We start from the raw sequence: 139949 nt of genomic DNA, 5'->3' as shown, positions 1-139949 counted from the left end.
GGAGGCATGAAGGCCAGTTCATATTTTTCCAGGTTGGTATAAAATTACCTAACGTTATGCAAGTTAATCTTAAAGACTGATATTTTAAGTTTTATTCAGCAAATTTTTTCTTCCAACAAATAGGGGTTATTGAATATGGCAAGGTCAAATGACTGTAAGGAGAACAATTTTCACAAGGTCCTAGCAACCTGATCTAACTCTGAAGTTAGTCTTTCCTGAGCAGGAGGTTGAGCTAGAAGGCCCTTCCAGCCTCAGTTAGCCTATGCTACTGTGATTTTACAGCATAGTATATTTTTTATTTAGGCTTCTGTGAAAACCTGTTGATTTTGAAGCATTTTGCCTCAGGTACATAGGAACCAACAAATCCTCAGAAATACCATGTTATGTCCTCTCCTCCATAGCGGCTGTCTATGGAAAATGCCATCTGTGTATTATATGTAACTTATATCTGGAACACAGTGTATGCAAGTGTTTAAATAATGGGCACTATTTCTGGAAGCTGTAGTCCTAGTTTAGTAACATAACCACTTTCCTGCTTTCCAGTCTTTTCTTACGTGCAGGCTAAATAAAATTAATTCTCTGTGGAAGCTAATGGAAATTAATGTTCTGATAAACATGTCTAAACCGTGAGAAGAATGAAAGTGACTGCACTGTAGCCAAACTGCAGAAGACCTCATAGCTTCAGCTGGGGCTCTGTTGTGGGGACCATCTTCTCCAAATAAATGTGGGGCCCTGATTTTATGATTTCAGAGAGTTCCTACCCCATCCCACTTCATCTGGGATATGTTCATTATTTGAGTTCACAGTAACTAAATCCTGTTAAATACAAAGCATTAAATTAGACCATAATGTGTGGGTTTGGCCTGTGCTATAAATTCTGCTCCCTTAAGATTATTAACAAGGTTTCCTCTACCTTTAACACATCATAATTCTTTCTGAAGTCCAAAGGAGCTCATGACCACCCACGCCCAGAAACAAAACTAGAAGCAGAAGCAAGAAGATCAATCCAAAAAGCAAAGACAGCTTTCTCTCCATCTTCTCTAAGATTAAAAAGAATCCAGGAGATTGAGGTAACCCTTGCTATTGGTCAATGAAATTTTGGTCAAACAATATGTGGTTCAAGGCATGGTGGAGGCTATCTGGGCTTTGGGTCTGGATGGGAGCAGGCTTTACATCTCCACATTCTGTATGCTCATGATCAGTACAAGAAGGACCAGGGCTGTCCTGAGCATCCTGCTCTCCTTAGCACTGTCATCCACTGCCAACACCCCCTCTCCAGAGCAAATTTGTGCCTGGTGGCAGCAGGAGATTACATCTACGCTGGTAAACAAAGCAGGGCTGCAGGGCAGGCTAAGTTTCATCACCATGCACGTGGAACTTCCTGTGCATCAGTTTCTGCCCATTGCCTCTTGTTCCTATTTCTTGGCACCACCGAGAAAAACGAAGGCATCCTCCGCCCCTGTTTGTTCCCCTTCAGTTTTGCCACGGTTAAGAAGGGGAAGGTGCATCACCTATACCTGGTTTGCCCTCTTTGCTCCCTGGGTGTCCAGCAGGGCTTTGAAGGCAGAAGAGTGCTCTGAATGACTTTTTGAAGCATTGATGTTAAAACATCCACTCTGATGGGTGTGGAAACACTTGTGAAAGCATCTCCAGAGATCCCTGGGACTGCTGCATGCCTGATGGGGGAAATCAGGCTGAGTGGTGAGGCTGCCTCCAGTGGCCTTACTGGAAAAGGCTGTGTTACACTCAATTGTCATCACCAGTATTCACATGCAGTTTGACTTTTGATATGGTGCATTCCCCCATCCTGGTGTTAGGGACAGTAATCCACACCCCTTCAGCCACAGACAGAAGGGATAATTGGTCTGGGTGGGGACAGATTTCTTAAATGGATGACATGGAGAAGCAAGGGGGTCTGGGAACCCAAAAAATAGATAGAAAGTGCACAGGAAGTTAAAGCCATTTGAATAGAATGTGAATTTAGAAGCTGCAGCTATTTCTACTGGAAATACTCAGGAGGACACTAAAAACCAGAACATCTTGACACAAGTGCGTGGGAATAAAAGCATAAGAAAAAACAGCTGAGCTGTCTAAATGTCTAACAAATATAGCAACAATGTTTTTCCTATAACTCATTTAGTTCTGTCTCCATGAACGCTGAAATAGTTTTCACCTAGGAAATATTACTGAGCCACTGGCTTCTTTGTTTCTTGTATAACTCAGCCTACTGGTCAGCCTGCTTGCTTAGGTCAAGTCCCCTGTAGACATGCCTTCATCTTTCCCTTCCTAAAACATCTTCCTGAGGCTTTCACTTTCAATTGTGTGGGAGTAGAAACAGACTAAAGATGTCACAAATGTCTAATAGCCTGCAATTTGGCTGTTCTGACTCTGTACAGTCAGACCATTTACCCACAGCTGGCTTACCAGTTCATGGCTCTCCAGCAGGTTTTCCTTGGGAATTACACATCATATTTGCGTTTTGCCAAAACTAGCTATGATAGAACTAACTCAGGAGTCTGGTTTGTCACACAGAACCTGTGTCGCTGAATCTGCAAAAATATATTCTGAAAAGATTCAGTTTTAATGTGCTTATAAGAGATGAGGGAGGAGAACTTTAGAAAAAGGTATGAGCCCAAAATAGAGCAAGTGATATATAGGATGTTCTCTCTATAGCATCATCGGGACTGTAGCTGAAGATGGGCTGGGTCCTACACCAGACTGCTGGAATTTTTTCTCATAGTGAGTGGAGAACAGCTGAAAGGAGGTTTGCTGCTCCAGCAGTCTGCAAAATCACTATAATTAAATGGATGAAAACACAGAATTATAAAGAAGAGAGACCTGCAGGTGCTCATCAGAAATGAGTGTTCTGAAAGGAATTCACGTTTCCATAATTATAATCCAATAATTGAGGCAATTAAAGAAGTTGTGAAATATCCAGAACAAAAGACCCAGAAGAATAATTCTTGTGTGCTGATCCCTCTCTGAATGAAATTTCTGTGTCTGGGGTAAAAAAATGTAAAGAAAGGAAAATTTATTAGTTAGAAATAGACTCTAGAAAAGCTGAAGCAGAATATTATTGTGGTGAAAAGATCACTTCAAAACAATCAGTTTAAAAAATCATACTTAGCTTTTCCAAACTCCATAGAAAAAAAATTAATTCTGTGGTGTCTAATGTATTAGCATAATTTCATTTTTAGGTCCTTCTTCAGTATATGCTGGCAGTGGATCCCAAGGGCTGTCAACACAAGGTCTAAACAACTCTTTCAGTGTAAAACAGGCTTTGGGCAAAAACTGGTGAAACAAATGCAGAGCTGTGAGCTGGGAGCCTTGTTTAGTTTGCCCCTACAGCCCATGGGCAGCCCCACTATGGTGGGGGAGGTTCTGCTATGCCATCTGCTTTGTTACCTGTGTTCCTAGAACCACAGAATGGTCAAGGTTGGAAGAGGCGTCTAAGATCATCAAGTCCAACCATCACATTAGTTGAGTGCCTTTGTAAGCATCTCACAGAGAAGAGGTGCTACACCACACCTTGTTTTACTAACCCATGCCTTGCTTTCCCAAGTCTCTGACAGGTGCAGTGCCGACACAGGAAGCTTTGCCTTTGGTTCTTTCCAAGCTGGATGCTCACACATCACCTGCTAATTTCACGGGACATTTAAGCAAAAGCTTCCAGGAGCCAACACTGAGCAGCTGCTCTGGCCATCTGCCATACCCAAGGACAGCCAGGGAGGATGGGGCCTCCAGAGAGGCACCAACCTGGAGCCGAAGCCTGTCCCTCGGGAGGACCCCCAGAGCCGAGAGGCTGTGCAGTGTCCCTGCTGTGCCCTGCACAGCCCCTTCCCCCCAGCAGTGTGCCCACCTCAGCACCCAGCACATCCTGCCCATAACAAAGGGTGGCCACAACCCCTTCAGGTCTAACATGGGCCCTTTAGGAGATGGATCCTGTGGGGAAAAATCCCTGCTGACCTACAGTGGCAGCTGCCTCTCTCTGCCCCCCTACCCCGCGCCTCAGGGCAGCCCCTGCCCCGTGGCGAGCGAGGCCCAACCCCACCGACAGCTCTCGGTGCCTCCAGGGGGAAGCGAAGGAGACAGAGGCGGGGGAGGCCACCAGGTGTGTCTCAACTACTGCAACAACGACATGTTTTTTAACCTGTACCCACTACGGTGACTGGGTTTAAACACCCCTACTGGCCCTTCCTCTGGCAATGGGTCCAATTCTCCATCCCTGTGGCAACAGAGACGTGAATGTTCTACCACAACAGGTCTAGTTTTAGCTCCTCTTGCAGGCCCCAGGAAGGGGGGGCTTGTCTTTGTTCCTTTTTATTTAACAGTCATATTCCCCCCCACTGTTTCATGGAACTAATAAAAGGTATCAGCTCCTCTTGCAGATTGCCTCGCTGCCATTCTGGTTTAGTAGCATTTCAACCCTCCTTGATACACAGCTTGTTCAAGCCTGTGGGACTGTGGAAGGTGTAGATGGATGACCTCAAGGACCACAACTCTCATGCACAACCTTCTGCACTCTTCCAGCTTCTTCAGTCAGTCCCTCTTCAGACCTAAGTCCCTCCACTACACCAGCCTTGCACATGTGTTGTATAGAGCTGGATGCAGCACTTCGCATGGGATCTCATGAGAATGAAGTAGATGGGAAGAATCCTCCTCCTCCACCTGTGGCCACATTTCTTTTGATGCAGCCCAGGATACAGCTGGCCTTCTGAGCTGCATATGCACACTGCCATATTGTGTCCAATACACCAACTGCCTAAGTCCTTGTCTGCAGGGCTGGGCCCAGTTTCATACATGTATATATTCAAGGTGCCTTGCTGCTTTTTCCAGCCGCTTTTCATTTCTTTCATTGCAGACTGTAAACAAAACTTCAGCATCCATTCCACACATCACCCCTTTTGCTGACCACTACCATAAGCTGTATTTCAGCAGAACCCATCAGTTCTCTACATTTGTTTAAAAAACTAGGCTGCCAAATAGGAATTTTCTCGCCTGAACTTAGTGGCTCAGGCACCTTCGGCAAAGACTCCTTTACCTTTTCCCATAACTGAAATCTGCATGACTTTCCTGCATGACTGGCCTCTGCTGCTCTCTGGACTGGGTTTCAGGGGCCACGAACCTCCCCTGCAGAGGCAGACACTGACACATACCCCTGCTGCAGGGAAGAGCTGAGCGATGTCATGTATGGAGCCACATGAAAGGGCTGGTTCCTTTAACCACCAAAGGTAGAGAGCCTCAGCTCCAGCGGCTGCCCAGCTGTAACCATGCCCTGCCTTGCCTGGGGAGCAAGTCATGCCCCAGAGATATGAGGAGAAATAAACCTTTCAGTGGGATGAGTCTGGGAAGACAGCATTATAAAACAAGTGGCAATAAAAACTTCACAGTACCTCAGAATGGGATGTATCTTGTGTTCATCAAATAGGTTCAGTCTTACCGTGCTTTTTTTTTTGGTGCTATTTTTTACCCTTTTAGATTCTCTCTTTTCTTTTTTTAAGATTTTGGAATAGATTAGTTGCTAGGGAAACCACTCTCCTGGTGAAGGGTGTAGTTCAGAGACATTTACAAGACAAGAATGAATTGTATTTATAGAGCGTTTCAAAATGTTTACTGGAATTTGTGAAATGGGGTGCATAATGATTTAAGTGGAAAAAAATCTAAATGTAGATCACAAAATAACAGTGTACTATTGTACATGAAAGTCAACTCTCCAAACTTTTTTTTAGTCAGTGAGTTTCTCCCACACTAATTCCAAGCTCGGCATGCTTTATGATGATTTTTCAGATCATTACCTCAAAGAAGGAAACTTTGATCAACATTTGTAAAAACCTCTACCTCTAAGACAGAAAAAGAGAAATTAATAGGAGCCATGAACACTTGTGCTTCAGGAGGTGATCTGCAGGATTAGGGACAGGCAGGGCCCCCAGGGCTGGTGTCCCATAGCTGGGATTCCTCTGCAACTGCCAAACCGGCCACACCAGTGAGGGACCGAGCAGGGCATGACCCCTGCCACTGCCATCTGGCTCTGTCTCACCTTGTCTCTCCTCTGGATTCCTTGCCTCTCCACTGCAATGCTGCCAGCATCACCTCTCAGCAACTGTGCCATACAGATGGGAAGCTCCTTGGTAATTGTTCCCACACCAAAGTTCTATCAGTTCCCTTTACACTCCCCAACCACTTCCTCTGCTTTTAGAAACTTCCAGCAAAGGGAATTTAATAACTAATCCTGTTCCATGGCTTCTCCGTTCCAATCCCAACTGTTCGCATTTTTTCACTCATCTGATTTTCTTTCCTGCAAATCAATCATTTCTTCAAGTCTTTTAAGATGGGTAGCATCCAGTTACTAAGTTTCACAGGCTTCCTAAAGGACTATTACAACCAAACCTCCCTAAAAGATAATTACTACCAACATTTCTCCCTGCCTGAGAAGGAAGAACCTTTTTGTTGGTTTGCCTTTGAGTCTGAATCAAAAGGTTTACAAAATGAAACCTATTCCTGTGATCTCAGCTCCCCTCAGTAGCTCCCTGACATAGAAGAGCCATAGAGGAGCTGCCTTCTTGCAGCTTCCAGGCTTGTAATCCTGTGCAAGCAGGACTGTGCCACAGTTTGGGGGGAGCCCCAGCCCCTGTTCACGCAGCGTTCATCACACCCAGCACGTTTCTGAGAGAAACACATTCCAGGCTCAAGGAGGGCAGGTTATTCATTTTTAAAAAGGAGGAAATGAAACTTTTATGATTTTTCTAAGGTTAAACACAGAAAGGCTTTCCAGATTTATAACCTGCCAGGGTCATTTTGACCTTTCCAATCTCTTGTAGCAACTTCTGTGCTGGTAGCAACCCCCTCCGCTTTAGGTACACTCAGCATGGTGGGTCAATATAGCACCAAAGTTATCTGTTTGGCTTGAAATACAAAGACACCAATCTCATCTCTGATCTTCAAAAAAATTAATTTTTCAATGTGTTTGGGATACATGAAAAGAAACATATGTATCACTGCTTTAAGCCTCTTTTAACCCAACCGGGCCCCGATAAGAATAGCAGAATCATACATAGAATGGTGTGTGTTGGAAGGGATCTTAAAGACCATTTTGCTCCAAACAGCACTGCTATGGGCTGGGACACCTTCCACTAGAGCAGATTACTTAGAGCCCCATCCAGGCCCCCTCTAGGTACTGGAAGGTGCTCTAAAGTCATCCCAGAGCTTCCTCTCCTCCAGGGTGAGCAGCCCCAACTCTCTCAGCCTATCTTCATAGAAGAGGGGTTCCAGCCCTGTGATCAACTTAGTGGCCTCCTCTGGACTCGTTCCAACAGGTCCATCTTTCTTGTGCTGGGGGCCTGCCATGGTTTGACACTGGCCCAATGCCAGGCACCCACGAAAGCCATTCACTCACCCTCCCCTGCCTCAGCTGAGCAGAGGAGAGGAAGAAAAAATTAACGAAAAAATTAATGAAGGGTTCATGAGTTGAGATAAGGATCGGGAGAAAACACTTCAAGGGCAAAACAGGCTCAACTTAAGTTGCAAAGTGAATTTATTACTAACAGAATCAGAGGAGGATAATGAGAAGTAAAATAAGCCCTTAGAACACCTTTTTCCCCCCACCCCCTCCCTCCTTCCCCCCGACAGCACAGGGAGACAGGGCATGGGGGCTTGGTCAGTCCATCACTGAGATTTCCTTCTGCTGCTCAGGGAGAGGAATGAGGCCGTGGGGTCCCTCCCACAGAAGACAGTTCTCCGTGAACTTCTCCAATGTGGGTCCACTCTCACGAGCAGCAGTCCTGCCAAAACTGCTGCAACGTGAATCCCCCCATGGGCACACAGTCCTCCCAAAACTGCTGCACTGTGGCTCTCTCTTCCATGGGGTGCAGTCCTCCATGGTCAGGCTGCTCCAGACTGGAAGCAGGGCCCTCTCTCTCCAGTAGGTCTCCCACTGGATCACAGCCTCCTCTGGTGGCATCCACCCACTCCAGTGTGAGCACCTCCCCCACGGGCTGTGGGTGGATCTCTGCATCCCCCGTGGATCCCCATGGGCTGCAGGGGCACAGCTGCCTCATCATGGTCTGCACCACAGCCTGCAGAGGAATCTCAGCTCTGGCGCCTGGAGCACCTCCTGCCCCTCCTTCTCCACTGACCTTGGTGTCCCATGTTGTTTCCGTCACTTGTTCTCACCTCCTCCTCCTCTCTGACTAGAATCCAAAACCTTGTGACTTTGTTTCAATTTTCTTCTTAAATCTGTCACCACAGAGGCATTACCAACCTGTCTCATTGGCCCAGTTTTGGCCAGCAGCATGTCCATCTTCAGAGCCATCAGCCATTGGCTCTGCTGGACATGGTGGAAGCTTCCAGCAGCTTCCTCACAGGAGCCATCTCTGTGGCTGCCCCCTGCTACCAAAAACCAGGCCAAGCAAAACCATCACAGGGCCCCAGACTGAGATGTAGCACTCCACTCTAGGTGTAGTCTCACGAGAGCAGAGTAGAGAGGGAGAATCAGAGGTGAAAGAGCACTGAGTGCATTATCCTTTGCATTTTTAAGAAAATACAATGAATGCTCGGGTTATTCAGATTATTTCATGAAGAAACACGAACTGATCTGTGAGGATCCACGCGTAAGTAACCCTGTAACCTTGTTCTCTTCTGCAGAAATGGTTTTCTGCAAGGCACAGCTGCAGCAAAGCATTAGGAAGCCAGCAGAGAGGTGAGGAGGTCAGGATGTGGATGATTACACAGGCAAAATGGTTTGTTCTGGCTTATTGCTGTTACTGATGGCTGTAGCTGCTGCCAAAGCTAACACAAGTGGCATGGATGATCGACACTACATTCCCAAAGTCTTACCTCTGAAAGCACTGGCCTCAGTATTTAAGGGCTAATTCTTTGGGAGTAACCTCTGTGCTTGCTCTGAAGCAAGTACTTTTATATATAAGGGCTCTTTTAAGGCCATCAGAGAACTACAGAAATGTTCCTCAGAATCCTACACTAGCCAGGCTGTATCTTACAGAAACACAGCTTTTATATTTGGGGGGTTTTGACTAATGCAGCATTTAAAGGTGAAATATAGACATATCATGATAAGGAATACATAAATAGTACAAGACAGCAACTGGGCACCTCCATTTATTAGTGTATTTATCCTGAGAATACCAGTTTGAGAAAGGGAAATGGTTTAGTATCGGTCACACCAAAGGGGAAATGAGAAGGCAGAACAGGGATTTGACCCACATCTCTCCAGCCCTGGGAACATACACGGTGTTTATTCGGCCTTCCTCTCCCCAGGGCCTCTGCTTTGCATGTGAAAAGAATTGCAGGTCAGACTGAGCAAAGATAGATATTTTCCTTTTCAACCCCTTATACAAAGCTCCTGTCCCTGAGGAGATCGGTAAGACTATGAACTATTTTCTAAAATATGGTCCTAAATGCATTCTCTGTATTTTTAAATGAAGGAAGGTTGTCAAACTTCTGGTGTTGGAAAGGACTCCAGCTGAGGAAGCTTTAGGGGATACACCTCGATTCACTGTAGAAAGCTTTTCTTTCCTTTTGGTCTTTGGGATATTTAGTAATCTGTGTGTCTGGTACTCCTGGTAATTTTGCTTTGCTTTCTGTCAGGGTAGTAATCTGGGGCTTTTTAATAATTATGGTCAAGCAGTCAGTGTTTTACTTCATTGCAGGCAATATGTAGAAGTGGCTCCTGTGGTGGATGTCATCAGGGATATGGCCAGGAAGAGGCACTGTACTGAATCAGGGTCAGCCAGCAGAGATTGCACGAGTCAGGTTCAACTGCTTCAGGTGTTTAGATGTGAAATTTCAATATGCTATTCATGCTCTGCTTTGATTACTGATTGCATCTATTTTTAGTCTGACACCAGCAGACTTCCTTAATTTTTCTTTTTAAATGAACTGCACCATTTTCCCATTCTCCTCTGCCTCTCCTGGGTCTCCATGCCATGTAAAGCCTCTTCCTCCCTAAGCTGCTGCAGTCCCCAGGCACTAAGGGGTTTTTGTCTTTCACAAGGTGAACTTCCCCAACATTGGTCATTTCCTGAAGCAAGGAGGACTCACTGTCAATGCAGGGAAACAGGTTAGGGAACACTTAAACAAACCCGACATACATAAGCCCATGGGCCCTGCATGCACCCATGAGCACAGAGGAGACTGGCAGGTGTTATTGTGAGGTCACTCTCAATAATCTTTGAAAAGTCATGGTGATTGGGAGAGTCTGAAGACTGGAAAAAAGCAATGTAACTTTTGTCTTCAAGGAGAACAAGAAGGAAGATTTGGGAAACTACACACTGCCCAGCTACACCTTGAAATGTGCAAAGGTAGTGGAAAAAATCCTCTTCATAACACTGCAAACACATGGAAGACTAAAAAGTGATTAAGGCCAGTCAGCATGGATTTATCAAAGGGAAACTGTGCTTAACCAACCTCAGAGCAGTCTACAATGAGAGGACTGGCTTGGTGGATGAGGGGGAAGCAGTGGATATTTTTTATCTTGACATTAGCCTGGTTTTCAACACAGTCTTCTAAAACAGCCTCAGAGACGAGCTGATGAAGTATGGGATTGTTCAGTGGACAGTGAGGTGGACTGAAACCTCTGCTGTTTTGTGATTCTGGTAACACTTAGGATCAGTCATAGCTCTTCTCATACCAGAGAGCTGCTGTCTCCAGATGTTTCTGTTTGGATTAGCCATGTGAAGTGTGGCATATCCGGAAAGCCATCTGAACTCTGGCATATGAGAGACACCCTGGGGCAGCAGGTCACAGCCTTTGTGGCCCTGAAGACAGCAGCATCAGCAGTGTGAATGCCACAAGCATGTTTGCTCTCCTTGTTGAATTATTTGATTTCTGTGAGCAATGTTAGATGATCTCCTGTACAGCAGATAGACAGGGCAAGCCAGGAAGGTCTTTGGCCAGCTTTTCACTCTAAGCCCGTTTCTGCTGTTTCCAGTTAGTAGGTGAGGAAGCAGAACTGTCTTGGAGGGCATGTCTCAGGCAAGTGGTTTTCATTTCTCAAAATCAGTTGTGTCAAGATTTAAACTTCACTTCATTTGGCAATTGTATCATCAGTGATGTGGCTTAAGTATTCCGTTTCCAAGGGTTGCCCAATCTATTTTTTCTTCTGAAGACAGACAGTCATAAATAATACAAACCACAGCACAAGTGTCCTCTTTGCGCAGTGCTTTCTGTCCTTGGTGGAAACTTGTAGGAACCCAGAGTGCCAAGAATATTTCTCTGCCTGTTTTTAAGGGTTTTACCCCCCTGAACAACACTGTTTTAGCCTCAAACCTTGGAAAAAATTACCAACGACCAGACAAGAAATTGAAAATACAATGGTGTGAATTAGGTGATAGACTACTATGTAAGATTGTCACAGGGTAAAAAATTTAGAGGTTTTGGGCTTCTCTTTGTAGTAAATAGATAAAAAATATCAAAATGGAGGATTGTTGTTGTTCTCTAAGCCTTCTTCTCCTTCTACTACTCCATATTCTGCAGTAAAAGTACTTTGGAATGATTGGATAGAGAATTCCGCAGTTCCTAGTCATGTTACTGAATAATTGGTAGGAAAGTGAAAATAATGTACATTTTTAGTAACCATTGGTTAAATTATCTTTAAAAGGCTGTGTAAATCTTGATAGAGGGGCCTCGCTCCTGCTTTCTGTGCTCTATGCTGTACCTGGGTCACACGAATGGCTCTGTTCCTCTGATAAGACTTAATAAACAGCTATCTGGAAGCATTGAAACTCAAGGAAAAGGCTTGGTTTATCTTTGAAACTCCTTGCAAGGACTTTCAGCAAATTCTCTCCCATCCGGAGGGACTTGATTTACGGCACGGTACAGTGACAAACTGTTAAGCAAGGTCAAAGCCACATGGGAACTGGGCATCCAGCTCCTTTTTGCTTCTAGAGGAGAGAGCAATTCAAAGGTGGGGCTTCCTCTGCCGGTGAGTCCGAGCACGGTGTGTGAGGGGCTCTAGGGAGTGCGGCAGCGGGCAGAGAGGAGCATGGCACGGCAGCTCGTGCAGGCAGGGCAAGCAGGCAGAGTTGCAGGTTTTTGGCGAGTAAGGTCGGATTGTTGTCTTTGTTAAAAATGGTTTCCATGAGATCAAAAACTGTGGTTAGTACAAGTGTGTGTAACCAAATCGAGCCTTCCAAAAAGGATGTGTCTGTACAGACCCCTCCCTGTGCAGAGTGTTTGAGCCTATTAGTAGTTCCTGGGGCCGTAAGCAGAAGAAGCTTGCCTGAGATGTGAACAAGTAAATAACCTCCTTTCGCTAGTGGCTGAGCTTAGGGGAGAAGTTGAAAGACTAAGGAGCATTAGGGATAATGAAAGGGAAATACTGGTGGAGCTCCACCCTTACATCCTGGAGGGAGGCCCACCAGGAGTCAGAAGACTCCCATGCCTCCTATTGCCAGGGACAGGGGACAGGGAAGGGACCTGGTTGACAGTGTCCGGGCGGAAAGGGCCCTGGGGGTGCTGGTCGACAGCTGACTGAACATGAGCCAGCAGCGTGCCTTGGTGGCCAAGAAGGCCAGAGGCATCCTGGCCTGCATTAGGAACTGTGTGGCCAGCAGGAACAGGGAGGTCATTCTTCCCCTGTGCTCGGCACTGGTGAGGCCACATCTTGAGTACTGTGTCCAGTTCTGGGCCCCTCAGTTCAGGGAGGACGTTGAGATGCTTGAGTGTGTCCAGAGGAGGGCAACAAGGCTGGTGAGGGGCTTGGAACACAAGCCCTATGAGGAACAATTGAGGGAACTGGGATTGTTTAGCCTGGAGAAAAGGAGACTTAGAGGTGACCTTATCACTCTCTACAGCTTCCTGAAAGGAGGTTGTAGGCAGGCAGGGGTTGGTCTCTTCCACCAGGCAGCAACTGACAGAACGAGAAGACACTGTCTCAAGCTGCATCAAGGAAGGTATAGGTTGGATATTAGGAAAAAGTTTTTCACAGAAAGAATAATAAAGTACTGGAATGGTCTACCCAGGGAGGTGGTAGAGTCACCATCCCTGGGTGGGTTTAAAAAAAGACTAGACATGGCATTTGGTGCCATAGCTAAGTTGAGATGTTAGGACATGGGTTGGACTCGATGATCTTGGAGGTCTCTTCCAACCTCATTATTCTGTGATAATTGCCTGTGGCAGGATCAGGTCCCTCACTCCTTCATCCCCAGCAGAATGTCCCTACCAGGACATAGCATAGACCAGTTCGTGGGGCCTTCTCCTGCCCCAAACACCAGGTGGGGAGTGGAGGCACAAGGACATGCTGCTGACCTTGTGCCTGCAGCCTCTCCCCTGGCACCTGCGGGTGGCAAGGTGAGATGGTGACAGCCTTATACTGGACTCTGGTACCTACAGCAATGTAATGACTGCCACATGAACTGTTGTGACCAACTTAATGTGCTGTCATGAAAAGCTGTTTGCCAAACATCCAAATTTCCTCTGCTCAAGTCACAGCTTGGATGGGAGGTAACAACCATGATCTTCAGTGCAGACAGCAGTGGCTGTGGGCAGAGCAGGATCTCTGGAAGCAGGGTCCTCCAAGCGACAGCAAAAGCAGCAGTACATTTCAGGGCAGAGAAGGGCTAGTTCATGTTCATTGCCTCTTGACTTCCCTGATTCCCCACAGAGACGAGTGGGATTCCCTGTCTGAGAGGCTGGAGATGGTAGGACATGGTGTGACTGGAGACTCACTGACTCCTGCACTCAGAGGAAAGTTCGGGGCAGGAGGTGAGCAGAAGAAAAAAGAATGAATGTCTGGTCTTGGGATGAGTGAATACAGATGAACAAACAGACCTTAGCCAAACTGAGTTAAAATATAAGTAAATAGATGGTGTCTTGCCAGTTTACTCCACTGAAGTCAATGATACATGTTGGTCTCTGTATGCACAGGAGAAAACTTCAGACTGTAATCCTGCCCTGACCTTCTTGCAATTCAATGCACTTAATCACCCCACCAAGAAGGACCAAACTTTCCAGAAGCCCCAATTACCTGCCAAGAGCCACTCCTAGAGAAATGAAAACCAAAAACTGTTCCTCTTTGCACAGATGGATTAGTGCTTGGTGCTCCAAGGCAGTGAGCCAGCAGAAAGCCTCAGGCAGCAGAGCAGGTATGGCAGTTCTCTGCTGATGGGGGATTCATGGCAGGGTGCAAGATTACCTGCACAGAGCACCATCATGCCACCAGCATTATGGAGGGTGAGAGATCAAAGCAGTGAAACACACAAAGCTCACCTGAAGAGCATCACTTAGCAGGTTACTGGGGCTAGTAACCTGCTCTCCTCTCTTCCTCTTGCTCAACACACAACACACCACTGGCAATGGGCAGAGGGCAGGGTTCAAGCAAGATATGTTCTGGGGTTTTATTATTTTATAGCTCAATAGTTAATAATAGTTGTGTAGCTGATTTAACAGGGGTTCTGGTGTTACTTGACTTGCTCTAACTAAACTGAAGCACTTAGACAAGGCACTCACTGAGTACTTCATTGCAATACTACTAAAACTTGTCACGTACCAGCCTCCTCTTGTGAACTTCCTGAAAATGCTCCTTCAAATACACTGAATTATTTACAGCTTAACCCTGCCCCCTCCCAGTGCCTTGTGGAGCCCTTCCTTGGGGACCAGAGGAGTTTGACTCACTTGTTAAATTCACTGTTAACATTCACCATTAACACCTTTATGCATAGCAGTACTGACAAATGTAAGGAAGAAAGGTTCATCTTCAGCCAGCTTAAACTATTCTTCATAACCATGATTTGCACAAGGAGACCACTCACAAACAGGTCTGTGTCCTTCCTGCAGCATGGCAGTGAGTCCCAGCAGCAGGAGCCCTGGCAGCAGGAGAGTGTTGCTGCATGGCATGCAGCAGCCGGGCTGGGGTGACCTCAGCGGCTTGGTGAGGTTGCAGACTCCCCACACAGCAGATCTTGCCTGACCCCATGATAAAGGTCTGATTTGCTCTTTCCTGTAAAATCAATGCTTTCTCAGAAGGGTCTTTCCAGGTGCCCACTAAGGGATTGCTTCAGTATTTTTAAAAAGGATCTCTTGAAAGCCCTATTCCAATAGGAGGAGAAAACCTCATTATTCAGCACGAAGCTTTTAAGTTTTTCTAAGCAGATCCTTTTAAGCTTGTCAGTGGGTTTTACTTGGCCACTCACACCCCCTCAAACAACACATGGCTACTCTTCTCCAAGCCTGATCACTCCTGCATACTGGAAACCTGGTGTCCTGAACTCCAGACAGCCTCCTCCCTCCCTCCCTGTCATTCCTGTCATCCCTCCCTCACTCCTGGCACAGAGTGGATTTATGGTTTTCCACACTTACCCTTGAAGTTTAATTTAATTTTTAAAAGCTCATTCAAAATTTTACCTACTTGATTAAAATCTTGGTCTTACATGGCAGAAATTGTGAAGTTGGGCTTGGCCTCCTCTGCCAAGCTCTCCCTTGTGAGGTCTTTGGGTTCTAATAATGGAACAGTATTAAAGTGCTATAATTTGTGATGATATAAATAAAACCTGAAAATAGATGTTGTATGGCAGGCTTTCTTTCCATGGAGATACTAGAACTGTGTCTCTTTCCCCCCATTGCCTACTTTCATCATCAGAATTTGGTGCAACTGAAGCTTTGGTCCATCTGTCAAATTTATTTTGCAACTGGTCAGCAAGTTCAAAAGCTTTTGGTGGAATCTGTCAGGCTTGACAAGATGACTGCTTAACATTCATTTTGTTAGAGAACTGGATAAAAGACTCTATGGAGGTATCTGGACGGGCTGAATTGATGGACCAAGGCCAGTTGTCTGAGGCTCAACAAGGCCAAGTGCTGGGTCCTGCACTGGGGTCACAATAACCCCATCCAAAGCTAAAAGCTGGGGGCAGAGTGGCTTGTTCTGTTAGGTCTTTTGGAAGACCTTAACCAAGGCTTACTGTAAACCTGGGGTATCCTTTTCTCTGTTCAGGTGCCATGAGTTTAAACTTGGTTTAGGTTACAACTTTTGTATAGCAAACCATCTTCAAGGCCTGGTAAGAAGCTGAACTGCAATTTTAGGACAAGATGACCAGGAGTGCTGCTGTGCTGAAGCTCAGTGATCATCAGTTGATCAACAGTGCACCTCATTGTTATTTTTTAATTCCTGTGAAAATCAGTAATGACATGCTGACAATACACTGTATGACTATGGTCTCATAAAAGACTCAAATTAGAGTCCTTTGAGAAGAAAGAAGAAAAACTTGATTCATTGTGTTCCACACACCCAAATATTTATCTTATCATCAGATTACTTTTCGTGGCAGTTTTTCAGGTTCTACAGACTTTGGTGGATTTTCATGTGAAATTACTAAAAAGGCACACTTTTTTAAGAGGAAGCAGGTTTCAAACAAAATTGCTGGCAACTGTGTTAGCCCCCCCCAGTTTCCCCCCTCTACTACCACTGGGAAATGTGGCTGACTTTAATATCTGTAAGTTTATTTTTCTCAGACTGTACTTGCCAGATCACCATCTGTCTAGACACTGTCAATTACTAATATGTGTACTCAAGGCAAGTGTCAGGGTACTCAGTATTTTCTTTCTCAATATTTTTGTGATTAAATTTACAGGCAGAACAGATCCAGCCCACTATATTCATGTTTGTCATTTAAGGCAGATGTCAAATTATCCAAAACAAATTGAAGACCTTTGCATCAATTCAAAGTACAGAAGTTGTGATAAGTACCCTGAACCTCAAGGATTTTCTTGAAGGTTGTATAACAGGAACAATCTTTTCCTTGGGTATCCCCTCCACCCCACCAAAAAATCGGTAAGGCGTGGGAAGGCCACATCCATTGGGATAAATCAGCTAGTAAGAACCCCCTAAAGCTCCTGATTATATATACTCTTAATGAAAACTGGTTGTAACTGATTATTACTTTCATACCCATTTATCAAATTTCCTTTATATGAAGGGATTTGTGTCTTTTACTCCACACTAAACCACTGAATCCTATTCCCCAACCCTGAGGTGCCTGCTCCTCAAGTTGCCTTGAAAGCAAAAGTCAGCTGTTTGCGTGAACACTGTTTGAGTCAGGAGGGAACGGAAAATGGGTTCAGGGAAAAAGGAGAAAAGGGACCAATATTTTGTAGGGTTTTTTTCCTTGAAATATGCAACTGAGAGCTAATAAAACTTAATGCCCCTATAAAATACCTTAATTGGCTGTCCCAGGTTAATAAACTCTGAAGTGTGAAGTACTAGAACTAAACGAAATTTCTTATCAGCATAGATAGAAAGGAGCTGCCTGAACTCTCCTTGCAATAAGAAACCCCTACAGTATCCTCTTAAAAGTATAAGAAAAGATTGCTCCTTTTTTCTCCCCAAAGACAGCAGGTGATGCAACATCAAACTTTGGTGGAGATACACACCTGCAGCTCATGGGTTCACCTCTCTGCTCTCACTGAGGCACCCCATTCACATCCAAATTAACCAGTTTTACAGGGGTTCGGGGGAGAGATATTTGTTATGCCTTATTAAAGCTGTTCTATAACAAATAGGTTACTTGCACATACTGGGGGGCAGGATGTCCAAAAACCCCAAAAGCATGTCTGCTTGGTACTGGCTGGGGCCACCAACCTCGCCCCAGCAAACAGACTGAACAGAAATGTTCAGAGCAGGGCAGGGACTGCAATGATGACCCCCTGCTTTGGGAACATACACTCTCCAAGTGGCAGTGGTTAAACACACTTCAGTGCATCATCCTTCATCATATAGGGATGTTTTCCCTTTACATACTGGCTGCCTCAGATCCCATTTGGAAGCCATGATTCTGTGATTCAGATAATTAAAATCCCTCCTAAGAACTGGCCTTTCTGTTTATTCCCATTCAGTTGTGTTATTGTGAATGTCCTCCTAGTGCAGAAACCCCAGGAGATGAATGCTTGCTGGGCTAAATGTAATGTGTAACGACTGCTTAGTCCATTTCCTCCATTTTTCCTGGAATATGCTCAAACTTTAAATAAGTTGTAGGGGAAAATAAATATACTTAGTTTATGAAGTACAAAGAAAAGCTTCACAATGTAGCAAGCCACCTCGTGGCACAACAGCAACAGTGTGCACTGCCCCAGAAAACACAGGAAGCTGCATCCCAAAGCTCTTGTTTACTACTGAGCTGCAACAACCTGCAGGGCCCTACCCCAGAAATAAAATAAAACTAAAAATCAATCAGGCAAACTCCTTTTTTAAAGAAAGTTTACAAACTAAACCAGGTAGAACTTTTTTTTAGCAACTTCAGCAATCTCTTACCCTCATGGAAGTAGAATTTACTTCCATACTACTTAGAATTTACACATTTACTTAATGTGTAAATTTAGTATGGAAATGTTGGTCATGATGCTTGTATGTAAGGGGAAATTCGTTCCTTCAGAAATAAAATGTGTGGAAAAAAATGTCTACTCATCTTGGCCTTTCACATTAAAGAATTATTTAATTTGGCAGGGTTTAATAGTCTTAGTTTCCTTACCTCCGCATCATATCCAGCTGTTTCTCATAGAGCATTCTGAGGCTAAATTAATAAACGTCCTACAAGGATCTTCAAAAGATGTCAAAAAACTTGCAGTTGCCAAGGAAGGATGCCAATCCCAAAAGATGCAGCAATGTTGTCTTCAGAAGCAGTCATGCTCCATGATATTTTTCTATTCATACTCTGAACATGTGTTCCATAAAGTCGCCCTATACTGCACAGCTAACACCTGTCTGTTACTGCCTTGAATGACAGGTACACACCAGCATGGTGCACCTTCCAGATGGGCCACCCTACCAGAGCTGAAAGAGTTTTAGCTAAGAGAGAACGCCACTTGTACATATCCTCAGAAGTTCCATTCAATAAAACAATCTTATCTCTCTTCCCAATCCTTTGTTCCAGTCGATATTATATAGGACTTCTGGCTCTAACAGTTATTTTAAGGACTCAGGAACTAGACTCTGGACAGGCCAGAGGCAAGACAAAGCACTAACTGTTCCTTTTAAGCAAACAATTATGCAAGTCATTTTAATAAGCAAGCTGCTAGTCTTAGCATAAAGGACAAAGCTTGAATCCAGACTGAGCAACAATCAAATGGCAACCTTTTGATTTCTCCACAGGTGTTAGTAATACTAAGTAGCATATGTAACAATAATTTCTGAAATCCAAACTTTCACAAATGCATAGAAGCTTTTATGTTTTTCTCATATTGGACCGTAAAAAAATGGTGACGCACCTCAGCAGTTCAGCCATTTTAACGCCAACAAAAGTTTCCAAATACACTGGCACACGTTCCAAGGGAACTCTTTTGAATTAAAAAAACCCCAAACAAAACAGACTCTATTGTTCTCTTTCATTAAATAAAGAAACTCATGTAAACACCACATGTTTTTTAAATCCTGACCAGCTTGGCTTAGGGCTATCAAGCAACTCAGCTGAACTAGCAGCTGGACAATGTCTACCTGCTGGTCCCTTGCTCAGGGTGCTGGATTCCACCTTCTCTTTACACACAAAGGTTTAACTGGTGCTAATCTCCAATCAGACTGAGACAAATCAGCGTAACATCTGATTACCTGAGCGTCTTCTCTACACAAAACTGTGCACTCTGCTGTCTTTAATTCAATGCACAGAAAAGATCCACAGCTCCGAGAATGATGTTTCTGTCACCTTTTGTAGCCCTCCTCCCATTTTTGTAAGTGAATTTGTCTCAACTCCTTCAGTAACTCTTGGGAAAAAAGACTGTATAGGTGTACACCTTATTCTTTTAGTCAAGTTACTAATACAATTAGTAAAGACAATTTTACACCAGTGAACTAGTTATACCAACTAATGTCATTATATGATAATGAAAAGGACAATGAAACTAAATTATAAGAACACAGAGCCTCTAGTAATTAGAGCCTTGGACTACTGAAAACACTACACAGAATGAAGGAAAAGCAACTAGTCACCAATTTTTTACTGAAACAGATGCTATTTTAATAGATGCACATAGTAACAGTGCACATATACAACAGTAATAGTACCTGCTCATTAACCAATTCAAAACACAAAACTAGCTTGACTCTTATATCACTTAATGCAAGCAAATTCATCACAGCTCAGTCTCATATATAGAAGGCTCACATAATTTTCTTGGTGAAGGAGTATTTCATATAATCTCAAAATAATCATTGCTTGAGACTTCTGTTGAATCAACATCTCAATTTGTAACTAGCCAGCTTTTCCTTACGCCCAGACTTACACATGGCCAAAGCAAAGAAAAACAAAATGTCAGAAGAAGCAACTAGGTTTTGGTATGAAAAGAGCTCTGAGTTAAAAGGCTCCTCTATTACATCCAACTTGCTTACCATACAAGAGTGTACCTCAACTAATAATCAGTATCATCATCTGACTCTTGTGGCAAAACTGACACTTCTCAGCAGGCAGAATCAGACCTTTACCTTTCACCCTCAACGAAAAGCGTTGCTAATTAACAGATTTTCCTGTTTACAAACTTTGCAATATTTCAAAACATGAAGCTGATGTTCTAAGCAGTTGCTTTTCCTTTGAGCAATGAGCACACACAATAGACTCCTTATTAAACATTCTGTTGTATGAAGTGATAGTGCAACTGCAGTCTAAGGATGCAGACCAAAGTCTTGTAGGCAGAGCCTTATTACAATAGCTAGAAACATGAACTTTCAGATGTACACATCCTTATTGAGAAATCATGTACCTGAAAACTGCTCTACTTTTCTCAGCTAACCTGTAAGGAGTGTAATAAAAAGTCGTTAAGAGGTTAATTCTACCTGTCAATCTTGTCTGGCATGTAGTTTACGCACGGTAGCTCATAACTAATACCATTAACTCTATGAAAATACGGATTTCTTGGGAAAATAAGAAATTGCAAGGGATTGCACGTTCAAAATCATGATTTATTGATGTATTTTTTAATCATGTAGCTCCTTGCAATGATACAGTTTATAAATTATAGAACAAGTATAGTTCTTTCCACAGCTTTCACATTTTAGTCCTCCAGTCCAGATCAGTATTTTGAAACAAGATGATCAAAGGTAAATTATGCAAAATGGCTTAAAAAAAACTACACTAAAAAGCTTCAGTTCTTCCAGGACCCAAGATACACACATAATAAGCAGCATTACAATGTCTGCACTACACCCCCAAGCGATATATGCAGGAGAAGCAGCGTACAGTACCTGCACCACACCTCAAGGTACACTTCATGATTAGCAGTACACAGCACCTGAACATCTACAGCAGCCTCCAAATTTAACTTAGTAAAACAAATGCTCAAAGGGTTTACAGCATGTGTGGCAAGGTTAGATGAAGGGTTGTAGCACGTTACAATAGTGTCCAAGTGAGCCCTGCTTACCTGTGCATTCACACCAGGCCAGTGCACGAGCAGTACACACCAGCATTTCACTCCTGCACTGTGACACTCTCCCAGCAGGGACACGGACCTGCAAACTCATCCTACAGTACACGGGAACAACTCATTGCCCATATCCCTCTCCCTTCCACGCACATCCCATGGAGAAGGCAGGCAGGCTCCACTGAACTTCTACCAAGATCAAATTACATTGAGGAGCAACTGACACCACTGCATTGGTGGGGATGTACCTCTGCAGTCAAACTTTAAACTTCGTGCTTGCTTGCCCTTGATTGTTTTTCCTTAAGGTTGATGTTGACAAAATGCCATATCTTAAAGGCAAACAAAATTAAGTTTAATTTAAAGAAAACATTTATTTGAAGTTCTTTGAAGTCACACAGTTTAACAGATGACAACTTTCTCCCTTTCATATTTCAAGTCTTCACCAGAGACCATACACACTGTCCCATGGACAATGAGATTTTCCTATTGATTCCTTTTGAACAAATCAGTGTCTAGGCAGATGAAGATTCACATTTTAACCAGACTAATTTAAAAATAGTTTTTAAAAAACCCCAACACAACAAAACAAAACTTTGTTATCAAATTCTTATCACAAATAAAAGGTGTTTAACACTCATAAGCTTGATCTCAAAACAAAATCCCAGCCATTCACAATCAAATAGAACATACCGCCTTCAAAAAAATTCCCGGAATTTTAAAATGCTCCAAATATATACACATTTATAACTTAAGTGCTTATTAGCTACAACCTTTTACTCATGCAAAAGTTGTGAGAGGAGAAGGAATTTCTTAGAGTGGCTTTTCTGAATATGCAGTAAAACTCTTCACTCGTGCAAAGAACAAAGGGGTGTACATTTTGTCAATGTCAAAAGTAGTAACAGCTGTCTCACCAGTCGATCTGCAAAGAGCATTGTAAAAGTTAAATCAGACATAAGTTGCTGTTTGAGTCCCTCAGTAATGCAATCACGTTCCATGGTACAGTGTGTGCATCAAACTACAGTTGGAATAAAGTGTCTTTTGTAATGCCTTGTTCTGAAAGCATTTGAGTACTGGCTGAATCACACTATACAGAATTCATTTCTACTTTCGTATCTAAGAAACCACTTTCCCTTTCCACTCTTATTATGAACTCTAAGACGTGAGTAGTACAGAAACTTCATGAATGAAAAGAATGTCTGCAATATGCACACTTCCTCATAAATTAGGTATGACAACATTAGCTTTTACAAAACTGATTTTTCTGTTTATGGAAGTTACCTATACTCCCAACCATCAGTAGTTTATTTCCTGTATTTTATATTTCCTGTATATTCTCACAGCTCAACAGCTGAGCTATGTTCCTGTAAAAACACTGAATATAAAGATTAAGAACACTGGAAGACAAGGCCTAAATCTACCCTAACTGCCAACATCAAACATTTGGAAAGCCAACTTGCCAATAATTTGGAGTGTCAGGTGCAAGAACAGTGGTCATGGCTCCTGCCTGGTTAGTGATCAGAACAGCTGGCCATATGCCCATATTTCTGCACTGCTGAATTATATATCTTAATGAATATACACTTTCCCTCACTAACACCACATTAAGTCATTCAACCCTGATTCAGTTCCAAAATCAAACACTCTGAATAAATCCTTTAAAAAGCTGAAATACTGCATTTATACTACTTAGGAAACCTCCTATTATCATTAGAACAGGTTACTAAAATCTTGGGATTTCTTTACGTAAAAGTTCAAATTAGGATATTTTGTTAAAGCCACCTAAGTCTCAGACTCTTTACATTTTTTGTGCTTAGTACTGGACAAATTAACATCACTTTTAATTCTACAGTTTAGTATCCTTCTTAGCTCCTGTTCTCCATTCACTTACCTGCAAGTGATGTGACAAGAATGATGTATCCACACAAGTTTGTTGAACCTCTGGCGCCCACTGGAGCACAACTGTAGTCCCACATGGAAACTGTGATCTGTTTCTTGAGCAGGAACTCGGCGGAAATACCTGTATTTGTGGTAATCAACTGGTTTCTGTACAGAGAAATAAGAAGTTTCATGACCTACAAAGAACACATTGTGCAACTATTTATCCTGAGTAATTGTGAGACCAGACTGGTAAAACTCTGATACTTAAAAACAAGTACTACTGTTCCTTCAAAATACATAAATGTGTATGTTAATGATGGAAGAAGTTTTCAGAGAAAGCAAAATAAGCATGGAGGACACCACCCAACTGTGCATACTCACTGTAACACTTCTTACTCTTCACAGGTTTCTCTTGACTAGCACTTTGGTAATCAGAAGAATGTGTAAGTAAGTTAATCAAATCATTCATAGTTCAATTAACAAATACTGCTTATTTAGTTTTACTAAATATAACTGCACACAGTCAAATCTGATCTTAGAAAAGGACCTATTCATCCTTCTTTTGTGTTAACAATGGTGACACCTAATAGCACCACACCTGGAAATAAAGCCTAAGGGGGAGAACAACTGTTTAAATGTGAACCAGATATTTATTTGCCTTAAAAATTTATTACAGATCTGGGGACAAATGTAAGAGACATCACTGAGGTTATTTATTTATATTTTATTTTTAAACAATTTTAAAAATTAAATTAATTTTTTAATCCTTTGGTGTAATGCAAATCTTTGGGTCCCTTAAAACATTCAGTCTGAGTAAAATCTTGTTAGGAGCCCCCTCCTTAATCCATTTCTCCTCTATTCTATTTTTCTACCTACCTCTTCCTTCTTCTTCATTATTACAGCAAATACTTTGGTTTGATTGTCTTTTTCCTGGGAAAGGCGATAATGGCCAAGCAAGATTGCATCTGTTCTGCAAGGTTAAAAAGAAGGATACTGTCAAGGACATAAAAATATTCCGTGTCTCAAAAGCATGATGTTCTTGTAAGACAAATATCAGCAATGAAACAAAGACTGACTACATAGCATAATTATATAAACTATTTCTTATTTCCATTCAGTAAAGGCTCATCAATGATATTAAATGATGAAAACATTTTGGGAAGTTGCTTCTAATTTTCCCAAACAGGACAGTAAAGGTAGGTTAATTGGTTCTGCCTAGCCTACTGCTTAATATTTACAGATTTCTGGTGAACAGCTCAAACCTGTTTTGAAGTTGCAAATTGTTTTCTATGTTTTTATGTGCAAACATCAAGAAGTAATAATTTCGACATAATCCAATGAAATCTTTATTTTCCTTCAGTTAAGGAAGTATGAGAAGGCAGTCAGTAACCAAATAGTATCTTTAAAAGGACTGTTCTATCTACGTGCCTTAAAAATTTCAAATCACATAACCCACAAATTAAATCTAATTACAATATCAGGACCCTAAAAGGAAAGATATCTTTGCATAAACATCAAAATTTTTTGTAGTTCTTAGGAGAGAATTATAGACATCTATAACACAGTATAAATAACATTGTTTTCCTAAGCCAGGATATAGAATCTGAGACAAAAGTAAATAGAAATTGCTAGGTAAAAGCAAAATGAAAACGGTAGAGCCAAATTCTTTATTTCAATAACCTTGTGTTTTTCGTCCGCAAGCGGGGAACTATAGATTGAGGATCTTCAGGAGTTGTTAGCATCATAACTTGACCATCTGGAAAGAATCTCAAATACCTGCAAAAACATAATTACACAATGCAAACCTAGAAAATACATCCTTTTCCTGTCTTTTTTTCTGTTTGTTTGCTTTTAAAATCACAGGATGTCACCCAGAAGGATTTAGGACTTAATTAGTAATAGCATTTGAAAACACATTTCTTCATACATAACAGAAAAAAAAGAGATCAGAAATCAAAAGAGAGTGATGAATATTGAAAGAGGAAGTTATGAAGAGTTACAAAGTTTTGTCACCTCTACCAAAGCAAGGTGCCTACCCTGGGATCAAAACTGACCTCAAGTTTCTCCATTCCTAGCATCCACTGAGACCAATGCAACAAAATCTGTTACAGTATCAGTACAGAATTAGCAATGTCATATGGACTTCTTCAGGTTCTGGAATCCAACTGATTTTTACAGGACTGAAATACTGTGCAGATGTTTGAGACTACAGCAATAGCCATCAGGTTCAATGGTTTCTATGAACAGCTTCCAGCCTCAGAAGGGACAGCAGAATGAAACAATAAATGCTGGCAACGGCAAGACGAACAACAGCAGAAAAACAGGCTGAGGAAACAAATGGCAAGGCATTTACATCAAGTTGAGAAAGCCCAGCCTCTTGAGTTTTACAACTGATTACACATAAGCTAAACGACTAATCTTGAACAATCACATGTATTTTCTTTGCTGAATTCTGTCATGTGTTCTATCAGAAATGTAAAGCAAAAGTTGTTTAGGGAAAGAAATCTGCAGATGAGTATTAACTGTTATACGTGTTCAAGCTTTAGCCACATTACATGGTTTAAGTGAGGATGAAACATGTTTCTAAGCTCATTTCTAATTATCATAATAAATCCTATTTCTAAAACCTATTCTCAAAAAATACACATTGCTTTACACACTATAGCAGTCCCATTCAGTTTTACAGAATGATTATTGTCTGTGATAGCCAGAGGTGGATTTAAAGAACTAAAGAGAGAGAAACATTTCACTCACTCATTGTACTACAGCTCTACCTGTAATATTCCACTTGGTGCCATGCTCTATAGAAACCATCAAGAGACTGTTCTCCTTGACGTATGTATTTTGTCTTGCTGACATATACACCTACAGAAAAGGAAGATATATGAACAAAAATTAAGAATATAAAATATTTATGATGAAAAACCAATAATCTAAAACTTTTGATAAGCTTTTGTTACTTAAATACATGGAAGTTTTTATTTTCATCCCTCGCACCTTTCCCTTCCCTTTGCAGATATTCTACACATTCAAATGCATGGACAAATTCAGATTAGGTCTAACAACAACAACGTCATAAACATCAAACCCACCTGACTGTTTCTGTCATGGCTACATACATAGTTACAACTATTTCCAGAAGTACTGCTTACCATCAAATCGAACGCGAGGCCTTTCCAAAAACATGTCCCTCCAAGACGCATATGGAACAAGTTTATTGCAGCTCCTGCCCCATATTTTCAAACAGACTTGATGCCAGATTTCAGGATCTCTAGTGAAAATGAGAGAAAAGCAAACCCCATAACTTCCCTACAAACCCTGTTTAGCTTTTATGTATCAAAGTAACACTCCCTTACTTAGTTTGGATGCAACTAAAAGAACCTTTCTCAAACAGAAATAGCTCATAATTTAAAACCTTTGACTAATTTACTTAATCCTGGAGTGTTTGAAAGCTTTTTACTCTTCCAGTGAAATTTAAGAACAGAGTGTCATTTTCATCCTAGTACAGAACCACAACACTGCAGCACACTGGCACTTCTCTATGTGGCTGTATGAGCATGACAACATAACAGACCCTATTTTGGAGACCTGAAACTAATTTGCAAACAGGGAAGAGCAAGTAATAGTTTCTGCTAGATTTTTTATTACAGTAAAGTCATCTATCTCACATACAATTTAATAGTCTCTTCAAAAACTGATTAGCACTGTGAGGAGCTTAACATGAAAATGTCCATGGGAAGGAAAAGCAGGACATACTCAGTGCAAAGAGAAGCTTCACTCTGGATAAATTATCTACAATACCTGGCACAAATGTAAAATCCTCGACAAACAAGGGATAATTGCTCCAATGATCTTAGATCCAAGTCACTTGAAACCACCCATCGGAAAATGTACATTAGTACTTCCATAGGTAATGCTTAAAAGAGAAAAGAAATCCTTGTTAGATGCAACCCGTAAATCAACAGGTTATTTATAATTCCATGTTCGGCTTTTGACTATCCATTAAAAAATCCTACTTTTCACACTGTAGCCCAATGCCAGAGAACAAAAAAAAAATTATCTTTAACTTAAAAGGTCACTATAGATTAGATGTGATATCCATAAAGAATCCTTTTCAGCCTACTAACTTCTGAAGCAGACATTATGATTTTTTGAAAGTTTTCATTCTGCTATAAGAAAGTCGGTAAAAAAGATACTCTAACACAGGACTGGCTGGAAAGCAGAATATAAATCTAGAGACCAACATTGCTTCTCAAAGGACACATCTCCTGAGATCATTTTAGAGTACTGTCTGCAACATCTTGTCTTTATTGGCAAAAAAAGAAAATACATTTTCCCAAGTGTACAATGCACCAGTTATTAAAATAAAATAATTTTTTAAACCCTATTTTCTTTATGTTTTGATTTGCTTCACTTACTTCATTTTCTTTCCTTGACCAGAAAAAAGGAGATCAGGCCAAGATTTCAAAATGCAACTGATAATTTAGGATGCCGAACAAAAGTATCTGTTTTTAAGAAAGATCATAGCTCATATACACTCTCCATAATTTAGATCTCATAAGGAAGTCTCGGGATAACTGTCCCAGAACTGAAGCACTGGAAGTCATTAACCTTCAAAAGACTTTCTAGCTTTGTTATATAGTCTTTCTAAACCTGAAAACACACTTGTTGCAAAAATCTCATACAGAATCAGATAAAATCAAGACATGTGAAGATGCATACCATTCACAGAACAATTGTCTCTTACTCACAGTTAAAAACTGTAATACGTATTTGCAACCAAAACAAAAGAACTGGAAGGAAAACTGGAATACACTTACTTCAGCAAGTCATTCCTAGAAGTTGCTACTTTTAAGTATGCCTCTGATCCTGAAAATTCTACTCAGAAATACTACACGGAAACAGCTTGTGTGATAAAGACAAGATCTTGTATGAGAACAAGATTTGTTTACCTAGTTGATCATTTTTTGTCCTTTGTATCTAACTATATCAGTAAATAAAGAGATCATGTATGCACTTCTTCAAAGGTGGCTTTTGAAATAAGGAGACAAATGTTTTCATCAAGTGAAACGTCTATATAAATTCTGCCTCTCAACTCTTACAGTGTATCATAACTCATACCTGAGATATGGGTCTGGCTGACATCAACTTCAGGCTGACAAAGTTTGACTGAAGATTCCTGAAGAGTTAACTGCTGTTGGAAATCCGTCAGGAGATCTGCCATTTTGTCATCCTCTTTGTTATCCTCAACACTAGAAAAGGGGCAATGCCAACACTGTAATATTGGACAGAACATACCAACAGATGTCCTCATCTTGGCATCAATCCACTGCCTTACTCTCATTCAATAGAGTTGTTTCCTGTGTGTTTTTAAAGCAATCTCATTTCATCATACAATAAAGCAACTACTGAAATATGATCAAGTTCATTTAGATGTTGCTGGAATGCCTCTGACAGTAACAACTGGGTTTTTTTCATTAAATTCCCATCCAAGTTTTTTTTTTGTATTTGAGAGTTTTTTAGTGAAGTCACTGAAGAATTTCTTGACCCTATGAAAAGAAAAATCTCATCTTGCACTTTGTCTAAAATATGGCATATGCAGGAAATAAAGTGCCGTTAATGAAAAGTTGTATTTTGTAATCCTTCTCATATAATGTAAGATATTGGAAACAATTAAGGATTATTTTTCACTCTTGTGTTATTCACTAAAGAGTGATCCTTGGTGGGTTTATTCAACAACAATGAAGGAAAACTATTCTTGTACATATTCTGTAAATAGGCAGAAATAATAAATTTCAGGAGCCAGAACAAGATAGAAGAATGAAAACAATAAGCTTGCTACTCATCAGTAAACTTGAAGGATTACTAAGTGATAAAAGAACATTACCACACTGAAAAAATATGTCTAAATTTAAGTTGTATGTCATAATAAGATCTTTTAATAGCTGCCTGCTTGCTTGCCTCAAATAACCAGAAACTACATAAAACCCCTTAAGCGCACCACAAAACACCTTTTTTCCCCGACTTGGTATACAAGCCAATTAAGAAATCTTCCAGTCACTTTTTAATACTATTCAATTCTACTTTAAACAAGCTAATAGAATGAGCTGAGAATATAAGCAAGCAACTAGTAGACCTACCAATGGGTTTTGAAGTATCATAGAGAAGACAATTATGTTTGGGCCTGCCATAACTAATACTACAGTAAAATGATGCACTGAACATATCTTCCTTTATTTTGATGAGTATGATGGTTGGTCCCAGTATCTACAGGCCACATTGTAAACTGTTTTTTCAAATTTGATTGTGTAATTTTTTTCTCATTAAGACTGTATGAAAAACCTTCAACAGTAATTCAGAAAGCACAAACACCACAACTAAAATCTCTCAAAACAATATATCTCTACAAATACTGCTTTTAACCAATTGAGACTACTGGTTGTTTTTCCATCACTGCCACATAGTGCCGGGAACAGTACAGCAACACTTAGAAAACTAAATAAAAATCCACAGATTTGTAGAATCATTTAGGTTGGAAAAGACCTCTAAGATCATCAAGCCCAACCATTAACCCAGCACTGCCAAGTCCACCACTAACCATGTCCCTAAGTGCCACATGTACACATCTTTTAAATACCTCCAGGCACGGTGACTCAACCTCTTCTCTGGGCAGCCTGTTCAAAGTGCTTGACAACCCTTTCTTCGAAGACATTTGTCCTAATATCCACCCTAAAGCACACCCAGAGGTCATTTCTTCTTGTCCTGTGCTTGTCATTTGGGAGAAGACAGCAACCCCTACCTCAATACAACCTCCTTTCAGGTGGTTGTAGAGAACAGCAAGATCTCCCCTGAGCCTCCTTTTCTCCAGGCTTAACACCCCCAGCTCCCTCAGCTGCTCCTTGTAAGATCTGTGCTCCAGACCCTTCACCAGCCCCATTGCTCTTCCCTGGACCCACTCCAGCCCCTCAATATCTTTCTTGTAGTGAGGGGCCCAGACCTGGACACAGCACTCGAGGTGTGGCCTCACCAGTGCTGAGTACAGAGGGACAATCACTGCCCTGGTCCTGCTGGCCACACTACTGCAGATACAGGCCAGGATGACATAGGCCTTCTTGGCCACCTGGGCACACACTGGCTCATGTTCAGACAACTATCAACCAGGATCCCAGGGTCATTTTCCAACATGCAGATTTCCAGCCACTCTGCCCCCAGCCTGTAGCTCTGTGTGGGTTTGCTGTGACCCAAGTGCAGGATGCAGCACTTGGCCTTGTTGAAGCTCACACAGTTGGCCTTGGCCCATTGATCCAGCATGTCCAGATCTCTCTGCAGTGCCTTCCTACCCTCCAGAAGGACCACTTCCACCGAACTTCATGTCAGAGAGTCTTAATGGAGTAGAGAAAGTGATGATAAAGAAAGAAAATAATCCTATGAAAACCAAGATTTTTACATGACCATAGTGCATGATCCAGTAGTTTTCCTAGTGCACAAATGCACAGCAAAGATTTCATGCCAGCAACACATTCAGAAATTAAAATAACGGATGTAAATAAAGCACTTAGCTCATCTTGCACTGTTTTATATTAAGTCAACTGCTGCATTGGAGCTGTACTGTTCTGGGGCAACAAGACTGAGCTAGTAATACCACAGGGACATGATTGTGCTTTCCTCTTTCAGTCTCCATTTTAAAACTCTTGATTTCTTGATGCAGCTATCAGCAGCACCAATGGCTGCTATGAGTAAGCAAGTAATTGGGAAGCTGTTTCATAAGCTTGTCTACGTTTGGCTGCAAGGGCTGTAACAGAAGTTTTGGCCCTCCTTAAACAGATGTCTGGGGCTCATGTTACACCAACCATAAGCCACTACACACACATCTGCTGTACTAAGGCTAGGGGTATTCTGATGCCTGTAATGATGACAGACTAGACTACTCAGATTGCAGTCTTTGAGCTTCTAAATGTATTGCTCTACTGAAAATGCTCTCATTTGGCTGTGTTAGCACAAGAACAGATTATTCCATCGTTTAAGTAAGATGCTTATTTCGTACTATGAAGCTTTGACTAATTACTCTTTTTGCCATCTACAACTTTGTAGATGACCAAAAAACAAAACAAAGTGACTGATGCTTTTTTTTTCTTAATTAAGTAACAACGTAACTATTTGTAATCCTTCCCCCTGAAATCAGCTACCTCCAAACAAGCCTGTTATCATCTTCAAAAACTAAAGTCAAGTCCTCCTTGGACTAATACATCTGTAAATGTTCTGTGAAGCAGTCTACTGAGATTAGGTAAGTTTTCCACATACTAAGAGACTTAAAACTGCATGTTACAGAGTATTGATATCCTTCAGAAACAAAATGCCATGTTTCAGTACTCCTATGCTACTAATCCTACTTAATCAGTAAAATTTCATACTTACCACCTCTTTCCAACTCCATCGCCATCTGGGGACCGTGTATAGGTGATCTTAAACTCTATGTCAGGTACAAGCTGCATGGCTAGACGATAAAACTTGATGGCTGAAAATAAAGGTTTGATGTTCAAACATATCTGATACCCATACTAGCTTATCAAAGCAAAGACTATTTTCAGAGACATGGTTTCAGCTAAAAGCACTAAAAAGGTGGAAAATGCCTTTGCCTAAGAAAGCTTATTTAGTCTAAACTGTTAGGTTTAAATTCAATACAGAAGAGAGGAACATTAAGTACCTATTTTCAAAACTAAAACCTCATACACTTTTTCAGAATAAAGAGTTATCTCAGATGTGTTTCAGCTTTTACAGATTTGTGTTATTTACCACAAATTCAATTATGGACTAGAAGATTTTACATTAAAACATTACAAGTCCTGATGTTGCTTGTTACCCAGCACTTCCACGGATTTCTCAACAAGCTGTAAAGACTTTAGACAGAAGATCCATAACTAGCCATAAGTTAAATGAAAGAGAAAAATTATGCAGGTAGCTTAAGTCCCTGGTATAGCACAGACAGGCATTCAGATATATACAACACTACAAAGGTGAGAATGATGAATAAAATATTGTTGCAACTTTAAAATTTCAACAATAGATGCAACATATCAATTTCTCTATGGAAACCCCTGGGATCTAAAGAAGGCACAGAAGCAAGCCACTCAACACACTGACGGTGAGGAAAGCAGCCTTGTCACAAAACTATGGGATGTGAAGGAAAACCTGACAGATTGGGTTTTGCACGCTTTTCTCACACACAGAGAAAATACTTCTGCCTCTTGCACTACAAAGATCCTATAAACACTGAGTAGAGAAAGGAGTTCAGGAACATCACTGTGGCAACAAACTGTTATTTAAGCTGCAGAATATCTTTCTTCTGAGTCAGCTCTGTGAATCCTTCTTAATTTAAATGAATTGATTGTATGTACACTAAATCTATTTTAATACCAGTATTAAAACCATGTATGCATGTATATGTTTCTTTGTATTCCCGCATCATGACACCAAGATCAGACGGCAATTCTTCTTCAAGCTTGGACTCTTAAAACCCAAACTCAAATAAATCATCAATAAGTGTGGAGCTCAGAATTTGTCTAGTTGAGTCTGAGAAACCTGAGTTTGAGGCTAGTAAGTGTTCCTATTTCCTTGAGTTCATGTCAGGGCCAGTGACTGATAAATAGTATCACTGGCTGCTGAGGATGAGAAATACCAGCAGACACAGATCAGTCTCAACGTTAGCACTTAATATTGCAGACAAGGCCTCTACTGTACTTAAGCAAGAACAAGCTGCAGCACATAACTGTCTCACAAACATCAGGTATCAGCAGATTTCAGAAGCAGGCTTGGATTCTGGTGACCTGGGCCAGGTCAGCAAATAAAAGCCTGGTCTGAAAACAGATGTCCCAACATGCGCTCAGTACTGTATCTGTGTCTGGCATAGGACCGTGCCCCTAAGGTCTCACATAGATCTATGTGCAGAAACAGTACAGTTTAGTTCTCTAAGTCTCAAATCAAATTCAATTGAGAAAGATGAATTCATATTCATGCAATCCAGATGTCTGAAACACTTTTGTGAATGGAACTCTGTTAGATATTACTATTTCTCTGCTGCTATGTTTAACATACACGGAGTGCACTGAAGCAGATGAAGCAACAGCTTTCATTTTATATACACAATGGTTAAATAGACTGCTTTCCTCACCTTTTTTTTTTAATTTACTCAGAAAGAACCTTCACAATCTACTACATGATTTCCTAAATATGTTACCAGATTTTTAGTTCTGACATACTTTTTATTGTGCATTTAATCCTATACCAAACACCCACCATATCTTAGCCTAAAGTAGTTTTGCCCTGTAAAAACATGTAACAAATTAGAAACTGAGACAACTAATTTTATTAACTACAGGGGACTCATATTTCTCTCAGTTAATATGAAATATGAAATAACAACCAGAAATCCTGAAAAGGAAGGAAAATTCCCATGGTGGAGTAGAAGTTTTGTATTCAGCAGGTGGCTGAGTTCAGGAGCTTCCAGAGTTCTCTCAGATTTTTATATCTTAACTTATTTTGCAGCTGCACTTTAAACACAGTGGTCAAACCCTCTGGTGGATGAGCAGGATGGCACATACGTTCTGCTTCGCTTTCTTTCTCGCATGTAAGAAATAGAAAATTGATATCTCCACTACTGACCTACAGGACTTGGAAGTCAGGACAGACTTTTTACTCTCTAGATTCTAAAAACTAAATATGAGAAAGAAAACTTGAATTTCCATTTTTACTAGTGCTGATAGCAAGAGTGCAGGTAAGCAAGCTAGGCACCTTAAACATTTATGACAAACCTCAAAGACTACCAGACTTAAACATTCACTTCAGGAATTCTTGAAAAAGCTAATTTAGCTGGATGTGTTAATTAAAAAAACAAACAAAAACCACCAAACCCAAACAGCACCTTCAAAAAAAAAAAAAAAAAAAGCACCAACCAAAAAAACCCACAACCAAACAACAAAGCATTCCACGGATTAAGCAGTTTTATTCTCAGTGGAACAATGAAGAACTGTGAGCACAGGAAATACAGTACATTTCCTTGATTAATTATTATGCTAATTTCATGTTACAGAAGTAACGTAAAGAAGCATTCTATATGAAGAAGCAATCTAGTGCTCCATTAAATTGCAGTATTTCAAGATACTGTTATTTTCCCTGAAAGCTAGAAATTCCTTCCTTGATATCACTTTTAGCTTTACCTCAACCTTAGAACTGTGATACGATGGTTCCTTCTATAGCATGTTTGTTTTCTTTTTTGAGTAACAGAGCTCTCAAATGACTAGTAGCCTGTAGTTTAAGTTCACTGACACCATGCAGATTTTCCCATAAATTAGAGGGTGTTAGATTTTTCTGCAATAAAGGTGTTCATTGTAGACTTCCATATTACCTTCATAAAGGGCCCCATTTTGTTCTTCTTCCACTGCCTTCAGGAAAAGTTCTTTTGCCTGCACAATAAATTACACAGAGCACTTATTTAATTCCTTATAAATACGTATAAATATGACATAAACGTATTTATAAGGATAACGATAATATACAATAACGATATTTACAATATAAATACGTGCAGTATCACTTGACTTAGAATTATTTTTTGATCTTACCTACTGTACCCTATGACAGAGATGAACAAAATAATTCCATAAATAGATAAGACATACTCATGTGCTACAAGACAACCGAAATTTCCAGTCAACAAACTATCTATATTCCTGCTACTCGCCCTTTACCTACAGTTTTTCAGAAAGCAATTACAAAGGTGACACCAAGGCAAACATAAAGACTAAAAAAATCAGTGTAGAATTATAAAGACATTTAGTATGGAGACAACAAGATAATAACCTCTGTTGTTTCTCCAGATTTAATTCAGCATTAGCTTTTAGAATAGTTATACTGGAACAGTAATACAGACAAATAAAACCTCAAAATTATGCATCTTTTTCTGTACCTTTTCCTCTTTTGCTATCTCCTGTTTTCCCCTGGCATCAACAGACTTTAGTCCAGGTCCTCTTGACGATGCTCTGCATGGCAGAGGTTCCAACCCACTAGAACTCACACCTGGGGCAAGCTCGAACATCCACTGAGCTCTGAACATCTGGAGCTCTGCCTAAAAAACATTATTAATTTTACCTAGTATCACATATTCAGACAGTATATCTTCTGAAGAGACATTATAAAGTACAAACACAAAAAAGAATTTCAAAACTATGCTTTACATTTCCATGTCTTAGATGGCTTCCGTGAATTTAGGCACAGAGAGTCAGCAATTGTTTTATGGTAAATTAAAAAAAAAAGTGCACAAGTGCTTGTTCAGTCTCATTCAATAACAAAAGTGCTTTTTTCTGGACTGTTCACCTCAGAAGAAAAACTGGTGTTTCAAGAAGTGGTTGTTAGTACTATGGTTATGACCCAAGATTCCATAGGAAACTGTTGTTTCCAGACATGATCATGTTTGTTCTTGTTTATGCAGAATTATCACAAGCAAGAAGTCAATTAGCTCTTAAAATCAAAATTTAGGAAACCTAGTTTTTTGTACACAAGCATGGTAAGCTCTCTGACAACCAAAGCAGTCATTTATATATTATACAGAAAAGACCTTACTCTTTTCTCTTTTAAAAATTATGGACTATGCTCTGTGAAACAAGACAAGTTACAATTCTTGCCATGCCTCTTTTTCAGCATCTTTGAATTACACTTTACACGTCTCTTGCAATCATCACAACTTTTGAGGAGCAACTACACAGAAATCTAGTCTTGTAAAAGAACAGACTTTTCTATTACACTGCTTTTATCAGCTTTCTGGTCCAGTAGAGAATAACAACTTAAACTGGAATTTGATCCATACAGAAACAGCTGTCCAATTCCTACAGTTCTTCAAAGAAATTCCAGATCTGTCATAAACTTTCTTTTCATCTACACAGACAACTGAAGACTGAATTTGACACTTGAAACACAATGCAAAATTTATCTCGCTTTTGGAGGGGCAGAGAGATTAAGTATTTGTCAGATCAACAAATGTGTGGTGACTAAATGAGGATACGTGATGCAGCTTAAATCACAGCAGTACTATGTTTGTAAAAACTCACTAGCATGGGAGACATACCTGAAGATTTGCTTCACCAGATCTTTCACTGTCATCAGTTCTCACCAAATCAGTGTGACAATCTTCTTCAGCTTCTGCCTAGTAAAGAGCAGTCAAATGTGATTATAGGGTCTGCATAAATCCCCACAGCATATTCACAAAGCACAACTGTCATGGACACACATTTAAAAAAAAAATTAAGCATACTCCCCTTTTGATGATAAAAATTAACTTTAGAACTACTGAGATCAGTTGTACTTCCCTATTAACTCAATGAAGATGGGTTTTGCATTTTAGACAGGTTAATCCAACACAGATTAGTTGTGTATCACTTGAAGGCTTCCATGCTTCAATACAATGGCACACCTGACTAAATACACTCAGTATCTACGTCAAAGCATAGAGCAAAAGCTTCAGTATTAAACAATAATGTGCTTTGTTCCACAAATTAAAATTTAATCACTATCTTCTCTTTCTAAAGATAACCAGTAGTTTTGATTTGTTTAATATTTGCAAGAGCACAAAATGCTTTGAATAACAATAGATATTTTATATATACATGTGAAATTAAACAAAAAATGTATTGGAAAATAAAACAAAAAACTAGCATGAGAGCTTGACAGCTGGTTTTATTTACAGTACAGCTGTGAGACAGGTTAAACAAATAAGATCTGAAATAAGACCTTTGACTAAACTTAACATGGCTCTACATAGGAAGTTAAGCCAGCTAGTTTAAGAGGAAAACTTAAAAATACACAAATTATTTCTCATTGTGAAATATACTGAGATTTACAGTCTACACTAAAACAAAGGAAAACTAATTCTGAGCATCAGTGACAAGTCACTACAATGACAACAGCAAGGTGCCAGTAAGGGGGAAAAAACCCCCAAAACCTCAACTAAGACACTTGTTTAAGGTTCTTTCTGCAGCTGAAGAAAACCAGTTTTTCTGCTATTCTGCACTGAAATTCACACCTGTAGTTCTGCAAGTAGATAATGCAAAGTGAGATTACAAGAAGGCAAACCTGACATTAAGATTATCACAACTACATACAAGAGTTTTATTTCCCACTCCTTTCTATTGTACACAGTGCTCAGAGACTTCAAGCAACATTCTGTCAGTGAGATTCTACCAAGCTCTCAAAAAGAAATCTCTACCTCCTGCACAAGTGCAAAATCAAAGTGCAAAAATCAAAGCATTCTTGTATTCAGAAAAATTATACCATTTTTACAGCATCTGGAAGTTCTGATCAAACTACAGAATACTAGCAAGCATGATGGGAAGGCAACCTTTAATCTCTTTGTCTTGGTGACAAGCACCTCTATGGAGTTTGCTTATGTCTTCAGATTCCCCAGCAACCACAAATTTACTGGCTTGTCATCTGTAAAAGTGTTTTCACTGATGTCTCAGATAATTTATCATTTACAATTGATAGACATGGTTGGTTGGCTAGAGATAAACAGATATTGCATCTATTTCTACATTCTCATGTTTAATTTCTGTACATTTTTAATTTCCCAGTCGAGGAAACAGGTGAGCCAGAACACTACAAAACACCATTAAATCTGAGCAAGGAGGAAATAACTTGGAAATTTCATGGGCTTTGATTCCAGAATTTAATTGCAGAGAGTTAATGCCCTATGAGTTGAGACAGTCCTACCACATTATTAGCATCCAGGAATATTTTGTAGGCAAAGCAGAGCCAGCCTAGGAATGAGCTAGCTCTGAAATGGGTGTCTGTAAGTGCATTACTATGGCACTGGGCTGACAGAAATAAGGCGTAAGTCTGTGCGTAGTGCAAGGCCTCTGGTTTGCAGCTGAATTATGTCCAGTCAGCTCTCCAGTCTGGGCAGAATAAGCCTGGTTTTATCTCCAAAATGCAGAAACTAGCAATTTCTAAACTAAATCAACACACTATCTTCTTGTGCATAAAGGAACGCCCATTAAAACCTTTAACTCCTGAATTCTGTAAACAAACTGATTTAAGCGTTGAAACTACTTAGAAGGTTAGGAAGCTGGATGACGTTTACCTCATTCAAGAACTTTTTATTTCGCTAATATGTTCAACTCTTGATTTTCATCCCCTCCTCTCTGTTCAACTGCCCTATTTCTTCATTTCTGAGTCACAGTCAGACATGGTAGTGGACCAACTGCATCCAAAATGTCATTTGATGCTCTTTAAAACCTAAATATGCTCTCAACTCAAACCAAAAATACTATGAAGACTCGGCCCACAGTCTAAAAGCTGTCAAAAACCATCATAAAAATGCTTATAACCAATGTTTTGACTTTTGCCATTACCTTCCCTATATTTTACGCATGTGTGATCTGCAATCTCTCATACCTCTCAAAAGTCTGTCTTACGGCAGTGGTAGCAGCCTAAGTGGCCACACCTCTAAATTTACTGGTAAAGCAATTAATTCACATTGCTACTGCACAGAAATGAACTGGAAAACTGATGTCTATTAACAACCTTTCCAGTATTTTTTTGACCTGATGACACCCTACGATTTTGCTAGGACAAATGAGTAAACACAGGTACTGTGAAGCAAGGACCTTCACCTGCAGACAGCTCATGAGATCACACCTAAAGCACTTTGCAAAGTGTAAAAATTGGCTCCTTGCCCCCACTCTGACAATACCTGTGTTGTACTTATAGTTTATAAAATTCACAACACTGTGCTCTGACTGCTACTTAGTGGATAAATCTAGACTGTGCATCCTTGTGCTGCTGGGCTTCCTCCTGATACAAGTCAGCTGTCACATGGAACAGTGACTTCATCCTGATTGAAAGCAAGACATCATAGTGTGTACTGACTGATTGGCTTGATTATTTTCCCTGAGAAAAGCAGTAGTCTGTCAAACCACCAAAAGGCAACATGTCAAAAGTAAACATCTGAATTAGGCTGCAACCTGTAAAAAATGAAGTCAGCTGAATAGATTCGATTCTGATTTGCTTGCAAAGCTTTAGAAATCATTTGCCAAATGCAGAACTAGTTTATTTGCACAGTTGAGTTTTGTTTTGCAATCAATAATTGCATGCTGATTTCGTCAGAGTACATTAACTGCTTACTAAACTGTCTGTAACATCACGTCCTTTAACAGTTCTGATCTCTGTTTCAGCAAAATAAAACCAAGATCAGAAACAGTTCAAAGCTGAGTGTCACCAGTTGAACAGGGCTCTGTGTTACGTGTGAACCACACAGAACTCAGGGAGGAGCAAGCACGGCAAAGCGAAACAGTGACTGTCAGCTAACATTCCTCTTGGTTTTATAAAAAAATGAGAAAGCCACCCTATTTTTCTGTAAATGTGGTAGAAGCGACACCGTATTCAAAAATAAGAGCTTTTGTAACCGTGGTGAGACATTTTAAGAGCTCCTGTGTGATATAAATGGTTTAACTTTGAATGACTGAGTTCTCATCATGGATACTTGAATCCATATTGAGGCGCCGTCAGTAAAGCAATACTGAACCAAGGAGTATTTCTGATATGTTAAATAACAACTCAAATAACTCGAGTCCCTGGCCCACGGAGCCCTTTAAATTACTGAGTGACTTTAAGCCACCACATTTTCGAGGGAAGAAAGGGAAAGGAAGGGCACGCTCCTCTGTAATGACACAGGGATTTTGTTACGCGTTCCTACGGAGAGCTAGATCGCTCCACAACCAAGCAGCCCCACTGATCAAAATCCTCTGCGGGAGGCGGCCGTGTCTCGCCGCGGTGGGGCGGGATCACGGCATGTTTCCCACAAGCATCACTGGGTGCCCCGGGGCGAACAGGCGGGCAGGGCAGGGCTGCCTGTCAGCAATTCGGCCAGGGGGCCGCTCCCACGCACACACCCCTTATCCCGGTCCCGCCCGGCCGTCCCTGCACGGCGGCCGAGCCCCCGCCGCCCGGGCCCGCTCACCATGCTGCCGACGCTCGGGCGGCGCTGTCCCGTCCCGGGGGCTCTGCCCCCCGGCTTGGTCCGTGTGTCCTCCCTGCCCGCGGGGGGCACTTAGCAGAGTTCTCGGTCGGAGAAGCGCACCACGCAGCGGGAGTCCCTGCGGGCCCTGCGGACGGCAGCCATCTTCCCGGCGAGCGGGGCCGGCGGCGGGAGCGGCGGGACACGGCCCGGGCGAACCCGCCAGGTCAGAGCGCCGCCTCCCGCGCGGGCCGCTACGACGCGAGACCGCACAGACTCCCTGTCCCAGTACGCACCGCGGTCCGCGCCGCCTCTGCCGCCCGCGGGGGAGCGGCGCAAGGCCTGCTGGGGAGCGTAGTCCGCGGCGGCATACCACGGGAAGGGTTGCGGAGCAAAGGCTGCCGGGAATTGTAGTCTCCGCGAATGGAAATCCCGGCAAGAGGGATCGCAGGGGCGGGAGCCGAGGTAAAGCGGTGATGTCCGGGAGCCGCGATTTCCGCTGTGACTGTGGTCAGGCCGGGATCTGGCACAGGCGAATTGTCGACGGGTAACGGGAGAGCGCTCAGTGCCGCGGCTGCGGAGATAACAGCGGTGCCGAGGCCATTGAATCTCGTGGCCCTGGTCATTTGCCCGTCCAGTTCAGTGAGCGCAGTTATCACCTGCTGTCAGCACACGCCTCGTCAGGTTTTCTAAAATTGGACTAAACCTATTTTTTTAAGCGTGTCACAGTCTTTTTGTTCCAGAAGAAAACCACGTGTATGGATCGGTGAACCTTTGTGCATGTCTACTGCCCTGAGCGTTTTCAGGAGGAGGAGGAGGAGGCGGCGTGTGTCTTCTCTGGAGGGGTAGGTGAGCGCTCAGGCCCGGGCAGCGGGAGCAGGAAATGGGAATGCAAGGGCTGTGGGAGCCGGCGTCAGCAGTGCGTTTCAGATCCAGGTGACTGTAGAGCTGCTCTGTGGAGAGGAGAGCGTGAGAGGCAAGGGAGCTGCCCGACACGCCGGGCGCCGATCCCTGGGCGGGCAGCCGGAGGTGGTGCGGAGCAGCAAGGACTGGGTGCTGCTGGCGTGCTGGTCGGCCCGGTGTGAGCAGTGGAGATGACAAAGCATGACCACTTGAGGTTTTGATATGGGGTGCTCATGGCTACAACTAGTTACCATTAGTGCTGCTTCTTGTTTGGAGTTGGAGTCAAAGCTGCTTTTCTCCTGCCTGTCTCTTCTTAGATATTAAACATTAGATATTAGTAAAAAATTCTTTACTGTGAGGGCGGTGAGGCACTGGCACAGGTTGCCCTGAGAAGCTATGGAGCACCCCATCCCTGGCAGTGTTCAAGGCCAGTTTGGATGGGAGTCTGAGCAACCTGGTTTAGCAGGAAGTGCCCCTGCCCATGGCAGGGGGCTTGAAACTAGATGATTTTTAAGGTAATTTCCAATCCAAATAATTCTATGATTCTTTTGGGAATGAAAAAGCCTTGCCTCTAACAACAGAAAAACGGCGTCCAATGACTATCACTGGGCTGAGTGGTAATATGTGGTTATGCACATGGGATGTAATACAGGTGGCTTAAAGCAGAAGTCTCATGTAAGTGTACACTGCTCCTCCTGGCTTCACTGAGAATCATGCCTGTCTATTGGAGGGAATTTGAGTCTTTATTATATATTCATGTAAATGTAAAGATTAGCCTCTGACTAGATGGGTTGGAGAGAGGCACCCAGAGCTTTGTTTTTCCCCACACCTGTTTTAGCAAATGAATGTCTTGTCCCACCCTGTACTCCTGAAGTACAGCACCAGCTCATCCTGTCTTTCCATACCCTGGGAATTAACTCTATGCTTTACCTTTAAAACCTAAGCGATAAAGTGTAAAAAGAAGTGGAGACTTTCTGAATCGCTATTACAGTCCTCATAATCAATTGTTCTTGAACAATTTTTTGTTCCTTGTTTTTGTTTTTCTGCCATTCCTGGTATGTCTTAGGCTGAGCCTGTCAGAGCCAGGGTGAGCTGCTGCTGCTTGTATGAGGAAGGTACAGGCCTCTCTAGCAGCACTTAAGATGTCGATATTCTTCCCATTTGTTCACAATTTAGTATTTCTGCATTCTAGTCTTGTTTAAATTCTTCTCTACGATGTGGGAGAGGCCCATCACCGTTGTGGGGTTTTTGTTTGTTCGGCTGGGTTTTGTTTTCACAGAATCACAGAACTGTGAGGGTTGGTAAGGACCTCTGGAGGTCATCTAGACCAACCCCCTTGCCAAGGCAGGGTCACCTAGAGCAGGTTACACAGGAATACATCCAGGTGGGTTTTGAATGTCTCTGGAGAGGGAGACTCCACAACCTCCCTGGGCAGCCTGTTCCAGTGCTCTGCCACCCTCAATGTAAAGAAGTTCTTCCTCACGGTTAATGGAACTTCATGTGTTTTAGTTTATGGCCATTGCTCCTTGTCCTGTCACGGGGCACCACTGAAAGAGTCTGGCACCATCATCCTGGCACCCACCTTTGAGATACTTACACGCATTAACGAAATTTCCTCCCAGTCTTCTGCAGACTGAATAGGCCCAGCTCCCACAGTCTCATAAGAGAGATGCTCCAGAGATGGTTTGGTTTTTGGTTTTTTTTCGTTAAAACCCAGCTCAGCGCCCCCTCTGCGGGGGGGCCGGCCCGGCGCCCTCGGCCGCAGTCGTGGGGCGCTGTCCCCCCGCGGGGAGCCCCGGCGGGCCGGGCCGGGCCGGGGGTGCCGGGGGCCGGGGCGGGGCGGGGGCCGGGGCCGCGCCATGGGCCGAGCGAGGCCCGCGCGGGGCCGCCCTGGGCCGCAGCTGCTCCGCGGGGCGGCGGGGCCGCGGCGTCGCCATTCCGGGCCTCTCCCCAGGCCGTGCCGGAGCGGGGAGACGCGTCCGTGGTGAGTCCCGCCGGGCACGGGCACGGGCCGGGGGACCCGCGTTCCGGTACAGCGAGGAACGGGAGCGGGGGCACTCGAGTGTACAGCGACCGTGGCTGGGATCGGGCGCCGCCGCAGCGCGGAGGCCGGGCGGGGGCTGGGACTCGGCCTGAGTGGCGAACCCGCCATCACATCTGTCCCTGCCGTGGTGCGCGGCTCACGGGGCACCCCCAGAGCCCTCTGTAACAAACTCGGCAGCCGCTGGGACCGCACCCATGGACACCCACGGCTTTGGACCGCGCCTTTCTCAGCGCTTCCTACTAGTAATACCTTCGAGTAATTGCCGGAGCACAGCACAAGTTTAAAAAGGCACATGCTGATTGTTTACTGTCTGCGTTTCTCAGCTGTGGCAGAGTGAGCCAGTTTCGCTTTCAGTTCTCGGCGCTTCAGCCCTTCAAACAGGAGTGGATACATATTTAAAGGGTTCATAAGCTAAATAGTAGGTTTGAGTTGTACTTAGTCAGAAAGTAGTCTCGATGCATTAAATTAAGCTTGCTGTTAAAGGCGCATTACTGGTTGATTTCTGCGGGTAAAAAGTTACAGGTAAGGTAGAGTCTGAACACGGTGTTACAATATGGTGAAAATAAGGGGTTTACATTTTACTTTTAGTATCAACGCACCTTTTACTTCAAGATATTTTTGCAGTTTATATTTGCATCCTCTAACGATGTGAATTGGTGTAGATAGTACTTTTAAATTAGATTATGCATGTTGTAGGTCTGCAGACTGCTTGTCGGAGACTCATGCTCTTTTCAGTGATTTCAGTGGGACTCAGGCAAAGCAGTTGAAGGCCAAGTAAAGCAGATTTTTAAAAACAACTTCACTATGAAGTCCAAGAAGAAATGGTGCTGATTGAGTTACCCAGAGAAGACTTTTATTTAGGGTTTGGTCAGTGGGTTTTCATACAGGTGGGTTTTTGCTTCCATAGGAGCTGGGGTAACTTCTGTGCATCCTGGACTGTTTTTTAACATGCATTCCTCACTGAAATCTCTGTTTTCTGACTGGTTTGGGGGTTTTTTTGTTTGGTTTTTTTTTTGTTTTTGTTTTTGTTTGTTTTTTTGTTTGATTTGGGTGTGGGTGGTTTTTTTGTGTTTAGTTTTTTTGTTTGTTTGGTTTTGTATTTGGGGGTTTTTGTTTTTGGTTTTCTTGGGGTTTGTTGGTTTTGTTTGTTTGGGGTTTTTTGTTTGGTTTTTTTTTTTGCTCTGCTCAGCTTTATTCCTCAAAAATATTTCGATTAGTCTAGTTTGGTCACATTTGACACCAGAGCTGGAATTGCAAAGATAATTTCATACAAGTTTTGTGAAAATTGGTGGCTGTGGAAAGGAGAGGGACTTAAATTAGTATCCTCAGCAAGGAATAAGCAGTTAGGTTCACCACTTCATCTGCTCAAGAGACATCAGATAAACAATCTATCCAGCTACTGGTGATTATTGCTAGTAGTGTTACACATCTTTAGTTTTGCTGTGGTTATCAAACATGAAGCAAGGGTGCTCCTCCACTCTTCAGTCACAGTTCCCTGAAAGGGATATGTGAATGGTGAGTCAGGGACAGCATAGGAGTCTGTGAATTGTAAGACATCACATCTGTTAGGATCACAGTTTCAGAACTCTGTTGTTAGGGCAGTATGTGCTGAAAAGTCCACAAGTCCCATCTGTGTTGATTTGAAATACTGTATAAAATTGTTTGAATATTAATAAATTTTAGATTTTCAGACTAAAAGAACATGCAAGGATTTGTTGGTGTTTGAAATTTTGTTGCCAAGGATCTGAATAAAAGCTTCTGAGTTGCCATCCAGTCACTGACCAGCTGGAGTAACCAGCTTAAAGCTTTTTAACCTGGATGCAGATCATTGAACATAGCTTTATGCCATTCAGGTGCACAGCCTGAAAACCAGCCAAAAAGGAACTGGTACTCCAAACTGCTGTTGTTACAGACAGGCTCTGTGTTCCTTGGCAAGTAGTACAAAATATGGAATTAGGTCTCTAATGTAAGGTGCTCGGTTCTGGTTCTCTGTAGTAGTGTGTGGAGAGAAACAGGTACTGCTAGAGGGTAGTTCCTCCTGCCTGTCTGAGACACTACCCAGTGTCTGAGATAGGTTTAGAGACATGCTACTCAATGGGTAAATTGTCAAAAGGTATGTTAACTTCATATTTCCTGATCTTTGTTCCTGTATCAGTATTAGTAGGACTAGTAGGCTTAGAAGATGGAAAATAAAGGATGTTCACAACATCTTGAATCTACTGGATTGTGGCTCTGCAATGATGTCAGTTCAGAGTTCTAGTAATATAATCCCATTACTTCTAAAATCATAATACAGCTTTGTGAAATACGGGAGATATAAGGCTACTACCAAAAAAAATTGTGAAAATGTAGTTAAAATACATGTTACAGAATGCAAAAGTCACAAGCCATGAGTATTGCTGTCTTTTTAAGAGGTGGAGAATAAGAGAACGTAGGGACCAAACCTTCCTTGCAGGGGAATTCTGTTTTATTTCAAATGTATGGTTAGTTTACAAAGAATAGATTACATTTTTTCTAAACTGTAGTGGAGGAAATACCAGCAACAATTACATTAAACTAGAAATAAGAAGTTTTTTGCTTTGTTATCTAGCAGAGATTCTGTGGATGCCTCATCCCTGGAAGGATTCAAGGCCAGACTGGGTCAGGCTTTGAGCAACCTGGGTACTGGAAGGTGTCTCTGCCCATGGCACAGGGGTTGGAACTAGAAGGTTTTTAAGGTCCCTTCCAACCCAAACCATTCTATGATCATTTTGTTCATACAGTGTCACAGCAAAAGATCAGGTAGATAATCTGATGTAGCTGCTACTTCTAGAAACTGATTCATGCTTAGAGTTACTGTAGTAAAATAATTTATTCTTACCTGACATGAATGTAATATTCTTCCTCTGAACACTTTAAGGGAATGCATATGGCTGTGCTCTCTCACATAGGATCTTATGGAAATTCAGGATATTGGTTTAACTGATGGCAGTGTGACTTGTAAGATGGTAACTTACATGTCTAATAATTTGACTAGGACAGATCCTCTCCTATTGCATTGTAAAGCTTCATTTTTTCTGTTACCAGACTGTTTTCTCCAGGCCATGAGATTTTGTCCTCTGATTTAAGCAATAGTGTCTCCCATCAGGGCTGTCTGCAAGCTTGCTGTAAGGTACCTTTAGCTTTAGCATAAGAGTGGCTTTGGGGAACATACCGAGTTACATCCAGATACAGGCTGGCCCTCTCTGGTGAGAGACCAAGACGAGTGTTTGTGTATGGCTGATGAGGACTGTCCTCCTAGAGGAGAGTGGAATCTGCAAACAAGCAATCTCAGAAGGGTACAGAAATCAAATGGATTGTGTTCTGTGCTTTCAGACCAAAGGCTAAGTCTTGAAAACATGATTCCTGCAACTGTTCACACTGTCCTGAGTGCTCTATATTTATGCTGCCACAGAAAGAACTGGTTACGCTCGGAGGAGAAAAAACACAAGAAATGCTAAGGACTGAAATGCACTTGCAGCTAAAGTATCCTCATCATGAATAGGTACAAAACTATCAGACAGCTTGGTGATGGGACCTACGGCTCTGTTCTCCTAGGGAGAAGCATTGAATCTGGAGAGCTAATAGCCATTAAAAAGTAAGTGTTTTCATACATTACTTAACAACGGATAGTCCAGGTTTTTCTTTTCTAGGTCTGCATCAACTTGGTCATGCTGGTTTGAGTACTTCACATTTCATGCCACTTTTTTGTATGGAGTTGTATTGGGGCCACGTGAAAAACTCAAGTTCCTTGTATCCTCCAAGGCCTCAGCAGGAGATAAAGAGGGTGAGATACAAAGGCTTATCATAACAGCACTCTGCAGCTATGTGCAGTCAAACGTGGTATGTATTAGAGTATTCTGCAGTGCTGCTATGAAATCTACAGCCCTTTCGCTGCTGCTTACATGGAGCATATATTTTGTAGTCTAATTTTCAATGTAATAATAGTACTGCAGTGATAATTAACACAATTTATGTCATTGTCCATTATCTGTATCTTTTATGCTATTGCATATTGGTCTTTCCAGCTTAAGATTTTCCTTGAGAAATTAATTTGATTTTTGTCTGCTGCTTCGGCAGTGACCTTAGTTTGTAAATGGCTTATTTGTCCTAGCTATGGTAAGAAACAGCTGTAAAGCATTGCAGGCACCTTCCTGAAATACCAACCAAGACCCAGGGACAGACTTGTCAAAAAAGCTTTCAGTACAATGGTGTTTTGTATGAGCAGTCAATAGCTGGCTTTATCAACTTTCTAAATCCTCTATGCTGAGGGTATTTTGCCTGTATCAGACCTTGCTAGAGGCACCTTTGATTTTCAGTTTGCAGTATGGGAGAAACTCAGAAAAATCAGAACAAGCTGGAAGCATTCTCTTAGCTTACACGTTAATGCCAGTCCTTTATTAAAAACAGAAGTGGCCTGGTAACTGAGTGCACAAGACAGTAACTGCAAAAACACTGCTCAGAAAAAAATAACCCCGACCCCTTTATGACATGAAGGGTTTGTAGTTCTTAAAACTACTCTAATTGTAAGAGCTGATTTCAAACTGGAAACTTGCTACAATAATATGTAATACTGAATTATCATTAAAGGCAAAGGCTCATATCTTCAGAGAGTGCCTAACTCCCTCTGAAATCCAGACTCTACACAGTTGAGTATTTTTGTAAGTCTTAATCTGTGATCTTCTGTGTGCATGTGTGTGTGAGCCTTCATCCTATTGGTCCTAAAGCATAGAGTTACATCTCAAAGAACTGAGTGGTAATCAAAATGTGTATGAGCACACAAAAATAATGTGTTCAGGGTTATATTCTGGCTTAGGAGAAAACTGCCATGCAGTTTGTTTCTGTTAGAGCAGAGTCGCTTATAAGCTTGAAGGGAAAAGCAGAATTTGACAAGTAGTTGGCATGATAGATGCACCTTGCAAGGGAAGGAGAAACATAGGGAGCAGTGGACAAAGGAAAACGTGGAAATACAGCAAGATACTAAAATTCCAGAGAAATCAAAATATAGAGAAGAGGAGTAAGGAGAATATAATAGAATTGGAGACCCAGAGAAGTGATTGGATCTTCATTTAATTTGTTTCAAAACCTTCCTCTGAGTTGTTCATAATTGTCAAAACTACCCTTGTTCCTTTTACAGACTCTACTCCACCACATTGTTATACCAGAAAGAAAATTAGCATGCCTAGGCTTGTTGAAGGCTCTGAATTATTTTCAGCAAGATATATATATATATAATATATATATATATATATACACAGAAGAGTGCACTCCCATGTAATAGTAATTATTATTTGAGTGTAATTCTATTTGAGTGTGTATTCTGGTAATTCTGTGTGAGTGTACCTTGTCTAGAGATGGAAAGATTTTTGACAAAGGAACTAACATCTTCTATTTTGATGGAAGAACTGAATTGTTATGATGCAGTGAGACTTTTGGTTCTAAGAACAGTTGATGTTTTCAATGCATTAGTCATTATTTTCCCCTCTACTTTTGTAGAATGAAGAGAAAGTTTTATTCCTGGGAGGAATGCATGAACCTTCGGGAGGTTAAGGTACTTGTTTTCTTCAGTGGTTGACTTCAGTTTAGACGATCACTGTCATGTTCTGGGGTTACATCAAATTCTTTACAACTCTTCCGTGAAAAACTACTCCCAGTGTGAGCTGTGGCATATGACATTACAGTTCTATTTCCTGACTCTGCATTGGAAGGGAGTGTCTGTAGTCTTAGGAAAATGCTTATTGAAATTCTGTAGTCTTGCAAAAAATCATTTGATTGTAGAGAGCTGCTTCCGCCTTGCGGTGGAGGGGGGGAGTGTGTGAGTGAGAGCTTTCCTGTCACAACACCTGGAGCTGATTGGTGTTTGTTTTTCAGAGCTTTAGAACACACGCCCTTTGCGCAGCATTAACTTTTGTACATGCAGTTGTTTCTCTGTAGTTGGCTTGGGGGCAGACATTTAGCATGAAATTCTGATGCCAGTGAAACATTGGGGGTACGCTTTAAGGACCTCCTTAATTTATGCTCAGCACCAAAAACATGCAGAAAATCTAGGTCATTTTATTACAGTACCATGTAAAAATTAAGGTCGAATACACTAAAAATCTAAAAAAAAGATACCCAAGGAAGTGTATGTAAAGAAGGAAGACCCAAATATGCTAGTTTTGGCTGGGGTAGAGTTACTTTTCTTCATAGCAGCTTCTCTGAGTCTGTGTTTTGGATTTCTGACCAAAACAGTCCTGACAACACAGGCATGTGTTAGTTTTTGTTGAGCAGTCCTTTCACAACCTCAGGCCTTCTCTGTCTTTCATGCTTCCCTGTCAGTGAGTAGGCTGAAGGTGGACAGAAGGCTGGGAGGGGACATAGCCAGGACAGCTGACCCCAGCTAACTGAAGGGACGTCCCATGTGACATTGTGCTGAGCAACAAAAGTTGGGGGAAGGAGGAGGAAGCAGGAGACCTTCAGAGTGATGGCATTTGATTTCCCAAGTTACCATTATATGTGGTGGAGCCCTGCTGTACTGGAGGTGCCTGAACACCTGCCTGCCCGTGGGAAGCAATGAATGAATTTTGTATTTTGCTTGCATGCTTGGCTTTTAAACTCTGTATCTCGGCCTATGAGTTGTCTCACTTTCTGCCCTTCTGATTTATTTTCCCCATCCCGCTTGGAGGGCTGAACAAGCTCAGCTGCCCACAGAGGTTAATCCACAGTACCAAGGAAGGCTTTCCAGGGTTGTTTTTAGTCCTGACTCTGACCTGACTGTTACCAGTGCAGGTGCAAGAAGGATGTGAATTCTGCCATTAAAAAGTTACTTACAGAGAAAATGCAATTGTTTTGGTGCTTACAGTGATAGCAGATAGCTGGCTTTTGAATGACCAGCACATTAAATTACTACATAGACTGTATATGTATGTGGTAGTACTTGGAGATCTGGCCTTTGTTCTCAGAGCTGTCTGATTATTTAAGACACCAAAGAGTTTTTGAAGTTAATTCTTCAACAACAGTTGAAGTAAGTTGGGTTTTTTTTTTTTCTTTTTTCGCTATATTAAGACCCTTGTAAAATGCTGTTTGTATTTTCTCTTTCTAGTCTTTGAAGAAATTAAACCATGCCAATGTGGTAAAGCTGAAAGAAGTTATCAGGGAAAATGATCATTTGTATTTTGTGTTTGAATACATGAAGGAAAATCTTTATCAGTTAATGAAAGAGAGGTATGTAATAGCATCACCCATTCCTGATACAAATTAATTACTTTTGTAATGTGCTTTTAACACCCCTGTTACTGTTCAAAGGACTTTGGATCATTTGTAGGCTTAGATCACTATGGCTTAAAGCTGCAGGCTGTAGTGGGAGCTATGGCTGTCACCTTTGAGCATATCCAGGCCAGTCTAATGAGAGTTTCCAGTGTCTTGTCCCAGATTAGTGTGGCAGGTGAGTAGGGTGCTCTTTTGAGAGATAGGAGCTGGGTAACAGCCCTCACACTGAGGAAGCATTGGACCTAGAACTTTTGTCTATGTAAGTATTCCAACCATGCTTTTTTATAAGAGAGTGGTAGCACCACCTCTTCTTTTATGGCTTCCTCAAATAAATGAATAAATAAAAAGTAGTTGGAACAGTAATCAAGAGGTGTCAAATTTTGGGTTGCTTCCAGGAATTATTTTTCCTTGCAATTTGAGCTGACATGACCAAAGACTGCCTGTTTCATTCGTCAGCATTCTTAATAAAATCTAGCTTTTTGATATTTGCTGGAGCATTAATAAAGTCTTAATTTTAGCCTTTGGGCCATGATAACATCCACCAGAGGATAACTGAGGGCAACATTCCCTGCTTTGAATTGTTTCTCTCTATAGACCATGGTATCAGCCTGGCAGATGACAATAATCTTCCTTGATTTAACAAAATAATGTTTTTGTTACAATATGTGAATGCTACATTAAATACCTTTTTAAGCATAAAAATACTTAGTGTGCATGCAGAGGTATATAAAACTGTAGCTTAATTTGGCACATATGTATGGGTGCTGATTTTCAATTATATGACATAATGAACTTTGAAGAAATGATTCAAGTCTATAACCAATTATCTTTAGGAATTTCTTAGAAATGCATGATATCCTACCTTCTTATGAAAACAAAAAGCCCAGATGTCTTTAAAAGTATGCTGTGCATCATATTCTCGATGGTTTAGCTAGGCCTTGGACTTGCTAGACATTGTGTAAGTCAAACCTTTAAGAATGTGGTTTATTTGCTTAATTCTTAGTTAAATTGCCAGTTTTGTGCCAAAGGACTGTAGAGGAGATAAGAATTTCTTCTGTAACTAAAAGAGATAATAGGCAAATATGAAAAGCTGACTAGCAGCTTTATTGTCGTTTCTACCTTTTATCTTTGGTTCATTAGAAAGCATAAGCTGATGTGTGAATTTAATAATTAATAATTATTTATTCCCTTTTATTCCACAGAAACAAACTGTTCCCTGAGTCTACCGTTAGGAATATTATGTATCAGATCCTGCAAGGGCTTGCATTTATTCATAAGCATGGTAAGTTACGTTTTAGCTATAAGCATTCTAAATTAGAGCCAGATAATGTTTGTGTAAGTTTTTTGATGAATATACTAGCAATTACATTACTAACTTTAGTAGAAGGAGTGATCAAAAGAATAGCACTATATGAGAGATCAGGTTACTGAAAATACCTGTATTTTATAGTTGACTAATACTTCAGTCTGGAGGTTTGCTCAGTTCCTTGTCTGTAGATTTCCACTTTCTCAGTCTGGCAGCTGGCCACTCTCAAACTCATTGGATGTTAATGGACACATTTCCTGATAGATTTAGAGGTCCCCTGAGAGTGAGAATAAAGAAGAAATTACTCTTTTCTCAAGGTACACACAGATACCTGAATAAAATGCACATTCTCTATAAGACACATTTAAAGTAATAAAGTCTGAGTGACAAACAGCTTTTGTTGCATGGGCTTCCAATTAATTTTTCCAACAATGATAAAAGCTAAAGCTGATGTACGAGCCAGTAGTAACAAGACCCACTTAACTAACAAAAAAAAAAAATCTCAAACACCTTATTTCAATTATAGCTTCCTCACCATGTTTTGGTGACCTCTGCAATTCTGTCTGCTAGGTGCACTGTAGGGTCTGTTGCTGGAGAGCTCTCTGGGTTATCCCTTCTGATAAGGAAAACTGTGTTTTCCAAAATATTTTCAAGCTAATGGCTTTATTTGCTCTTCTGATGGGTTTTGGATACTCATCTGAAACCAAACTAAATTCTAGTCTGTTGCAGTGACATGTATAATCTGTGAAGATAGATTTTTGCATAATATTTTTCTAAGCCACCTTTTTTCAATAAATTGTCAAATGGATCACGGCCTTTCAGAACAGCTTTTATTGCTATTTAACTTACTGTAGCTGTGAAGACTGAACAGTTCTATGTCAAAACTAACTGTCTTTTTCACTGACCTGCTACCACACTAGACTTTCACTTCTGCCAAGATGGTGCAAATCTGTAGTTAAAAACACCTGGAAATGTTTGGCAGGCCTGACAGGATGATTGTGATGGTATTGTGGCTCACAGTGTAAGAGTGGGTCTCCCAAGATTCTCTCTGCAACAGTTTTGGAAAAAATCACATGAACTTTTTTGCCCTCTCTGTATTTCTCTGTTCTGCTCCTATATGGCATAGAAATGCTTGTCAAGTATACTTTTTGCATTCTTTGTCCATCCAAACTCTTAAGCATCTTCTTATATTTGAGCACACAACGGATTGCTCTTTTTACAAGTTTGTCATGAAATAAATTGCCTCACAAGCATTCTGTTGGTGCATGTCTGTGCAGCAAAATACAGACGTGATAGCACTAAATGCTAAGAAAAGCCTTGATTGCTCTGCCTAGTACATTCCATAGAGAGGCAGTAGCTCAAGCTGGCACCAGAACGTCAACTCAACATCCCTAGGAAGGATACAGTGTCCTGGTTAGCAGATACCTACAGCACTATGTCTTCAATGCTGTTATACATTAATCTAACAAACAAAAGCTAATCTAGTTATGGTGGACAGTATAGACACATCCTGTGTGAATGTTTAGTCCATTCTCTGTGGGAGCATATTCCAACCCATGGAAGAAGTAAGCATATTGGAGTCTCTGAAAAGGAGCTCAGTAAGGTAGTACAGAGGGAGCTGTAGATAGGAATGGTGGTTTCAGATGCTTGCAAGAAAGAAGCATAAGGACAAGATTTGCAGGCTAATGGTGGAAGCAAATTTCAGAGACAGTAGTCAGTGATACTCCAGTCCTCTTCTCTCATTTGTATTGAAGGAGCTCTTGCGAAACATTCTTTCATGATCAGTTCTTGCTGAATGCAGAGGGCACTAAAAAAATACACTGAGATCTTCTTACAGGATGATGAGTAGCTGAGTGCTTGCAGATTATGTTCTGAGATTTAAAAAGAAGTTCAAAATGCAAAAACCCCCTCATTTTCATATATTGTTTAAAATAACGTTACGTAACTGATCAATAACTTCATTGGGCAGTTTCCATTTAGAATGAAGCTAGCATTAAAATGGTGTAGAGAAGTCTCACTTTCTTGAAGGAGCTGTCTGACTGAATGCTCTGAATTGTTACAAGATAGCCAACTTGTGTGTACTGTTTTTCACAGTCCAACTGTACAACCTTGTACTGACCAGCTCACTTAAGACTTTGACGTCTGTGTGATGCTGTTCCAGCTTCAATGCTAAGAACTAAAATAAAACAATCCAGTTGGGAAGTAAAGGATACAGCTATGACATTGCAATCCACATCAATATTTCATTTGAATTTCAGGGTTCTTCCACAGGGACTTGAAACCTGAAAATCTGCTTTGCATGGGACCAGAACTTGTGAAAATTGCAGATTTTGGCTTAGCCCGAGAAATCCGATCTCGACCTCCTTACACAGATTATGTATCCACAAGATGGTAAGTGCTAGTACTCAGCTACATTGTAGGAACTTGACACTTTAAAGCAGTACAGTACTGAATTTGTGCTGATCGTTATACCACTTTTAATGCCTCCTCCTTATGAAACTTCTATTTAAAGTTGCCATAACTTGAAAAGCTTCAGTTAGTGCAAGACAGTTTACAGATGGCAGGAGCACAGAGGGAGTGGGGTAAGGCAGGTGGGAACATGCTAGGATTGTTGCATGTCAGGAAGGTATAAGAGAGTTTACAGAAGCTTATGTAGTTTTAATCAAAAAAAGAAAAGGTCTGTGTACAGGAGAGGAGGTTTTTAAAGGATGTTTGCTCTTAATAGCAAAGAATGAAGAGGTGAGTTATTTCATGTATGTTTGAATTGTGTTGATTGTTGGGGTTTCCTTTTCTTTCTTGTTACAGGTACAGGGCTCCTGAAGTCCTTTTGAGATCCACCTGCTACAGTTCTCCAATAGATATTTGGGCTGTTGGTTGCATAATGGCAGAAGTTTACACACTGAGGCCTCTCTTCCCAGGCGCCAGTGAAATTGATACTATATTCAAAATTTGCCAAGTCTTAGGGACCCCAAAAAAGGTAACTGAAATGGTGTTCCATACTGCAGTAATCCTGGAGCTGTTCTACAATACACAATGACACAGTAGCAGTAAGCATAAAAATAATAAATTTTCCTCCTTACTGCTAATTTATGGTATTGATTTCAGATATAATAATCTAAATTAAAGCTTATTTTCTGTGCAGTAAACATTATGTAATTATGCTGTAAAAGCTGACACAGAGAGGAGGAGAAACAGATCCCTGAACAGCAAACTAGGTCCTTAGACTGTGATTTCATTAGGTGGGAATTAAATTTTCTCTTGTACATTGCGTATAAACCTATGGTTTAAGAGGCTAAAAATTGGGATCATGGCGAGATTCCTATTTCCTGGTTCCATTTGTGCCCTTGACTCTGTTGGATGTACAGCAAGACTCACCTCTCACCAGAGGTTTGAGGTGAAGATTTTTAGTGAAATTTTCAATATAAGTCCAGAGCAAGTTGGACACAGTCTGTTACTGGTAAAATATGTGCTAGAGTGCTTAGGCACTGATACTTTACAGCTTGACCTTTTTTTGTGTTTGGAAATCTCATTCTTTCAGAACGACTGGCCTGAAGGCTACCAACTTTCAGCTTCCATGAATTTTCGCTGGCCTCAGTGTGTACCTAACAACCTAAAAACTCTCATACCTAATGCTAGCAGTGAAGCAGTGCAGCTCATGAGAGATATGCTTCAGTGGGACCCCAAAAAGCGGCCAACAGCTACTCAGGTTTGATTTTGTTTTCTTTTTCTCATTTCTGCTTGTGATTTTTTTTCTTTTACTGCAAGGAACAGTCATTTAGCAGTTGCTCAGGGGTGCAGTTCTTAGAAGGGAGAAGAGGAGAATCCAAGAACAATTTGCAAGACAAAGGCGGGTAATTAAGAGAGTGTCATCAGTCTTTTGCATGAAACATTAACTGCTTGGGGTATATGCTCGATGATCAAAGGTGTGACTGCAGCATGCAAATACACTTGAATTAAGTGTAACCCAGTCACTGTGAATAGCAGCAGAGTAGGTAGGAATAGCAGAAGGTAGGATGTATGGCTGCAGGCTGTGATGCTGTTCTTTCTTTGCTGTTCGCCACAGAATGGCTGGAATCTGGTTCAACCACCTTGCCTTAGGCAACCTGTGCCAGTGCTCAGTTATTCTCAGAGTGAGAAAGTGTTTCTTGATGTTCAGAGGGAGCTTCCTGTGTTTCAGTTTGTGCCCATTGTCACTGGGCACCCCTGAAAAGAGACTCACTCCATCTTCTTTGCACTTTCCCTTCTGTTTTTTTGCATACTTCGATAAGATCCTCAAGAACCTTCTCTCCTCCAGGATGAGAAGTCCCAGCTGTCTTTCCTCACATGTGAGATGCTCCAGTCCCTTAATCACCTTTGTGGCCCTTTGCTGGACTCTCCATTATGTCCATCTCTCTCTTCTGCTGGGGAGGCAAAAACTGGACACAGCAGTCCAGGCATGGCCTCACCTGTGCTGAGCAGAGTGGAAGGATCACCATTCTCGACCTGCTGGGAACACTCCTGCTCAGGCAGCCCAGGAGTTAGTCTTATTTGCAGCAAGGGCGTATTTGGTAGATCATCCATGTTCAAGTTGGTGTCTACCAGGACCTTTCTTGCAAAGCTGCTTTCCAGGTGGTTGACCCCAGCATGTACTGGTGCATGTGGTTATTCCTTCCCAGGTGCAGGACTTGGTATTTACCCTTGTTAAGTTGATGAGGTTCCTGTCAGCCCATTTCACCAGCTTGCAGAAGTCCCACAGGATGGCGGCTCAACCAACCGGTCTGTCAGCCCCTCCTTCCACTCGTGTCATCAGCAGACTTCCAGAGGGTGCACTCTGCACCACCAGCTACGCCATTAATGGAGGCGTTGAACAGTGTTTGCCCTGATAATGACCTCTGGGGAAGACAGGTACTTCCTGGCCTCCAGCCAAGACTTTGTTCCATTGATCCACCACCCTTTGGCCTGGCCTTTCCGCCAGCTGTCAGTCCACCTTGCTCTCTGTTCCTCCAGCCCAATGTTGCCTGGGTAAGGCTAGCTTTTGCAGGGCAGCCACAGCTCAAGTGCACTGCAGGTATGTTCCAACATCCTGTGCATAAGCATTGCCCAAGTCATCCATACTGCACATATGGGTGGTGGTAGCCACTGGTTTCGGATAGTACTCAATTAAATGAGCAGGGCACCTTTTGGAAAACAGATGTGATTCTGGGTTCAAATCTGACTTGACTTCAAGGGCTGTAGCTGTACCTTTGTGATTTAATTAGACCTTCAGTACAAATTGCAATAAAAAGCTTGAAATCTAATTAAAACAGTTTAAAAGTGAAATAGATTAAGAGCTCTCAAAGGTAACAAAAAACAAAAAAATACTGACTGTAACAGTATTAAGAGCATTAACAAATGTTTTACAGTAAAGTACAAATAGAGTGAGGAATCTGAGCTTTTAGAAGTTTTTTGCAGTAAGAGGTCTTTGGGAAGATGAGTATGCTTGAAGTAGCAAGATAGGCAGATTAATTTCCTTTACAGACAACTCCTTAATTACTTTTAAGGCAGGATAAGAGTACTTTTATTAACTTGTCTGTCAGAAAAGATAGAGGCTAATTTTCATAAGGGTTGTATTTCTTTCACTTCATTCCATCTTGGAGAATGGAGAACGGAAGACATGGGATGTCTCTTGGGGTCATTGAGTTTTGCTGGCTGAATCTGTAATGATGGGGGGGATGTGTTTGCACATGCACACATGAAGAGACAGCATGTAATGAAACATGCCTTTAGATGCCATATACTTAGTTAAAAATCTTAATTCTGCAGAACCTTTCCTTCTGTACTAGTCCACAGAGGATTTGATAACTCAGTATCTCTTGAAATTTCTCTACTATTGTAGCATTTTTTTGAAGTGGATTGTGCTCACTAGAATCTAGTGTTGAGAGATGGGTCTTCTGCTGTTTCCTACCCCAGAAAAAAAGGAAATTAAACTTTTATTGACACACAGGATTGGGGTAAATGAAAAACTATGGGTTTCTAAGCCTAATGTCTATATTACTTTTTAGGCACTTCGATACTCATACTTCCAGGTTGGGCATGCCCTGGGCATTCAGGAACTGGGAAAACAAAAGGAACTGCACAATAAATCATCTCTGCATATTAAGCCTGTCCCCCCAGCACAGCCCCCTCTGAAACCTAATGCCCGAATTTCATCAAGGCCTTTTCAACAAAGTCAGTCTTCCCAGCACGTGGTGTACGCATGTAAGACAGACAACTCTGGGGCTGAGCACGGTAACTACTTACAGGAGGACAAGTCTAACCAGGTTCGTCTGCCTGCAATTCACAATAAGGTTCCTCAGCAGGTAAAGGTCCATCTAGCATAAGATAAACTTTCTGATATACTGCCTAATTTTTTTCCTTGTGTTTCTTTTCCTTGTTCTCTTTTAAGGTTCTTTACTGAAAGGATCGTGACTGGGAATAAAAAATGGTTACAATTTCTGATAGAAACTGGGACTTACTCTATTGAAATCTAAGTCCCGTTGTTGTAAAACAAGCAAGTCAGTTTCTCATTTTAGAGCCATTTCGTGCTTCCCTTTGTTGAAAAGCACCACTTACAGGATGACACTGATTTCATATGAGTAAAAAGGATGTACGGTGTTCAAACTATTAATGGGATTGATGCTAGAGAAAAAAGTATTAAGCTAAATAGTATGGAAATGAGGGAAAGGAGGCTATTGCCTTCATCCATTTATGGCATCCAATTTATTGACTGGGAATAGTATTCCCTTTGGTCTTCCATACTGAACGTGGAAACCAACAGATTGTTCTTTCGGCATGAGAATGTACCCTTCTTGTTGACTGATAAGGAGACTGGATTAATAAGATAGATGACGAGAGCAGACAGTGTGAATCAGTCATAAGTAGGGTCTGTACTGGCCAGTGTCACACAAGGTCAAAATGTACTGCTGAGCCTCAACGGCTGAAGAGACACAAATTTGTACCTGTGCTGTCCTGCAAGAGATAAATTTTTTTAAAATGTCTAGACACAGGCTTGTGGAAACATAAGCGTTCATGCAGTTTCTTACTCCCAGCATGGGTCTAGAAGTAAAAATTGAGCATAAGGTAATGGTTTGGGAGGTGCATACTGAAACATGAGTAGAACTGGAATTGAGACTTAAGAAATTTCTTCTTTTGTCAGTTCAAGACACTTTATTACAGGATGAAATGCAGAAGATAAGTAATAATGTCGGCAGGCTACAGATTGTGTTCTTAGCACATTTAATGGAAGATGAAGATTGTGTTGTTACAGCTCTATTACCACTATTACTCTTTGAGATAGAGAAAAAAAAAATCCTCTTTGTTCCTGTCACCTGATTTATGGCCTAAGCACATGGGTTTGTTTCTTATCAATCTTCATACAGAAAACATCTGCTGGGTCTGAGAATATAAATGGTGAACTTAAACCAAAACCTAGGCGAAGATGGGGACATCTTCCCAGGACAGTTAAGAGTTCTGAAGACTGGGATGACTTAGAAGACCTTGATTTCACATCTTGCATCATGAGAATGGACTTGAAAAACAAGAAGAGGCAGAATGATGAAACTCTTTGTAGGTAAGGGGCTTCTTATGTGCTTGTGCTGTTTGGTCTATTTCTTTGGCCTTTTTCTCTTTCTTAGTGCTGTTGCTCTTCATGCTTTCTTTGTATCTGGAAATGTATTTCTATACAATTTTGTATTCTTTTTTTCTTCCCCACTGAAAAAATGGGCTTAAGTTTCCCCAAGTTAATCTTTGAACATATACTTTTCGATTTTATATGTGGACTATTTTGACATACTCCATGCATATAAACTGTTTTGGACAACTCTAAGCTGCAGTTTCCATGGATGGTATACAGAAGAGAGAAACCTACTGAGTGATTTATAAAAACTTTAAAAGCAGTATATAAGGGAACTAGAAGTACAAATGTGATTTTCAGGGGCACTTGTATGACTTCAGGTTGATAATATTCCCTGTTGTCTGTGTGCTTACAGTGTAGCAAACACAGAAGTAAATGATTCCTGGAGATGGGATGGAGTTGAGAAAGCCAGTTGTGAATAAACATGTGCTGTAAGAATTGGATGTGTACCAATATGTGTACCAATTTTTGAATTACAGATTTGAAAGCATTTTGAATCTGAAGCCTTCGGATGCTGTAGGCTCTGGCAGCAGTGCCCGAACTTCCCATGCAACCTTTTTGCAGCAGGATGCTCCCACACTGAGAGTTTCTGCAGCAAAGCAACACTACTTAAACCATTCTAGGTATCGACCTGGTTAGTAAAAAATACTTTCCTTTTCTTCCTGCAATTCCAACAGCAGTATGAAATAGTCATTGGTACATTAGCTGTTATCCTTGCACCTTGTGGAAGGGGGCTACTGCTTAAAGAACGTGAGGAGAGAAAGAGCTTTGCTAACGTAGATGGCCATGACACAAACTGCATTCTAGCAGTCTAGCAACTGAGAAGTGCTGCTTACAAACGAGGGGACAGGATTGTTGGTACTTCCTTCTCCTGATGGATACTTTTATACTTGGAGGTGTGTTAGAAGATGTCTGTATATGTGCCAAACTATTCCCTGTCTCCCTAACAAGTATAAGACTGGTCTTCTAGACTGGGAAAGAAAGTGCCGTGCATTTACCTCATGGGTGTATAATACCATGAACAACAGGCTAACTAGTAGTGGGAATATGCTTTGCTGTAGTTTGGAGTTAAGTAAAATGCAGATCCATGTCTCTATAGAGAATTACATGCCTGTGTCTTCATGATAACCTCTGCTATACTGAGACCAGTGCTGGGGCAGGATGAAGTACAGGAGGCAGACAGCATATCTGCTAGTATTTAAAATGAGCTGAAGTGTATTCTTTCTCATAATGGCTATTCATAAAAGTAGTGTTAAGTATTCATTCACTTGTAGTACTAATGTTTCAAAATGAATTAAGTAAACTAGAAGGTATTATGGCAACAAACTCAGTCTTTTTTCATGAAACAATTAATTGACTTTCAAATTGTCTCTCAGGTAGAGTTTTGGTAGCTAAAACTTGTTTTACTAGAGGAGGTTGTAAAACACATTGATCCCAAGTCTGCTTTAGCCTTATCATAAATTGTGGGTGTGTCCTTGAATGTTAGGTACCCTGCTTAAATATGGGCTCTATGTTAAATACAAATAACAGGTGACATCTGAACTGTACTGCAAACTGTTGGCATAATCTGTGCTTGCAGTAGAGACACCAAAGACGAGTATAGTACTATGAGAAATGGAATTGCTAGTATTGTCTCTCAGGTTATGTTGTCACCGTTAGGCTTTTATGGGAAGCGTAGATTTCATGTACATAGCAAGGTTCACCTTCTGTGACTTGAGAATATTTGTGGCCCTGATGTAAGGATCCTGCCCTGTGATCTAAGCAGCCATTGATGCTAGTGGAACTACATACATTGTGATGTTTGCAGATTAGGGCCTGTGGCTAGTTACAGCATTCCTGTATTATGAGAGGATGGGGAGCGACCCAGAGAGTTACTGAAAGGGAGAGGTTTTGGTTAAGTTGAACCAGACATCTGCTCTAAGACTGTGCATCAGGTGGAATGCATGCAGGCCTGTGTGGCAACAGGAATTTTAATGAAGTAATCTTTGAATTTTTTGCAATATAGGAATAAGCACAAGGAATAGCATAGTCTCCACTTCAAACAAAGAGTCTGCTCCATCTCATCCCTGGCCCAGTTCTGGTTTGTCTGGGAAAACTTCTGGTTTGGGAGCAAGTACTACCAACAGGATGAATTCAGGTAAGAAGGTGTGCTAAGACTCTGAAAAACGATAAGTGATGTCTCTGCAATTCCCCACAGGTGTATGTTGGAGTGATCCATTCCCAAAACACTGTCAGCTCCTAAGATACCTGCTACCCTGTCTTTGTGTAAAAATTGGTTATGAGTACTCTTCTTTGGGAGACTGCCTTAAACTGAAACATAGTCGTATCTTCTAATGAATCCTCACAAGTCTGAAGTACCCCACGCATAGAAGGCTGGACAGCTTAGGTCTGTTCAACCTGAAATATTTCATCTTGCTTTCAGTTTCCCTCCTCAGTTTTTTTTAAGTCATATTTTCTGGTTTCCAGAGCATTTCAGTCCACCGGCTGCATAAATGGCTGTCACCACAGGAGGAAGCTGGTATAAATTGAACTAGCCATACACACCAGTCTTCTTACATGAATAAAGCAAAGAAAACCTATCATTATGTCTTTTAATTGATGTTGTTTAAAATAATGTAATAATTGTAGTTTTAAAAATTCAGACAAAAAGCAAAACTTCTCAATTTTTCTTCTTCAGGTTTTTTTTTGGCATTTGGTATTTCAGGTATTTAATCACTGTTGTTTGAGTTGAAGTAATTAATTTGTAGATTTTTACATTAGATTTTATCAGATACACTTAAACATGTTGATGTTTCTAGACTCTGTCTGTGTATTTCCTCTCTAAACTGTGGCTTCAGGTTTTCATGTGATACAGTTCTGCAGTGCCATACTTCTTTTCTGTATGTTGTTTAGAAAGTATTTTATTGCCAAAGTTTGTGTTGAATCTTGGCCCAAATAAACATTTTGGACCTCTAGAAGCTCAGGTTAAAAAAAACAACCCAACTTAAAATTTTGGACGTAATTTAATCAGAAAATCATTCTTTAAAGATTCAAGATGGGAGGACACTGTAAACAGCTAAACTGCATGAGAACCTTTATATACGTAGCATGTCTCCTTCCTGGCTCTTCTAGAAGTTTTTGCTTCTTTTGTAGCAGCATAGAATGTAATTAGTTTTTTGTCTTTTTTATTTATTACCATCATTTCCCACAATAGGCTTTGCCACTGCAATAGTACAGCGTAGGCATGTGTGCAATGGTCTGTGCATGATATCTTGTTTAGTGTCCATCTGTGCTATAACTCTAGACTGTTTTGTTCCCTATCTATGGCTTATCCTACAGGTCAGTCAAAGCTGCTCATCTTAGGGACAAGTTTTGTAACTGGCTTTTAAAATTTGAAATGTGACTCTGTACCAGATTTTCAAGTTGTGCTCTCACAGGCTTCAGTAAGAGCTCTGTGTAGTACCAAAGCCCCAGACTCACCACATAGACACCAAGAGTCAATATACTCTTAGCACGTAGTTGCTGAAAGTCAAACAAGATAATTCCAACTGAATGCTAAGTTTTGGAAGCTTTGAGAAACCTTGAAAAAGCTGAGATGTATTCTCCCTGACAGGTATAATTTGTAACTGTTTTCCATTCATCTGTGATGCAGTCTGATGCTGACAGTCTCCCAAATGCAGGTGTATATATAGGAGCTGTGGATTTCTAGTGTCTTCAATTAAGTTCTTGTTTTGATCAGTCCATGATCAGGCTTGGTCTTGAACATGACCCCTCAGGGCACACCTTTGTCATCTGTTGACAGTATGGGGGATCCACTGTGTTCAGATGTTCCTTGTCATTTCTTTCAGGGCCCATAGGATCAAGTGGTCTAACGAGTGCTTATGTCCCTTCGTTTCTGAAGAAGGAAGTAGGTTCTGCTGGGCAGAGGGTTCAGTTAGCACCAGTTGTGGATCCATCTTCTGGTAAGTATAGTACCAGCGTTCTCTTGGTCCCTTGGTCAGTACTCCAGTAATGCTGTATGTATGCAGCACTGAACTGCTTACCTTTGCTTTATTTTATTTGTCAATATATGACTGACTGGAAGTATTGTTTGCAACCTCTCCTTCATATGGCAAAGGATTTTCTTTATGTTTACTTTTGTTTATTAAATATGTGGGTTTATCTACAGCCTGTTTCAATGGGACCTAGACGTTGGTGTGAGAGCTGGCACAGAATTCACGCTTGTCAAATCAGGGATGTAAATAGTCTTTGTCTGCTGAGTCTTTAGGGATTGGATGCACTATTGTTTCACATCAGCAAACTGTTAAAAAAGGAGGCTTATTTCCTGAAGAAGTAACTGGACCTGCATCCAGTTGTTGTTCAGTGTGGATGCAGTGGATGTTCAGGGTTCACTGAACCTTTATATCACAGTATTTTTTGTCCTTTAGATTTTGCTTCTCTGACGTCAGTCAGACCCCTTCTTGGATGGCCCTCGTTCAGTTCACCTACCAAGAGCTCACCGAGGTTAATGCCTCTCCCGCCGGCCGCGGAGCCGATCCATGGGCGCGTTGACTGGTCTGCAAAGTACGGCGCTCACCGGTGACCTGTGGAAATACTCTCTGACCAGTGCGTGCTTCCCAGGAAATGGCCAACGTGAGACCATTTCAGACATGTATAGGTTTATATACCTGTACCTTTAAAAGAAGCAGATCTTCCATGAATGAGACATTTTTTTGAAGGGTTTTTTTACTTATTTGCATTAATTTGAATGCAGTCTTGTACGTTTTTGTATAAAAATGTTTTGTTATGTACTTGGGTCCAATTATTTTCATAAAAGTGATACATTTTGTATATAAGGCTTAGGGGATTTGGCATTTTTATACAGCAAATTTTTATAATGAACTTTTAAAAAAAATTAACTTTTTTGTTAGATTAAACTTTTTGATAGAAATGGATAAAAATATGTGGTGCAATATTGCAGTGAAGGAGAAGTACTGAGGAAGCAGCATTCATTACACATTTTCTAAAGTTTATGTGCTAATTGAGGCTGTGTAATTTCAGTGATGCCATGTCTCAATGCCACACTTCCGTTGTCTTATGACCGACCATTTGCCTTTGTACTGGCATCAGAGGAGTGACTTAACAGTCTACACTCTCCTTTACAGTCACTGAGAGACTGCTGAATGTCAGTGAGAGGCACCTTTTTTTAAATTTATTTTTGCCTTTTAAAAGGTTTTTTGTTGGACTGCAATCCAAATTTACCAAATCTGAGGACTCTTGTTTGATGAAGGGTATTCTTCTCTTGATCCATTTTCTGACAGAGTGTTCCTTTTTCCTGCTTTAAAGTTGTTCTTTGGCATTGTTCACTATGAAATAGAATGTGAACCTACCTCTGTTAAATTCATTTAAATGTTCCAATGATTTTTAAGGAGAAAAAGCAGATTCTGTTTCTTCTTTTTCTTTCATTGTGAATATAAGATCTGAAGACCTATTAAAGACTGTATTAACAATTAATAGTAAATTAATAAAATTAATAAAACTGGTTTCAGAGTAACAAAATATTAATGATATGCCAGCAACAGAGTTTAAGGAAACAAGATCTATGCAGCTGACTTAGTTTTCACAACTGTTTTAAATCACTGCTGTTTTAAATCACTTAAGAGGGAAAAAAAACCCCAAAACAACCCAGAGGAAATAAGTCAGTCTAAGCTTGCTTATGTTTATACTCAGTTCTTCTTCACACAATACATCTTCATTTACAATGTGAAGAATATGTCAACTTCCATAAATTAGGCCCAGAGGCTCTGCAGGGAAAGATGGGATCTTAATGTGATCCGGTTAAGAAAATGTTGTAAAACTGTGGTTGATTTCACTGAAATTTATACAGTTCTTTGAAGAGCAGTTTAACTCAGTTTATAAGAGAGAATGATTTATATCAAGTTAGAGAGAAAAGAAAGTAGCCCCATAATCTGCTTTAGTTCTGCTCTGGAAAGGAGTGCCAGAGTCCAGCTATCAGCAGAATATTAATTTAGATCAGAGTCAGCATTTGTCTATTCCTGCACCTCCTTCTACAGAAGAAAGATAAAACTGTTCAGTGCTGTGGGAGAACACCTTCCGTAGCTGTGTTCTGGAGCAGTGCTGCCAAAGCTGAAGTGTTCTGAGAGAATGCATCTTCCTGCAGAAGTGTGCAGAAATGCTCATCTTTCTGAGCTCATTGTGAGATCAGCTCAGGCAAATGGTTTATTTATGAGATTTAAACACAGCCTGAAGGGATCAGAGCAGGTGCAGTTCTCAGCTCTCAGCCCTTTCACAGGAACTGAAGGGCTTGTGTGCCAATGAGATCCTCTCTGTGGGATCTGCTGGCACATACAAGGGCCAGCTGCTGTGGACTCCGGACTGAGAACAGATTCTGGCCGTTTCAGTGCTTCCCATGGAGAACATGTGGGATTTCAAGGAATCTGCACCCGAGGTGGGCTGCTGGCTCAGTGCTACAGGGGGAACGCCGAGGAGCACTGGTCGCTGTTTGCTTTTATGGGCTCAGCCCACAGTGAGACAGTACAAGACAAAGAGGGAGCAAAAGTGTGCATGTAAGACTTACACATGCCAAAGACATCTTCTGTGTCCTGCTGCTCTGTTATCTGGGCATAGCAAGTACTCACTCCAAACCATACCTAACTGCTTCCACAGCAGTGATGCCAATGCTTACCAGGCAAGTAAAGCAGCCGTTTAATTTCTAAAGCACACACTGGTAGGTGTCTATGGGTAAGTGGAAAGGGAAATATGTATATTTGTGCAAGAACTGGAAAGATAGTTGTTTCTCTTGGTGGAAATAAATACCTGTATTTATGTCTACATACCATGTAATTTATTTTCTCACTGGGTAATTTGTTTTAAGAATGAGCACCCTGAACCTATTCTGGTATCCCTAGACCAAAGTAGGCAATTAAAGTAGTCTGGTCTGTACACTTAGTTCCTAGGAGTGGAAGGAGACAGGTCATGAGAACAGGTGGCTGAGGCTTGGATTCATCATACCTAAGTGTTGAGCTCCTTTGTTGTGAGGTGACTCACCCCTGGTGAGTGAGAATCATCTCGAAATCTGTCTCATTTGAGAACATGCAAACACTCTGGAGAGACCTGAGTCTCTCCACTAAGGGGGACAACTCTGTGAGATTCAAGTAACACAGGATGAATCTGAACCTGGCCTGTAATCTCTGAACCTTTATCAGACCTTCGGTGATTTTTTTGACTATAGCATTCAGGCTTTAGTCAGTCCATCAAAAAGATTAGAAAAAGAAGCTGTACTTTTAATTTTTTTTTTTTTTTTTTTTTTTTTTGTATCTCCTCCTTTCCTAAGTTAAAGCCTTTTATTTTGGGGAAAAAAGCTAATAATATTGCACTCAAAATCACTGCTAGTTTTCACTTAGTGAGACAGAAAATTAGCTATATTTAATGGTTGTATCCTTTACTCAAGCAAATTCTTACTGAAGTTGGAAAAGTTCTTTTTGAGCAGGACAGAGGTGGGTTTATGTATTTTAACCATGCTGTCTCTGTGCAGTACAGAGATGGAAGAGATGGAGGTCTTTATATACTGAAATCTGGACAAGCAGCATATCTGAGAATTTATGATATGTAACCTGCTACCTTGTGCTTCAATGTTTAGCAGCATCTTTGTGGAAAATGTTTTTAGAATTGTACTGTTTACATTTTCTCAGGCTTAGGCATAACATGTAATAATAGTGACCACTGGAAATAAAGGAGTCTAACAGTGGATTCATTCACCTCTGTAATCCAGATTTTCCTAAAAGTAGTGTGTAAGTGCCATGATGTTAGCCAAAAAAAATAAAAAAAAGCCAGAAAACCCACTCCCATGTGTTCCTGTATCTGATATGGCTGTTGATGTGAGCAGGATATTCCATAATGTGAAGACAAAAACGTACTGAAAAAACATTTTAGAATTTAATATGGAAGGAGGGGGTAGAATTGTCATTGAGGGGAAAAATAATGGTTCTTGTTTATTCAGTGTTTTCGTTCAGAAACATTCTAAATGCTTGTTTCATTCCTTCTGTGTCAAATGTCCTGCCCAGAATAAAGTTATTCTTGAAGGAGTACTGACTAACCTGCTCTTTTATTCAGTTTTTAATGAAAACACTTTAGTTTGCCTTTTGTTTGGTTGTTTTTTTGTAGTTGGGGTTCAGTTTTTTAATAAGCCTTCTTGGAGGGGCACTGCACATTCACTGACCACATGATTCGAGTCTAAGCATGTAATTTCTGCAATATACTGTGAGCTCCATGTAAAGCTCATCACTGAGTCCTTCCTTGGATGTCAGCTCCTCTGAAACTACCTGCAAGACTGAATTATAACATGCATAACACTTCAGGAGGACAGGCAGCTGAACTAGAATGTTGTGGGTCCCTCCCAAGGGAAAATAATCCTATTCTAGTCTAGTCTAGTCTAGTCTGTTCTGTTCTAGTTTTGTTCTCAGTGTCCTGTGTCACCTCTTTAGCCTTCTCCCCTGGCTTTCAAGGCAGTAGAAGCTGAAGACAATTTATAACTTACAAGCCCAGCCCTTTTGTTAGCTGTTTAAGTGGGCTGAAAACCACTTGCACAGGTGAAGAACTAGATGAAAAATACATTTACATGTGCAAGGATTCTGATTTTACCTGGGGGGCGTGTGTGTGTCGTGCGAAGCTCACGGATTCCTAGGTGATTGGGGAATTGAAGCTGGAGAAGGGATAAAGTGAAAAAAAGTAGCGGGTTTGCATACACACACCCTCACTGCGAGGGATGTGCGTATGAGGCACAAAACAATGGCAAACTGCCCCATGCAGCGCCTCACTTGGATGTGTCTGCAGTCTTGGAAGCTTGACTACCCTACGTTCTCCTACAAATGGACCTTGAGCTTGTTTGGAGGTTCTAGCAGGGGAGCGCAGCTACCGTATACCCTTGACCGATGAACGGTACCGTCTCTATCGGGGAGGTCGTCCTCTTCGACCGAGCGCGCAGCTTCGGGAGGGACGCACATGGAGCGTTGAGGGAGGAAGGGGACACCCGCCTAGCCAGCCAGATCAGCCGAATCAACCCTGGCGATCAATGGGGTGACAGATGTCGCAGCCAGATCGCCCTCACATCCAGGCGTAGACTTCGCACACGCAGCTATTTATAGCTCAAGAGACGAGGGTCCCTTTACCTCACGGTTTGCGGCTGCCGCCAAAAATCCAATGGCACAGCGCACGGAATGATCACTTTGCAGCAACAAAACCTTCCAAGACAAACCAGTTCTTAACCCAGTTTAAAAGTTCTAGCGAAATTCTTTGGGGTGAGATTTCGTCTCAGAAGGCTTTGCGAAACATGCAAATATGCGGCTTCCTATTGGCGGCTGTGCCGCTCTCACCGCCCCGTGTCCTGGGCGGGGAGGGCCCGGCGGCGATGGCGGCTGCGGGCGGGGTGGGCGGGAGTGCTGTGCGCTGGCGCGCCGTGTGTTCGCTCGGCATCACCGCTTTAACCCCCCGTGTCTGTGAGTAATGTGGGGCCCTGGGATTTCCCTCTTCCTGTTTCCCCGCTAACTAGTGCCCGTGGCTTGGCTCAGGTGAGGCGGGGAGCCAGGAGTCTGTGCCGGGCTCGGGCCTGAGCCGTGAATCCGCTCCCGGCCAAGGGCTCCCCGTGTCACAACACGGACCGCTCGTCATCTCGTGTCTGCCAAAAGCTTGTCCCCAGGAGGGGTGGGAGCTGATGGCCCCGGGGACTGCTGCCTGTCACACGCTGAGCACGGGACGTGCCCCCGGGTCGGTGTTGCGGGGGCAGAGTGGAACCGCTGTTGGGCTGCTGAATGCAGGCAGAGAAAATCGGGCCCTAGAGTCCTGGATCTGCGGGACGTGCGAGGCACAGCTGGTCCCCTGGCCCTCTTCACCGATTTTCTTCTGGTCTGTGTTCTCCTAGCGTGGGAGTGATCGCTTCTTGCACTGATATTCATGTTCCGTCATTCCCCCTGTTAGCCCAGATGGCCTTCATAAATCACACCAAGGGAGCAAATCTTTCCCGAAGTCCCTTTTGCTGTTGAGGTGTCAGGCTGAGGGGAATGGACAGCAACCTACCAGCATCTGCGGCTCCTGGCTGCAAACTGCCGCTTTACCTCCTTCTGATGAAGGGCGGAGAAGGGAGAAGCTCTTTACCCATCACCAGGGTGCTCTTTCCATCAGATTTTAGTTCACAAGTTGGACCTTCTCTTCGAGTATAGCACGGCAGGCTCGGTCTTAGGAACCTAGGATACTACAGTTCATTTCAAACCTTGTTGATCCCCCGGTATTTACAAGACAAGCACCCACCACCTTCCTTTTGCTTCTGCTGCATTGAGGTGTGTTGGGCATCAGTGACTTGCTTATGTTCTGTGACCTGTCCACTGGCTTGCTAAGAGCAGGTCTCTGGAGGTGGCACTCAAGAAAAGTGACTCTTCTGTTTGTTTAGTTTTTTAAACTGCAAGTTAAAAGTAACCTTTGGCTTTTTTTCTGTGAACACAGCTGTATTACAAGAAGCTCCTGTTTCATTCTGTTCTTTTGTGTAGTTCACCGTGATACTTTTCTTCAGCCTTTTTGTATGTTTCTAATTCAATTGCTATATTTATCACAGGTAGAGATACTACTTGGCAGTGTTTTAGTTCCCTGTGACTTACCTAAGAGCAGTCGGAGGCCCCTGAGCATGCGTGGGTGGAATAGCCTGGCTCGTTTGAATTCCCATGTTCTGATGCAATCTCGTATTTTGTGTGCTCTTTTCATGCCTGTTGGCTAACAAGCAGATCAGTCTGTGCGTGCTCAAGGTCTTTTTTGCCTCTGCTTATGAAGGAGCTCTTGGAACACTGGAAACTGGAGATGATTGTTCGCATGCCAACAGCCTCTTTTTCAGAATTACTTGAACTGTGGATTGAAGTGACAATAAACCACCTTACAGAGGGAAAACAGCTCTCAGTTGCAGCAAAGACTTGCTGTTACGGAATTCTGCATATGAAATGCCAGTATGATTAAATTTGGTTGCTCTCTTGGCTTATGGCTCTACAGTGGAATCCAGTTCCTGCTGAGGCCTAAACAACAGTCTATTCAAAAAATAACAATTAATAGCCTCATTTATTAAGTCATTACAGAACTAAAATGCTGCTTGCAAAGCAGCATTTGATCATCTGAAAAGTCTATAAGGTTTTGCATAGCAACAGGGTTTATTAATAGAAAGAAACGTGGCCTGTAGAAGGGTAAGTAGTGCAACACTCTGAAACTCTGTATTTTAATCTGGATTATTACAGAAGAAACAGGCCATTCTTCTGAAGTTTCTGCTGATCCTGGATCACATATTGCGATACTTTTGAAGTTTCTACTGACTGCTGCATCACCACAGCTAGCAAAAAAAGTGAGTGGCTTAAAAATACATTCCCATGCTTCACCTAAACGTGTAGAATTACTGTTTAGATACTTTTGGCATTCCTTGATACAAGGTCTGCCAGTTTTGCAAACCTGGTCTACTGCCTCTTCTCTTTGGTCATGACTTTTAGTGGTGTCTGTGTAACTTTAATTCTAAAACATAAATTTTCTAAAAGTTTTAAGGATTTTCTTAGTGGTTTTTTTTATTTTTTCTGTTATCTCCTGCTTAGCAACTTGATGCTTACTTTTCCTGAATTTCAGGGGGATGAAAAGTCTATGAAATCATTTGACTTTACTGTGCAGCAATAAAATCAAATCAGTTTAGACTGAAACTTTGCTGAAATATTTTGTCAAAAATTAACTTAAATTTTTGTTCTGTGGGTGAACCATTATTCTAGCTGCCATCAGATATTTGGATCATTATTAACTTACTATCTCTTACAACTATTTTAGGTAACAGGAAGTTTGAAGTCATGTCTGGAAAACCGAAACTTTACTACTTTGATGGAAGAGGCAAGATGGAGTCAATTCGTTGGTTGTTGGCTGCAGCCGGGGTCGAGGTTTGTTTTAGAGTTTTTAACTTCTAGCTGCACATTGGTAAGCTTGTCTTTGAGGCAGATCCCATGTTATTAGTCAAAAAAGAAAAGGCATCCTGAGATGCAATAGCAAATGAATATTGGCTGTTTAGTGTAATTAAATACTTTTACTTTAGGCACACAAAAGCATGGCTTCAAGTTACGTGTCTTCTGAGCAGTGACACTGTAAACCAGGTTCTTGCTTAACACAAGAATGTCTAATCCTTAATTAAGCCCTTGATTACTGACCCAGAGCTGCTGTGCTGATAGATGTGTTCCTGGCATAAAAAGTGTTATCTGTGCCAAGTAAAACAGTAATTTACTTTCTCTAGTCTTTCTGTTTTCAGTTGAACGCTCACACAGAGATTTTTGTTTTATTTTTCACTCCACTGCCTGCACCCTCCATAATAAGCTGTAACACAAAATACGTTGTGTCTTGCATCATTTAGATGAAGCTTAGCAGGGTGAAATGGGCAAATTGACCCACATGTGTAGGGAAATTAGAAATCTCTGCACAGGAGGAAAAATACTTGGGTAAAACAGAGAAGGAAGATACCTCTTTAACGTATTTTTTTCTGATGGTATATAATTTACTTATTCATTCGCTATCCATCTTGGTGGTAAACTGGTAAATACAGTTTGAGGACACAAAGGACAAAGACTTGCTCTGAGTGTCCTCTTTTGTACAATAAGCTGTTACAGTACATACAGTTATTTGTGTACTGAGACAAAGAATACAAGTTTTTTAAAAAGACCACCAGTCTTTATTTGAAGGCCTTGCAGAAGACAGAACTGTCTGCTTCCCTTCATCATTTGTTCCTATGTCTCAAGTCCCTCTCTCTTCTTTATCTTTTTTTTTTTAAAGTTAAAAAAAGCACTGTTGATGAGTACCAATTACTATGTTTTTCCTTGGAATATTCTTTTCTCAGCTTCTCATCAGCAGAAGCCTGGGTTCTGAATTTAAGACTGCGATCACACTGCTGTGGTTGAACATTGGCAGTATATTAATATGCCTGATCATCTGGGGTTTCCCTAGTATAGCAAGTCTTAATTACTGACATGAGTGGCACAGATGTCATGAGAGAGGCTGACTGAGCAAGGCTCTTAGGAATTGGTAACATCAATCATTTTCTAGTCTCCATGTTCTGCACTGACCATAGACATGTATGGCACATGCAAATACATACATGTAGATGTCTAACTTTGGTGTCTTAATCTTGAACTCAGTTTCTATGTAAGTAACACTGACTGGACCAGCCATCCTCAACGGTATTCAATATAACTACATCCATCTGATCGCCAGCAATTCTGTATCTTCTTGTTTCTCATCTTGTGAATAATTCATCTTCAGGTGTCTGAAACATGCATCTGTACTAAACTTCCTGCATGCTTGCTACTTGTACATTATTTTGTAAAAGCTTTGTTTTAACTGCCAAAGAATTTGTTCCTGTCTAGCTCCCAAATCAAAATATCCCACAGCAGAGCTTTTTTCCACATTCCAGAAAGCATTTTAAGGACAGCCTGGACTGTATTGTTGATTGTCTCACATTAAGTTGACTGTTCAATATCAAACAAACCATCCTCACTCCAGTTCTTATTGCCTGTTCTTCTGCTAGGGTTGCCCTTAGCAGCATTTATCAAGTGTGACAATCCAGGAGATTTTGCCAGCACTTCTGCTCTGGGTGTGTTCTCCCTTAGAGCCGTATCTGGAATGGAAGGAACCATGATGTATATTCTTTTCCTTTTATGGTGCTGAAAAAGTTTCTCTCTTCTGGAAATGTGAAAAGATTCTTATTTCCTCTTCTTCCTCACTCTCCCTTTGACAGTTTGAAGAAGAGTTTTTGGAAACTCGAGAGCAGTATGAGAAGCTCCTGCAAGGTGAGTCCATGTGAAACCTCAAGAAAAGTGTAACCAGACATAGAGAAGATGTGTGAAGTCTTTGAAGACTGTATGTGACTTCGTTTCCACACAGAAGGGTATAGCTGAGAGCCGTGAGCAGCTGCAGAGGCTGATTTTTTCCATATGTGGACAGATGAAATTGCAAACTGAGTATCTTTCCAACCTGGAGGGTTTGCCAGGCCTCTGGATTCTTGTACTCTCCATCTGTCTACGCATCCCACCTTGTCCCACAAACTTAACCATGGGCTTCAGTAACTAGAAAATATGTATCTGAAATTTTCATTTTATGTCCTGATAAAGCTTAAAGATTGATCATAAGAGAGAAATCTGTGAATCTAACATTTGCTTCAAATACTGTTTGAATAATGGAACAGAACTTTTTTACATTGTTTAGAACTAGACACTTTTTACTCAGTTGAGATATTTAGTGTGCTTGTCTCCACTGCACTTCAATTTCATTTTAAAAGCTGCTGTACACAGTCCTGACTGCAACTACAGTGAAATTTTTTAAAGGAAGGATGGTAACCCACAATAACTGTGTTTTTCAATTGAATTTGTCTGCATCACTGTAATTTATTCTTTGCATGGAAGAACTCCAGTTTAATACAATAACTGCCCACAGCAAGCTCACCAGAAAAGCAATGATCCTCTGAAGACAGCAAGAAATCTGACGTGGACTTACTACATCAGTCAAATAATGTGTGTCTTTCCTTTTAGGTGGATCCCTGCTGTTTCAGCAGGTGCCCATGGTGGAGATTGATGGGATGAGGATGGTGCAGACCAGAGCCATCCTCAGCTACATTGCAGCAAAGTACAACCTCTATGGGAAGGACCTGAAGGAGAGAGCCTTGTATGTAACAGTATTACTCTTGAATTTAGTATAGTAGTTCAGATGCATCAAAAAGTAATTGCATAGTCACACACACACAGAATCATCTGTGGGCCTCAGTGATATGCAACTTGCAGTCAGCGTGAGAGGCCACAGTTAGATGTAAGCCAACTGATTTGTTCTAACTCAGTTACTTTTCACATAAAAATATTTGAGTCAGGGGTTTATTGTTCCTTAGTGAAAGCTTAATACAGGTATTTGAGAGGTGACTGGCATGTAGATGCTGAACTACTTTTGTAACCAGAAAACTCTGGAAAGAAATGGTTCATTTCTAACTTCTGGCTGCAAAATAAGAGCTATCATTGACATTATCTGTGGTTGCATGATGTCCCACTGCACTGTAAAACATGCATGGTTTAGATCTTTGGGAGCTGGGGAAAAAACAGCTAAAAGCTGTTGAAAAACTATTGGTTTAATCTGAAATTACATCCACATGAAATTACATCTTGATGTTGTGTCTGTGAAAAAAAAAGTATGATTGGGCTGTCTCAGTATGCAGCATTTTAAATGTCCATCTACAGTATGAAACCTGTACTCATAGTTCTGGAAAAGGGACAATCTGAAGAACTGCTGTACTGATAATTTAGCTGGATGAAGAGCCTGGTATGCTTCAGACTTCCAACCCCATTATTTATCTATTTGGCACTACTTGGATTTTGGATTAAATTCTGAAGGTGGGATACATCCAGACAATTCAGTCAGTTGGGAGTGAGTCCTTGTGGTGCTGTGTGTTTCTCTGGTGATTGTGATCTGTAGCACCAAAGTTACACTCTTAACCTCTGTGCAATCCTGTTTAAACCTGCACAGTGATGCAAGTAAAGAGCCAAAACCACTACAAATACCAGTAAACTCAGACTGTGACATGCTTTTTTAATTGCAGAAATAATTTGTATGAGGGGGTGTCATGAATGAGTGTGTTTGAGATCACTTAAAAAAACATTTTTCAGATCACACTGCAGCCTGGAAAGGAGGGAGGGGGAATGCACCACCACAGGGGGATGGGAAATACAATTTTTACTATCCTAAAACAAATATAAGGTAATTCTGCTTGTGAAGGTGCCTTCTATTTAATGTTTTTGTTTGCTTTGGTTTTAAGGATTGATATGTATGTTGGAGGAACAGATGACCTTATGGGCTTCATTTTGATGTTCCCTTTCTTATCTGCGGAGGATAAAGAGAAGCAACGTGCTTTTATAGTTCAAAAGGCAACAAGCAGGTATTTCCCAGTATATGAAAAGGTATGTAGGAGGATCATTCTCTTCCCTGATTCTGTAGGGATAACAGTGGGAACACTGGTATTTCACCACAACCAGAAGCTAAAGTGTCAGTGCAGTACTTTACACCAGGACATCCATACTGTCTATTGGCTGGAGATGGGTCAGAGCAGTATCAGAAAAGTTGGGGCAGGTCAACCCAAGAGCCTTTCATTGAATTTTCTTCCCCATGCCCAGGTGAGGAAGGGAGTGATAGAGCAGCTTTGATGGGCACCTGGTGCCCAGCCAGGATCAACCCGCCACAGTAATTTGCATTGCAAAAGCAGTGCTAATTATCTTCTTTGTTTAACATTTCAAATACATCTTGTTGGGTTTTTTTTAAACACAGTAATACACAGCTATCACTGCTGACTTCTAGCCATACTGGAATCTTGGTGTTTTTCTGATTATAGTTTGAGAGACAGGACCCAAGAGGTACTCACAATGTAAATTAAGATGCATGGACAGGATGATCTAGCAGGAATAGATCCTTCTCAATTTTAAAGACTAAAGAAAAGACAGTTTTCCACTTTGCCAGGTCTCCCATACATGGTTGCCAGGGTGCATTCTGCCCTATATTCTACTTGTTGTTCCACTTGTTTTAGCCCCAGTGCTTTAGGCTGATCACCTCTCTTTCATACTCTCTTATTTTCCCATTGAAGGTGTAACAATGTGTAGAAAAATTCCATATAAATTAGACTTGAAAGGTGTGAATACCAAGAAGGTATCTAACCCTGTACTCCAGTACACAGGGTTACCTAGGGCTATAGGAAGAAAGGACCAGTAAGAGAAACCCTGGGATTCTAGATTTCTGCTGTAAAATCATCAGTGACTGCTGGCACATCCCCTGTTCCCCCTGTTAGCTGTGTGGGAGAGAAGGGTGAAAAGGAGACAGTAGTATTGTCAAAGAAGGTGTGCCTGTGCATTTTGAAAACATGAACCTCAGCTGGCTATCCACACCTGAGTGTTTTCATTTATGACATTTCTAGGTTTTGAAAGACCATGGGCAGGACTTCCTTGTTGGCAACAATTTTAGCTGGGCTGATGTTCATCTTCTTGAAGCCATTTTAATGGTAGAAGAGAAAAAGTCAGATGTGCTCTCAGGCTTTCCTCAGTTACAGGTACCTTGCACTAACAAGATGCTCATATGGCTGTAAATGTGATAAGTGATATTTCAAAGTCTGTTATGTGTAAATAATTCCACAAAACATTTGTTACTTTTTCATTCCAGTCTTGCTCTTCTTGCTTTAGGAAGAGGTTGTAAGATGTTTCATCTAAAGAAACTGTTATTTTCAGGAGTAACCCCTGTACACATCTGAAGAAACGCACCCTCCCTTTTTTTGCCTCTCTTCACCAGTTCTGTGAAGAAACTGTGGTACTGTTAAGTGGAAGATAGTTTTGGATCACAAGAACTGATCTGAGTAACATACATATCAGAAACCACAGATAACTGTTAACACTTCATCCCATATCAATACAAGACAGAGGGCTGATTTGTTACTGTGGAATATAAAAGGGTTGAAGTGAGTGGGAGTAAAATTCATCCACGGTTAAAACCGTATTTCCTGTCTCATCTCCACATACAGCTTGTTAAAGGATGTTACATAAATCAGCAAAATAGGGGGTTTTGTTGTGTTATTTCTGTTCTTTAAATACCATGTACTTACTGTTTACCTTTTAGGCATTTAAAGCAAGGATAAGCAGCATCCCCACAATCAAGAAGTTTCTTGAGCCAGGAAGCCAGAGGAAACCTGTTCCTGATGATAAATATGTGGAGACTGTCCGGAGAGTTCTCCGCATGTATTATGATCTAAAAGCAAATTAGTTTGCCTGGCCACAGGCTGTAAGAGAACTGCCAGATTGCATGTGGCCAATTATGCTGCGAAGGAAGGTGAAGGGGTGTTTGGGAGGTGTTTCAATGGGCAGGAGGTCGTGCCCTCACACAAAATATAGTAGGCAGGTATCTTTTACAACACTTCAGTACTAGCCTATTTTCTCTTTCATTCATCTCGAGATTTTTCCGGGTAATTTTAAGCAAGTGAAATAGCAGCAAGTACACTGTCTTCCTAGAGACTTCGTGGAATAGCAAAAAAGAGAAATGGGAGTTGCTGACTGATAGCTTCAGCATGTCATGCTATTTCTGACGACTTTTTTCTAGATCTAGATCAGATTTTTATATGATGATTGCTCCCAATGTAGGTCTTTACTGTTCTTTAATATCACTGTTGGCAAATGAAACAAGTGGTTTTTAAAGACGGTAGGAGTGAGGTCTTTCTCCTGCCAGTTTTACTGGACATTAGTGACTTGTCTGAAATGTCAACACTGTGCCTTTATAACTATGCTGCACTTTTATTAATGAAATAGGAAATAAACTGACTGCCAAATGACATTTTTGTTTAACTGCTGCATCTAGAGGACCTGTACTAAACAAATAAACTTTTTATGTAGTCACATTATCCTGTTGGTCTCGTGAATGAAGGTTGGGGCTTGCAAACATAATTTTTACTTTTCTTGTAGCTTAAATTCTTTGTATTTGATATGAGGAGGGTCCTTGTTAACCCATACGCCTCATGGGAAGGCATATTTTGTTTGTGTTTATAAACAAGAGAATGGAGATGTGAGAGGTAACAAACCATCACACAAACCTGATACAGCTCCTGTCTACTACCAACCAAACTCAAAATGTTGTTTCTTCTTCTCTTTTTTTTTAACTCTATGGTTTCCACAGACAACTAGATAATGGAATTTAAAGTTTTAATCACTTCAACAAGGCACTTGGGTTTTGAAAAGCTGCTCTGCAGGATGTTATCTTGGGGTTTCATATTTGTTGTTTATAGTTCTACATTAATGACCTATCTTACAAGAAAAAACTTGTGCTCAATCGCTAATGGCACTGGTTTATTCCTGTGTTAGCTTGAGTTGAGAAATATGATGCTGCTTGACACTGGGATGTAGTAAGTACACTCATCTGATACTTGATGAACAATTTGCTCACTTGAGAGCTCGTCAGGCTCCCCAGCTTCAGTACGATCGAAGTTTTCAGTGCTACAAACACTTTTCCCTCATTGCCAGGTATACAAAGTTTGTATTGACCTACCGTAATTCATTAGCTACTGTAATGTCAATTGCAATTACAGTTCAGTCCTTGGTTTAATCTCAGATTAGTTTAATAGAAAAGTTTGGAAGACCCTGTAGTTGTTCATTGTAATTCCTTGCTAAGTGAACTTTTTCTCCACAATATGAGGAAAATTGTGGCGTAATGCTGTTCAAGAGGACCATAAGCAAAGGTGCAGCAGATGTAGGAGGTGCCTCTATCAGTACTTGTTGGTGATAAGCCTAACAGCTGATGGTTATGCCTTTTAGTAAATAGAGTGGTACAGCAGCAATGAATGTGAGCAGGAGAACAGTTGGTACTGAAGCCTTGTCATCAACACTGTATGTGTTTGGCACATGGTTAACTTCAGCATAGCTCAAGAGTGGTTGTGTGGAATGAATGCCCCTTAAACAGCATTTGGTGCACTCTTGGAGCACATTTTTCAGTTTAATTTCATCTCGAAAGAATCCAGTTTGTACACTCCAAGATCACACTGTGATGGGAGCCAAAGTACAGTTAAGAAATTAAATTTTAAAACATCGTCCTGTTTCAGACCACTAATGTAGATATACCCTGCAATGCTCCAGGTGTGGCCCAACTGATGGTTCATTTCCTGATATTTTAGTAAATTGTTGATGAGAAGTTCTATTTTGTTTCATTATTTTTTACTTACCTTCTTGATTTGTTTTGAAATGAAGACACCTTAAAAGTGTTTATACATCATGTGGACTTCTCCATATAAAATCTACAGTCATGTTTGCTTATGCTGTGGTGGCAGAGCTGTATGGTGTGACAGTGCTGCGGGTTAACCCTGCCTGATAACCTTCTTATTTTGATATTCCCATGCAGGTTTGTCAGTTTACTTTCTAACCTGTGAAGAGCAGCAGGTTTACAGACTATTATTGTGATCTTCCATATTCTGGGCAAACTAGGGATGAAATCAGGTGAAATCTAAGTATCTTAACAAAACAGTTTTTTTACTGAGCAACCTTGAGTCCCGGTAAGTGTTGTAAACGAGGCTGAGACTTTTGAAAGGAAAAGTCAACTCGTTCATTTATTAACTGCTGAGAGCAGGAACTCAGGATAAGCCCAGGCTCCGCACGACAAGCCACAATAAAACAATACACAAACAAGACAGTGAGACCCGCTGGGTGCTCCCTTGGACCCCAAGTTCCTCAGGAGGACCCCTCCCACCCTGGGGGCAGGTGGCTTTTAAGGTCTCTGGTGCCACCGGACTGGTGCATTTCTTAATCCTCGTGCTGATTGGTCCCTTTCCTGTTCGCTGGTTGGTCTATACCTCCGTGCATTCCTCACCAATCATTTTCAAACAAGTCCACATCATTGGTTGGCTTGTTCTCCAATCACAGTCTAGGGCATCATCCTCATCCTTTGTACCCTATGAAGCAATGTACTAGAAAGTTCCTGCTATTAAACCCATTGGGTCCTTGTTATATCCCCATCCAGGGGTCACATTCCAGCATTACACCCGTACAGTCTTGCAACTTCCCTTCAATTAACATGTCCATCTATTCCACCCTCAACTCCCCTCTTTTATATCTTATCTAAACAGTAATAACCAACACCCTGAAACCAATTCATTTATTACAGTAAGCACTCTAGCAGTAATTATTTAGGGGGGTACCTTACTTCAGTATTGCTTTTACAACACATCAGAGCTTTTCAGTTCTGTTACCAGCCTTCAAGACAGTGGTAAACAAGTAAAATATACAGATGTTTGTTGCCGTTTGTTCTATGTCTCTCAATGTTGCCAGCCCAATAATTCCTGGCTAAAAATTAGTTAAGAACACATAATAACCTCAGGATTTGTTTCACTCTTAACTCTCACAAAGTACTTTGGTGTTAAACAGGCAGTTTTGATGTGTTCTCAAGAAGGACTTGGGGTTTTCTTCAACTTTTGCTCTGCTAGGACCTATTTATGTACAAATCAGCTGGGAGCATCATTCTGCTAGCCAAGTAAATTATGCTTAGTGGAGGTAAGGGTTGTGATCCTAAGTAACCATTTTTGGTTTAAAACACTGTCTGGTAATGGAATGACAAGTTCGTTTCCATTGAAAACACTAGGATAATTCTCACTGATTTAATAGCGAGTACAGGATATTTGCTTTAGTACACATTATGGTTTCTGATGACTGTATGGGATCTTTACTCTGCATTGTGCTTGCTGATGTTTTGGTATATTGCAGTTAATTCCAATGGAACTCTGCTATTCGGATGAGCACATCTGAACGTGCAAAAGAAGCATCAGCTATTCAAAGGAATTTTTCAAGTCTCCTGCATGCTTCCTGAGGCACTTCTTCACACCTGACTATAGCAACACTAAAAAAAACAAAACAAAAACAAAACAAACAAACAAAAAAAAAAAAAAACAAAAAAAAAACAAGATGGCAAATTTAGGGAAAACTAGCCAGGTCAACTGACTGGAGGATTCCTAACATTGCTTCTAGCAGGCACTTAACAGATATTCCTATGCTTAGTATCACTTGCCATTTGCCACCATAGGAAAAATAGACTTGATTTGGGGGAAATGTCTTTACTACCAATTAATTTAGTTGGTGACAAAGAAAAACAAAAACTTGAACACCTTTGATGAGCGGAAAAGACTCCACTACTAAATAAGTAGTAAAGTAGGTATGTTTATTCCAGCGCTGGGACACACAGGGGATGGCTCCTCCAAAACCATGCGTGCCAACAGCTGCATTCAGCTTGGTATTTATCGGGTTACAAGTGCCATATTCATTAAGTTTCCCAATACGTTTATACATATTCATCACCTAGCCCCGCCCAGCCTCACTTCGTATTATAATGAACCCAAAAGTCATTTACATCTACGTTGCGCGTGCGCAGTGTTGTCTGTTGGCTTTGGTAGGGGTCTCCGAGGGTCTTCCTCCGATGAAGTCAGGAGTCTTCTTCATTCTGAACTTTTCACCTTTCCTCCCTGTGCATGCTCTTTATACCCCTGGCCCGAGTTCAAGCTTCGAGACTGGTTTGAGCTAGTTTTGGGTTGAGCACAGGATGTCTGTCCGAGACTCCCCCTGCCCTTATCAGTGGTCTCTTATCTTTTCTTCCTGCTTTGGTATGCTGACCAAGCTCGATGCATTGTTCCTAACAAACTAATTATTCTGCTTCCCATCCCCCTGATTCACCTTCGCTCCCACTCCTTCCCAAGCTCAACCTCTCTCCTTTGTTCCCAACTCCTCTGCCTTCTCCCCTCCTTCTCCTCGTGTGCAGGGCATTTTCTTCGCTGTTTTTCCCCGGCACTCTGCCGTGCAGTGTTCTACCCCTTCTTAAACACATTCCGCAGCGCCACCCTGGCCGTGGGCTCAGCCGTGCCCTGCAGTGGGTGGTTGGATCCGGCTGGAACCAGCTGTGTCCGGCTGGGGCAGCCCAGCCTCCCCTCATGGAGCCCCTGCTGAAGCCAACGCCCCATACAGCTGTGTCTGGTTTAATAAGCGGGTCCCTCAGCGGGTTTCCAAACGGGTCATGGGGTCACTGGGATCTGCTGGTGGTGGCCCACAGCCTTGCGGCCCAAGAGGGGAAAAGTTCGTGTTCCAGAGGCGTGTAGGACCTGGACACCAGGGCACCTGGGCACCGCTGGTGCAGAGGAGTTCTCAGGAGGCTTCACTCGGAACCTGAAATTCGGAATTTGCATTAAAGCCCAAATCCTGCTCTTAAGAAAGGCTATTTTATTTGCTGCTGGGGAAAATTTGAGACGTAGGCAACTCCTCTGCATGTCCCCGGGCTCCCTTTTAACTACTCGGAAGCTCTCGGCATGGAATTAGCCTGACAGTACTTTTCCTGCCCCCAGGTGGAGCCCTGCGCTTTCGGCAGGTGCCCTTGGTAGGGGCTGGCGGGAGGGAGGTGGTGCATCCTGGAGCCATCTTCAGTCACAGAGCCTGAAAAGTACACCCCCCGTGGGAAGTACCTGAAGGACAGATCCTGGTGCAGTAACTTCAAACCTCAAAGCACGAGATGCTCCTTTTTAACATGTGACTATTTTTGGAGTCAGTGGCAACAAATAATATTATCAGAATGCAATTTATCTGTAAAGCATGGTCAACCTCTGAGCAGCTGACTGGAAGCATGTCTACAAGCCACCTTGGAGTGCAGAGCAGAGAAAAGCATATATATACACATTTCCAGCAGCCCTTTCCAGGCTTTGTTTCAGTGCTGATGTCTTGTTGGAATTTCCCGTGCTACAGCCTGTGCCTGTTGTCTCTTCTACTTTCACTATAGTCCTCCAAGGACAACCTGGTCCTGGCCCCTCTGCAGCTACATATTAGGTAGGTGAACAGAGTAACTAGATCCTTGGCACTTCACTGTTTCACATTTTTATCAAAGGGCTAAAAGAAAAATTAGCATGTTTCACGGTAAATAAAATAAAGTGCCAATAGGTAGGCAAGTTGAAACTCAGTGATCTGAATCAGTATGCAAACTGGGAATTAATAAACCAGAGGCATTTAGTTTTGTTAAATGCACTTTGCCAAAATTCCCACTGATGTGAGAAGCAAGAACTCAAAGGAGGAGGAGCTGAAGAACACAGTGGATAATTAGCCATATGCCATCTTCCAGCACGCCACTGGCATCTGAAAATGCTGATGTGACCTTGGTGGATAGTGGAAATTTTCAGATAGCATTATATGTCTGACTCTGACATTGACCCAAGAACTACTAATAGGTATCACTTAATCCTAATCCAGAAACTGGGGACAATTTTGTAGTTATGCTGCAGATTTGTGCTGCTTACCCTACAACTACTACTTTCCATTTAAGACCAATTTCAACACTGCAGCAGTGCCATTTAATCTCACACCTGCAAATGTTATCCAAGAGAAGATGGAATGTAATGTTAGCCTTTCTGGCAAGAGAAAAGGAGCTTCACCTCATGGTTCAGCCTCGGATGCCAGAGCTTAGTACATATAACCCTAGCCTTGCCACCCTGCTTGGATACACTTCAAGCAGGGAATATCTTTCCACTCGCTTTCTCAAGGAAGTAGTTACCTTATTTAACTCTTGCTATTATTCAGCAGGTGGTTTTGCTGCAGAATGTCAGTCAAGAGGTGATCTGGGAGACAACTGTTCTGGATTCCTTTGAAAATCTAATTTGAACAATTATTTCTGAGAAAGTTCAGAAGGGGTTTGTTGGGGTTTTAGCTCTCCTCCTGGTTTGTTTTTTTTTTTTTTGTTTCCTCTTAAAGGAATTTTCCCTGTACATGTTGCCAGGGAGACAAATTACTGGGTGCTTAAGAAAAATAAAGGACCTGGCCACAGAAGGAGGGGTGCATCTCTTTCACCTGGGTTTGTGGGCAGTCAGTTCCTGGCGTTTGGACAGAGAGAGAGAGGCTACTTCTTCAGCTGCCTTCCTTCTACCGGAGAAACCCCTGGATCCCAAGCCTGCCTTCCCTGCCCTGCTGGGAGCTGGGCTGCGGCCGCCCTGCCCCTGCCATTGCTTCGAGCCTTCGCTACTCTGTAGCCCTGTCACGCCCTGCCTGCCCAGACCTCCGGGGGGTTCCCACCGCAGCTCCTGAGTTTGGATAGATCCCGTCTGCCACCCGGGATTTTTGCTCGTCCCTGCCATTCCAGTCTGCCGTTCCAGCCTGCTGCTCCTGAGGGTCTGGCCGGACACCGAGATCAGCTGCCCAGGGGTTTGTGAAGCCTTTGTCCCATCCCTTCCCGGGATCCCGGGGCACCGGTGCCGCGTGCTCCCCGAGCTCGCTCCGGAGCGCCCCCTGCAGCCGCGGGGGAACCATCGCACCTGCCCTGCTCACCGGGAGCCGCCAGCGCCCCTGCCGGCTGCGAGCGGAACTGCACCCGAGGGGAAAGGGCCCGACAGCCGAGAAGGCTGGGACTGGGTTTGTGATTGTTTGCTGTCACTGCCATAGTTATTGTTGTTTTGTTTGACTGGTTATACACATATAGATATGTAATAGTAAAGAACTGTTATTTCTGTTCCTCATATCTTTGCCTGAAAGCCCCTTAATTTCAAAATTATAATAATTTGGAGGGAAAGGGGTTGCAATTTTTTTTTTCTCATCTATCCCAAGGGAGACTCCTGCCTTCCTTGGCAGACACCTGTCTTTCAAACCTTGGCAGACACCTGTCTTTCAAACCAAGACAGGGTTGCACAGAGACAGCTTTGAAATAAGCAGTGTGACTCTCATACTTTTCAGAGTATTTTGTTGTTCTGCATTCTCCCAAAATATGCCCACAAAACAAAACAGAGGTGTAACAGAAGTGTGTATGTTTTAATTAAACAAGCACACTATTTTTCTAATACCGTGGTGCTTTTTTGCTAATAGTAGCAGTTGCTAAAATGAAGACAGTGTAGGGCTGAGGCTGGAGAACGTGTATCTCCAGGATTTGGGGGTCATTTTTACCCTACAAGACAGACAGAGTAAGACTTCACTAGTTGGAAGTGGCTCTCCTTGAAGCAACAGGGATGTCTCTTCAAAACACACAACTGAACTGTAGAGGTTTGGGCCCCGAAGATTGTTGTGTCTTTTCTGCTCATTCCAATATAGAAGATTAGGAATCTCCACATTCAGCAGTGAAACATATCCCCATTAACACTTTTCTAACATGAGTGTACGTATGGTATTTTATTACTACAACTTTACTACCTTGTGTATAGAGACCATACACAGTTTCAGCATGGTTCTCAAGCACACCAAAGTCATCTTTCAGTATTCGTGATATGGTAAGGACAGTTCAGGTCTCTGTGTACATACATGCAGTTTAACCTGTCACCATGCAGGCTGATGAAAAGAGGCTTATGTATGTGTAAGGGAGCTCTTGCCTTTGTGAACTGGCCGCTGAGGTCTATAGTGCTACTAACTAGCTGGGCAGGATGAGCCAGATTCCTATTCCATTATCAAACTTGCATTGAGCGCTTCCCCTTGAGAAGAAGGGAACAAATGCATATGAAGGTTTGTCTCTGACCCAATGGACTTATCTTTCCCCTCACTTTTTATGTATCTTGTACCATATTTACAGTTTCTTCTGATATTTTTCATTTTTCATTTTTATGGAAATGTAACAACTGTTGTATATGTGCAACTTACAGAACTGACTAAGGATGCAGAAATAAACCTGAAATGAAGGTTTAGATTGTTAATAACTTCATCAACTCTTTTCTGGAGCAAAACTCAGAAAAGTCATTAGTTTTTTAATTCCTGTAAACATTTTTCTTCTTGAATCAAGCTGGTTACAATCTTTCATACCTGTCAAACTTCTGTGGACAGAAGTCCAGCAACTGATGGAAGCTGTCCTGATGGTAGAAGAGAAAGTGCCCTCCATTCTCTCCACATTTCCTTTTCTGTGGGAAATTAAATTGAATAGTTATACACACATATACATTTCAAGTTTTGAGGAAGACAAAATGCTTGGCAGTTTCTTGCACTCTTACAGAATGCAGATGTAATCAAGAGAGAATCAGGAAATAGAGCCAACAGAGTAAAATACAAAGAATAGAAGACAAAAAAGCAGAGATGAGAAATGCACGTGAGAAGTGAATTACAGCTCCATTAGTTACAAAAATTACTAGATAAATTATTTTTATGCATGTGATTTCAGTAAGAGAGACAGAGAAGGGCTTTCATCTCCCCTATCTTATAATACAAGCAATGAAAAGCAACATTTTCACAATAAGACAGTGGATCTCATTGTTAGAGGATGTCAGTGAGGCCAGGAATTTAATTGGATGAAAGTAGTATGAAGGATATAATGAATGTGGTGAAATCTTGAAAGATTGAACATTTTGGAGCTAAGCAGCTCTCTTGTACAAAAAGATTAAACTTTGAAAGGCAGATTATCCCAGTATTGATCACTGTATGGTTTTATACCTTGCCTCGTAGGCTTGTACCATCTGACTTGCATCTGCTTTTCTCTGAAGTTGTGCCATCTGCTCTTAGGAAATTGTCTCCTCCCTCATGATCAGCCTTGAGCCACCATCTCATGAAGCTGATTTCACAGGCTTTTGTTGGCTTGATTAAAGCTTTCCCCACCCCTATTCTTAGTAGTAGAAAATAAAAAGATTCTTTAAACCTAAGTTTAGATTATTAGTAGTTTTAGTTGTAATAACACACATAAAGTGAGAGTCCTAGAAAGACTCCAAGAACGTAAGAGATACCAAATAGAAGAAACATACACTCGTACAAGTTTCTATGAAAATATGAAGTAATTATAATACATGAGCTATTTAAGTTAAATATTTCTCAATGAAATTTGTAGTGCTAAAGGTATGTTTCATTTGCCTTTGAAACCTTGATTTTGCCTACCACATGCCTTGATAAATTAGCCCTTTGACCATGTTGAGATCATTAGATCAATAAAGACTTAACAATCCAAACAACAATGTAGTCTCCATTTAAACTCTCCTCACAGCACTACAGCAGGTTTAAACCAGAATTAGGGTTATAGTTTTCAGACTTTCCTGTGCCAGTGGTCCAGCTGAGAGCCAAAGAGCTCAGAGAAATATGTGTGAGTGTGACTAGAGACTTGGTTAACCTTGCTTTGGGCATTCAGTAAAGCTTCCTGCACAGAACCAGAGCAGTCACTGAAGGTTTGCAGCAAGTCTAGGCTTAAGTGATGTATGACGACTTGTACCTACTCATGTGGACTCTAATTTATCACAGTGGTGTTGCGCTTCAGTTTAGGAGTGCAATAAGCAGCGTGGGGAGAATCCTCCTACCCTTTTGTGTTTAATTCTTTGGTGGCAGTTTGTCATGTACCCTGTGCCCACCTCTGAGAGGATGCTGCAATCAGGCATCATCCTCCAAGCCAAATGCTTAGTGTTTTGTGAGGATTGCAGGTAGATACATTTTGAGAAGATTTTGAACTTGCCTCATCTACAGCACAAGGAAGTGTGTCCACAGAGCACAGCAGAAAGGCGACATGCCAGGACATAGTATACTCACTAGTTAAAATCTGCCTTTGCCCAACCCCAGATCACTTCAATGGCACCTGGGCCCCATGCCTGCTGCCTGAATACTCGTGGGTGTGGCTTAACAAATAATGTGTAAAAGAAACTTATTTTCTTTTCTGCTCTAGAGGTTTACAGAACACCTATTCAAGTTATAGATAGCAGCAACCTCATTGATATGATTGCCTTCAGATTCCAAAGGAGCTTTGTAATTACGTTATGAAAGGCTGTGCTGGAAGCAAAATAAAAAGAGAACAAGGGGGAAAGTCTTCGAACAGGAATGTGTAGAAGGGGAACCACAGTCGAATCTGGATGTGGCTATATTCAGCAAATCCAAAAAGCATCAGAATGCTTTGCTTGACCACTCAGTCATCCCTGAGCCTTAAATTAGGGACCTCTCCCTCCCATTCTTCTTTGCCACCAAGCCTACTGCTGTCCTTGGTGGCATCTGAGACTGCAGAGACGACAAAGAGACTTCAGTTACACGCATGCCCTTCAGTGTTCTCTGTTCCTGAACCAACTCTTGCACTCAGGTGCATGCTGATATCAAAGACCTCAAAAGCAGGAATAGATTAATCTTGATTCAATACTGCCATCATGGGTAGGTATAAACAAATGCTCCTTTCTACTCAGCCATCTGTGTATGTGCCGCATTCCTACTGTAGCCACATCTGCATTACTGGTTTAGGCTCATGGGGATCATCATGCCCATGCTTGGTACGGCATGCATTTACACATTGTTCAGACCTTCCAAAACAGGATATGTATGCTGCTAGCTGGGAACTGTTCTGGGCCTCTGCTGGACTTCTGACCCATGTTTAGGAATTTTCTGTACAGCAGCCTGGTAGTAACTAGGTTTGACATAGAAAAAATACAGAAACATGCATTTAATGTTACGCTTCACTCAGTACATTATGAACTTAAGAGAGAGTTAGAATTAGGCAAAGTGCAAAGAAGCACCATACAGTTGGGTTTTGCTGACAGCATCAATCTCTGTAGCACATAAATTACAAATTTGCAGGAAGCCTCTAGGGGAAGTGCATCCTCTAGAAGACACTGCCAGCAATTTCCAGGCAGAAAAACAAAACTCCAACTGCGAGGAAAAAGCTACCTGGAGACTTTTGTCCTCAGATTCCCCATAGTGAGGTGCTATGTTAGTACAGTCATAGCTTTAGACAGACAAATACAATTTTGATAGCAGTGTGGGTTCTGTGAACAGATCTTCAGATTAGTTGTACTAATGTCTGCTACAGGGATGTAAAGCAATGCCCAACATCACGTGTGTCTGTGCCAGAGTAGAGAACCTTATCTTAGCACCCAAATCCTGTTTTCCATTTGCTATGCCGTCTTTGTGTCTGTTCACATCCACTTTCAGTTTTGGGATTTTTAGCTGAAATACAGATAGAAAAGCTGACACAGTTACTTCTCATGGGTAAGAAAATCATAGTTTATTTTATCTCTATTAGCTATGTACATTCAATTTAATAAATTAACGCTATTGCCTTGAGGCATAGGGTGAGTTGTGACATAAACGGTCATCTATTTTTTATATCAAGTAGGCTTGATACTGTATTTCAAAGTAATTGAGCCCTGTTATCCCATACTCTGGGTAACTTTTCCATCCTATACAGCAGCAAAAATAAAAACCTGCTAAATAATTAAATAAGCCTAGAAACTTAAGTGTTTTTTCTGTAAATGATTACTATTACCTTAAATATGACCCAGAAAAAAATCTATAATTTTCTCAGTGTTTTTAAATGTCTTGCTGTTGTATTTGGGTAAAATGCCCCCAAAATTCCAAGAGAAGAGTTTGAATAGATGGCTACCATAGAAACTATGAGATTACCATCATGATTTAGTCAAAGCAGCAAACGAAGACTGTCTCTGCCTTGGGTGTCAGTTTTCAGAGCCATACGTCTTTAAGCTGGATAGTGTCCGTTTAAGAGCATTGGGATTTTTTTTTCTCTAATTGGGCACAGCTGGAAACTCCCCCAAACTGCAGAGTTTAAACAGCCCTGGGGAACCTGCCTGTGCTGGGTGGAGTCTGAGTTAAAGTCAGAAGGTAAGTAAGAACTTACAAATTCCCTTTTCTTAAAGCATTTGCTTGACTTTTTTAAAGTGAAACTACTTCTAAGTTTTTTAGGGCATCTGCTGGTGTAATGTAAATTCTTTTTTCTCTTTGGTCTGTCCGTGTGCCGGGTAGCCTGAAAATGGCTCAATAGTTATTCACCAGCTGGAAGCTGCAGGAAAGAAAATGCCAGAAAAAGATGTGTTTTAACCAGGAAATTAATTCTGCAGTGCGGTCCAGAGCTGACCGGGACGGCCATGAAGCAGCCGAGAGGACAAAGTGCAAGCCTGTAGCACTGTGTTGGTTTCTTCTAGGTTGAAGCAGGAAAGCTGGCCTGTGGGATATGCTGGACTCTGATCGCAGCTCCAGGGCCAAAGAGCACTTCATGCTGAGTGCTGCTGTTTCTGGAAGATGATGATCTCTTAAACTGTTCTTGCATCCCTCAGATGCATGCTCAGAGAAATTCCAGACAGGTGTGTTACTAAGGCTCACACGGAAATAGGATAGAAATACGGACTTTAGACAAAAACAATTAAAAAAATGTATATAGTCAAATTTTGTATTGAGGTCTTTGCTAGATATCAGGGTAGTGTATGCGAGATGTGATTACTTATTTGGCTTCAGCATAAACTCATGACATGAATCAGTTCTTCAGCAGTGTCTGGGTTAGTGCAGTAGTCCCCAAATGCCCTGAGTAGTGAGGTATTTTGGCTATGGGAATCAAGTATTACTTAAGTAAAATTAGAAGGTTTTCCATGTCTGCTCTCCACATTCCCTGGACGTTTGGCTGTTTGTACCTTTTGCAAGAGTCAATTTTCTTCAGCAGGAGCAGTCAGACAGCTTTTCAGGAGCAAGCAACACCAGGTCAGATCATTGGACTGCTTGTAAGTCCAGTGGTTTGTACTGCTGTTGTGCAATATACGTTAGACCATTTCCTATCTCTTTTTTGTCCTGCGGTATGGTCTGGCTGATGAATGATAGCCCGTTTCTCTGGCAATTGTACAGCTTTAACAGTTCAGTAATTCATGGAGCATTTGATATTTTACTTCCACTAGAAGTCATAAATCCACACAGCTTCCATAACTGCCCAGTGGCAGGGCATACACCAAATGCGTATTAAGAATCAGCATAAATATTTACAGTCTCTTCTTGGAACAGCCAATAGGCCTTTGTTAATGCAATTAATTCAGCTGCTTCTGTGCTCAGCTTTGGACTGAGTGGTGAAGCTTCCACTACTTCGTACACAGTAGTCATTCAATAACCTGTATTCCAGTTGCTGCTCAGATAATATGACCACCCACAAATAACAATTCCAGACTGGGATTTAGAAACAGTGCATCTGTTAAATCTGCTTGAGCCTTTTAGGCTTCATAGATGGTTTCTACACAGCTGTGATGTCGTTCCTTCCCTGGGTGAAAGGAGTAATGCAATGGGATTCAGTATGTTAGTTACTATCCCAGAGGCTATTCCTTGCCCTTCTTGTGCAAACAAGGTAAAAGGTTTACCACAGTCTGGCAGTCCCAGGGCAGGTGCAGCTAGCTTCAAAATCTTGAATATCTACTTTGTGTGTTGCCCAGTGAATGGGTTCTTCATCATCTTAGGTTATCAGTATTGGGTTTTTCTATTCCTTGAAAGAACTGTCTGGGGGTGGCAGAATCCTGCAGCTCCTGAAAAGTATTTGTTTTGAGTAGCTGGTCTTGGAAGATTTTGAATTATTTTAATATGATTTTCAGATAATCGCTACTCCTCTTGCTGAAGAATGTAACACAGATATATTCTGATATACTTCTCTTACACAAATTGTAACTTATATAGAAAGGTCCAATGATGATTTTTAATTAAAGCAAACAGTAAGGAATGGGTGACAGCTATACAAGATTACTTGGCTATTAATAAAAAGTATCAACATATTCTATCAAAAATGGATCAACTTTTTTAAACAGTACATCCTGAAAGTCTTTTATTAACACTAGAAAAATAGTGGAGGTCTGAGCAAAATCCTTAGGTCTTGGCTCTGTAGGATGTATCTTTCCCCAAATATATGCAAAAAGGTGTTGAGAGTCTGGATGAATACGTTTGCTTTCTTAAGGTAGAAGTTGCCCGGTTTCGAGTAAGTTGAAGGTTGTAGCTTCTGATCTTTAGGAAATCTCAGGTGTCAGTACTCACAGGGGAATGAGTAACTAAAATGAGCCCACTGGACAAGACTCAGGTCCAGACCCACTAACTGAAAGTAGCTGCCTGTATGTGAGCTACAGGTGTCAGGTCCTTGTATAGTCAGTGGAGATACATTCAGTAGATCTAAAGATTGAGGCGACTTTTAACCAAAACCCAAGAAGTTGGGGTTTTTTTTGGTTTTGGTTGGTTGGTTGGTTTGGTTTTGTTGGTTTTTTTTGGTTTTTTCTGTGTTGGAAGCTTAAGGTAACTAAAATCCACTCAGAGCTGATAGTGTTATTTTTAATTTTAAAAAATGATCTTAAAACAAGTTTTAATTCTATGTTTGTCATTCCTCTTCTTGCATAATTTAATGCCACATAGAATCTCTTGTTCGTGTAAAATAATAAAATGATACCTGAGGCTTCTTACTCCTACTCTTCTTCTGCAAACGAAAGATAATGTTTCCAAGAGGATTAAGTTTCATATACTTGATATTTCAGTCACTGACTTTTTTACTTGAAGGAAAAGTCTTACTGTAAGTTTCTGTGCATTACAAGTTGGGGCAATGTGTGTTGAAATGATACAGATGCAATGTAGCTGAAAAGTGTGATAATGAAAGAAGCACTAGCTAATTGTTGTGAACTAAGTTGAAAAGCTGCTCTGCAGTGAATGCTAGTCACACAAGGTGCAGAAACTAATAAAACACTGTCCTTTAAGCCAAACATTGTAATTAGGAACAGCTATTCACACTTTAAAACTGAACATACTTTTTTCCTTAATGTGTACTTGGATTATATTTACTAAATTACCCAAGATATCCCTATATATTCTAGTAGCATGACTCAGTTCTTACTGGAATTGCTCAAGAGAGAACCCTCGACCTTGTTTTTTAAAGTCAAATTTTGGCAAAATATGTTCCAAATGTACTTTACTTTAAGTACACCTACAAAGCACTGTGACTTGAAGAAAACATATCACTAGAGTGTACTGAGCCTGATTCAAATAAGAAATATCAAGTGGATGCTAGGTGTGACAGATGTCATGTTGCAGCTTTGGCTTTTAACTGGGAAAACTGGAGTCATCTGGAAATTTTTTTAAGTGAGGCACTCTGAGCCAGTAGGATATCTATTTTAAAGGGGTTTTTTCCTTCTGATCATTAGTGTATGACACAAACATCTTTATGAAGGGGAATGCTAGTCATATTCTTTTAGTAATTAGGGCATAAGCACAGAGGAATTAAGGCCTGGATGCAGAAATTCTGCTCGTGTGTGAGCACTGCCAGTCCAGCTGGTTGTCCCTGCGTATTAAACAGCTCGGTACAAACGCGCTGTCTCTGCCACGCGCTCTGGGAGAGGCACAGGTACAGCAAAGCATCGACAGCCTCGATGTGCCTGCCAGTCCCCGGGACATGCAGAGCCCCTGTGCCCCAGGGGCTACTTCTGAGTGCACCTGAAGCCAGTTGTTGGGGTTTTAAGAGGTCTAGTTTTTTTTTCTGTTAAAGGAATTTCCCCCCAAACTGTTACTAAGATACAAATCGCTGGGTGCTTAAGAGAAAACAAAAGACCTGGCTGCTCCTTTTGTTTCACCTGGGTGTGTGGGCAGTTCGGTCTCGGCAGTTCGGAGAGAGAGGAGCTGCTGGTTCTTTTCGGCCGCTTTTCTTTCTGCTGGAAACAACACTGGGATCCCAAAGCCGCCTTCCCTGCTCTGCTGGAGGCTGGGCTGTGGCCGCCGTGCCCTGCTGCTGCTTCGAGCCTTCGCTACATTGTAGCCGTGCTCGCCCTGCCTGCCCGACCTCCGCGGGGTTCCCCGTTTGGATACATCGCATCTGCCACCCGGGATTTGTGCTCGTCCGGGCCGTTCCAGCCCGCCGTTCCAGCCCGCCGTTTCAGCTTGCTGTTCCCGAGGGTCCGGCCAGGGGTTTGTGAAGCCTTTGTCCCATCCCTTCCCGGGATCCCAGGGCACCGGTGCCGCGTGCTCCCCGAGCTCGCTCCGGAGCGCCCCCTGCAGCCGCGGGGGAACCATCGCACCTGCCCTGCTCACCGGGAGCCACCAGCGCCCCTGCCGGCTGCGAGCGGAACTGCACCCGAGGGGAAAGGGCCCGACAGCCGAGAAGGCTGGGACTGGGTTTGTGATTGTTTGCTGTTACTGCCAGAGTTATTGTTGTTTTGTTTGACTGGTTATATATATAATATATAATAGTAGAGAACTGTTATTCCTATTTCCCACATCTTTGCCTAAAAGCCCTTGATTTCAAAATTATAATAAGTCGGAGGGAAAGGGGTTACATCTGCCATTCCAAGGGAGGCTTCTGCCTTCCTTAGCAGACACCTGTCTTTCAAACCTAGACACTAGTGCAGCTAGGTTCCACATCTGGCTTCAAGGGACACCTCAAGGCTGCCATAAGCAGCAAGGAAATGGGCTGCAGCCATGCAGGATGGCTAAAGAAGCTCATTCTGTTTCATGGAGTAAAGGGAATGTCCTGGGTTGCAGTATATTCTATTACCATCCTCAGGAGCTGTTGGAACCAGGTGGGGCAGTGTTTCCTTGCCTCCTCCCCCCAGACTATCTTTCTGTTAATTGCCCATCATTGTCCTGCCGCCTGACTCAGAGACAACTCCCTCCGGACTATCTTCTGTTAATGAGCCTAATTAACACTTTGCCTCATGACTCATTACCCCATTGTGAGATGCTCCACCCAGAGGGAGGAACCAAGCATCCCATCGTGGATATAATCTGGGACTCTGACCACCAGAGACAACCCTTCCCACTGGATTTCCAGAGGACAGGAGCTACACAGCCACCACTGGACTTCCTGAGGAAGAGCAGACTGTTTTACTACAGGATCACTGCTTCAGAGGACTGCAGCCACCATTCTACCAGACTGCTACCACCACCCTGCCTAACAGGGTGTCAGGTTGTACCTTGACTCTGTCAGTTTGACAGTGTTTTTCTTTTACTTTTTTCTTCCTTTTCTTTAATTTCCATTAAATTGTTATTCTGACTTGGTGCCTCCCACTGGTTTGTTTTCAAACTAGTAACTAGTAACTAGTTTTCAAACTAGGGCAAACAATTCATTTGCCCCTATTTGAGGAAAGAAATGGACTGCATGTGAAGCTGCAAAATGCACATATGGCAAAATAAAGCAAGATGAATTTCAGCTTACTGGTAAAACGTGTTTTCCTTCTTTTAATCTTTTCAATGATGGTGACAATGAGGCTAAGTGAGTAGCTTCCCTGAGATGTGGTGGCATTTTCAGTGGCTTTGTATAATTGCCTTCATGGGCAGCAGTGTTTCCCCCTGTAGCTAGGGACTCATACCATTTGTTTAAACATGTCTGTATTTGCTTTCAATCATAAGAAACCCTCCCTGTCAGCACTGGGTACGTCTTTACAGATTCACACATCTTTCCTTTCCTAGCACTGGCTGTCTCTCATTTTATGTTTTGAACCAAATGAAGTTTAAACTTGATCAGGCATAGTGAGAATAAACGGTGCTGTCTCCCCTCAAAATAATGGTGCTTACACCAGTTTTATGAGAGACTGTTTTCTGCTTAATATCTTTCAGGGAACCAGGAGCTCAGGAACATGTTGGGGAAGCCCAGGCTTACCTACTTGAATGGAAGGGGCCGGATGGAGCCCATACGGTGGCTGTTGGCAGCAGCCGGTGTAGAGGTTGGGTGACGTTTTCAGTAGAGTGTTACAGACTGGTGTTTGCAACTTTCCTCAGTGGGGGACAATTTAACATGCGTGTGGAGGATAAAAGCTGCATGAGAGTGGCTAAATTCATATGTCCAATAGCACTGCATGTTTGTAACTACATTGTTCGGTGGTTGATACGTGGGATGCAAAACTCATTGGCATTCAGAGTTTATTAGCAGTAGTATCAATCTCCTGAAGTAATTAACCCTAATGGGACAAAATGGGGATTTATTTAAAGGACCTTTATTAATTTTAAGTTTTGTAGCTGTGCTAAACCTCCTTAACTCAGTCTTACTAAGTGTGCAGTTACGATGTGTGTAAACTGGGGTGGGGTTAGAAATATTTGATGTGCCTTTTTTCCTTTGGTGCTGGCCCCAACCTGTCTTGTTTCTGTAGATGCTTGCACTCTGTTTCTGCTTGGTCTTGGTTTATTTCTGTATTAGTGCACTAATGCAGAAGTGGCCAGGCCCTCCTTCTGTTCCCCATCAGCTGTCAGGGAGTGTTGGATCCTCAGGACATCTGTACCCAAACAGTGTGATTGAAGATCTGGCCCATTACCTTTTGCTTGACTCAGTAGTTCTGTGCATGGTTATGTGCTATCACTTAATATAAGAAAGTTAACAGAAGAATAGCAGTGTGACACTATTCTCACTCCTTTTTCAGTTTGAAGAGGTGTATTTGGAAACAAAAGAGCAGTATGACAAGTTAATCAAAGGTAAGAATCCTGACACCTGAGGTGTAGTCCTTCAAAATATTTGTCCAGCCTAGCTAAATTTGTGTTCAAAAATAGTTTACTTAAACGAGGGGAAACTTCTAGGTGCACACCTTGAATAGTGCAATACTAGTTTTGAATAACCCGTTATTTCCAGTGCCAAATAACTGCTATAAACTAAAAGCCAGAGCATCTGTGATTGTGTTTATTGTAGTACATTAAGCAGGCAAACGCTTCTATTTAATATAACTTACTTAACTATGCTGTTGAATTGTTAGCATGGTACCTGGCACAGTTTTCGTCCAGGGCAAATAGAACTCCCTGAGCATGAGATATGAAGCTTCCCCTAGTTAAAAAGCATGGAGCCAGCAGGGAGACCTGTGGAAAGCCTGACATAGTCCAAGCAGCATGCCACAAAGGATTCATGCCAACCTTGGGCAAGCAAGACCAGTTCTTCCCACACTCCAGTGCAGACCTGTAGCCACTGCCCTTGATATCTGGTCAGAAGAAATCCATCAGTGAACCCCTCCACGGACACCCTGGAAGGAGAAGACCTTCCTGCCAGGGTGGGGAAGGAGTTGGGACTGTGAGGAGCAGTAGAGAGTGCACATGCCTCACAGTTTACCTGCTGCCCAAGACACGTGAGAGAAACCTCAGAGCAGGCTGAGCGTGCCAAGCTATACAAGGAAAGTTGGAAGAGGGCTTGCATGTATTGTGGCTGAGCTCAGAAAGGAAAAGCTGTGTCTAAAGAAATTCTGTCAGTGAAAGCTAAAGTGAACAAAAATAAAATAGAAGTGGTATTAACTAGATCAGAATTAAATTTGCAGGTCCAGTTGGCTGGGACTCTCACAGTGTGGGAGGACAGTGCAGTGTACACAAACCAATTATAGCTCTAAATCTAAGAGCACAGGTAGTGAAAGCCCAAGTCTGTAAATCCTTCACAAGTATAGGTTATCTAGAAAGAGTGATACTGTAACCAGGATTGTATCTGAGCTTATTGATATCCAGAGAGAATTAAATTATGGTGAAAAGGATAGGGAAGTTTTATAAAGAAGATCAAGCGTTCTATGTCTATATATTGAGCTTAAGATGGTGAGAACACAAAGAAAAAAGGTGTGGTTTAATAGAATGGGTTGAAGAAAGATAGATAAATTAGTCATCCTGATAAAGGGACCTCTGGAATGTTGCCAGTTGTGGAGGGCAGGACTCAACAGGAGTAACTCCACATTACTTCTCCCTTAAACTTTTTTTCTCTCCCTACCAATATGCTTTTTGACAGGGTTTCCTGTGTTTAGACACTACCACATCGTTAGACTGGCCCAGGCATGATTTTGGCATGTACCAGCTGACAATCCTCCAAGCAATGCCCCAGCAGTGTCAGGATGATGCCTGGGCCAGGGGCTCTTCCCAGCAGGCAGCTTGCAGACAGACAGCTGTTTCAGAGGCAAAGAGAGTTAAATAACTTTGGCCTGGGCAAACCTGTACTTATTGGCCTGAGGGATAACTAACCTGGCACAGTCTGTGCAGCCAAATGTTGGCCAAGTGCTACCTGGGTATCAACGAGCTCTGCTGGTTGCTTACAAATAACAGGTTGTTGAGCTTTTGATGGGGTACCCTTCCTTCCCGGACCAGGGTAAGAGAGCAGAGGAGGCTGATGTTCTGCTAAGTTCAATAAAGAACTTACATAGTCTCATAGCTTTCTTGAAGGCAGAGTTCAAAGGGGTTACATGATAAAGGCAAGCAGCAACAGCAAACAGCAGGCAAACAGCTTCTTCTTCTTCTATATCCTCTATACTCTATATGCTCTGTATTTTTTCTTACAGAAGTGTGGATTATATTTGTTAACTGACCAATAAGATTAACACACAATTCTAGTTTTCTTTTTCTTAACTTATCCTGGTCTAATTCTAACAGTTGTAAGTCTTACACAAGTGTTACACATGTATTACACAGATTTGCATATACAGTTTCTATCAGTTCTTCTTGTTTATGTGAACATGCCATCTAAAATATGTGAACAGTATCATTCTATCTATATTTTGTCCTAAAGTAAAGAATTCTGTGAAAAGGTACCACTGCTGCAGCAAGAACTATGTTTAAGGTCTCTGCTACAGCTTTTTAATGTTTAAGGCACTTAGCATATATTTCTACTAAAAGTTAAAAATCTATATTTCTATTTCACTTCGGTGTGGCTTCATGTATCTCAGCTTGTCCAAAGGTTTTAATTCAACCCCTGTGCTTTGGCTTCCCTCTGAGCCCAAGTCCAGAGGAGCTTTCACTCCAACAACAGGTGATTGATTTTTTAATGTGTACTCCACAGACCACCTTTGGCCAGCACAATCCAATCCCTGAAATTACTGGCAAATTCCTTTTAATCCTGCATATGTATTCTGTGCTGTGGTTATGTGAAGTGGTTCTCCCTGCAAAACGAGGGAGGAGAGGCAGTCCACTACTGATTTTAAGAGGGACTCCTCTTTTCTGTAGATAAGAAACAAATGGTGTATTTAGTTCAGTCATATTTGCTACACTGCTTTTTGTCAAGGGCCAGAAAGACAAATTTCATTTTTCACTTCACATCTTTCTGCTGAAAAATATTCTTCCCAATCTATTAGTTTTCCCATTCTGTTGTTTCTGCTAGATAGATACCAAGTAATGTTTCTTCCTTAAGAGGCAGAAATGTGTTCTGGAAAGGCAAGAACATACATGATCTTTCTGTGAATGTTTACAAGAAACAAATCCAGGCTATTTGTTGCTGCAGAGAGAACTAATTTTTGAATTTTATCTGTAAATTAATAATATAGAACAAGTAAAGAATCTTTGTTAATTCTAGCCTAGCAAGGTATTTTAACAGCTATATTTTAACAGCTCTGGAGAAAGAGGCAGGCAGACGTGCCCGTTAGAATGAACCTTTATATCTGAAAGAAGGATTCACCAAACAGATAAAAATTGAGTAATTAAAAGAAATCATTAACTTTGAGCAATGCGAGTGGCAGCTGCCTGTTTGGACCTGGAGTTCTGCTGTGATTATAAACAAGGCAGGATTGTTCTCTGGATGCCCTTAGTGTGTAAATGGAGGAGGGAGTGTCTCTAAAAACAGTGAATTAGTCCAGCAGAAAACTGGTCTAGAATAGACTGACTTTGCAATGCTAAATCTCTGTGTCTACTTAGCTCTCAGAGCTGCCTCACTGAAAGCTCAGACAATTGCTCCGACCATCACCAGCAGAAAATGTGACTACAAAGTTGTTTCTAAATAGGCGTGAATTGTTGTAGAATGACACTAAGGCTAGGCCTGTAAAATCTATGGGGACTCTCAAACTCTTGTCCTGGAGTGACTGTGTGAAACTTACTCAAACACCAACAGCTGTCACAGGCTCTGCCTCTAACTCTGTGGCTTCAGGATGTTCAAAGTGGCCTGACCCCTTCCTGTATTCTATCAGCTTGGCCTTGCTGCAGTACTACTCATGTGTATGTCCCTGACAGGGAATTGATCTGCATTCTAAAGAATTGGAATTTTTTGAAGTTCAGATTTACCACATATCTTTATTCTCCTTCTATTCCTTGGGTTGGAAGTGCTGGTTCAGGCTTTTCCTGCCAGCATGAGGCAGGCTCCAGAAGTACAAGCAGGGCCAGCTCTCACCAGCCGGTGAAGCTCCGGCAATGCTGTCAAGCCCAGGCCTCAGCTGCACTGTGGTGACCTCACTACAGGAGTGTGATGCAGGCTGCTTGATCTTCCCCACAATGTTAGCTGGGTGCAGTGAGTCTTACAGTTAGAGCAAGATATCAGTGGTCTTCTACACTGCAAGAGAAATGTGCTCAGTGCCTTGCTCTCCTGTACAGCTTGCAGTCTAGGAGGAGCTAAAAGGCTTTCCTTCACCTCTCCACCCTAGATGGATTCCTGCTCTTCCAGCAAGTGCCCCTGGTCGAGATTGATGGGATGAAGATGGTGCAGACCAGAGCCATCCTGAGCTACATAGCAGGGAAATACAATCTGTATGGGAAAGACCTGAAGGAGAGAGCCCTGTATGTAACACTTCCTATCACTTATGGAGCAGTTTGTTATTTGATAGCTACATTATATAAACCAAATTCAATCCTGTAAATCCAGTATAAAGGCATCAAAAAGACTAACAATAAGTTTTAAGCACTGCTTCTGAAATGTTCCTAAACAGAAACAGGCTTTTATTCCTTTTGAAAAATATTCATGTTTAGTTCATGCTTACTTTTGGCTGTGAAAATTGGCACTGTGTTGGTGATATAAAATTCCTGTAAGTTGCCTTAGTTAATTGGAAAACAGATGAAATAACTTCTGTGCTTTTTTCTACCATCTTCCCCTGACCAACAGGATTGACATGTATGTAGAGGGAATAGCAGATCTGATGCAGATGATTTTGATGTTTCCTTTTTCTCCACCTGATGCAAAGGAGAAAAATCTTGACTCAGTTAAGGAGAGGGCAACTAACAGGTACTTTCCAGTCTTTGAAAAGGTAAGTGACAGCAAGTATGTGTCTATCAAACTGGCAATTATCCAAAAAGTTTCTGCAAAATAAGAATGCATTTGTAGTGTAGGTCAGTTCCCAATCCTCAGCTTTCTTGGCTGTCTCAAAGAAGGAGAAATATAGCAGCACATTTTCCTCTATTTGTTGGCTTGTGTTGTCAGGGCTGTGGTATTTGAACATCTGCAAAGCAATATGTTCTCAGCTGTACAGAAAAACTTTTCACTAAAGTGAAAGCAAGCACATGAGATTATTTTTGTTGAAGGAACAGTCCTATACTTATATTTGTTTAGAGCCCATCTCTCTGCCATGCTTAATTTCATTTGGAAAAGTTTCACTGGAGGAATGCAAAAATCCCTTGCAAATAAATCAGATAGAGAGATTAGGAGTACTTTGGTAAAACAACAGTCATAGATTTATAAAACAACAAACCCAACCCATATGATTCATGCATCTGGCAATATTTCCCGCTTTTGTAATATTGATCTAGTTTTGGTGGAAAACAATAATAAAGGGTGAACATCACAGAACTTCTTAACACTAAAATAAAATAACCTGTTCCCAAAGGCAGGGATTTTCATTACTTAGCTGTTGCAATTCTGCATTTCTAAGTTTGCTTCCTGATATCAACATTGGACATAACTTTAAATGAAGCATCTAAATGGGAGTTCTATGAATTCCTTAAATTGCTTGTTACTTCTTCCATTATCCCTATTTCTAATTCTAGGACTGTTACTAGTTTACTTAAGCATGTGGTTTTGTTTCTGTTCCCGGTGCCAATCATCATTCATCATTACTGAGTGACTAAAGTTTGTAGTCTGTCTACTAGAACATGAAATGAACAAAACTTCATTTTTTTTCCAGCAACAGTGAAATGATGTAGGCTCAGCTTCAGCTGAAAAGTCCACCCTGAAATTTCAGATAGAATTGCTGCTCAGCTCTGCAGCTGTGCTGTGAGGCTTAGCTGCCAAGGATGCCCATATGCCCCACTCTCATCTGCAGCCCATGTTTTCTTTTCTTCTCCAGGTTTTGAAACAACATGGTCAAGACTTTCTTGTGGGCAACAAATTCAGCTGGGCAGATGTTCAGCTAATGGAAGCCATTTTAGCAGTGGAGGAAAAAATTCCTGCTGTGCTGTCAGGGTTTCCTCAGCTGCAGGTAATTTTATTACTGAGCATGCTGTATTCAGGAGCTGGAGGTCAGTCCTGAAGTGATCATCTCCCCAGGCTGTCTAAATCACATTTTTGTGGCCAGAATTTCTCTCTTAATTGTTTTTTAATTATTTTTTTTTTAGGCATTTAAAACAAAAATGAGCAATATGCCTACAATTAAGAAGTTCCTGCAGCCTGGCAGCCCAAGGAAACCGCCACCAGATGCCCATTATGTAGAAACTGTGTTGAAGGTTTTTAAGAAATGAAAGCCTTGCCACCTTTGGTGAGACCCAAAATGCTGGGAGAGCAGGGGAGAGCAGAGCAGCAACTCCAAACCCTAAACCAAAGGAGAAGGAAGCTCAGTAAATTAGTATTGTTTTAGTTAAAACCAGTGCTAGAAAAACAAAGCAACCCATACCAGAAATAAAGCATTCTATTACTTTGGCAATGTGACAACAGCTTTGTCTTTATTGATAATAAATGCTTGGCAAAACATGAAAACATAGGCATATGGAGGCAAATAACTCTTTGTAGGGTAGGGAATTTATGAATTTAGAGAAAGAATAATGCATTGTTAGTGTTGTCAGAATGTAACTTGTTGAAGAAGGTATTTTCTACATGAAAAGAAGCTCAGAGTAAGACCTGTGGAAGAGAAGAGAGAGAAGACCATTGGCACCACTTAACCTTTAAAGAAGTACACCTGTTTCAAGTTTCCATTCTTAAATTTAAGCTTGTGGGTGAATTGGATTTTTAAGGTCTCTCAGCAAAGTTTTTGCAAAACTGATTATTTTTCTCTATAAATCAAGTATTTCAAACCTTTTGTATGATCATACCAGCTACTCACAAGCATGTTACAAATACATTACCTCTTGTGAGCAAAGTGTCATGAAAGAAAGGTGCAGTCTGTTTTGCAGACTCTGGCAAGGCAGAGAACGTTTATTTCTACACATTTAGGACAGAACACAGAGCAACAGATACTTAGGTTTCATTTACTTTCAAATAAAAATATTTACAACAGACAATAACAGCTTTGTGAAGTGGCCTGATGCAACAGAGAAGCATCTGCCTAGAAGGAAGCTTGTGTTCCAACAACTGTCACTAACCAGATCTGCTGCTTAATATTCTATGACATGAGTGAAGAAAAAAAGAAATTAGAAAAAAATATGGGAGCCAGAATAAAACAATACACAAAAAGACAGTGAGACGCACTGGGTGCTCCCTTGGATCCCAAGTTCCATAGGAGAACCCCATGCCCTGGGGGCAGGTGGCTTTTAAAGTCTCTGGTGCCACCGGACTGGTGCATTTCTTAATCCTCGTGCTGATTGGTCCCTTTCCTGTTCGCTGGTTGGTCTATACCTCCGTGCATTCCTCACCAATCATTTTCAAACAAGTCCACATCATTGGTTGGCTTGTTCTCCAATCACAGTCCAGGGCATCGTCCTCATCCTTTGTACCCTATGAAGCAATGTACTAGAAAGTTCCTGCTATTAAACCCGTTGGGTCCTTGTTATATCCCCATCCAGGGGTCATATTCCACCATTACACCCGTAACAGTCTCGCAATAACAATTAACTCGTTAACTGCATATCCCCAAAAAAACTTTTGACCATTTATTACAGCTACACTATTTCTACATTATTAACTTTCAGGCTCGAACTCGTGTTTTCCTACAGTGTAGTCTCTAGACCCAGGATGTCTCCTAGAGTTTATCATGGCCAGGCCTACAAACGGTAAATCCAGACAGCCTACCTAAGAGCGAGTCTGGGTTTGTGAAACACCACCAGATGCACCTTGGTGCACATGTCGATGCATGGAAAGCTTCAATCTCCCACATTAGCCTAGATTCTGCATCATAAGTCATATATGTCCAAAAACATGGGAAACACTCTCCAGCAGTGTCAGAGGCTGGACAGGAGACCTGCCCAAAATGTAAGGAGGGGATAGAGGGACATAGAGCCCTAACCAGAAGGGGGAGCTACAGGAGGTGCTCTCAGTAAGGGGTCTCCTTTTGTGAAGCCTGACTGTCCTTATGTGCCATATGGGGTACAGAGTGTTCCACCTGGGGACTAGGCACCTCCTAAAATACAATACATTGCAGTGGTGACTCTTGATGCCTTGTCCTTCTCTGGTTCTAGTTCTAAATAAATTATTGAGCTTATTTTATTGTCAAGCATGGAACACATCGATGTAACAGGTACCAACAGTGATGGCTGATAGGATGAGGATCATTTTCAGCTACCAAGAAATGAAGTATGTGTACAGGAAGGACCTGAAGGAGACAGCTACCTGTACTGTACCTGCAGGTAATGCCTCCATCACTATTAACCACGTAGATTAGATAGGCAGGATGGTGCATGGGAATGCATGCTGTATTGACTTTTTGAAATCAATACAGTTGTCCAAAGAAAGCAGTCAGGAGTACAGAGGGCAGTTTGCCATCTGATACCACACTTCACTCACTGTCTCTTACGTTGTCTTTGGTGTTTGTTTTCACTGAGCCAAATTCAGGGAAACATTTTTGGCAGAAATAACAAAAAAAGTCCAACCCAGATGTCCAGAGATGAAATTCAGCCGAAGTGTCCTGAAGGAATATACCCTAAGCAAGGCTTAGAAACTTGTGAAAGATTTGAGCTGAATTAGTTGATGTGTTAAAATTTAAAAAACCCCATCAAATATTAGAATAAAAGTGTAATTGGCATAGCACTATTCTTTTAAACTGAGTGAGCTTTTTGGCTGTTATAATTACTTTTAACTAGCATGGTGCCAAGCAATGAAAATGGGAGGCATATTACCATTTTGTGCTGGCACAGATGTTCCAATGATCATGATCTCTCATCTATCTTACATTTGTGCATAGTCAGCATGAGGCAGGAATTTATTTTCTGTAGGTGAAAAGTAACTAAACAGAACAAATTGATTTGTTTGCTTGAGAGAGAGAAGTTTCCTATTTGCAGAGAATTGTTTGCAATTCTCTATGTAGGAGGGGCTACACATTTATATAATCTCAAGGCAGGGCTGCTGGGAACTTAGAGTTACACTGGGCCCAAGGTAAGTGGGGTTTTTTCTTTATTTTGGACATGCAGGGAATTGTTGTACATGAAACTCAGCGAATGGGTTTTATAGATTAAATGTGTGTATGTACTTTCTTTATTAACATGGTTTTGTGCACCAAATGTTAGATTCTTAATCAGCTGCTTTTGAGGTGTACAGAATTAAGAAAAAGAAAGGTAGATCTCAGAAGTGGGGCATGTTTCCTCTCACCTCCTTCTTTCTTCCTACAGTAGAGAAGCTGCTGACATGTTAGTTACAGGTGGAATGTGGTGGGGGTTTGGGCATTTTCCTTTTGCTGCTGTTAATGCTTTAGCTTTGTTGTGGACAGGGTGTCAGTAGCTGTGAGGCTGGCATAAGCTGGGCACTGTTTGTGTGTGTTTGTTGCTGATGCGCAGCGGGGTTGTGAGTTGGGTCGGTGGCTGTCTGCCTAGAAACTGCTGTTGCTTGAAATTCTGGCAGAGTTGGAACTGGACCAAGCAAGCATTGCCCTGTGGCTTTGCCTGTGGTAAAGGCAAATCTGATGTTACCAGAGGCAAAAGTAACTTCCATGTCTTTGGAGGCTTGTCTAAAGAAATTACAGAAGCAGGGAGTGTTGTAGAAGAGGTTGCCTGGGCGAAAGAATTCCTTCCTGGCCGGTTATAATGGAGCATAATGGCTGCTGGAGGAAGCACAGCAATTGCTGAGTTTATAGCATGTATCTGGTTAAACAGTAAACTGTATTCTGAGTTAATGCCAAATTACAGAGAGAGCACACTCTGCTTTTTGGTCAGAACAGAACACTTTGGATGCAAATGGTTTTGATTCATTTGTTCTCTGAGTGGGCCAATTGCCCTAAATACAGGGTTCTCTTTAACTATCCTGCATGTGTAAGAAATATTTTAAGGCAGAATGATACAAGGCAGCCTCTCAATATAGTCTTTTACCTCCTCTATTAATTTGGTGAAAGTCTTGGACCATAAATCATCAGTTTCAAACAACACAACTTTGAGAGCCATTAGAGACTCAAAACCAGGATTCTAAATCTTTATTGTGTGAAGCTTATTTTTTTATTGCAGATACTAGGAAATCAGGCACGTGGAAACATGTCTGGAAAACCCAAGCTGCACTACTTCAATGGACGAGGCCGAATGGAACCAATACGGTGGCTACTGGCAGCAGCTGGGGTTGAGGTTTGCCTGTGTTTTTTTATACTGAGAGCATGTGACAAATATGTACTTTTACTGTTCCTTATGAAAAGTGTGACTGAACAGCAGTTTCAAACTCTGCACTTAGTGCATTGCTGAGTAAGCCAACAGTGACCACGAGCTTACCCAAGGCAGGGGACAAGTTCCTGTCTCAGTTCCACACATCATGTGCCAAGCCTACTGGTAGCACCACAAATGCCTCTCCCCTGTAGCCAGTGAAAGAAAAAATTTAAACCCCAGCAGCGCAGCAGAACCTGGCTTCTTATCTTCTGATCACCGCGGTCAAGCACTTGCAATTCTGAATACCTTCAGATAAATTCCAACGTCCAAAATAGCAAGAGATTATTATTGCTACCATGATGTAGTTTACCCTTGAAGGTACTGTATACTGAAAACCATAGTAATATTTTTTTACCTCTAACAGGTTCTGATATTAAACCAGAGATGGAGTGTTTCAAGATTTGTGTGTTTCAAGAGCCATGGGTTTCTGTCACAGCGACGGCCAATGTGCCTGAAAGCTTTCAAATATGATTTATGTTTTAGAAAATAGAATTCCCCAAAACACAGCCCTTTTGTGCCTTCTTTACCTAAATGAAGAGAAACTGAAACATGGAATGACAACAGAACTTTTCTTCTCTATTTCCTGCAGTTTGAAGAATCTTACCTGGAAAAAAGGGACGATCTGACAAAGTTACAGCAGGGTAAGTTTCCTTCACTTTTAAATAATAACAACAGCAATAGCGATAACAGTAGTAATAATAATAATTAGATTTAGAAGTACTTGTCTGAAAACACTTAAGAAGTCTAAGTCTTAGTCTCTGAGGAAGAAAATCTCTTAACTGGATTGTACATGAGGTTTCAGAGATACACACTGCAGTGTGTTAAGTGGTATCATCCCCCCAGTTTCTTCAATCTTCACTGATTCACAGAAGTGCTGAGGTCAGAAGGGACCTCTCAAGATCATCTACTCCACCTCCCCTCTTCAAGCAAGGCTGCCTACAACCAGTTACCCAGGACCATGTCCAGCTGGGCTTTAAGCATCTCCAAGGATGGAGAAGTTACAGCTGCTCTGGACAACCCACAGTCAAAGAGCCTTGTTACAGTGGGGAAACTGCAACACGTGCATCAAACAACGAGCCCATGGAAAAGAAATATATATGGACCGATTCTTGATAGATATTTCAGAGAGATGTTTATTTCACCAGCCGCATGGCCGGGGCTCTGCCGAGGAACTGCGGCAATCACGGGACCCGAGGGTCCTTGCCCACGCAGGGGAACACAAACCAACCAATGGGGAACGAGGCTGAGCAGGGGCTCCGTGTCTCCCCTCAGGGCCCCTCTCCCAGGACCACATGGCAGGGGGGAAGGGACCCCGACAGAGCCTTTCTTTAAGTTCAGATGGTTGACTCTCCTTTGATTCAGCTGGTGTCCATTGCCTCCCGTCCTAGGACATACAGGCTTTTGTCATCAGATCATCTTGAAATTCACTAGCATTTTAGGTTGCCTACAATGTTGTTGTTTTATAATCCATTTACAAACAGAGTTCCAGATTTCCGAGTCTACCTGTACCTCTGCTGTGTTCCTGCCTCCCAAGGCAACTACCCACTGTGCTAGCTTCAGCTTCCATCTTCCTCAACATGATGTTCACGTTTCCTCCAAACCAAATTACATGTCTGTGCTTTTCACTTGGCCTGTCAAAAGAAATCTGAGCTAGGGGTAGCATGTGCAGTCCTGTTCTCCTTTAGGAATAATGACTTGATCCCCCTGCCACAGGCTGCCTTTCAAAAAGTGTTTTGAGACACAAGTATAAATGTAAAAGCACCCCTACTAGCAGAGACTTTCTCTGCATGACTGTCTTACAATGGATACAAAGAGGGACATAGCTGATCAGTTATCTGAGTCAAGACATGATTCCCTAGAGCAAAACCTCTCACTCGCTCCTCTGATCTGATACCTCTCTTTCCACAGGTAGTTTTACTTCTTTCGTTCTAGGACAAGGCTTCTGCAGGCTAGGAAAAGGGTTACATGGCTCCAGCCTCACTCCAGGTGATATTTGGGTCTTGCAGGAATCTCATGGAACTCACTCATTTTTCCCACTACATGCCCATACAGATGAGATGCCATTTGTAAAATCAATAAAGTAGACACAAAGACATTTTATGCTTTTATATTCACTATTATTTATATTCATTATTATTCACGTTATATGTTGGCTGGTGCTTAGAAAGTCCAGACATACTTAGCAAAGCATGACAGAAACTGGCTGGGTCAGACCTTCAAGTCCTTCTCATCTGTGTTAATCTCCATGAAAATCACCTGAGTTAGGGCCATGCGGTGCATGTAGTTTTCAGTGTACGACAGGTAGAAGTTCTGCATTTGGGTGCTTCCCCAAATCTGAAATTTCCACAGTTCATTGCTTTAATATTAAGTTATTAACATGTCACTAAGAAACGGTTGTTGCATGCTGAGCATTTTCCATACCTTCTTGTAAGAATGAGGAAGATTGCTACCAAAAGGGTTGTCAAACTCTGCAACAGGCTGCCCATGGAAGTGGTTGAGTCACTGTGTGTAGACTTGCACTTGGGGACAGGGTTTAGTGGTGAAATTGGGCATTGTTTGGTTTACAGTTGGATTTGATGATCTTAGGATACTTTTTCCAGCCTAAATGATTCAGATTCTAAATAAAAAATAGTACACATGGTTACTTTGCCTAACACACGGTTGTGGTTCTCATTCAGGGACTGAATGTGTCCTTGTTATTCCCTTTCCCCTAGATGGATACCTGCTCTTTCAGCAACTGCCAATGGTAGAGATCGACGGGATGAAGCTGGTGCAGACCAGAGCCATTGCCAACTACATAGCAACGAAGTACAACCTCTACGGGAAGGACCTGAAGGAGAGAGCCCTGTACTGTCACAGTAGCACCTTTGCTTGTTAGACCCCAGCTCACACCGTAGCTCTGTGTAACACAAGGATATGCCAGCTCACAGCTAGATTCAGAGGGAGAGAGCAGTGCTTCATGCAGCATGTGATGACTGTGACTGCAGGTGATGGCTACAGCAGTGACAGCCAGCTAGATTAGATAGGGCAAGCGAGCCCATGAATCATCAATCAGAGGTCAATGCAGTTATGAGAGGAAAGCAGTCAGGGGGCAGACTGTCTTACTGATGCTGCTTTTCATTTTCTCCTGCACTTGTCAGCAGCATCATTTTCACCTCATCAAATTCAGGGCAATGTTTTCTAAGGAAACAAATAAACTTCTCTCTCTTATACCCAGGAATTAGCATAGAGTTAGAGTGAATAACTGGTTGTCAAAGGATAGGACTCTTAGGGCACGTGTTTTGACCTGAGGTATTTTTGAATGTTTCAAATTAATAAGCACTGGTAAACACATGTCAAGATATTTGCTAGATATTGTACAGACCTGCTGTTCAACTTACCCTGTCTGACTGGGTTTTTAGCACAAGTTTGAGTGACACACCCAGTAGTTTTGCTCACGAATTTTGCATTTGTTTTTCACCCAAGCTCCCCTGCTGCCTGCCCCCAATGAAACTTTTCCAGACTATGCGTGTGTGTGATAGAAGAGGCAGCGATTTCCCAGCATCTCAGAGAGGTTATGCCAGTAGCTTTTGTGCTGTTCATACCTGCTGTGTTTGACCTGACCAAGTGGATCCATTCCTTTCAGAATCGATATGTATGTGGAAGGAATGTTCGATCTGAACGAGTTGCTCATGTACTACGTCTTCCAGCCAGCAGACAAAAAGGAGCAACATTTCACTAATATGATGGACAAGGCCACAAACAGATATTTCCCAGTCTTTGAGAAGGTATGTGGCAAAGAGGTTGTAGCTTAATTGATGCTGTTATCTTGAACCTCCATCCTGGATCCACACAAGTTTTATGAAGGAAAACAGAAGAAAAATTACCACTTGAACATAAATGCTCTGGTTTTGGTGGTGCTGGGAGTAAGATGGAGGCAGGACACTAGAGAGGGGACAGAAGGCACTACAGATCTGGGAGAGATGTAAAGCTGCAAAAACCTGGCACACACTGAGCTCCCCAAATGTCCATGTTTGCATCTGTGTGTTGTTTCAGACAAAAGACACTACAGCATCAGCTTTGACATAAAGTTTCCTCCTGAAGTGCAGATTCCCCTCTACCGCAGATGCTATGTGAAAGTATTACAGTTCCTTCTGTATCTCATACAGCTTAGCCTTCAATGCAGCTACAGCAGCCAAGGCCAGATGAGCACAACTGAGCTGCCAGACAGCAGTGTAGAAGAGAAAGGGCTGATAGATTATGCCTAGGATGGCAGTGCCATCAGATCACTGTTTGTACTACAGGTGTTTGAAGAACAATGGATGACCCTGCTTTGAAGATACCCTATTAAGTAACACAGAGAAAAGACATCATCTCCTTCTGGTTCTCTGTTTTTAGGTTTTGAAAGAGCATGGAAAAGACTTCCTGGTTGGCAACCAGCTGAGCAGGGCAGATGTGCAATTACTTGAAATCATTTTAATGGCAGAGGAGTTCAAACCTGATATACTTGCCAAATTTCCTCTCTTGCAGGTAAATGAATGGGCAGTTTGAATGGACAATGAATTGGAAAGGAGCACTGATTTAAACTGGCTGAGAAGTATGGGAGAGTGGGAGGGTGAGATGTGACATGCAAAATAATCAGATGCCCTAAGTACTTCTAGCTGGCCTCACATACTCATTGATACTGCTACCTTCTGTCACCACAACCCCAAAAGTATAAGAGGGGGACGCATATAGTTTCTTCTGCAGCATCAAGCCACAATGTGACTTTCAGAGTATGGGTAACATTGAAATGTCTGACAGTTGCAATGTTTCTTAAGCACAGTGCTGTTTTGTTTTTGTTTTTTTTTTTTTTTTTTTTTTAGAGCTTCAAAGCAACAATAAGCAATATCCCCACAATAAAGAAATTCCTGCAGCCTGGCAGCCAGAGAAAACCACCAACACGAGAGGAAGATGTATCCAAAGTGATGAAAATTTTCCACTCCTGAGCAGCACCCTAAAGCCACAAAAAGTCAATTTCATTGTGTTTGCTGATAGTGAGAAATTAATGAAAACACTGAAAACCAAGGTTTTTGATCTCTCTTTCCTTAGCTACAGAACTGGTTTTAGCCTACTGCAAACACTTCAAGGTAAAGCTACATGAGCCTACCAGCAAAGGAAAGAGTTCACTGATTTGGGGGTATAGCGGACAACACAGGATGCCTTAAATAACTAAAGAGAATACCTGAAATAAAGTCTTACTATTGATACTCAAAACCCAGCTGTTCATTGATTTCTTGCTGCTGCTTCAGTGCCTCTCTGGTTCTGTTTTTCCGGCGCTCCCAAGAATAGTTGGAAAATTAGGAGAGTTTATCCCAAACAGTAGGTCATGTATTTTTTCTGGGAAATGCCAGGAAAAGCCTGCAGGTTGTGGTTAGATTGATGCCATGAAGATTTTTTGCCTTTTCTTTTATACCCCTGTTATACCTTTTTTACAACCTCTGTATTCCTAGTGCTTTTTGCCTACATTCTTGGACTTGTTTGTCAAGCTAAGAGACTAAACATTTTAGAAGCTTCGTAGCTAGGGATCAGTGTGCCCCAGACCCCAAGGTCCTCTCCAGAACACATTCTGTAAACCAAGACAGAACCATCCAGGGGAAGGTTCCTTGGGGAGGGGGGTTCACTTGAGCCTCTCATTGGGGAATCTTGGATAGATATGCTAATTAGTGAGACCTATAATGTTATACCCGATCTTCGGGGGATACTCGGGCAGGGTGCATCTCGATGCATATGACGTGGACGTGTGCACCTAAGGATCCTTAAAATAAATACCAAGGTAAAATCCCTTTTCCCCTTCTAACCGTGTACGACTCTTGATTTTAAGACCAGGAAAAGGCATCAAGATGGGGATGAAAGGTTTGGATTCAGCTTTCCTCTGAGTTTAACTTGGAATATCCTTGGACCAGATGTCCTACTGCACCTCTGGTTTAGACACTTAAACTCTTGTACTGCAGCTTCACCAATGTTTCCTTTATCAGAAGGTCTATTGTAGCAGCTAAAAGCACTTTGCAGACTCTGAGAAAGGAATGCTTGTCACCAGCTGTGAAGTTTAAAACCTATTGTTTGAGGAAGGAGGAGTCAGGATGGTGCAAGGTGTTAGTGAGACCTTGGAATGTAGGACTCCGTGCTGACTTACATCACTTTTTATTAAACCAAGTTTTTTACAAGTTGTACTCGAGTTGTTCATTACCATCGCTTAAATCAAGCTCCACTACTGAGGTTAGTTAGCAAGACTGTTGAACTGACAAATATGTGCATTTATGTAGTGAAAGGTGTTCCTGCCCAGGGCAGGAGGGTTGGAACGAGATGATCTTTAAGGTCCCTTCTAACCCAAACCATTCTATGATTCTGTGAAATTATTTGAGCACCAAATAAACCACGTAAATGAAAGAGCCAGTGCTCTAAATCCAGCTAAAACTAGAGCACTGGCAGTTTTCATCTGGGTAAACTGAGGGCAATGTAGCTCTTGCTAAACCCAACAGTTTCTTTGTAAGAAATGTCAGGCAGCTGGAACCAGTTTTTGTCATCAAAAAAGGAAATAAACCCCTGTTTTTCAGCAGCAAAGCATGTATTAAAGGGAGTTGCTGCAGGAGCTGTTTCCCTCCTGCCTCACTGAAGCATTCAGACAGCACTTGCAGCTGCTGTGTGCTGTCAGAAACTCAAGCCAGAAACTGGTGCTGTGCGTACTGACTCCATGCCAGGAGGAGCTCCGGGCATGGCTGTGTGGTTTCACGATCCCCCACACAGATCCCCGCCTTTGCCCACACAGAGCCAGAGCCCCTGGCACACGGAATGCTTGGCACCCCTTGCACAGGGGCTGCAGTCCCGGTGTCTCCCCTGGTCACACCATCACTGCTGCTCACTGCTGCCTCGGGGGTCTCCAAGCCTGTCCCCTGCCCACTCCTGTCCTAGCCATGTCCCTGAGGTGTGGCTGCCTCGGAGCCAGCCCAGTGAAAATGTTGACCAGAAAACCCGGGCTTGTTACCCAGTGCACAACGAACCAATAATTACACACTTGAGAGAGACTTTGACTCTCTATTTCAGAGTTGTGCAAGCCTGGTTGCTTGGTGGTATTCCAAAAATCAAGCACAACTTCTTACTATTTATTCATTTTAGCAAGCAAAGGCATTAATGTTCATTGATTACATGTTACCTAGTTCTCTTAATAATTACTATTCTATCTTCTATTGGTCAATTATTCTCCCTCTTCTCATGCTAGTTAGTCCACATGCTTGGTCTTTCTCTGCTTTTGAGTTGGGTTTCTTGAGTTGGCGGGCTGTGAGTCAGTGGTGGGGGAATCTCTCCCTTCCGGAATTACCTTTTACTCAGCCAGAGCTGATCTCAGCACAGTTTCTGAGTGGGCTTTATTAGATTCTTCCTTATCTTGGGAGTTCTGCCAAATGCCCTCGTGGCCCGTAAATTCTGCATTCTTTGTATCCACTATCAGAGGCACATCCTTCTTCCCAAGCCTTGTTAACTCCCCCTAGGTCTGAGATCATTAAAACATGTTCAGCCCTTAACAAGGCAATTCTACTGACAAGCAATGACTCTTTCCAACAGCTGGACATCACTTAGACCTTGTTTGGTAGCTGCTCTCTGTTTCACGGATTAAAACTTCTTTCTTGTTGATTAAGCTTGAAAGTATACAGAGATCAAACTTCAAAGCACATCCTTTCTCAAGAAAATGTTTACATATTCTACATTTTGGAACAGAAACCCCGCAGGACTGCAGGGACAAGGCCGAGGTGGCTTTTCCCTGAGCTGCGGTGGCAGGGTTTGGCGCGGCGGTTTGGCGGCGGGGCGGGCGGTGGGCACGGAGAGGCCGCGGCCGCAGCCCAGGGAGGAGCGGCCGCCTGACGGGGCGGGAGGGCCGAGGGGCGGCGTCGGCGGGGCGAGGAGACGAGAGGAGCGTGTTGGCCGTGTGGCGGCGGGCCGGGCGCTGTGCCGGTGCTGTGCTGTGCTGTGGCGGTGCAGTGGCGGTGCTGTGGCGGTGCAGTGACGGTGCAGTGACGGTGCAGTGACGGTGCTGTGGCGGTGCAGTGGCGGTGCTGTGGCGGTGCAGTGACGGTGCAGTGACGGTGCTGTGGCGGTGCAGTGGCGGTGCAGCGGCCCGGGCGGACGGTACTGCGGCGGCGGGCGAGGGTCGCGGCGGGGGGCGGGCGGTGCCGGCTCGGTGGAGTGTGTGGATTTTGCCGGGATCAGGGCTCCTGCCTGGAGGGCAAAGGGCGAGGTGCGTGACAGACCGGCTAGCCCTCGAGGAACGTCGTGCCGTGCTGCTCCAGGGAGTTTGTCCAGGGGTTATTCCCCAGCCTCCCTCCGGCAGCAGGGACTCAGGCCGGGTGAGTGGGCACAGAGGAGGGTTGTGTTTGGCTCTGGGTAGGATCAGCGGTGAAGCTGAAGAGGAACTGCTCTTTGGAGTGCAGATTTTGCAATCTCTGGGGGCACTTCACCTTTCCCCTCGTCCGGACACTCCTCCTAGCCCGGGCGGTGGAAGGAAGCGTTCCGGATCCAGACTTGGCCCGAGCCCCAGTGGAAAGCAGCCGCTGGTGAGCAGCAGCTGCAGCCTTAAGGTGGTCCGGAGGCCGAGCCGGGCGGTGCAGCGCGGTGCTGCTGCGAGGTAGAACAGCCCCGTGCGGGACGGGTCCGAGCAAGAGCGTTGCAGAGAACTGCTGTGAGGCCCGTATCCAATTAGGAAGAAAGTTTAAGATCTTGGATCAGGTTGTGAGCTCGCTGCTAAATTAATTTACTTCTCACTGAAAGGCTGGTGCCTGAATTGTTTTGTACAAAACAACGTGGGGAGTTTTTAATGCAGCGATCGTAGCACTAGCTGTCTCTCTGACGCCTGCGTGGCTGTGGTCCAAGGAAGGTCTGATGCACTAGAACATCAAGAAAGTTTGTGATTAATTTTCAGGTCCATTATTGCTATTCAAGAAAGACAATTTACCAATTTTGTGACTCTTTTAAAATGACTCCTCACTATTTACAAAGGGATATTCATTACAGAGCCATAACAGGGTCACCAAAATACTTTGCAGCCCTATGTAGGTATTCAGCCTAAACCCCAAATTCAGACCTTTAGCAGTGCATTCCTGGGAAGATATTCACGGCTGTTTTGAGTGGAACACTGAGTTGAGACTGGCTCTGGGTGGGTTGAATTTTATCAGCTCCAGCTCTGCTTTGAGGAGAGGTCAAGGAAGTTTGCGCTTTCTGCTTATGCTGGTATTACCGCAGGCCTGGGCCCTAGGGTATATATCACCGTGTCCCGCAGCCATAGGGAGGAGGAGGGGAGAAGATCCAGCAGGCAGGAATTGTGCAGCAAGATTGATTTATTTAATTATTTTACAAACTCTTTTATAGACTTTTTTCTTCATAGTCTAATTGGACCAAGGATCAGCCACCCCTTGGGGTGATTGGCTAAAATCCTAAAACATCCATTGTCAAAATATTTTTCTACTATACCATAAACAAGACTTTTCAAGTTTGCAGGTGGCTTGGTTGTTTACATACTCCGCTACCTCTTCTGTGAGAGAGAAAAGTCTCTCATGGACTTAGAAAATAGCAAGAAAATCCTCGCTAGCAGCATTTTTGTATCTACAATGCTAGCCTGTCCTTATAGTGTATTTCCCAGCCTTGATCCCACGTGCTGGAGGTTAGAGTGTTTGTCCAGTCTGTGAGGGTTCTAGTGCTGTTCTTTGATGGAGTGGAGTTGAGACCTACTTTTTGAGCATCAGGGAATGAAGTATTTCTGAAGTATAGAAGATCAGGAGCTCTCTTACTTGGTATAGTGTAAGTCATACATGGGAAGTAGAAATGAAGTGTAGGTCATGGTCTTACGTGTGTAGGGCCTGGTAAGGAAGCTGTGCTAAGTCACTTCTCTGAGTGCCTTGTTGCTCTTCAGGTGTCAGGAATCTAGCTGGGCATCCAGCAGTGCTAGATTAGATGCCAGCTCCAGTCAAGACATAATCTATTGACAAGCACATCTTTTTGTATCAGGAGAACTTTGCTACTAGAGACTGAGGTGTCTGGGGACACGGCCAGGGCTAGGTGGAAGCTGAGCAGTGGTTTTGAAGACCTGCATTTTGGATGGGGGCACCTGTTTCTCCTGTGAGTTCAGTTCCTAACAGAGTGATGGCTGTTTGCTGTGGAGCCTGTTGAAGATAGCACCCAACACAAAGGACTTAAGTAGAGAGGGCCAAGGATGCAATCTCCCATGTCACTGTTCTATTTGTTTGTGCCTCTTTATTGATTGGGATTATGGCCAACACTTTGACTTTGTGGCTCAGCTATGTAATGTGAAGTCAATGCAAGCATAAATAAGCCTGCCTGTGGACAGATAAACCCTTATCATAACAAAGAAGCATTCTGTTAGTCTGTGACTCTGTCTTCTCATGAAATCTGCTTCATTCTTCTGTGACCCATTAGTGGTAAGAGTACAGCGTTAGCTTTGTTTCCAGCATCAGGCAAGCTCACATCAGCTGCCAGTGTCATACAGTGGCATGTGACTGCACATGGTAGGGAAATTTGAAAGGACAAAGTGTTTCATCCCAGTGCTATCATCTGATGGGCTGACTTGAGCCCCCTGCTGCTGAGGGCATTGCCCACGCCTTATCTGCGCAACAGAGGTCAGTTCCATTCATTTGGTTTTGATTTTAAAGTTAAGTTTTCAGGGCAGAAAGAACATAAATCCCTCTTATGGTTTGATTGTAGCAGAGCTAGCTAAATAGGGAACACAGTAGGCCTGGTGAAATATGTTGCTTTTAAAAGCATATTTGTAAAGGCACAGGAGCACCGGGCTCTGAATTGTCATGAGAAAGGTGAAAATAGTGCTGGTGTCACTAGTTTGGTGTTCTTTGGAGGCCATTCATTTGATAGAGTACATTTTTCAGGTATGGTATGACATGTCACAAAGCCCAACACCTACTGAAGAGATTGCATCACTGCAAGGTTAAAAATGTATTAATTCAGGAATACCCTACAGTTCTGCTTTGGTTGTAAAACACCAGTAAGCTGTTAAAATGACATTAATATATGATTTAGGAGATGTTTATTGTCATGATGTGGTTGAATGGCTGCATGTTCTGATAGTGTGTAGTTTTTCTTTTATTCCATTACTCCACAGGAAACTTGGTTGCATCAAGCACAAGTGTGTAGGACTTGGTTGTTCTTCTACTTCCACATTCATCCAACTGTATTTAGTAGTTTGGAGTGGGACATTCAAAATGCTAATTTAAAGCATGCTTCCTATAAGATCATCGCCTTGATTTTATCAGGAAACAAGAACTCTGACATCATGGTGGGGAAACCCAAGCTGCACTACACCAAGGGAAGGGGGAAGATGGAATCAATCCGATGGCTGTTAGCAGCAGCTGGAGTTGAGGTTTGTACCTTTTTTTTATAAAGTGATTTGTGATTAAAACAGGTATTCTCTGGAAAGGTTTCCCAATTGCATCTGTGCTAAGGGATATGCACATCATCATATATTGTGATGCAGAATGCTTAGATTGAGTGATACACTCCTGTGTTGTATTTCATGTATTCCTTGAGCAATAGTTGTACAGTAAAGAGATTTTAACATACAAAGAGAATTGATGGGTGTCATTTTTGAAACATACTTTAAACTGAGTAAATTGTTGCTACAGACAAAACTGTGGCTTTTTTTCAATGCTCATAACTTCCCTGTATCTCATGAGTCTTCTCCACTGAAACATCATGCATGCCACATGAAAACTTTTGAACATTCTCTCCAAACAAAGTGCCTTTTGTTCTTTGGGTCAGGACTTGAGTAGGATAAATCAGCAGATCTGCCCCAAAGGCAGTGTTAGAGGATCTATTTAGATTCACATCAGGTAAAGACCATCCTAAGGCATCTTAATTTCTACAATAAGTTTTTGTTTGAATATGGTTTTTTGAAACTATTTATACTCTGTTGGAAATAAAAGGCTTTTTTAATGGTGCTCACTTGAGAATGTTGCTGACAGAAAATTTCCAGAGCATGAGTGCTGAGGAAACTAAGATCTTGTCCTCATTCAAATGTCCTCATTAAAAAAAAAAAAAAAAATCCAGTGGATTAAAGAGGGAGATAAATGCTGTGTAAGAGAGGCACAATTTACAGAAAGTTTCTCAATATTTCATGTGGCATCAGCTGCTTTTTAAGTGAATGATTTGGTGTTTGTTAATGGTTCATGCAGGCAAATAGTCTGGTCTTTATAATGAGGAAGTTCTTTCTGGAGCATAATGCATTGTACAGTCCTGTAGGGTTGGGGACACCATAGTCTTGGGTTATTTGCTGGAACAGAGATGAAGTAGGGGGTCTGTTAAGGAAACTTTCCTGTCTGACCATCCAGGAGCCTCTCCATCAGTCTTTAAATCGTGGTGCAACAACAGAGTAACAGCTCGAGCTGGTGCCTGGGGAAGGACCCGGAACAAAGGAAACCCCGGATCTTTTATACCCTTACAGTCTAAGTGAAGGCTTGGGGTCATCGGCTCCTGCTGTGTCTCACCTGGCCAGTGCCACAGGTCCCCGGGCCCTTTGTTGTGCAAAGGGAGGCAGTTCCCAGCTCTTGCCTTGGGCTCCCAGAACTCCACGAGCAGCTGGAACTGCTGCTGCTCACCCAGCTACTAGCACTGAATGGATTCCTCCACAGGGTCAACACAATGAGAAGAGTATGGAGGATAGTGTGGAGAGGTGGACTCTAACTGCCAGACATCCTTCCACTTCTCCACTGCCTTTGGAGTGACACAGTGCTTTCTGTTGTTGCTTTTCAGTTTGAGGAAGAATTCATAGAAACAAAAGAAGACTTAGAAAAATTGCGCAGTGGTGAGTCTGTAAACTGTACTCTAAACATAAATTCACACGAATATAACAAAAAAACAACAGGTGGTATTTTTTTGAAGACCTGCAATATAATGTGACCTGTAAAGAAGAGCTGCTTCCTTGTAGATGCTTTCATCCCTGAGAATCAGAAATGTCCTGGTCTCTTACCACGTCTCTTCCTTCAGCAGCCTGAGTAGCTTGCTCCTTTTTCTTCCGTAGATGGAGTCCTGCTGTTTCAGCAGGTGCCCATGGTGGAGATCGATGGGATGAGGATGGTGCAGACCAGAGCCATCCTCAGCTACATTGCAGCAAAGTACAACCTCTATGGGAAGGACCTGAAGGAGAGAGCCTGGTATGGTAACAGTGCACCACTTACTAACACTCCTTTGTGATTGTTAATATTTACAGAGAGAATGTTGCTGTGAAGTATCTGCATGTAAAGGTGATGATGCCTAACAGACTGTCACTTACTATTGAGGGTTTATTTTGTGAGAATGGAAGGACAGCTCCAGAGATTGTAGAGATTATTTTGGGCTGGCAATTGGTAGCCAGCATCCTCTCATGATTAGACCTCAAAATTATTTTTTTTTTTCCTAATGTGGTTTGCATATGCAGTCTTTCCTCCCACAGCATAAAAGAATAGATTATCAGTGGAAAACAGCATGAATTCCACTTTAAATACATTAATTTCAGCCTTTTATCTTGCTTATTGCATACACTGTGAGCCTGTTTTAAAATTTGTGATTTGAAAAAAACTGGAAGTTGTCTCAAAGTGGAAGAACCAAGAAAATAAACCAGTGCCTTACGTTACATCCACTAATAAGCATTTTATTCAGTGATCACTTCAGCACTGTGTTTCAGGAAAATAATCAAAACGGAAAGTTTGAATGATATATGTTGAACAAAAGTATTTGTTTCAGGATTGATATGTACGTGGAGGGAACTACAGACCTAATGGGAATGATCATGTATCTCCCTTTTCAACCAGCTGATACAAAAGAAAAGAATCTTGCCTTAATCATTGAACGAGCTACAACCAGGTACTTTCCTGTTTATGAAAAGGTAAGTGGCAAATCACCAGTAGTTCACAAAGAGAGTGAGTTCCAGGCTCCCCCTCATACCCCACTCCCCTGTCCTCCCCACACATGTACTTTCTAGAAGGCAAGTGACAGTACAGCTCTAGAAATGTATGATGGAGCCAGTATTCAGCAATGTGAGAAGAGGGCCACAAAATAATTTTCAGCTGGTTTCAGTACTGGGTCTCTTTGCTGTACTTCTTTTCTTAGTGGCTGATGGCTCCCACCATTTTGCATAAATGCACCATTTCTGTACTTGTGCCAACCTTCAGTACTTACTGCCTGGAAGTGTAATGTGTTGTCATAGAATTGTTAAGGTTGGAAAAGACCTTCTAAGATGATCAAGTCCAGTTGTCAACCCAGCACCATGATCATATTCACCATTAAACTGTGTGCTCCTGTGACATATCCACATGTTTCTTGAACACTTTCAGGGACGGTGAGTCCACCAGTTCCCTGGACTATGTGCTTTACAACCCTTTACGTGAATAAAAATTTCCTAAGATCTAATCTAAACCTCCCCTGGTGCAACTTGAGTCCATTTTCTCCTGTCCTATCACTGGTTACCCAGGAGAGGAGGCTGACCCCCACCTCACTCCAACCTCCTTTCAGGGTGTTGTAGAGAGCAATAAGGTCTCCCACTCAGCCTCCTTTATTCTTGCTATTCAGAGTTAAATATATTTGTGCTTTACAGCTAAGGATCCAATTACATGATCTTCCTTAAATCCATTGCTTAAATGTATTATACTTAGAGACTATGATTGTTGTTCTCTGAGTTGCTACGTGGCATCCTTAGGTGTGCACAGAGAGGCTCTGCAAACAGGATACATGTAGCTTAGAAAGCATAAAGCAATTATTTACTGGCTAGCATGCACTAAGGAGTTAGCCTGAGCTGTGAGGGAAGGCATTGGTATGCTTGCCATCCCCTTAGAGCACATGAAGAGGCTTTCTTGGCTAGGGAAGAGTAGGTCAGGAGGGGATGGATTGTTCTTTTCTTCTCCCTGGAACATTGCCTGGATGTTATTGAACTGCCATTTTCTACCAATTTGCTGTTTGTTCTGTTGTTTTATTTTTCCTGTAAGGATAGTTTAATTTTTTAATGTGTTAAAATTTTCCTGTTTGAATTGAGCCAGCTGTGACCCTCATGTCATGAGTTTGCTTCTGTTTGTAAGTCTTCCTTTTGTGCCATATGTGGTTGTGCTGTACAGACCTTCTCACAGTGCTTTTTCAGGGCATAGTGGTCTCCTCAGAAATCTGCCAAGGGTACAAAGCTGTGTTGTTTCAGAGCTGAGCTGGGTTTCCAGCTTGAATCCCTGGTTACCAGGCAGCTGAAGTCCAGGACTTGATGCAATTTCATGTCCTTCCACTTTATTAGAGCCTTAAATTGCACAAACAAAACCCACAGAGGCTGCCCTGTAAAATAATGATGTAAATTACATAATCCAGCACTTCTGTAAGCAGAGTTCCCATCTATCCACTGCCATAGCAAGGGAGAGCTGTGCTGAGAGATATTGATTACTCACATCAATGTTTCAAAGACTAGAAGTCTGGTAAGTATTTTCAGTTATTAAACAATAAAAAATAATGCACCAAAATTCTCTAAGTGTGTGTCTAGGTGGCATAAACTCCTGTTGTGATATGTTTTAGTGTGTATGCTCCCTGTAGGAGAGTCTTTAAAGTAATCCTTGTTTGCATGTGGTAAAGACACAGCTAAACTTTTCCATGATTTTAGCCTAGTTAATTTTGTTAGAATGGTTAATAGTTTTCTTTCTGTACCAGCTGTTTAAGATATCCATTGATTCAGCTTATCAGGGTTTGCAGTCTATGTGTTACTCATTCAGCAAGGTGACAGGAAACATCCCTAGCTGTGAGCGTTCACTTTAAACCCTCGGCAGCCAGATGGAGCAGCAGAAGGCAGTGTAAAGCCCTGCAGGCAATCAGATTCTGATGCTGTTTGGGAGTTTTTATACAGGTCAGATAAACAAGCTGTGGTGGACCCTGCTGGAGCAGTGTAGGAAATAACTACGTGAAGGTATTAGCTGTGACTCTGCCAGTGATTGCTGCCTCTATGGTAAAATTGGCAGATGGGCCTGGAGAAGCACTTGCCTTCCAAAGTCACAGACCGATGTCTTACTGCAATTTGTTACTTGTTTAAGAGTAGCCTTAGTGTGACTTAGGCACAGACACGCCTTTCTCTAGCTCCTGACAGGAGGGTGACAGTCTTCAGGACAGAGAGGTAGATAGTTAAGACAGTCTTCAGCTGGAGAGCTAGTAACTGCTCTGAAGCTGTGCTGAAATGTTCACCTCAACTTGTCTACTACAGCTGTTAGTAGCTTTGGCAGGCTGTGATTTCTGCATCAGCAGTTTGCCACAAAGGAATCCTGCCTTATAAGATAAAGGGTAAGAAGGCTGTATTCCTTCATTCTGGACCTATTTCAAACTGTAATCAGCACTCTCAAATTTTGCTGAAACAACTTAACCTTTTTCTTAAAAATTCGAGGTGTGCTTACACATAAACTGGCCTGACTACTTCTTCCAATTACTTTAGTCCTGTTCGTGTGATTAAGTCTTTCTTACGGTACTGGGCTTGCTATACAGCTACCTGGTGCAGTAGGTTAGAGTGAGAGATAGGATCATGCACACTGAAACATGAATTCTGATTTAATTTTTTTGTTTAAAGAATATTTATAACTTTCTAACTTCATAGGTTCTTGCATGGCTTTGCTCTGCTGTATTTTTTTAGAAATCTGTCTGCAGTGAAATACCTAGATAAAATTGTTACATCCCATGTGACTTCTTAAAAATTTGTTCATATTTTATAGGCCTTAAAAGATCATGGACAGGATTATCTTGTTGGCAACAAATTAAGCTGGGCAGATGTCCATTTGCTGGAAGCCATTTTAATGGTAGAAGAATGTAAGCCTGATGCACTGTCTGCATTCCCTCTGCTACAGGTTAGTAATCAATCATCTGGTCTCAATAGGAAAGGTAACAAACAAATTTCACTGACTGTTGTTAAAAGTTAATTGGTGTTTACATCTTTTGAGCCATTGTACTGACATTTCTCTGGTCTGTTTGACTACAAAAACCTGCACTCAGTGCACTGCCTTGCCCCAGAGCTGCTGGGAACTCACCTTTCTCCTGCTCTACTTTTTCCAGCTGTTCTCAGCTGCCAGCAATTCACTCACTAGTGCTACCAATTTGGTTCTTTAACTGCTACTTTCATGTCTTCAAACACAGCAACAAGCATCAGGAAGGGAAGTCAGTGGCCTGGTGTGTCTGCAGTTCCTGTCCTTTTCTTTTGGCCAGCAAAATTAAATTTTTAAGAGATCATATAAAAAGAGCAGTTAAGTTTTGTATGTCTTGACTTCTGTAGTGCTTTGCACTGAGGTATTCCTGTCCTTGCCTTTTTTTTTTCTCAAATATATCTGCAGGACTTGGATTCAGGATATGGGTTTTTGTTTTTTCTTTTTTTCCCTTCCACTTTTTACTAGATGAATCTTAACTCTTTAATATTAATTTCTCCCATTCCCATCTGGGAAACGAAGGTAAACTTCATTGCACCAGCATTATAGATCAGAAAAAGCTACTACCTTTCTCTGTTTAATAAAGTATGTCTGACAAGTAAAAATCCAAGTCACCTGATCTTTAAACTATGAAGGATGGAATTATAATTTCCTTACTCTCACTGGCTTTACTGTTGCTTTTTACAGGCTTTTAAAGGAAGAATCAGCAACATTCCAACAATCAAAAAATTCTTGCAGCCTGGCAGCCAGAGGAAGCCACCAACAGATGAGAAGCTTGTTGCTGTTGTGAGGAAAATATTCAATATCTAATCTGATGAAGATAACCCAACCGTAGTATATTACCAGAGCTTGCTTTGTAAGGTTAAATTGCATAGATTTGCTGTGTAACTTGCATCATATGGTCAGTGTTGAAACAATACACTGTGAATACACTTTTAAATTAGAGTAAAAGGCTGATTTGGACCTGTTGAGTCCAGAAAGCAGTATTTCATGAAGTCGTTATATGAAATAAAAAATGCTGATACTTTGTGTGTGTTTGATTACTTTGCATGCCTGGTAGGGTAAAATGTTTCAGCTGTAGCTTCCGGAGTACTGTAGAAAGCCACATGATCTCCAACCCCCCTTTTATAAACTGCAATAGAGAGGAGCCACACCATGAAAATTGAGAAGTCATTTAAATTCAGGGCTAAAATCTTTTGGGTTGGTTCTCTAGATGGTCTCCTAGAAAGTTCACTGTCGTCCCCCACCCCCCCCACTGTATTTCACTGCTGTCTCTCTGCTTACAGCTGCAATTTAAAAATTGAGTAAATAAAACCTTTAAAAATAAAATCAAAACTCATGATCCTTTTAAGTTTAGGGGCAGAAGTAAGAAACTTTTCTAATCCCCACATGAATCTCTTAGGAGTGATTTTTTCAAGGAAAGATCAGTCCTTTGTTTAATTGGCCTGATGTGGTTTTCATCCACTGAAAGCACCTATTCCCTTGCTCTTCTTTTTGCTGCTTGGCTGGCTGATCAGTGAGGCAAATGCCCCTTGAGTGGTTTTTTTTTTAAGGTTTTACCTTCTGCAGTCACTTCCCACAGTTACGAAGCAAAGTGCCCTGGCTGCTTACTTTTTCAGTAAGTGAGTTTTACCTCAACAGTGCTTAAAGCATGCACTATTATGTCAAATTCTTTACCCTAATTTCATGGGAACCATCACTATTTCCTTTATGAACATTGCCATAAACCATCCTTCTTTGCACTTAGCTGTTTCTCCTCAGTAGGACTCCCAACTGATTAGGCAACAGTCAACCCGTGTACATAATGAATTACTGCCCAGCAAAGTTAACTCCTTTCCTGACTTGTGCCTAAGAAGAGCCACGTGCATCTCAAGAGGTACAAACCACAAGTGCCCCACTTACCTGGGCACTGCTGAGTTCCAAACAGGTTTACATTAAAATTACCTCAGTAGCTGGAAGCAGTGCTTTGCCATGCCCACCACAGTACTCGTTTCACTGGGCTATTCCTTGTTGCAGTGGGGATCCTGCAACACGCATATATCGAACCAGGAGTCCCGTGGAAAGGAAATATATATGGACGGATTCTTGCTAGATGTTTCAGAGATGTTTATTTCTCCAGCCGCATGGCCGGGGCTCTGCCCAGGAACTGCTCCAGTCACGGGACCAAGGGTCCTTCTGCCCACGCAGGGAACACAAACCAACCCATGGGAACGAGGCTGAGCAGGGGCAGGGAAGCCCCGTGTCTGTGCCCTCAGGGCCCCTCTCCCAGGGCTACACGGCGGGGAGAGGAGACCCCAACAGTTCCTCTCTTCCAAACAAGTGCTATGATTTAGGAACCATCACAAAGACTGGCACAGGACATTGCTATTGCATTTTGTGAGTGCAGGTGCCCTTCCAGTCTGAAATCCGTAACATACCAGCTTAATCACCTGTAAGCCTGGCACCATCTGGAGGTGACTGATACCAACATTCACAAGCAAAAGATTCCAGAGCTGCAGGCTGTGGTTTGGGGTTGGTAAGAATCTTTTTGTGTCATGTTGTCCTGTCCCCCTTTTATTTTTTATTGTCAGTTGTGCCTTAGACATCTAAGCTGCTCACAAGGCCTTGTCACCACCTAAGCCCCTGACAGGAATAATATTGGTATTTTCCTCATGAATTTGTGCAGCACCGAGATCTGATACATGATGACCTTCATAAGCAACCTTTGTATGAAAAAAATGAAAAGCAGCAAAATTTCTCTTTGTCTTCAAGAGCGCACCCACCCATACTGTTTCCTAATGATTTTGCTTACATCCCCTGTACACCAGAAGACAGTCTTAGCCAAACTTTGAGACCCAGGCAATATTTATTTTGTACACAAATCAAAGCAACTTCAATCCCTGAATAGTTTATGGCTGAATATTCTCCTTTGCTTACGGGGGGGAACTTCAGCAAGATAATCAGTTTAAGAGTGGAATGGCAAACCTGTTCCAGAGTGCTGGCAGTTTGGAACCTCTCTGCGCAGTGACAAACCTCAGCCATAGTTCATGTCAGTGGCAATTTACAGCATGCTACAAGTTTTAAACCACCACTGAGTACAAAGCAGAGCACCAGACTCTTCCATTGACAAAATGGCTCACTCGCCTGCTTAAAAAATTGATAAGCTTTGAACATTTTATGTTTTATTTGAATATTGATTATAGTTTTTACATTTAGAACCAGTGGAACAAGAACGTGTTGGAAAGGAAGTTGCTTTTCTAGTGCAACACAGTACAGGCCCAAGACATTTTTGATTTAAAACTGATTATTTAATCTCAGAAACTACAAAATTATACTCCAATACAAGATACCTTTTTAGCATAAACATGTATTTATATATATTCTTCTCTCAGAGACACAGTGCAAGAGTAATTCAATTTCCTGAGGCGCTCTGCACCCCTAAAACAGATCAAACTTAAAAAGAAAGGTCCCTTGAGTTAATAGACTGCTTAAATGAAAGTAGATCAAGATATACCAACAAAACACTTGCTTTAGTTGTTAAAAAAAGCTTTTAAAATATCAGCACATGTCAATAATCAAATAACAGGTACAGATCTTTTACAGAAAATATAAATGCAGTATAAGACCTATGTTCAAACTTGTCTTTCAAGTATGGAGAGCATGTCTGTTTGGTGGGCATGGCAGTCATATTCGGTTCTAAATTCTCCTACAGCAGCATAAAAACAAGCCTCAAAATCATCAAAAGGCTGAAAAAAACCCAAAACAAGAAAACATAAATATAGCTGTCATTAATAAAACCAGTGAAAGTCATCATTAAATAACAGTGCATTCATAAATAACTGACACTAGAGTCTCTATTAAGCTGTCTTTTCAAGTGTCTAAATCTACAATCTCAGTGTCTGTTGAAAAACAAAGCCACCTAGGCTGGAAAAGCAATCCACAATGGACAATAACATTTTCCAGTGTAAGTCCTGATTCTTAAATTTTGCACCTTGACAATTTACTTCTGCTTTTTCCTCCCTGTATGTAACTGAAGTAAAACAGAATGGTGTTATATTAAATCTGGTAACAATGAAGCAACAGTTATTATTCCTTCAGAAGATGGGGATTCTGATTTACACTTCAAAAAATGTTTTGAGTTACAGACTCATTGGGAAAAAAGTTTTGAACTTACTCCATAATTTAATTCAAAAAATTCAGTTCAGAAAATTGTATTTTCCAGAATGCCAAACAGCAGCAATAAAGCAGCTGGAACAGTTAGAAACATCATAATTTGCATTAATACTGACCACAGTTCTTAGCTCAGGTCAAAAATGTCCTGTTTTTCAGCAGTACTGTGGTTCCAGTAGTTTTGAATGCAGCCAAAACTAAACCAAAGTGTTGGCCTTTTTTTTAAGATGACTGTGTTGTACGAAATTAGACTAATTTTATGTGGATGTGTTCAAAAACCCTAAGGCTTATCCAGGTTCTTCCAAAAGCCTTACCAATATGCATTAATATTTAACTCCTGACCTCTCCTTTCTGTGCTGAGAAAGTCACTTCTTATCAGCTGTATCTGCCTAGTGAGAGAAAAAAGCTGTTCACTGGACCTCCAAACTAATTTCACTTAAGCTGTATAGTTGCTGAATGACAGTGACTTCCATCAATACTGCCTTGAATCAGGTGTGAAATGGCAACTATTTGAAAACCAGTGAAATCTTTGCATTAAGATCTGCAATGTATCTTTACCTCAGGCATGCTATTAGTCCGGCTGGCATTAATTTCTTGGACCTCTTGAACCGCATTCCCATTATAATGGTCAAAAGAAAAGATGAAACTGTAAAAGACAATCCAATATATTTATGTTCTCACTTTTTGCAGTGGACCACTCAGGAACATGTGGAGTTATCAAAGGTCATTGCTGTTTTCTTATGAACTGCAATTTAGTAAAACATTAGATCAGAGATAGAGTCTATAAAATCATTCTTGCTTTTCCAAAATACACCATTATGATTTCTTTTAGCTACAAATAAGGTGTCCATGTGCAGCAGAATGCTAAATCCTATTCCATGGAGACTAAGTTTGTTAGTCAGTCAATTCTACTCACCCATATCTACATTCATGGGCATACAAATAAAGTAGAAAGAATCTTGGCCATAGCAGTAACATGTATACTGAATTACAGGAATAGTGTCTCATAAATCACACCATCCTAGATCATTGCAGCTGTTTTCCAACTATTCAAGGAGCTAGAGCATTCAACTTCTTTTCGGTTTTATTTTTAGAATATTAGCTCTTCATTTGCTGAGCCTTAAAAACCATATTAGAAGGCTTGCCACTTGTTTTTGCTACAGAATATGGCTATCAACATCTCCTTCTTCATGACCACGAGTTCCTTTGTAGCCTTTTGCTACGAGGGAACCATCCTTGCCTGTGACAAGAGCTGGGCAGCCCAAGAGGGCAATAAATGCAGCACAAGCAGCAGAGAACAAACATCATGACAGAAACTACATCTTCTTCCTGGAGCAGTCTTAACTAAAAATGGAGGCAACAATGAACTCATCAGGCATGGGGATTTCATCTTGAACTGTGGCTGCAGAGGGCTACATAAATGAGAAGGCTGAGGAGAACACATAAAACTGCAAAGATAGCTACCTTCATTAAAGAACTGTCACTTGAAACGCTTCCTAGAAGTGGGCAGAGAGGCAGAACTTCTCATGAGCAGCAGGGCCTTATCACTCTCGCAGCCAAAGTAATGGCAGTTACACAGATCTCTTCCCTTTAATGGAGCATTTAAACCTTCTGGCTAATTCTCTTCAAATTCCACTGTCTAGTCCTGGGGCCAGTCCTGTGTTCATAGGTGTCAAAAATTAGTTTTAAGCTCACTTCAGCGTTATAAAACAAGCCCTGACAGCTACAAGTATCTTACAGAACTCTACCAACTATGTGCACTCATTAAAGATACCTTGCAAAAAAAAAAAATTACGCTCCATTAACCATTGCTCTTATTTTCTAGTCACATAGCCTTGATCCTCTCAGGAATGTCTCAAGAGTAAACTATTCCACAGCATGTGTCTTGCCAGAGTCCTGAGTATATTTACAGTTTATGACAAGCTACAAAGCATGTTCACTCTGTAATGTTCTTTTTTTTCCATTTGCTAGTATATGGCTGTTCCCAGGTTCCAGTGACTTTTTAAGACATTCAAGTTTTAGACCTGATTTTAGAAAGTTATATACATTCGCTGTTTCACCTTAAACCAGGTCAAAGAAATTCAATAAATCAATACAAATTCAATCCAGTGAATCATATTCAGATCAGGATCAACTTGCTCTGTGAATGCTACTAACTCTTGCATACTGAAATTTGAATTTCTACACCTACTTCAAACACATAAAAATGCATTAAAGTATCCAAGAGAGCACAGAGCTAATTTCAGATGAAGGAGGAAAATGCCTGAAATAATAATTTATAAAACAACTGAGAGAATTTGCCTGCGGTATAGGCTACATACTCTTTGTATGTAGCACAAGTTACAATAACCTTCCTATCAAAGTCTTGTACTAAAATATTACCTAAATTACTGTAGGAGACTCTTGCATAGGTGAAGAATACTGTCAATAGTCATGGTTTGGATGGATGGGTTGTTTTTAGATTTCCTAACCTTTTAAAGGTTTGGGTGCTTGCTTTATTTAACATTGTAATTTACTGTACTGGTTTCTAAGTTCAGAGTGGTCACTTTCTTCCATGCACTTAATTTCCATCTTTCATTTGTGCTCTAGCTGCTTTTCACACTTTGGCATGTTAAGACATAAGTGAAAACATTCTAGTTTTCCACAAAAGCAATATACATTTATAATAAAAAGCAATTAAAACATTTTTTTGTAAACATTCTAAACTAAGACTGCTTTAAAAAGTCTTTGTTCCTTTTACTCTATGTAAGAAGAACTTTCTAGGGCAGGTGTAGTGAACTCTGTCTCATCTCATCTCATTGCTGTGACTTCTACTAAATAAGTAATATACATTTCTCCAGCTGAGAAAGTCCTCAGACGCCTACAGCTACATGAAATGAAAAACACCGACTATTTTAGATATCAGACATTCAAAAGCACATTAAAGGAAAATTTTGTATTAGTCCCTTCAAAACCTGGGAATTGGGAAACAGGCAACATATATTAAGTTTTAATGAGTCTTCCATAAATTCTGTATCTAACTTAGTGGCTTAATTAACCCATAGAAGTACAATACCATACACTAATTAAAATCATCTCACACTAATGATTATAAATTTACATATACTTAAGGCTATGTCTTCATTCCAAATGAAGTTTTGGTGTTTTTTTAAACAGTGGGAAAACTTAATCTGAGCAAGGTCTTGGTGGCAAAAGTGGAAATCCAATTTAAGGCCATCTAGGAGCAGATCAGGTCCACCATTACCACCTTTTCTAAAGAACCTGGTGGAAACACTTCACTGACAATGCTACTCAACATTTTTTTGAAACGTAAATTTTTATAATTGTGACTGAGGCAAAGCACAAAATCAGAATGAACAGTATACCACAAATTCTAAGTTGAGAAAAAACAATTGTGTGCTCACATCATCTGGATTATATGTATTTTAAATGTATTTCTGCATGTGAAACCACCTTTGCTAAAACCATGAGTGAGACAAGCTCCCAACAGCTCTTATTGCAAATCACTTGGCGAGGTTAATGCCCCCCTTAGAGAATGTAGGTTTTGCCTCCATGAGGCAAACTAGCTACCATGACAATTACTGCATAGTTTGTATCCTGTCTTAACAGCAAAGGAAAAACACTAAATCAAACTATTTGATTCACTGGGAGTTGAGGATACGTTAAATTATGCAACACCGGATCCTACACCCACTTTACTGCTCAGATTGTGAAATTCTAATCTGTAGTGCTAGTGATTTTATTACAGTACTATCTCCTGTTTCTCAGCTGGATTTCACAATCTGTGCAATGTTAGGCAACCACCTCATAAAAGGAGGTGCTGCCAGGTGGCTTGACACTAGTCAGTGTTTTGCATTCACACACCTGCTGGCTTTGTGTGAATGATCCGCCTTACCTTGCAAATGGCTCCTGAATTTTGCAAGCTAAGTTGAAGTGTTGACCTCTATTTAAAACTCAACATTTAAACCAAAGCAATACTCAAAATTTACTAAAAAGAGAATTTTACATGCAGTTAAGGATGCTGCTTGTTTGTTTGTTTGTTTACTGTAATGAAACACTTACACAATGATATCTTCACATTTCTTGGATCACATGTTACACAGTAAGCTCCATAACCAGCCACAGAGCCAAAGGTGAGTCCAGCAGCTAAAGAGATTTTACTACCTGCAAGAAATCATTCAAGTGTTATTTCTCAATACAAGGTCTTTAAACTCAATCTTTATACGGCAGTTGTCTCTCTACACAGTATTATCCAAATATATTAAAAATAAAATGGATTTTGCCACATTCCAGCTTACCTCACCCAGTGTGAATAGAGAGGTAGTATTTCTGTAACTGGGTCATTCTAATACGTGGCATTAGGGGCAAAGTCAACTATGTTAGAGGGAGATGATCAGGATCCAGTAATACTTACACCTTGGGAAAAATACAACCCTAAATTTGGCTATTTTCTCTATCATACTTAATAAGGACTTTGGTAATTTCTCAGAACTGTCTGTTCGTTTTAACTATATCTTACTGCACTTGGGAGTCTCCAAAAATTGTAGAAATGTGTCTATATATATAGAGTAAATGGACAACATGTGTGGTCATAATGTCAGGCCTTTCAGTCTGACATCAGTCCTGGACAAAGAAATGCTATCACCAACATCCCATTTAATAAATAATGAAAAAACAAATAAATGGCAGTGAGGATGAAAATAGGGCTTCTAAAAGTAACTTGACATCTTCTTGCAGTGCTATTGCAAAACTGGTTCATAAGTTCCGGATATATCCCTAATATATTTAGATTTCTGAACAGACATTTGTCTTGGTATCGTATGATAAAAGTGTAGAATCTGCACAGCAGACATTATTTGGATTAAGCTGATCCCCAAATGTTTATAAATAAAGAATCCAAACCCCCTGATGTCATTTAGCTCCCAATCATTTTATTTTGAGTACTTTTAATCATGACTTTGCAAGAAATGGAAATCATAACCCATAAAAAATAATCTAGATTTGCCACGAGGATTGACCAACTAATAAAGAGTGAAAAGAATAGGTGAATGGGATAGTCAGAGAGTGCAGCTGGCTGCAAACACAAAAATACAGCGTTTCCAGAAATTCAGATGCGAAGCCGTGTCTCCGAGAGCACAGCATGTGCACACTGCGAAGGGAGACAGTGACCCTAAATCACAGGAATGGTGACGGATAATGGCCACAGGGCCGGAGAGTGAAGCGCTGCCGAGGTTTGTGAACCCGCCTGCAGCCCCGCCGGCCCGTCCTCGGTACCGCTGCGACCTCTGCCGGTGCAGGGCCCGGGCACGGCGCTGCCACCCGCGGGACCGCGAAAATCCCTGGAACACCGAAACTGCGCCTTGTGGTACACTGCCCGCTAAAACCTGCCTCGTTATCTTACTGTGAAAAGGCACAGTTCTAACAGTACCAGAGAATTAACCACCAACTCAGAGCACATAACTAAAGGGGTTTATTTCACCGTGCATCTGGAAATGTCAGAATCAAGCCTGGATGTCTCTGTAGAAAATAAGCTTTAATCAAGGATCTACTGTGCTCAACACAGGAATGATTAAAAGGAGATGAGAAAGCTCAAAATGCACTTAAGGTCAAAGATAACATGACAACCCCCACTCTTTGCCCTGAAAACAAACTCAAGTGCTTCAGCTGGCCCAAGTACATCTCATGAGACTCAGTGCATTTACAGCAGCATATGATGGATGTAAAATGCAGTTGTGTTACAGCAAAGTTACAGTTACAGCAAAGTTGTCATGTCTAACACTGCATAGAGGAAATTCAAATGCTTTGATTTCCTGCTGTCCCAGTACTTACCTTTACGAGTGTAAGCTACAACACCTCCAAACATCAGCAATGAAGCATATGCAAAACCAATCCAGTCAACAGCCATGGTCCCAACTCTGGAAAAAAGCCAAAACATATTGCAACTGAAGGCAAACAAATTCCTTCCTCGTGGTAAAAAAGAAATCATTATTTAAAGGGTTCTAAATAACACTACAATCTCCTAAGTTGTGTTTGACTACTGTGTCAAAACATTCAGAAGGTGAAGGTGTGTGTGCCTTTTGACTATTGTACCATCCTTTCACTAACTGCTGCCCTTCCTTACACCCCAGTATCTGGGTATACCGTATTTCCATTAGCAGATTTTTTGGGATGTACGTGGCATGCATTTTTCCCAGTCACAAATACATGTATGCAGGCAAAAAGATTGACACCATCCAAAGAACGTTTTGTCGCACTTGTGCTACAGGGCTGAGCTGAGCGCACACTATGGATATGTACAGGTCTTCTGAGTGCTCAGCTCAGTGCTTTCATCCCCTTTCAACCACACTGCACCTGGTGCATTTCAAGCGGAATCTAACAAACCCTGCACCAGACAAAAATACCAATTTTCAGAGTCTATTCAATGTTTCCAGACAGAAGCTTAGGCTGTTTTGGGAAGCTATACATACAGCTGCTTCGGCCTGTGTCTATGCCCTTTTGTTTCACCTTTACATTTTGGTGCATTGTCTGAAGTTAGGCTTCTGCCCCGCAGGAAGCATTTAAGGTTCTGTTGTGATGCTGGTCCCTACTTCCCTGGCAGTGCTGTGTGAAGGCATGAATGGCAGTGCTCTGCAGCCAGAGAGCTCCTGCAGCACCACGGCCTCTCTCCCATCAGCTGGTGGGACACATCTTTTCCCTCCTTCTCCCAAATTAAGTATACACTTAATTAAGTACGTCCTTCTTTATACCTCAGCGCGTGTGTCCTTTGTTGGGGTCCCTCCCCTGCCATGTAGCCCTGGGAGAGGGGCCCTGAGGGCACAGACACGGGGCTTCCCTGCCCCTGCTCAGCCTCGTTCCCATTGGTTGGTTTGTGTTCCCTGCGCGGGCAGAAGGACCCTTGGTCCCGTGACTGGAACAGTTCCTGGGCAGAGCCCCGGCCATGCGGCTGGAGAAATAAGCATCTCTGAAACAGCTAGCAAGAATCTGTCTGTCCTATATAGTTCCTTTCCACGGGACTCCTGGTTTGATATATGCGTGTTGCAGTATCCCCACTGCAACAGTCCTTGACCACAGTGTTAAAGGGCAGTAGCAAACAGTGCTCACTCAGCATTTCATGTCAAGCCTTTAGTATTAAAAGTAAGCAACTCACAGCGAGCCCCCTCCTCCCCAGGTCGTAACCCCTCAGGACAAAAGCTGGATTTAGGGGCCATGGCACCCCGGAGAGCGAGGTTTGCAGAGGCAGGGGCCAGGGATCCCCAGGCCTTTGATGTGCCTGGCCTTCGCGGCCGGGCCCGCTGCCCGGACCCGCAGCCTGCGACTCGCTTCCCAGCGCCGGGCGCAGCCCCCGACAAACAGCAGGTGCCTGCGGAGGGCGGCCCCGCACCCCGCCCAGCCTCCCGCTCGCCCAGGCCGCCCACCCCCCCGCGGCTCGGCCCCGCCGCCCCGCCGTACCTCGTCCCGCCGCGCCGCCCTCTGACCTGCCGCGGCCCCGGCCCCGCCTCCCGCCGGGCTCCGTGGGGCGCCGGGCCCGGCCGAGCTGCGGCGTCCCCGGCTCAGCCCCTCGGCGGCGGAAGGAGGGCGCCTGTCGCCGTCATGGCGCGGCCCGGCCCGCCCGTAGCGCCGCCGGAGGAGCGGCGGCTGGCGGCGCTTGGCGGAGCCGGGCTGCGGGAGACAAGCGGGTGACCATGGGCCGGCGGTGCCCTTGCGGCCAGGAGGGCAGTGGTATCCAGGGGTGCATCGGGAAGAGGTGATCCTCCCCTTCTTCTCGGCCTTAGTGAGGCCACATCTGGAGTGCTGTGTCCAGTCCTGGGTTCCGCAGTAAAAGAGAGACGTGGAACCACTGGAGATGGTCCAGCGGAGGCCACAAAGATGACTAGGTGTCTGGAAGATCTCTTTTGTAAAGAGAGGCTGCAGGACCTGTTCTGTCTAGAGAAGAATGAGAGAGGGTCTCATTCATGCATATAAATATCTCAAAGCTGGGTGTCGGGAGGGTGGTGCCAGACGTTTCTGGTGGTGTACAGCAACAGGACAGGGAGCGATGGCCATAAACTAAACCACACGAAATTTCAGCTCAGTTGGTGAGAACACGGTGCTAATAATGGACTAGATGGTCTGCAGGGGTCCCTTCCAGCCCTAACAGCTCTGTGATTCTCTGAGTCGTGGCTGTGCTGGTGCAGGGCAGCAGGGCAGCACACTCTCTTTGTTGGGGCCCCTCTATGACAGCGTCCTGCTCCGGGGTGGGCATCTCCTGCTGGAGACTCTTTATCCAGCCCTTTACACAGTGGAAAGGTCCGTGGATATTTTACTCTTTTAAGGCCAACCCCTCTTGCCTTGCCGTGTTTGAGATGGAAGAGCTCATGAACGAGGGAGTCACGCCTGCAGATCCACCTGTCCCTAAAGCATGCCCATCCCACAGATGGGCAGGGGCAGGGTGAGGGTCTCCTTCCTGCAGCCCCCACAGGCACCCTGTGACCCAGCAATGGGCACTCGTTGCTGTGCCAGGCACCCTTCTGTCCCCTGCCTCTCTCCTAAGAAAGTTTCTCTCTGTCCTTGCTTCTGTTTTTTGAAAGTCTGAGGGCTGCTGCATGAAGTCAGGTGAGCAGGCACGTAGGCTGAATGCTGGTATGTGTTTGTCAGGGAAAACAGCAGGCACAAGCCCCAAGACTCTGATACTGAACACGTAGCTAATTTATGAAACTGCTTGAGGTGGTTATTTTAACACCCCGACTTCTTGTCTGCTAGCCTTGTTTGCTGGACCTATTCCACTACAAGCTATTTTTGTCCATATTTTGTCCCCCTCCACAGTGTTTCTTTAGCTTTTTGTCAATTGAGCGATTCTTGACCAGCACAGGATGTGTCCTTCAGGAGTGATTCAGGGGTGCCTGTATGCAACATTCCCCACACTTCCGTTGTTCCCACAAACAGACTGAGCATAAACATGGCCACAACAGGGAGAGACTCACAATGCCATGTGATAGGACTTGGATACCTGCCTTCTTCAGGGGTCATTTGAAAATCTCTGCCAAAATCCCGTGTTTCCTTTAGATTTCTTTGCTTAAAGGTGTGGGAGTTTTCCGCTCCAAAGAGCTAGCTGGAAAGCAAATCAGCATTCTCATTAGGGTTAACATATCTAATTTCCACGCCTAATGTTCCATTTGTTTTTTCTTGTAGTGTTTAACTGCTGCAACACAAACCCACTCCATGTGAGCTGTCCAAGTCTTCTGTCTGCTCAGTGGAAAACAGAACTGCTCTCCTTATCTCACCACAGTGTCTGTTGGAAGGAAGACTGAAGGTGCAGCAACTTTGGAAAACAAACGTAGGACACTTGAGGGCAGGATGGCTCCAAAATGCAAACAAAAAGTGGATTCATAAGCTGAAATCCAGAAATCTTGGATTTCTTGATGAAGTATTATGAGACTTGCAGCACTTGAAAAGCACAGTAAAATAAACAGGGAATTAAATGGAGCAGAACCATGCAACTCTATTTGAGGGGATTCCAAAGTGGAACACATACAGTATCTTTTGGCACCTCTAGGATAATGACCAGTTGTGATTACTGATTCAATGATACTCATCACTTAAGCAGACTGGGTGACCCTGAAGTCTGGATAAAATTTGGATTCACATAATTATATGCTGCTTGTTATGTTCCCTTCAATTTTCAATTACAAAAAGTATTTGGTACTGTTTTCCCTAAGGTTTTACTTAACTGTTGTCTGATGTGAAATGGTTGCTGTATTTTACAGCACAGATGGGAGGTTTTGAATAGGAGGAGAGTTAATTAAATTAGTTTGTTGGTAGCATGACAAATCAAACACCTCAGTCCTTACAGTGAAGTATAACAGCCCCAGCAGCATAGCTAGTGTTATTGTTGCTATGTGCTTTCTAGTATAGTTTTCACTTGCTTGTTACTGCCAATCTGAGCTGAAATTTCCCCTGCTGGGTGTCCGCTTCCAGCTGTTTTGTTTTAGTTTGTTTTGGTTATTTTGTTTTGTCTTATGATTTGTTTGCTTTGATTTTGGAAAGTTCCATTTACAACAATTGAGCCAACTACAAGGATGAATTTAGGGGAGAATACATGGTTTTGTCCATTATAAACATAACCATTTCACTGAACAGCCCCTAGCATCTCTCTGCTTTGGAAAAACAAGCTTTCAAATCTGGCAAGCAAATTGCCTTAGTTTCAGGGATATATTTTTCCGTGTTCAGGAAAATGTGACCTGAAGAGAAAAAGAATTTAAAATGTAGAGTGGAGGCTTCTTAAAATTGTACAGCCCTGTCCCCAGAAAGTTTCACCCATATCGATCATGTGTGACCTTGTGTTAGCCCCGGCTACATTCTCACCTGAATGTAGGCATTCTTCCCTGAGAAAGTCTGAGCTTGTGCCTTTCTTTGCTTATGTCCTGTCTAAAACAAGAAGCCTCTAAGGGGCTTGTATAACACAGTCCATCTCCCTCCCCTGGAACATTTTTGCTGGGGCTACCTGTTGTTAGAGAAGGTGTTGGCAGCATGAAGCACATAAAAGACCTCTCTCTGCTGTAAGCTGTTTGTGTTATTTGTTGGTTTTCCTGTATTAACTCTAAAGGATACTCATAGTTGTAAGCACCAAGTAAGATTTAATGCCAATTGCTATCCCAGAACATAATGTGATACCAGAACGGATCTGTGGAATGGAAGAGTGCCTCTGAAATCCCATAGACAGAAGAAAAGGTCCTGAGATAGGGAAAAAAGAGCAGCTAAGCACCCTTACACAGGTGTAGTTCTGGAATATTTTCGTGCAAAGATTGTTCTCATTGGGTGGGATTATGGAAAAAGATTGATGTTTTCCAAATCCTGCAGAACTAGAAGTAGGGGCAGTCATTGAAACCAGTAGGAGATTGGTTTAGAAAAGATAAAAGGGAGTATACTTTTTTTTAATGTAGCAGATATAGTGAACTTGTGGAATTTACTGCCAGCAGAAGTTTTGGAAGCAAATAGGCTAGCAGATTGGAAAGGAGACTAAACAATTAAATGGACTGCATATTCATAGAGACATGAAAGAAGAATTTAGTAGGGATATGCTCTCTAGCATCCCTAATACAGTGGTTGTGGGTGCTGGAGGAGAATAAAGGTAATGTATATGCCTGGCTTGCATGTTCTCTTTAAATAGTATCTCTTGTTATTAAAGAAAGGATACTGGGGATAGCTGGATATGGGTCTAACCCTCCAGGAGATCCGTTATGTTTTTTTCAGGGCTCTGATTTTGTGTCCACAGGTATGCGAGAATAAATGCAATGTTAGTAGGAGTTTGTATTTTATTTTTTGAGGATGATGCCTCAGGGTTCTCTTACTTCAGTAAGACCTGAACCATAGGTCACTAACACTGCATTGTACCCTATTGAGGAAACATACACTTTCCAATACATACACAATCCACATAATATTAGTGCTTGGATAGGGACTCAGACTGGGCTATAGCCCTCCTGATGTTGCATTTTCCCCAGAGATCCTTCTGCTCTGTCTGCATAGAACTTGATGAATACTCATGTCTGAGGAAAGATTTCATAAGCTGTGATAGAATTTCCCCCAGGATATCAGTGTATTTTGAGAATATTATTTGAGAGTCATCTGCTGGAAAACATCTAGTGCAGCTGAAGGAGAGAGTGCCAGATTAGACAGATTACTAGGCATGAATCCCAGCCCCTATTTGTATGAGTACTCCTTCTGCCTTTAGATAATCACATTAACATCAGGAGTATTGCTTACACAAGTATTACTGAGAAAAAGTGGTGAACAGGCTTGGGCCGTCACAGCAGTGGTTTTGTTCCAGCACTTTCCTGGTGAGATTTTGATCTTTTCCTCTTCAGAGCTCATTAAAGTTGGTATATTCACTAAGGAAGACCACCCACTACTCAGCAACCTCCTGTAATGATTACCAACCCATCTTTTACATCTATCAGAAGTAATATTTTTAACAGTTCAGATATTGTTTTCCTTCCCCTTCCTAAGCTCTTCCCATGCTTAGAGATACACAAGTACTGTCTTTCATGCTTGGTTGATTATGAAGCCAGATCTTTTGTCTCCTCTGAGGGTTTTTTTGCTGCTCCTCCACTACAGATGAGCCAGAAACCTTCCACAAACATATGCTAGAGGAGCCTCCAGTGGGTGGTGAGACTGGTATCTCATGGTGGTTGTCATCAGGCAGCATGGGTTAGGATATGTCTCCTGCCAAGCCTGCCTGGAGAAGCACAGCTCGGTGAGACCTTAGGGATCTTGACTAATAACAGCAGTAACCTAATTGGAAAAAAAGAAAAAAGCTGTATTCATTTTTTTTTTGTGGCTGATGATACCCAAAGGAGTACCACTGTGAGTGCAAAGGGAAGATTATAAACATCAAATCATAGAAAGTGTTTACATGTCAACTATTGGGTGCAATTACTCAAGCTTGGAAAGGATGAAGTAATTTTTATTTGTACACCTAAAAGGAGAAGCCAAGTTAAAGTACTTATATAGATCAGCCTCCAAAAATTAAAGTGTGAGATAAACAATGCCAACAACACTGTAACCAAAAATCCAGATTTCAAGCCAAATATCTATGAAGGAAGAAGTATTCAATGGAAAATATCATATTCCTGCAGTCTTTCTGACCACAGAGTTACACTCATTATGGTAAAGCTATAATTGCAGCCTTGTGAATACAGTGCCGCAGACAATGGCCTGTCAGTGTTTTTCCACTATAAACTCTCATGTGAGGTTTGCAATTTTGTGAAATACAATTATCTTTGGCTGGAATATTCAGCTACATTCTCATCCCAGAAATTGACTTTTTTTGTGTGTGTGTGTTTGTTTCCTTTACCAAGTTGTTCAAAGTTCATTGGTAAGTGTTTGAGCCTTTCTGATTGCTTAGCTGCTTGTGCCTTGTTCATACTGTGAGGA

General features: G+C 41.9%; 8 protein-coding genes and 2 long non-coding RNA genes across 23 annotated transcripts in view; 7 read left to right on the top strand and 3 right to left on the bottom strand.

The window, feature by feature from the left end:
- The window catches only part of GCM1 (glial cells missing transcription factor 1), a 7054-nt gene extending 2886 nt beyond the window's left edge, over positions 1-4168 (top strand). The window contains exons 3-5 of the mRNA XM_032101523.1: positions 1-32; positions 942-1070; positions 3563-4168. The exon at positions 1-32 is cut by the window's left edge and continues 81 nt beyond it. Of these exons, the coding sequence (XP_031957414.1) occupies positions 1-32; positions 942-1070; positions 3563-4168 (767 nt within the window). The remainder of the gene's footprint in view (positions 33-941; positions 1071-3562) is intronic.
- A 7590-nt stretch (positions 4169-11758) lies between these two features.
- LOC116441831 lies at positions 11759-13549 on the bottom strand. Its single transcript, XR_004239254.1, has 3 exons — positions 13536-13549; positions 12168-12173; positions 11759-11839 (listed from the first exon to the last, which is right to left on the bottom strand). It is a non-coding gene; the product is annotated as an uncharacterized LOC116441831 (long non-coding RNA).
- A 7317-nt stretch (positions 13550-20866) lies between these two features.
- FBXO9 (F-box protein 9) lies at positions 20867-40484 on the bottom strand. Its single transcript, XM_032104637.1, has 13 exons — positions 40229-40484; positions 36341-36418; positions 35186-35344; positions 34625-34682; positions 31639-31738; positions 28345-28475; positions 27025-27139; positions 26376-26494; positions 25998-26088; positions 24904-24999; positions 24100-24193; positions 23234-23388; positions 20867-22264 (listed from the first exon to the last, which is right to left on the bottom strand). The coding sequence occupies exons 1-13, from the start codon at positions 40229-40231 to the stop codon at positions 22156-22158; spliced, it is 1308 nt and encodes a 435-aa protein (XP_031960528.1). The 5' UTR covers positions 40232-40484; the 3' UTR covers positions 20867-22155.
- A 42-nt stretch (positions 40485-40526) lies between these two features.
- On the top strand, positions 40527-67437 carry CILK1 (ciliogenesis associated kinase 1). Of its 7 annotated transcripts, none has more exons than XM_032104635.1 (14): positions 40527-41070; positions 46606-46788; positions 48687-48741; positions 50272-50393; positions 51641-51720; positions 54003-54135; positions 54550-54721; positions 55283-55450; positions 57765-58061; positions 59121-59311; positions 59854-60008; positions 61380-61511; positions 63202-63315; positions 63781-67434. In XM_032104635.1, the coding sequence occupies exons 2-14, from the start codon at positions 46688-46690 to the stop codon at positions 63933-63935; spliced, it is 1875 nt and encodes a 624-aa protein (XP_031960526.1). In that variant the 5' UTR covers positions 40527-41070; positions 46606-46687; the 3' UTR covers positions 63936-67434. The 7 variants fall into 7 exon arrangements, with proteins under 7 accessions (XP_031960526.1, XP_031960522.1, XP_031960524.1 ...); XM_032104631.1 differs by having other exon boundaries at positions 46527-46788; XM_032104633.1 differs by having other exon boundaries at positions 40527-41074; positions 46527-46788.
- Positions 67438-68739: 1302 nt separating this feature from the next.
- LOC116442065 (glutathione S-transferase 3) lies at positions 68740-77804 on the top strand. Of its 3 annotated transcripts, none has more exons than XM_032104626.1 (8): positions 68740-68847; positions 70621-70724; positions 71189-71295; positions 73137-73188; positions 73927-74059; positions 75195-75336; positions 76341-76472; positions 77033-77804. In XM_032104626.1, the coding sequence occupies exons 3-8, from the start codon at positions 71209-71211 to the stop codon at positions 77174-77176; spliced, it is 690 nt and encodes a 229-aa protein (XP_031960517.1). In that variant the 5' UTR covers positions 68740-68847; positions 70621-70724; positions 71189-71208; the 3' UTR covers positions 77177-77804. The 3 variants fall into 3 exon arrangements, with proteins under 3 accessions (XP_031960517.1, XP_031960519.1, XP_031960518.1); XM_032104628.1 differs by lacking the exon at positions 77033-77804 and adding an exon at positions 76648-76787; XM_032104627.1 differs by lacking the exon at positions 68740-68847 and adding an exon at positions 69973-70338.
- Positions 77805-88806: 11002 nt separating this feature from the next.
- On the top strand, positions 88807-102107 carry LOC116442064 (glutathione S-transferase A4-like). Of its 2 annotated transcripts, XM_032104625.1 has the most exons (8): positions 88807-88815; positions 89363-89445; positions 95170-95276; positions 95967-96018; positions 99903-100035; positions 100358-100499; positions 101535-101666; positions 101803-102107. In XM_032104625.1, exons 3-8 carry the CDS (start codon positions 95190-95192, stop codon positions 101923-101925), a joined length of 669 nt encoding a protein of 222 aa, XP_031960516.1. In that variant the 5' UTR covers positions 88807-88815; positions 89363-89445; positions 95170-95189; the 3' UTR covers positions 101926-102107. The 2 variants fall into 2 exon arrangements, with proteins under 2 accessions (XP_031960516.1, XP_031960515.1); XM_032104624.1 differs by lacking the exons at positions 88807-88815; positions 89363-89445 and adding an exon at positions 94485-94519.
- A 3633-nt stretch (positions 102108-105740) lies between these two features.
- LOC116442063 (glutathione S-transferase-like) lies at positions 105741-111189 on the top strand. The gene is made up of 6 exons (XM_032104623.1): positions 105741-105879; positions 106544-106595; positions 108669-108801; positions 109580-109721; positions 110332-110463; positions 110799-111189. Exons 1-6 carry the CDS (start codon positions 105793-105795, stop codon positions 110919-110921), a joined length of 669 nt encoding a protein of 222 aa, XP_031960514.1. The 5' UTR covers positions 105741-105792; the 3' UTR covers positions 110922-111189.
- Positions 111190-114028: 2839 nt separating this feature from the next.
- LOC116442062 (glutathione S-transferase) lies at positions 114029-123917 on the top strand. 3 transcript variants are annotated; one of them, XM_032104619.1, is made up of 7 exons: positions 114029-114093; positions 117243-117349; positions 118738-118789; positions 119006-119138; positions 119707-119848; positions 122685-122816; positions 123576-123917. In XM_032104619.1, the coding sequence occupies exons 2-7, from the start codon at positions 117263-117265 to the stop codon at positions 123696-123698; spliced, it is 669 nt and encodes a 222-aa protein (XP_031960510.1). In that variant the 5' UTR covers positions 114029-114093; positions 117243-117262; the 3' UTR covers positions 123699-123917. The 3 variants fall into 3 exon arrangements, with proteins under 3 accessions (XP_031960510.1, XP_031960511.1, XP_031960513.1); XM_032104620.1 differs by lacking the exon at positions 114029-114093 and adding an exon at positions 114100-114311; XM_032104622.1 differs by lacking the exon at positions 114029-114093 and adding an exon at positions 116013-116594.
- A 2110-nt stretch (positions 123918-126027) lies between these two features.
- On the bottom strand, positions 126028-134569 carry TMEM14A (transmembrane protein 14A). 3 transcript variants are annotated; one of them, XM_032104617.1, is made up of 5 exons: positions 134487-134569; positions 132867-132952; positions 131100-131201; positions 127596-127683; positions 126028-126613 (listed from the first exon to the last, which is right to left on the bottom strand). In XM_032104617.1, the coding sequence occupies exons 2-5, from the start codon at positions 132940-132942 to the stop codon at positions 126574-126576; spliced, it is 306 nt and encodes a 101-aa protein (XP_031960508.1). In that variant the 5' UTR covers positions 132943-132952; positions 134487-134569; the 3' UTR covers positions 126028-126573. The 3 variants fall into 3 exon arrangements, with proteins under 3 accessions (XP_031960508.1, XP_031960509.1, XP_031960507.1); XM_032104618.1 differs by lacking the exon at positions 134487-134569 and adding an exon at positions 134185-134208; XM_032104616.1 differs by lacking the exon at positions 134487-134569 and adding an exon at positions 133784-133865.
- A 47-nt stretch (positions 134570-134616) lies between these two features.
- LOC116442061 lies at positions 134617-138319 on the top strand. The gene is made up of 2 exons (XR_004239364.1): positions 134617-134781; positions 136206-138319. It is a non-coding gene; the product is annotated as an uncharacterized LOC116442061 (long non-coding RNA).
- Positions 138320-139949: the final 1630 nt, after the last annotated feature.

The sequence above is a fragment of the Corvus moneduloides genome, chromosome 3 (assembly GCF_009650955.1).
Source record: "Corvus moneduloides isolate bCorMon1 chromosome 3, bCorMon1.pri, whole genome shotgun sequence".
NCBI lineage: Eukaryota > Metazoa > Chordata > Aves > Passeriformes > Corvidae > Corvus > Corvus moneduloides.
This window is presented reverse-complemented; position numbering and strand designations above follow the sequence as displayed.

What these genes read in the sequence shown, in the direction of transcription:
- LOC116442065 (XM_032104626.1), top strand. Translation starts at nt 71,209, where the DNA reads ATGTCTGGAAAACCGAAACTTTACTACTTTGATGGAAGAGGCAAGATG. An exon ending in TGGCTGCAGCCGGGGTCGAG is followed by an intron (nt 71,296 to 73,136) that starts GTTTGTTTTAGA and finishes TCCCTTTGACAG; the next exon opens with TTTGAAGAAGAGTTTTTGGA. An exon ending in GACCTGAAGGAGAGAGCCTT is followed by an intron (nt 74,060 to 75,194) that starts GTATGTAACAGT and finishes TTTGGTTTTAAG; the next exon opens with GATTGATATGTATGTTGGAG.
- LOC116442063 (XM_032104623.1), top strand. Translation starts at nt 105,793, where the DNA reads ATGTCTGGAAAACCCAAGCTGCACTACTTCAATGGACGAGGCCGAATG. An exon ending in TGGCAGCAGCTGGGGTTGAG is followed by an intron (nt 105,880 to 106,543) that starts GTTTGCCTGTGT and finishes TATTTCCTGCAG; the next exon opens with TTTGAAGAATCTTACCTGGA. An exon ending in ATTTCCCAGTCTTTGAGAAG is followed by an intron (nt 109,722 to 110,331) that starts GTATGTGGCAAA and finishes CTCTGTTTTTAG; the next exon opens with GTTTTGAAAGAGCATGGAAA.
- TMEM14A (XM_032104616.1), bottom strand. Translation starts at nt 133,824, where the DNA reads ATGGCAGGGGAGGGACCCCAACAAAGGACACACGCGCTGAG. An exon ending in TGTAGCTTACACTCGTAAAG is followed by an intron (nt 131,202 to 132,866) that starts GTAAGTACTGGG and finishes GATTTCTTGCAG; the next exon opens with GTAGTAAAATCTCTTTAGCT. An exon ending in GGACTAATAGCATGCCTGAG is followed by an intron (nt 126,614 to 127,595) that starts GTAAAGATACAT and finishes GGTTTTTTTCAG; the next exon opens with CCTTTTGATGATTTTGAGGC.
- LOC116442064 (XM_032104625.1), top strand. Translation starts at nt 95,190, where the DNA reads ATGTTGGGGAAGCCCAGGCTTACCTACTTGAATGGAAGGGGCCGGATG. An exon ending in GTATGACAAGTTAATCAAAG is followed by an intron (nt 96,019 to 99,902) that starts GTAAGAATCCTG and finishes TCTCCACCCTAG; the next exon opens with ATGGATTCCTGCTCTTCCAG. An exon ending in CAGGGTTTCCTCAGCTGCAG is followed by an intron (nt 101,667 to 101,802) that starts GTAATTTTATTA and finishes TTTTTTTTTTAG; the next exon opens with GCATTTAAAACAAAAATGAG.
- FBXO9 (XM_032104637.1), bottom strand. An exon ending in CAGCCAGACCCATATCTCAG is followed by an intron (nt 27,140 to 28,344) that starts GTATGAGTTATG and finishes TTCTCTTTTAAG; the next exon opens with CATTACCTATGGAAGTACTA. An exon ending in TAATGAAGAAGAAGGAAGAG is followed by an intron (nt 23,389 to 24,099) that starts GTAGGTAGAAAA and finishes TTCTCTGTACAG; the next exon opens with AAACCAGTTGATTACCACAA.
- LOC116442062 (XM_032104619.1), top strand. Translation starts at nt 117,263, where the DNA reads ATGGTGGGGAAACCCAAGCTGCACTACACCAAGGGAAGGGGGAAGATG. An exon ending in CTTAGAAAAATTGCGCAGTG is followed by an intron (nt 118,790 to 119,005) that starts GTGAGTCTGTAA and finishes TTTCTTCCGTAG; the next exon opens with ATGGAGTCCTGCTGTTTCAG. An exon ending in GACCTGAAGGAGAGAGCCTG is followed by an intron (nt 119,139 to 119,706) that starts GTATGGTAACAG and finishes TATTTGTTTCAG; the next exon opens with GATTGATATGTACGTGGAGG.
- CILK1 (XM_032104634.1), top strand. Translation starts at nt 46,688, where the DNA reads ATGAATAGGTACAAAACTATCAGACAGCTTGGTGATGGGACCTACGGC. An exon ending in GATTATGTATCCACAAGATG is followed by an intron (nt 54,136 to 54,549) that starts GTAAGTGCTAGT and finishes TTCTTGTTACAG; the next exon opens with GTACAGGGCTCCTGAAGTCC. An exon ending in ACAATAAGGTTCCTCAGCAG is followed by an intron (nt 58,062 to 59,120) that starts GTAAAGGTCCAT and finishes ATCTTCATACAG; the next exon opens with AAAACATCTGCTGGGTCTGA.